Source organism: Gobio gobio, assembly GCF_949357685.1.
Source record: "Gobio gobio genome assembly, chromosome: 23".
Classification (NCBI taxonomy): Eukaryota; Metazoa; Chordata; class Actinopteri; order Cypriniformes; family Gobionidae; genus Gobio; species Gobio gobio.
Window position 1 is genome coordinate 19,754,917 of NC_137119.1, and position 144,179 is coordinate 19,899,095.

Genomic DNA, 144,179 nt, shown 5'->3' on the forward strand with positions numbered 1-144,179 from the left:
GTGACCATTGGACAGTGAAATGCTCGTTGGGTCAGCAGGATCTGACAAAAACATGTGGCGGAGAAAAGACACCTATTAAACGCAAAAGAATTAAGAATTAAGGTGAAGAATTAAGGGTGAAACCATCAGGAACCCTTTAGCCTCCAGCGCCACCATTTTCCAAAGCTGCAACCTACCTGGAGTCTCCAGAAGTGCAAGGTGTCAGGATCTCAGAGACTTCAGTTAGGTAAAGAATCCTAAAAAATGACCCCCACTAGATAAGAATCACAAGCTGAAGTGTTGTAAAATACATGAAGAAGGTTTTTTATAGGCTTTATGGACAGATAGGTTGAGAGTGACTCTTGAAGGACCAGCACCACATCCTCTAGTACCACTGTTTGAAGAATTCATCTTCCAGAATCTGGCAGTACATTTTGGGAGTTCATTTTTAGTCCATCTCTGCAAAACGGACTTCAGGATGGACTAAAATGAACTCCCAAAACGTACTGCCAGATTCTGGAAGATGAATTCTTCAAACAGTGGTACTAGAGGATGTGGTGCTGGTCCTTCAAGAGTCACTCTCAACCTATAAAACCTATAAAGCCTATAAAAAAGCAGGCTTCATGTATTTTACAACACTTCAGCTTATGATTCTTATTTAGTGGGGGTCATTTTTTAGGATTCTTTACCTAACTGAAGTCTCTGAGATCCTGACACCTTGCACTTCTGGAGACTCCAGGTAGGTTGCAGCTTTGGAAAATGGTGGCGCTGGAGACTAAAGGGTTCCTGATGGTTTCACCCTTAATTCTTCACCTTAATTCTTAATTCTTTTGCAGTTAACAGGTGTCTTTTCTCCGCCACATGTTTTTGTCTGACCCTGCTGACCCAACGAGCATTTCACTGTCCAGTGGTTACGCCTTAACTGCAATGTCTAGTATTGCATTAGTATTGCATCCTTCTCATGGGCATTTAATACTTTTTGACTTTTCAGTCTGAGTTAAATCTCTTTTTTGGCTCAATTTATCTGTAAAAGAAAACATGCCTAATAATTCTGCACACCTGAATATAAGGTGTTTTTCATTTCCAGCCTTCATGAACAATTATATATCACTTATACATTATTAAATACTAAATCAATAGTAGTTATTAGGATTACTGTGGTTTGGAATTGGTCAAATGTGCCTGGAAAAAAAATATGATCAGAAAATCAACGTGCCTAATAATTCTGCACTCCCTGTACTAAAATACTAAACAATACTATACATAAATGTTGAATATAAATGTATAATAATGCAATGGGGGAATATTTGTGGGTCCTCCTGGTAATGCCAGATGTCTTATGTTACCACTAAAAAGTGGCCTACATTAATTTAAATATATCTATTCAGTGATATTCGTCAGCATATTCATCTAAAATAATTCTGTATTTATGAATGAATATTTATATTCTGGTGTCACCATTGTTCTGTGCATTGGGTGACCAGCATCAAATTCATCCCCAGTGTAAAACCAAATTTAGCATTTTAATCAACAGTACATTTTTTGGTAACCTTTTACCATGTCTTGGAGTATCGCAATAATACAAATTGTAGTATCGAATCGTGACATGAGGGTATCTTTACACCCCTACTTTAAAATGTAGGGGAAGTGAAATTCAATTACCCCTATCAATTTTAGTCTACAGGGGGCAGTGTAGGACCAGTGTATCAATTAACCCTCCCAGCAGAAATCCCTTTGTTATGCCCTGTTGACAGTGATCTCATACAGGTCATGATCTCATGCCTGCCTGACCTCACGCTGTTAAACTAGAGTCATGAAGCAGTTCTCACAAATGTAACACCAGCCAGAAACAACAACAGACAGACAACCAGCAGCTGGGCACAATAAAACCCATGCCAACCTCTCTGTTGCACTGATTACGAAATGCGAAGTGTGATGTACGCAGAACAGACATATATGGTTAAGCAATAGTTAGCATACAGATGAAGAGTCACGGTAAAACTATGAACGGTCAACAACAGCTTCACACCGTCGTCCTCAGACAACCGCTATCCCACCCCATAGCACAGATGCTGTGAATTTCAAAAGGGCTATGAGGAATATTCAGTATCTGGCCTGCTCACAGTCAAGGGAACCCCAATCAGATGTTTACATTACCGTCTTAACAAGTGATATATTGACATTAAAGGGATAGTTCATCCAAAAAAGCTAAATTATGTCATTTTCTCACACATATGTTGTTTCAAACCTGCATGAGTTTCTTTCTTTTGTTGAACACAGAAAAAGATATTTTGAAGAATGTTGGTAACCAATCAGTTGACGGCACTTATTGACTTCTATAGTATTTTCCTTTACCTACTATGGAAGTCAATGGGTGCCGTCAACTGATTGGTAACCAACATTCTTCAAAATATATTTTTCTGTGCTCAACAGAAGAAAGAAACTCATACAGGTTTGAAACAACATGAGGGTATTATAGATTTTTTTCGCCACAGAATAAAAAATAATTGCAACTTTTCACAATTCTGATTTGTTTTCTAGCAATTATGACAATATCACGCAAATGCTAGATATAAAGTCAGAATAGCGCGAAAAAAAAAAAAAAATCCCTCAGAATTGGACTGTATAACTCGCAATTGCGACTTTATATCTATTCTGAGAACTAAAGTCAGAATTGCGAGATTAAAAGTCGCAATTATCTTTAAAATGTTTAAAAGCTTCCATATGAGGGTGAGTAAATGATGACAATTTTCATTTTTTGGGTGAACTATACCTTTAAGAATATGACATCACAATTAAAGGGATAGTTCACCCAACAATTTAAATTACCCCATCATTTACTCACCCTCAAGCCCTCCCAGGTGTATATGAAATTCTTCTTTAAGACGAATACATGGAGTTATATTAATAAATATCCTGGCCAGTCCAAGCATTATGATGGCTGTGAAGGGCAGCCCAAGATTTGAAGGCCAAAAAAGTGCATCCATCAATCATAAACGTACTCCAAAAGGCCTTCTGCGAATCAATGGGGTTGTGTAAGAAAAATATCCATATTTAACACATTATAAAGTAAAATATCTTGCTTCCGGCAGACTGCCTTCTGTATTCAACTTACCCAGAAAGTATAACGCCTCTCGCAGTTCAAAATGCTTACGCTACGTCGGACATCATCGTCGCGCCTGCTTTTTTCATAAGTTGAATACGGAAGATGGTCGGACGGAAGCTAGATATTTTACTTTATAACGTGTTAAATATGGATATTTATCTTACAAAAACCCATCGATTCAGAAGGTCTTTACTAACCCCCCAGAGCCGTGTGGAGCACTTTTATAATGAATGGATGCACTTTTTTGGGCTTCAAATTTTGGGCTGCCATTATAAAGCTTGGAAGAGCCAGGATATTTATTAATATAACTCTGATTGTATTCGCCTGAAAGAAGAATGTCATGTACACCTAGGATGGCTTGAGGGTGAGTAAATCATGGGGTAATTTTCATTTTTGGGTGAACTATCCCTTTAAGAACATCATTATAATTTACCCTACGTAAAAGGGTGTAAAATACTTATTGACAGAACAAGAAGTTTAAATTTAGGGCAGTATTTACTATTGTAGCACTTAGTGAGCACAGCATACTGGAATGTTGCGTATCCTGATCAGCTTGTATTACTGGAAAAGAGGACAGAAGTTCATAGGCCAAGCTGAAGGATCCTGCATCACTGTGATGCGTGCCACACGATCATGAACACGCAGAGTTATGAGGTGACATGTTATCTGAAGGCATTCAAATGTGGCACTTTGCTGTAAGAACACAGTAAATCGCTCAGTTCTAGTAATCACCTGTCAAACAGGAAAACAAAACTACAATGCATGCTTAAAGTGTCAGGATCACTTAAATGAATTATTTTTCCATACAGAGCAATTCCATAAGAATACCTTCCATAAGATCAACTTAAAAGAATGATTCTCCAGCATTTACCAGGTTGCTGTTAAAAGAATTGTGAAAGCATTGGCATCTTTATACATTGCTGTGCCATTTTAAAAGCTTCCTAACATATTTGTGACTTAATTTAGTTAATTTGTAATATCTGGTGCAAAATATAAATGCAGGGAGTTTGGTTGGTTAGTTTTAGTGTTTAGTCTAAATTGTCAAAGCAAAGGCTCCACAAGTTGGTTAGTTTTTGTGAGTTTAAATAAAGATAATCCCCACTAAGTTAGTTAACTAACTAACCAACCAGTTAGCTAACTATTAATATTTGGTGAAAAATGTCATGAAGAGAAACCACTGACTTACTGAGTGAGTGAGCGAGCGAGTGTGCGAATGAGTGAGCAAGCGAGTGTGTGAGTGAGTGTGTGAGTGAGTGAGTGAGCAAGCAAGCGTGTGAGCGTGTGAGTGAGTAAGTGAGTGTGTGAGTGAGTGAGTGAGTGAGCGAGCGAGCGTGTGAGTGAGTGTGTGTGTGTGTGTGTGAGTCAGTGAGCGAGTGAGTGTGTGAGTGAGCGTGTGAGTGAGTGAGTGAGTCAGCGAGTGTGTGAGTGAGCAAGCGAGCAAGTGTGTGAGTGAGCGAGTGTGTGTGAGTGAGCAAGCGAGTGAGTGTGTGAGTGAGCTAGCGAGTGTGTGAGTGAGCGAGAGTGTGTGAGTGAGCAAGCGAGTGAGTGAGCAAGCGAGTGTGTGTGAGTGACTGAGCGAGTGAGTGAGCAAGCGAGTGTGTGAGTGAGCGAGAGTGTGTGAGTGAGCGAGAGTGTGTGAGTGAGCAAGCAAGTGAGCGAGTGAGTGAGTGAGCAAGCGAGTGAGTGTGTGAGCGAGCGAGCGAGTGTGTGAGCGGGCGAGCGAGCATGTGAGCGAGCGAGCGAGCATGTGAGTGAGTGAGCGAGCGAGTGAGTGTGTGAGTGATTGAGTCCGTTGGTTGGTTAGTAACAGTATTTAGTGCAACATGATTCAATCATGGACAGTGGTTCCACATGATTAAAACAAGTAAAACCTAAAAAAAAAATCAACCATGTACAACTAACTAGAATTAATGGTGTTCATTTAACTAAATGAATGGCTTTAGTTTAATTTAAATTAATGGTTTTCATTCAATTAGAATTCATCAAATAGTCCTACAACTAAAGGCATTACATACTCCGCAAGAACAGAGACAAAAAGTTCTCGCTCCCAGGGCTGCGAGAACAAACTGACGTATTTTTTTTCCTCGCAGCCCTGGTTTGGGAGTTCTCGCAGCTTGTCCTCGACACATCATCTGAGCAGAACCTTTTTCTTGTGGGTGTCCGAGAACTATTGTGTGATTGGTCAGAAATGTAAAATGTGCGGGGTTATTGCGGAGAAACGGAAATGTTCGGCAGCTGCTTTTCTCGTGAAGTATGGAATGTCCTGGCCAGAACGAACTTTGTTCTTGCCACCTCAAGAAAACTAATTTCTTTGTTTTTGTGGAGTATACCAAGCTTAATGCTTATTGTTTAGTCCTGTGATTTAAATAACTACAAACTAATTATTACATTTCTTTACATTTGATGTTCAGTGCTGGCAGTCCAGAAGTGATAGGCCACCTGGTTCCACCCAGAACGCTATCATAGTGCTTGTTTTATTATTAAAGCAATTTGAATTCTTGTTAGCAGGTCCTCAACCCAAGCACATGCTCACCACAATGGTAACCCCCCACAAAAACACTAACATTACCAACAGTACAGAACATTAAACATTAAAAAGTCTCTCCGCTTTCTCATCTTGTTAAAAATGCATAAAATAACACTTTGAGTGTAGTTAGTTGGGAACACTTTACAATAAGGTCTCATTTCTTAACATATTAACCAACTTGAACTAACAATGAGCAATACATTTGTTACAGTATTTATTCATCTTTTTCATTGGTTGTTCATGTTAGTTCACAGTGCATTAATTAATGTTAACAAATTTGATTTTAATAATGTATTAGTAAATGCTGAACTTAACATTGACATAGATTAATAAATACTGTAGAAGTATTGTTGATTCTGAGTAGAGTCTAAAGTAGTTAACTAAAGTTAAGTAATAAAACCTTATTGTGTTACCAGTTAGGTAGTTAGTTATATTTGGTGCAAAATTGAATGGGAAATGCCACAAATTTAGTTGGTTGCTATGTTCATATAACATATCAATATAATAAGGCGAATAACCTTTGTGGTATCAATCTAGTTTTAGTTATAGATAATAATCCTTAATATCAATGTCGTTGTTTAAATTAATATTGGGTGCAACATTGAATGGGAAACTTGAGAAATGTAGTTGGTTGCTATGTTCAAATATAATAAAGTGAAGCCCCAATGTGGTATCAATCTAGTTTTAGTAAGATATTTACTTAGATATATAGATAATTCATATCAATGTTGTTGTTTAAATTAATATTGGTTGCAACACTGAATGGGTTGGTTGCTTTGTTCAAATATAACCATTGTGCTATTATTAAACTAGTTCTAGTTAGTTAGATATAATATCATTAATATCAATGTTGTTTTTTTAAATTAATATTGGGTGCTACATTGAATAGGAAACCCCACAAATATCAATATTGTTTTCCATATTAATACTGGGTGTGGGGAAACTTCACAGACATAGTTTTTTAGTATTTGGTGAAAAATTTAATTAAGTAAAACTCCTACAAATTTAGTTCGTTTTTCATATTTTTAATAAAGTGAAACCCCACTTAGTTAATTAGATAATATTTTTTTACTAAAAACTGGTACAAAATGTGGCGCAACATTTCAGGAAGTGAAAAAGATTTAGTCAGTCGAGTAATTTTTTTTAGTTACTGGTGCAAATTTTCATAAAAGGCAATAAGCAAAAATCACAGAGCTAGTTAGATGCTAGTTAGTTGGTTCGCAGACTAAACTGAAGTAGCACACGCATGCATTGGGAAAGGGAAAGATGATTTAATAATATAAACAACTCTCCATACTGTAATTTGTCAGCCTCTGACAGACTAATAAAGCTCACACGTCAGCGCCACATTACACACATTCACACAGACCATTTAAATCTCCACTGGACTTCTGAATGTTCTCAGAGAGTCAAGCAGCCTCAACCCAACAGCAGACAGAAGCACCTGGGAAGACTTGTCTACATCTGATTTGATTGGATCTCAAATTTGACAAACATCAGTTGATTTGAGGAGATCAGGGTTATAATTTCAACCAGAGAGGAATCAAAGACATCGACTCAATGATCATTGACGAGAGGAAAGAAATCAAAGAGCAGCAACATCTGCCAGTTAAAGACAGCGGTGTCAAGCTGGCAGGCCAAGAAAAAAACCCAGAGGTTCAGCATGGGGTCCGGCACCAGGAGAAGCAGGTGAATGGTGACGGCCCCTTAGACTCCCACACCAATGACAAAACGGTGCGAGCCGAGCTGGACTGGACGGTGCCCATGTGTGTGCACCTGCCCATTGAAGTTCTCAACCATGAGCAGGCGTTTCCATTCCTGAACACGACACTTGCCGACCTGGGCATCGAAGAGTGAGTTTAAACTTACAGATGTAATTGTATGTATTCAATTTTGGGTGTAATTCTGTTAATATCTCCATGTGTACCCAGATCAGCGGTGAAGGAGCGTGTGGTGTGGGTGGACACTAAGCGCACACGGGTGAAGGGGAAGTCAGGGAAGCTGAAGAAGGAAAAGGAGGTGACCGTTCTGGAGGTGCGTGTGAAAGCGCAGCACCCTGGAGAGCGTCAGAGTCAGGAGATTCTCTACAGCACCGAGTCCCACACCGATCGCTCCTTCTGCAGAAGCGGGGTGGACATCCTCCCGTGGAGACACACACAACCAGGTAGGGACATGGAGGAGCTAAACCAGTTTAAACTGGCAAACAATTTTAAATGTTACACTTTTGTTGGATCAAAAGAGAGAATAAAGCTAATATTGCCAGGGATTTTAACTAACACTAAGGGTACGTTAACACGACAACGATGAACCAAAAACTGAAACGTTTTTCTTTTGAGTTTTTCACGTACAGACCACAGCGGTCAAAATGGATTCAAATTCAAATGGATTCATGAAAACTACTAAAAACGCTGTATTTTGCATGTCAGGCCAATAGTTGGCGATGTTACTAAAGAAACTACATGTCTATAAACTGAACAAAACGCAATGCGAATGAAGTCACCGTTTTCACAAATTTGAGTTTTTGTAGTTTACACTGAGACAATAAAAGTCTTGTTTTTTTTAAGCCCCCAAAACACATCGTCGTGTATATGTTGTCTCATGTAAACAGCCCCTAAAACCGTAAAAAAACATAGACTGTAAAATAATATGGACATAGTGTCCGTGATGTCACCCATAGGATTCTGAAGAGCAGTTTTGAAGCGTAAAGTAGGGTCGAGCTGGCCGTTGCCATCTTGGCAGCGCATCATCGCGCGTCACTCCCAGATAACAGAAAATGGGCACAAAGGCGGAAGTGGAGCTGAGGTGACACGATGACTAACAGACAGCAGATAAACGGCTATCCACCTGTCACTCAAAGTGGCCACGCCCTTAATTATGCAGAACTTTAAGGCTTTATATAATGTAAAGGAATGAGTTATAAAAAAAATAAAAAACCCTCACAGTTATTATGAAGGGCAAAATTAGCTATATAGACCAAAACCACAATTTGTACCAGGCTGTAAACATGATTTTTTTTCTGCTGTAAAGTTGGGCATTTTAACATGGGGCTCAATGAGATTCTGCTCCCTTCTGGAGCCTGTCCCTAGTGGCCAGTCAATGAATTGCAGTTTAAGTCACTTCCGTATTGGTTTCAAGAGAAACTGCGGGAGGTTGCCGCTTGTAAAAAACCCATTTGTTACTTGAGATAAAGTCTGATTTTCAGGAGGTTGCTAAAGCAACACTTCTCATTTGCATTTAGTTTAACTTGATATACCAAAATAAACTAAAACTGAAATAAAAATGTATAAACTTTATAGACATATAGCACCTAAATGTATAAATCACCAAACTTAAACATTACACTTGTTAACATTAGATTAGTACAACAGAGACTATTTAAACAGCTAACACGCATTTTCATATATGGAAAAATTTATAAAAGCGCTTTAACAAAAATATGACCATTTCACCTGAAACATCTTGGTCCATAAATACATTCATTATACGATATATAATAAATTGAGAGAGCAGTCTAATATTTTCTGACAAAATGCCGCTTAACGTGTCCTGAATTGATTTGTAAAGTTCATTGAACTTTAGTTACCTAAAACTAAAACAATTAAAAATTATTTTCATTAATTGAAATGCTGAAATATGATACAAAATGAATATTAAATGAAACGACTTAAACTTGGAAAAAACATGAAAATCAGAAAATGTCACGTTGGCAACTAACTAGGTTAGATGCTAAAATAAGCATTCAAATTACTAAAATTCAAATGATTTATAAATATTATAATAGTAAACTTCAGTAAAGTTCTCAATGTATCTGTATACGCAGCCCTAGAAAACTGGGCTGTGATGTTTGCCGGATTTTACAGCGGTGTTTCAGTTGAAAGTCAAACCTCATTAAGATGCTGCTTTTTTCAATGACTTTTGGCTGCTCAGATTGATTTGTTCTGGCATGTGGATAACAGTTTCATTAAGTAAATCTTTCTGAGAAATTACTTTAAGTAATAGGCTTCCGGCGCACAAGAAATCTGCAAAATACACACACAAAACAACATTAACACTGCATAGTCAAGAAAGAGGAACCATGTACACAAAGACCCAATTAAATTTAACCGATCTGATTTCATTGTATATTGTTATTGCCGACTTCTACAGCACAAATGCTTCATCTCGACACTTAATAACAACTGGTATTACTACAATCCAGCTGAAGTCATTTTAATCAGCATTTTTTCAGTCCGTCGGTTTCCATTAGGCTTCCGTGTCAGGGCTTGTGGTAATATAACGCTCCATTCCTGACAGTTAGCTAACAGATGACATCTGCAGATCAGTGAGGTGAGCTAACATAACGCTCGTGGCTGCTGAGTAAGTGTGTTTGGTATTCGCACGCTCAGCACTCTCTCCTGCGTGTTTGTTGAGCGTTTGATGTTCGCTTTCTCCCTCGACATGCCGGGTTTGTGTGTAGCGCTTGTCTGATGCACATAAAAATAACCTACTATATAAATATGACAAACAATGTTCTTGTGTCTCCCCCCCTCCCAGCTGAAAATGAAATCCAGCCGGTGGAAATTACTCTGGCCTTGGACACAGTGTCAGAGTCCAAGTCCAAATGGCCAAAGACAGAAGAAAAACGAGACTTGCCAGGCGAGGAGTGAGTGGGAGACGTTTGACAGCTAGGCTAAAGCAATCTAACACCCCACTGTCCTCACATGACACAGAAGACTATTCCCAGGTTCTGGACATTTTAAACTTTTTTTAAAAAAATTGTGCTATGCTGCAAGTGGAGGATTTTTCATTTTACGTGGCAGTATAAGTTTTGTGGGTAATATTTGATAAAGAGGTTTCAATCGCTTGCTATTTTTGTATTTCTGAATAATCCGCATAAATTTAATCTAGGACAGCTTAACATACACAAACTTTTACCTATATAATCTTATCTTTATTACAAGACTGTTTAAAAGTATGGGATCAGTACGTTTTTAGAAGAAGAAAATAAATACTTGTATGACAGTAAAGACATTTAAAGACACAATATGTAAGATTTTTGGATTAAAATATCCAAAAACCACTAGAACAATATAATGTAATATGTAATATATTTTGTTGACTTGTGTACTTACATTATCCCAAATGTTACCAAGAATGTTTAAATCCAGAGAAATAAGCGATTTTAACCATGACACGAACCGTACCCGCGTTACCCTCGATTTCCGTGGAACCATGGAAACACTAAAGACGCTTTAATATATTATATGTTTTATTGGACAGGTGAGAAACTGTTTGGATACATTCATCGACAGAAAACAAATCATTGTTTTATAGCTCAACACATTTAGTCTTATTGTTTAAATCTCGTTTTCATGATTTACTGCGAGTACCATGTTTTACCATGCCTAATATTGATCTAGCTCACTGCCGTGTGCAACAAGTGTCTCATCGGCGAGCGAACGCACGGAGTAGCCTTATAACATAACTTTTAACACACTCAAATCTAATATGATAAAACGGTGCTGTGTAACCCCACATACGCATGACTGGAAGTGGTCGTCTGCGGAATAATAAAAGCTCTGTGAAATCAAGGCGTCATATAGCTATGCCCTTGTTTTGAATAAGTGACCTCTAGCGGCGAAAAATTACATATTGTGGCTTTAAGATGTAAAAAAAGATTTCTATTACAAATAAATGCTGTTCTTTTCATCAAAGAATCCTGAAAAAAAAAAATGTATCAGGGTTTCTATAAAAATTATTAAACACCAAGAAGTGATTTCTGAAGGATCATGTGACACTGAAGACTGGAGTAATGATGCAGAAAATGCAGCTTTGCATTAAAGGAATAAATTGCATTCAAAATATATTCAAATATAAAAGTTATTTTAAATTCTAATAATATTTTAGAATTTTTTGATCAAATAAATGCAGCCTTTAAAAACATTAAAAAAATCTGACCGACCCCAACTTTTTGAATGGTAGTGTGTCTGTTTTGATTGAATTTGCTGATATAAAATGACATTACTGATGCAATAGAGTTCAAATGATCCAGGAATGAGGTATAAACTTATTCTGCAACATTAAACCCTGTACTTATAAACTGCATTTGTCTATAATAATAAAAACATGCTTTTTCAGAAACATGGTGGATTCTTTAACTAATTCTGGATAACAAGTTCAGCATATTCATGGAATATCCCCAGGACACGCATACCAGAAATAAAGAAACAACAGTGAACAATTCATAGAAATATATTTCTTTCACTGCAAGGCCAAATCAAAGCTTCACACTCAGATATTAAGCCAGAATTTCATGGAATATAGATGGGTAAGCAGAAGATTCATTGAGACATACAGAAAAAAACTCTTAGTAAAACAAAATATAAGTGACAAGAAACATAAGTGAACTTAGCAATAAATTAAGAGAAAATAGTCTCAATGTCTCTGTTGCAATACAGAAAGCAGAGTGCGCCAGTGAGCGCATGTTCTGCTAACTGAATCAGCCCATTTCTAATATAATAAAACATTTATTATCTATTTGGCTAGCTTTCACAAGAGTGGAATGCCTTCCGCAAGGGGAGGGGCTGGATCGAGGGCGGGCGCTATGATTGAGTGACAGCCATGGTCATTTTGTTTCTCTGTTCATCAGGAAGTGACATTACCGCACTTTGAAATTCCTGAGTGTGTTGCTGGGCCAGACCTCGGAGCAAAATAAGCAGGCTGTTTTGTGTTTCTGAAAGAATAAATATGAGTAAATATAAAGATTATGAATTCTGAAAATCAAATACATTTTTTTTTTATGTAAACACTTACCATTATCAACATCCTTCATGCCCAACAGATGAGCGGCAGCAGACATTATTGGCCTGAGCTGACTAACAACCTGGAGTGAGAAATAAAACACAATCAGTCCATTGATAGAACAAAATTCAATAAGGAGCTGTGAGCCGAGAATGCTGGGAGTGAAAATGAGCTTTTACCAGCACAGGGTTGTGCGAGTAGAGGAAGGTCAGGCAGCTGTAGATGGTCTTGTTCTCCTCCATGTCCTCCTTCAGAGGGAGACAAGCCACAAGAGCAGGAAAGACCTGCGAGAAAAGGATAAAAATGGGTATTATAACGTGGTATATTTTTGTTGTAATCACCCATAATTAAAGTGCCCCTATTATGATATTTTAAAGGTTCCTATTTTTGTCTTGGAGGTTTCCTACAAAAGGTCTACATGCATCCAAAAAACACAAATTCTCTCATTATATACATTGAAGCCTCAATTCTTTTCTCACGATGTCTGAAACAGGTCGATAAAAGATTTGGTTTCTCCTTTCTGAGAGCCTACTCTGCTCTGATTGGTCAAACGGCCCAGTCAGCTGTGATTGGTCTACTGCTTACAGCTTGCATCAAAATGAAAAACCCATTACCATATCTGAATTTCTCAGCACTTATATAAATAGTGATACAAACAGTAACAACAAATCGGTTTTACCGTATCAAAATCTGCTTTCTCAGCGCAGTGTCTTCTCGACACGATCCAAATTCTTCCAGGCCTCAGCTACAGTGTTTGTGGACGGGTCAAAGAAGATATTGTTTGTGGGCAGACCATAATGAAGACCACAGGTGGGCATTATACAAACTTCCATTTGTCGTGAATAGGGTTGTCACAATATATCGCAATACAAAACTGCAGTCTGCAACAATATGTATCGTGGACAATATAGTGACGAGCTATATTGTGTATAGTTCATCTAAAATGAAAAATTACTATGTGAGAAAAAAAAAATTTCAAGTTTACAGAGATTTAGTGTCAGTACTGTAAACTACTATCTATAATGTTGAATATAAATGTTTAATAATGCAATGGGGGAATATTTGTGGGTCCTGACAATGCCAAATGTCTTATGTTACCAGTAAAAAGTGGCTTACATTATTTTAAATATATCTAGTCAGTGACAGAGTGCAAGTATATTCGCCTAAAATAATTCAGTATTTTCCGCTTCAGAATCATGAATATTTTAATTCTGGTGTCACAATTGTCCTGTGCACTGGGTTACCAGCACACAGTTCAAGCCCATTCATTTCCACCACCAATGTAATACCAAAATTTGCATTTTAAATCAACAGTACATTTTTTGTTAACCTTTTACCATAATTATCGCAATAATATCATATCATGATTTCAGTGTCGTGATATGTATCGAATCGTGACATGAGGGTATCCTTACACCCCTAGTCGTGAACATTATCTTTGAAACTTTGCAGACATTTTACATTCACAAACAGCTATAATACACACTACATGAAAGATAATGTCCAAAAAAAGCATAATAGGGGCACTTTGATAGATACGGAGTAGATTTAAAGTGTTAGTTCACCCACAATTAAAAATTATATCATCAATTACTCACTCTCAAGTCATTCCAAACCCAGAAGACTTCACAAATGAAGATATTTTTGATCAAATCTGAATGAGTGCTGTCCCTGCACTGAAAGTCCATTCACCCAAAACTCTTGAACTCTTTACATTTTTATAAAGAGATCGTAAAATAAATCCATACGAGTCTTAAGGGACAAGATTCACTTTACGTAATGAACAGATTTAACTTAGGCTTTTATTCACACATAAACACTGATCAGCAAACATGCATAGAGCACTCAAATCTAAACCATACTTGCTTGATGCATGAAAACAAAGCTCAACGGTTCTTGCAGAAGCTCAAACTTGCGGCGTAACATGAGAATGAACCATATTGGTTCTCATGCATCAAGCAAGCATGCTGCTGTCAGGCCTGGTTCTAAGCACCCTCAAACGCAAGCAAAAGCACCCTCAGTTGATACTGTAATAATACTGGCAAAATAGATTCGGTAGATTTGCAAATTTGTGTCCGAGCTACGGAGAGCGTCAAATGCATCTATTTAAAGCGTGTGAGTAATGTAGCCAATCACAGATAGTTGTTGATCTCTCGAATCTCACCACTCAAAACGCCAACGTTTTTAGGCTATTCAGTGCTGAGTTAATGCAGGCTCGCGAAACCTCTCATTAACAAAGTCAAGACACGATGTAAGTAAGATTTATTGTTGACAACATTTTTATAACGGAACTTTGTGAGATCGCGACGAGCTGACAAAGCAACAGCATTTTAGTGATCGTAGCGATCTTGGCATGCTTTCGAGGCTACAGTCTATAACATTCATTGAATAAAACTATTGTTGCTCAGAGGACCGACATCCAATTGCATGCCGCAAAGTTTCGGAATTGACATCTAAATATAAATGCCACTCTGCACGAGACAGAAATATCCTCCTGAGACACAGATTAGAGGTTTTGACATTATATTTTAGCGAATTTCTCTGACAACATATACAGTTTTAAGTCTGGATATTCTTTTGAAATATAAGACATTCTTATGAAAATGTTATTACACGTCTTTTTACATTACATATTGTCCCAAAACACATTGATATGCAAATTAGATACAGTGTATAGATGCATTGCCTAGAATGGGAATGGCATTTATAGCCATGAAAATACTAGGGATGCACCGAATCCACTGGTAAATATTCTGCCAAATCTGAAACCGAATACCAAGTCCTACTCCCATCCTCAGTCCATTATCACAGTAAACACATTAATGAAGTAAACAACGTCCACAGCAGTGTAGGGATGCTCATATTGACCGTTTAACCGTTAACCAAAAGTAATAACTTTGACGATTAATACTATCAGTTAAACGGTTTAAATGTCTTTTTAACACTTTTTTTTTCTTTGTTTGTTTGCTGCATGGTTAAAGAAAAATATGCTGTTTTGTTCACTCACAGAGTGCGTCGACACGTGCAACCACATGTCTAACCAGACATATTTCGCAAAATGAAGCAATGAGAAAGAAGAAGCCTACTGTGTGGGACCATTTTGACAGAAAGGGCGATGAAGTGTGGTTTTGGTCAAGTTTACTAAAGTAAACATTATCACGCATGTTATTCTCGCCGCTGTTTCCTGATGTTTCCAGTCAGCAGAGGTTCGTACTGCAGAGACAGACGAAAGTATAAACAAGGCTTGAGAGGGTGTTTTCTGCCGCGGGTTTAACTGTCAACAGGGTGCGCTCCAGACTAACCCACATCACTTAGACATGTTACTTTAAATAACACATTTATTAAAACACAATCAAGGTGTGAATTGAGGTAGGCCTGCTATTTTTATTTGACGAAAAAACTATTCCGGTTCTTCAAAGCTTCAAACGGATTCAGTGTATTTTCGTTTTGTAATCTTAATTTGGTAATTATTTAAGTGAAAAATATTTAGTGTAGGCCTATTTATTTTATGCTTTTTATTTATATTTTTTCTGATCTGTATGCTGCTTTTTTCCCTTTTTAACGGATAACAGACACTCGTCAAACGTATTTTTATTTAATGCCAATTCAATATTATAATCTTATCAGTTAACTGTTAATAATCGGATAATGAGCAGCGGTTGTCGGTTGGGAAAATTAACCGAAAAGAGCATCCCTACAGCAGTGTATTTTTTAATTAATTTTAATTAAGAATAGGCAACATTATGCCAGGATGACTGTCCTTTGCCGTACCTGAAGTTGCTGCATTTTGGCTGCTGTCTATAGATTCCTTCATGCACAACTCGTATTCTTTTGGATGTTTCATACCCAAATGTTTTAACAGCGCCTATTGTTTGGTGTCCTTGCCACCACGAGACCAATTGGCATTGCAAATTGAACATGTAGCTCGACTTGAATCGCCTTGTTTGACTGAAAGTACTGCCAAACAACACGTTTTCTGTTCACGAGTTCCATTTTCTCTTTCTCACAGCCTACTGCAGTCGAACGGTCCACCTAGTAACACCTTCCCATAATCAGTGGCGGAGTCGTTACGTTCAACCAGCGGAGAGCACATAGTGCAAGCCTAGGGTTCAGCAGAAACCGAACCCCGTCAAAAAGCCCAATATTCGGCCAAATCCTGGATTAGGTTCATCCCTAGTTTATACACATATTGCATAAAGTAAAATGGTATATCAAATTATTCTGTATCTTTCATAACATTGAGAATCATCTTTATACAAAAGTTTGTATAATCCCATTGCTTGTTTATTCATTATTGTGTATAATTTATTATTGTTTAGTCTTAATTTTCTCAATAAATTGGTTCTGGGGTCCTCTACAAAGCAGAGGATATAGCATATAACATAGGAATTAAAACTAAATCTATTTGTTTTATGCTCCAAAAAATGACATGTTAAAATACTAGTAACGCATTAAAGCGATGTAATGGCAGACTAATAGATTATTTTGTAGCAAAATATTTTGGAAATTCCAATTATTGATAAGTGTGATGACTTAATAAATGTATCACTGTACACTGCTATGGTGGAGCTGTTGCTTAGCCTATCTACACTTTACTAGAGCACCCTCAGTAATTTCAGAAGCACCCTCAGTGATTTGATTCTGTAACCAGGCCTGGCTGCTGTCCTTCAGAGTTAAGCTTAAACCCTGAAAAAAAAAATTAACCTGCCTGTAGCCTTAGTAATCATGAAGATATTGATTCACTTTTTCAGGTGTGTTTGATATGGGAGCTAAACTCTGCAAGACAACTGCACTCTAGGACCGACGTTGCCTATCCCTGGTATAGATACTAAAACGAAGGCAGTAGTGACCTGTTCGAGCGGGACCCCCTCCACATGGCTCAAGATCATCCTGCACAGGGCAGCACACAGGTTGTCAATCACTCTCAGGTCGGACTCTTTAGAGAGTAGGTTGGAGAAGAGGGAGAGCATCATGGGGTAATCACTGAAGCACCGGAGTTAAGGTTCACAGAACCATGGAGATAAGAGAACGGGTATACATGCACACAGGGATCTGTGGAGATAAGAGAACAGGTATACATGCACACAGGGATCTGTGGAGATAAGAGAACAGGTATACATGCACACAGGGATCTGTGGAGATAAGAGAACAGGTATACATGCACACAGGGATCTGTGGAGATAAGAGAACAGGTACACATGCATACAGGGATCTGTGAAGGATACGAGGCAACGATGGGTCCAGCGGCCTGTGCGAGAGCTCCCAGTGCAAACACACTGTTATTGCGCACCTCTGCATCACTGTCTCTCACTCCAGCCACAAGCACAGGCAGCAGCCGATTGGACAGCCGGCCAGCAACCGCCCTGCCTCCAGCCACGCTCGTCAATGAGTGCAGGGTTTCTCCGATCGTACCAACAGAGAAGGAGCGGTCTGCCTCCGTGCATGAGGATTTCTAAATAATAATAAAAAAAACAGCACAGAGTAAAAAGGGTGATGCTAGAAATGCTCAAGAAATTGACATTTAATTTATTGAGGATTTAAAAGCTTTTTAACAAACTTTTTTATTTTGTTGAAGAAATGACCAATGAAGACGATATGATGATAATTAATGATTAAAAAATTTAATAAATAAATAATATAAATAAATAAATATACACTACCATTTTAAAGTTTGGGGTCAGTAACTTTTATATGCAAAGGATGCGTTAAATTGACCAGTAAAGACACTAAATGTCTTTATTGTCTTCACTGATCAATTTAATGCATCCTTCATGTGACATTAAAGACTGGTAATGTCAGCTGAAAATGTAGCTTTACAATTTTTTGTATTTTATTCATGTGTTGGCAATGCAAAAAAAATACAGTTACAAAAAAGTCATGAATAAATTAATTATATTTTAATATTTTAATTAAAATATATTAAAAAAAATGTGTTTAATAATATTCACAATGTTACTGTTTTACTGTAAAAAATCTAACCGACCCAAGACTTTTGAACGGTAATGGTGTGTGCACACCAAAAGCGAAGCAAACATTCGCATTGCATTACTTGCTCTAGTTTACTCGCGGGATAACTTGTTTTTCGCGTCACATCATGCAATGAGTGTTTTCACGCACATCATCAACAACATTTCTTTCTGCCATTTTTTCCGTCATCAAACATGTTGAAGATAACAACTATTGCTGCTCTGTATCTGTTGTGGAAGTCCCAAATATTCCGGAGAGCCAGAGGAGTACACAACTCTGTAAATTTCATTGCCTTCTCGAGGAGGAACTGAGGATGACGGATGCCCAGTTGGCTAACCTGTCAAACCGGACGTGTCAATAAGCTCTTCACTGAATGGCGTCATGCAAATTTTCGGTTCAAGTTGAAAATTTTCAACGTGCGCAGGACACGCGATTGAGGCAAATTTGCATCTATTCGAGCCTTTGCATTGATTTTGTATACAATCTACTTGCGCAAATAATTACATTTGCGTTAGGTGTGCACACACCATAATATACATTTCACACATTTTGTATCATGCGTCGCCCACTTCGCGTCATTTGCGTCGCCCGGTGCGAATTTGCATCTATTCGAGCCTTTGCATTGATTTTGTATACAATCTACTTGCGCAAATAATTACATTTGCGTTAGGTGTGCACACACCATAATATACATTTCACACATTTTGTAGTTTTTTTACGTTATAGAATATCAATTAAAATTAAATGCCATTTAAATGAATCATTCATGATGGAAATATTGACTAAAATTGAAAAAAAAAAAATCACTTAGCAAAAAAATTTGCAGATTTTTAACCATATATACTCCTATATATCACCTATACCTTAATTTAATTTAATGCATTTATTCATTCCAGGGGAGCAACAACATATCTGGTACATTTCTGCAATGCATGCATTTTGCCTTAAAGTATGCCTTAATTAAAGTAAAAAACATTCTCAAATGGAAGTCGCATCACGGTCTGTCTGAGAGACTGCCGATAGAAGATGCTTTTGATTTGATTGGGCCTTTAGGTATGTATGACCTTCATCAGTGAAATGAGAGAATAAGAGACTCACAGCTTTGCTCATGAGGAGGGGCAGCAGGTCATTGAGGTGAGGATAGAACGTCTCAGCCGGTACAGCTGAGGCTAAAACAGGAATCCCTTCACCGGCAAACTCCTGCAGCATGGCATCATACTCTGCCTGAGACACAAACACTCAATTATTCCACTCAGTCACAGTCCTTTTAGGTTGTTTAGCTTTTAATTGTGTCATTGCTGACAGTGAACTGTGACTAAATTATGAAAACTGAAATACTCTTAAATACCTGCTGCTCGTCATCATCTGCTTCATCCCCACCTACATCCTGACACACGGTCTGAGAGAGACAGAAAGAGAAAATGAGATCACAAGCATAAGAAATAACCAGCCACCCCCTTATGACTGCAGACTTATGTAACACTTTGAAGAAGTGAGAATAAGCGGTTGTTTGAAGCCAGTCTGTGTCAGTGCTATAATTCATTTTGACAGTATAAGCCTTTTGCTTGGCTTAAAAGGATTCTCAGAGGATAATTGTATACAGTTTTTCTACTGCCTAATATACACATTCTTTTTTGGTTATCACAACACAAAATTACTTGATGAAATTATGTTAACTGTTGACCATGTTACTTCTAAACATGTTGGTCATCTTGTTTTTCTAATGACAGTATAATATATTACATATAAAATGGTTGTACTATAGAAGTGTAAGGGGACTTTTAAATGTTTTTATATGTACTTTATAATATTTTTACCTTTAAAAATGTCTTTAGTAAATTCGTGTATGTATACATGTAATAATTTTAATCATTTTGAGGATTATGATTTATATTATATTTGGAATATAATGTTTTTAAAAAAAAAAACTTTTTATATTTTGTATGTTCGCGTCATTCGTGTCACACACACGTCTGGTGCGCTATCCTTCTGGGGACTCGCCATAGGCGTAATGGTTTTTATACTGTACAAACCGTATTTTCTTTCCCCTTACACTGCCCCTGCCCCTGCCCCTAAACCTACCCATCACAGGAAACATTCTGCATTTTTACATTTTCATAAAAACTCATTCTGATTTATATATAAGCTTTTGTGCCCATGGGGACCTCAATTTAGGTCCCCACGGTGACACGAGTCCCCATGAGTCTGTCTACAGTCAGGTTGAAGTCCCCACCAGGCTAGAAAAACATGTACACATGTACACACACACACAAACTTATTATGTGAATGCACCAAACAATGTGTAAGAATTATAAATACAAAGTCAGAATATTTCATATTTCAATGTCATTCTAATATCGGAGTTCCACAAGGATCTATTTTAGGTCCATTGTTTAATATGCATGTAAATGATTCACTAAATATTTTATATGTTATTGATTTGGTAAAATCAATATGTTATTTGCCAAAATGTATGCTGATGATGTTATGTATGTATATGTAAAAAAAGTTAGGCTACATAGAAATTGTCAATTACGTACTAAATCAGGTTTACATCCTAACGTCAAGAAAAAGTTTGTTTGTTTTTTATGGATATATCGCCACATTATATCTGGTCAGATAACGGCATTCATTTCAGGGCTCGATGCCTAAAGATGTCTTCAAATTAAATCCTGACCTTTTTCTTCAGTACGTCTTTGATGGCGTTACTTATTTCGGCCAGTCTCCCTGGAGCTTGAAGCGCCTCCCCCTGGCAGGATTTAATCACAGCATTCATGGACTCCAGAACAGCCATCACCACCTGTCTCTCTCTGTCTTGTCTCACCGCCTCCAGAAAACAAGGCAAAACAACCAGCAACAGCTTATGCAGAGCTAGAGAGATATAAAGAGAGATATGCAAGAGTTGATCATAGGATTCAGTGTAATTGAAAACTACAGGTTCTTTCACCTTCACATTGACTGCAGCTCATTTAACTAAAGAAGTGGGTGGAAAGGGAATGATAAGGAGTGAATGAATGAGAGGGGCCTTGAGGCACTCCACAGCAATGCAGTCAGAGTTAAAAGTTAATCCTCTTGACAAGTGGCACTCCTCCTAATCTTTCTGGTAGACATCAATAATGAGACAGACACAGAACAGATGAAAGGAAGCAGAGAGCAGCGTGATGTGAATATAAAGGAGAGTGCAAATCAAAAATCAGACACATGTAGATGTACGTGCCAGAGGTGGGAAGTTTGAGCTAAATCTTCTAATGGTAACAGTATACAAACAAAAGTTTCAACTAAATGTTACATACATAAAAAATAATCATTACTGGACAGTTATGTAAATAATCTAGTAAATCCATTTCATTTTATCAATGATAAAAATAAAAGTTATTTAACTTGATTGACAGAAACCAAAAGATATTACTTCATTCTAATGATATTCAAACATAATGTCTGAAATACTTCAAAATTGATTAATTGAGATTTACTCTTTAAACTATTTATTAAAAGTAAAAAAAAAAAATTACTAGACAACAAATACCAAAATACAGTACATGGAAGATTGGAGAAAAAAAAAAATTCAGTATTCACATTATTTAAATAAAAAATGTTCTGATTGTAATAGGGATGGGCGATATCTTATCGTTTGCGATATACCGGTAAAAATTCTCCCCACGATAAGAATTTGCCTTCCCGCGATAATAACGATAAAGCCTAGTTGATGGCGCGACCCATCCGCACCGTGCCACCGCTGGCCGTCTCTTGATGCCCTAAACGTTATTACTTTATGATGGCCGCGGTGGCTGCGTTCGTCACTCTGTATAGCTGAACGGGGGTTGGAGAGAGAATTTCTTGTGGTGCCCACGCAGCACTTGGTGCTCTACGCGCAGTGCTTGATAGGAGCTGCGGCACTGAATCCGCATCTCACGTGCAGAGCGAAAACAACTATGGTGGAAGCTGCGGAAGAGTTCATAGCTAAACGAGGGGCTACCTGAGGGCAATCTGAGCCATACAGATGTATTTTCACTCGCTGAGCACTTGGACTGAGCGCTTAAGAGATTCGCTCTGTCTCAATCGATCGGTAAAGCACACTATTTCAGTTCAACTCAATGAATGCGCAGTGTATATGACGCACATTAAACACTAGTGTGAGGCGCGCGACTGAGAGCGCTCAGTGTTTCACACACACTCAAAGAGAGAGCGAGAGAGTCTTATACCAAACAGAATTGACGTGCTACATGTAAACAATATCCTTTGTTGCATTTTCCTGTAAAGTAATGGCGTTTATTTGGAATTATTCAGCCTTTCGTGAACAGGAAGAAAGGAATGCACAAACGGGAATCTCATTGGCTGGCGCGCACCTATTACTGTGCCTGTTTTGATTTCAGCCAATCAGTTGGAATGAGCGCTGACAACATGATTAATATTCATGAACCCAGAAGCTCATTATTCCTTAGTGCAGTTTATTTTTATTAGTAGAATAATTCGTGGTATTATTATATTATCAACTCAAATTACTGAAGTTCTATCATTAAATCATTATTTTCAACTTTTTTGTAATCTGAAGACATTTTTGGGATAATTACTTTTGCTGTTTCTGCTATTTTTACCACTGTTTGCACCATGTATGCATAAATACAGAATCGGTTTACATGTAAAACTTTTCATTGATTTAAAAATTATTTTTGTTTGTATTGTATGACGTTTTTTAGCACAGTTGCACTATTTAAACATTTCCTGCACTTTTACAGAAGACAATTATATCTGCAACTTTTCCCTTTCTGAAAAGGCTGGTGTGGAATTTTACATAAAAAAATTATTAAAAAATTATTAATTAAATATATATATATATATATATATATATATATATATATATATATATATATATATATATATATATATATATATATATATATATATATATATATATATATATATATATATATATATATATATATATATATATATATATATATAAATAAAACATGGGGAATGATACTACATTTATCGTCATTGATATCGTTATCGCATTAAATACTAGAAAATATCGGGATAAATTTTTAAGTCCATATCGCCCATCCCTAGATTGTAATAATTATATTACAATGTATAATATTTCCAATACCATTCAAAAAAATTAAGACTTTAAAGTAAGGCTTTATTTTATTTTTTAACCTCTTCTGCTCATTAAGGCTGCTTTTATTTTTGTAAAAAATACATTAAAAATATTAATATTGGAAAATATTATTACAATTTAAAATCACTGTTTTCTATTTGGTTATATTATACAAAAGTAATTTATTTCTGTTATGGCAAAGCTGGATTTTCAGCATCATTACTCCAGTCTTCAGCCTCACATTATCCTTCAGAAATCATTCTAATATGCAGATTTGTTGCTCAAAAAAACATTTATTATTATCAAAACAGTTTTTTTTTTTTGCTTAATATTTCTGAGGAAACAGTGATGCGTTATTTTTCTCATGATTATTTGATTAAAGGTGCAATATGTAACTTTTCCGTCCACTAGAGGTAGCTAGCAGCGTAGTTTGATGACGCCACGTTTGAGCGCAGAATCTTGGGACATGTGGTCTTCACCTCACAGCAAGTGGAAAAGAATCGGGATAGGACTGTAGTATGAAGCAGAGCAGGACAGTGTTGTGGAGCTGAGCAAGGCCGCTGGAGCGATTGTTAATGAGAAGAGCAGTGAGACTTTTATTATGACACAGTCTCCAGCGGGACTTTTATTATGACACAGTCGGCACCACTTCCGGTTTTCTGGTCATGAGTATGAGGTAACGCAGCTCTGTTTATCATATTAGATACATCTGAATGTGTTGAAAATTATGTTATGATGTTACTCTGTGCGTTTTCTCGGCGGCTGCTATGACACTTGTTCACACTGCAGTGAGAGTAAAGCGTTTCTGCAAAATAAAAGCGGAAAACGAGGGTAACGCAGATATGACGCAATCAACAGGCGACTCCCTCACACGTCACGGTTCCTTGGTTAAAAAAGCAATTTCTCACGATTTACAAATAGTTGGAAACATTTGGGATATTGTAAGTACTCAACTGGTCAAAATATATAACACTGGCCTAGTGGTTTTTGGATATTTTACTCAAAAATGTGTACATAGTGTACCTTTAATAGAAAGTTCAACAGAAAAGCATTTATTTGAAATCAAAATTTTGTAACATTAAAAATCTCTTTACTGTCACTTTTGATTAAATTTCTTTAAAGAAATGACTGACTCCAAACTTTTGAACATTAGTGCAACTTTCTGTTAGACTTAGATATGTTAGTAACAATTATTTGATTGTTAATTCTAATTGCAACTGATTAATTTCCTAAGAATTGAATTTTCTAATCCCTGTTATAATCAACTAACCTGTCAATAAAAGTGTAGACTATGGTTTTAGCATCATAGATATATGAGGCATAAACAGCACAGCAGAATTTCTACCAGCTGACACACTGCTACACTATATGCTGTCATACTGCCCAGACCTATTGTGTACAGTTGGTGTGAATGTACCCTGGTGGTTGGCCTCCGCTGGGTTTTCCTTCCACACTTTGTGCTGAGCTCGGCAGAACTGGCCCATGGCACCAAAGGCAGCTCTCCTCACGTCCTCATGTGGGAACTGATGGATGCACATGCACAAAAGAGCACAAACATCAGTAACACATCAGCATTATGGTGTAAGCACTCATGAATCCACAAACATGGCACCAGCCACTCACATCACGGAGCTCATAGACCTGCTGGAAGCTGGACTCCAGGAAGGGCTGGAACGCCACTCTGAGAGAGAAAAAGAAGACGAAAATCTATTTTTTGGGGTCAATGTTTTTGAAACAATTCTCTTATGCTCACCAAGGCTGCATTTAATTGATTATTTGATTGTTACAATTTAACTATTGCCATTTTAATATCTTTTAAAGTACAATTTACTCCTGTGGAGTAATGATGCCATCAGTGTTACATGATCCTTCAGAAATCATTCTAATATGATGATTTGCTGCTCAAGAAACATTTCTTATCAATGTTGAAAACTGTTGCTGCTTAATATTTTTAATAAAGAGAACAGCATTTATTTGAAATAGAAACCTTTTGTAACATTAACATTTTTCATCAATTACATGCATCCTTGCTAAATAAAAGTTAACTTGTTCCAAAGATAAATCGTATGACTCATTTCCACCGAGCAGTACAGTTTAGTACAGTATTGTCAGACGTTGTGAATGGTACCCTAATTCCAAACCGTACCGTACCACCCTTCCTTTGGGGTACCTAGCACAGTAGTCCAGTGCTAAAGATCTGCTGTATGTCCTCTATTGTTGTTTACTGTTGCTTGCTTGTTCGCGAGAAAATGACATTGAACGCTAATTTGACACCACCATGACTATCCAGAAAGGGTATTGTTGGTAGTGGAAACGCAAGCCAGATCAGGGTTTACCGTCCCAAATCGTACTGTACTGTAATGAACCGTACCACTTTGTGGAAACGAGCCATTATTGGCCCCAGACTTTTGAATGGTAGTGTATGTGCACCTAATACAAGCCTCTAGTTTGTAAATGCAAATGCATGAGAGTTTGTGTGCATTATGTAAAACATGCCTCATTACCCTGTGTTGAAGGCGATTTCACCCAAAGCATCACAAGCATCTTCTTTCTCATCTATGTAAGAATTTTCCACACTGAATCTGAAAACGGAGGAAATCCTGATTAATGCTCTTACATTAGAGAAAAACTAAAGAGACAGAAAGAGAGAGACATACCCTGAAACATCTCGGTCATCAATCGTAGTCTCTTCCTCATCATCTAAAATGACATCACCCTCTTCACCTTCATTATCAGCATCATCATCCTCGTCGTCGTCATCCAGGAGGACAAACTGTTTGTCTTCTCCTAAATGAGCCTGTGAAGTGGATAGGAATATTATAATACTTCTAATGTTTGATGGTGTACAGAAGATGATCTGAGAGAAAAGTCCTACACTGACCGTCACACCCTCTGTGGATCTTAGTGAGAGCAGCATCACCGTGGTGATGGAAGTTAGATGAGGGGTTAGACAGTCAGGACTCACATCAGATACAGCAGAGAATAAGCTATACCTGGAGAGAGAAAGAGATTCTGAATACAATCTGCATAAATTTCAGTCTCAATCTTTAAAAACTGACAACAATGGTATCATAATGTAAAAAAATAAAAAACCTATATAAAACCTTTAAAAAAAACATTAAATAGAGCATGATAAAATAAATAATCTGACAACAATGCTATTTTAAACTCAAATCATGCTTTAAAAAAATAAAACAAAATGTATATAAAAACATACAAAAAGAATTAGAACATAAATAAATAAACTGACAACTATTGTATTAATTTAAATTTAAATCATGCTTTGAAAAATAAAACCAAATATATAAAAAACTTAAAACAAATACAACAAATTAATTAATTAATTATCTGGCAACAATGGTCTCAATTTGTCTCAAACAAATAATGCTTAAGAAAATTAATAATAATAAATATATAAAACAAATAAATATAAATAAAACAAATAAAAATAAAGTTTGTTCAAACACACATGAGCATACCAGAGTAAACAAACTGGTGATGTCCCTTCTAGAAAAAGGCTTTTTAATTGAAATGTGGAACTTTCATTCATACAGCTGACAAATTCAGTGTTACGACTTTTCCATTACTGTTTCTATGAATGGTCTCTTCCCCTTTATACTGACTTAATACACACACACACACACACACACAAATCATTTTCAGAGCAGACATAGAGAATTCCTGAGGTCATACGTGCAACGGCGCAGGTCTGGATCATCCACTGCATCTGTGAGGTTCAGACCTAACTGCACACACTCCGCTGCCAATGGACTAAACACATCCTTACCAACAGTGCGTGCCAACACGGAAAGTGTGTCTATGAGACAGATACAGAGAAAGAGGAGTGATGAAAAAAGGCTGCACGCCGCCTCATCCATGATGCTTGTTTTTACAATGATGATCATTGTTTTTACCTAGTGCCTGTGTCTGCAGAGCCCTCATCTCCTCTCTTGTGTCCGTCAGGAATCCCTTCAGACTCTCAATAATTGGAGGAAAGTAAGGCACTAGCATCTCCTTGGCTGCATTAGCTGAGAAAGAGAGATCTCATAAGTCTGGGCATATAACAGCATGAATTGCTGTGTTAATGGTAGGACAAAGTTACCGATTGCTCCAATTGCACTGACAGCAAGCTCTTTCAGTTTAAAGTTTTCTGCACTGTTAAGGGCTGACAACATGGTTTCCATTAGAGTGGGCAGATAGGGCTCAATTTCTTGACCTGATCATAAGAATGAAAAGGAATAAGAGAGAAGGGTAGGCAAAAAGGGTGAAGGGAAAATAAATAAACAAGATAATTTAAATCAATCAATCAAACAAATAGACAAAGTATATTATATTGATAAATAATTTATAATTATACAAATCTACAAAAATAGAGATATTTAATTGTGTCTGCATTCTAACCCAAGTTCTCCAAGAAGTTTTCTAAGGCATAGAAGGCCTTCGTCATGTGTCCGATTTTGGTCTGATTCACCGCCGACAAGTATCCATGCAACAACGGCATCAGTTCAGCATGGAATTTACTGACGTCCGGCTGTGAAAGACAAATTAACTCTCTTTAAATTCAAATCAAGCTAATGAATAAATCATAAAAGGCATAATGTTTTGATAAAAATGTCTTGACATTTCAGTCTGACCTGCAGGTGTTCAGAAAACTGCCCAAGGGCAAAGAGCGCTGCACTACGGACCACCTGGTTATCGTCCGATAGGCTGCGACACACTGTTTGAAGCATGGATGACAACATCCTAACACACATACACAAAGGAAAAGCATTAAGCAGACTGCTTTGTTGTGCATTTGGACAATTCGGTGCTATGAATTTGGGTGTAAATCTGTGTATAATTGTGAAGTATAGCCTACTTGGTGCGGATGTGATCTGCACAGCCCTCAGCCAGCACTGCCATACACATGAGACCTCCCTTACGCTCATACGGGTTCTCACTTGCCAAGCAAGCCTGAGTGAAAGGCAACTGCAGGATACAAAAAAAAAAAAAAAAATTCACACAATACATTCCAGTGATTCTATTCAAATGTATGAGTCTACTTTTCATAGTCTTTACAATAAGCCGTTTACTAACCAGCTGATTGAAGAGTTTTTCTGGTGGCATGTGAAGAGCCATTGTGTCAATGACCTGCAGGGGAACACATATGTTAGATAGCAGGGCTCTAAATTGTGACCATTTTAGATGATTGTAGAGGTGCGACCTGTTTTCTTTTCTCTACATAACGTTCGCTAGTTACTGCACAGTATGCTGTGAGAGCTGATACGGTGACCGGTCCACCGTTCTATAAATAACCAATTTAACTTCATCTTTACGCTCTTAACTTTAAAGCAGTCTTTAGGCAACTGCATGCAAAATGCAAAATGTAAAGAGCTGAAGAAGATAAATATTTGTTTGAAGGGCAAGCGCAAGAGCCAGATTGCAGCCTCTCGAGGAGAAATTTTCAAAAAATCAGCGCAGCAGCACACACAAAGATTAAAAATGTGACATTGATTTCATACAGCAGTTCAATAAACAGTTCAAATCAAGTCACTTACACTTCAGACGCAATATTGACTGTTTTTGTTCTGTTTCAGATCACAGCAGAACAGCGCGTCTCACAGCAACACTCAGCTGTGTTTCATTACCGAATGATTCAGCATTTTGAAAAAATCTGTTGAGTCAAAGATTCAATGACCCATTCATTGGCTGCGTCCAAAAACCTAGGCAGCTGACTCATTGCCTCGCTGACTTATCAGACAATGGCTTGTAAGGCAGTGTTTGTGCATGAAGGCACCTCACAAAACTAATCTCGGACAGAATTCTTAGGCAGTGTAAACGTTTAATTATCTACAGCAAAATAGAGGGAGCTTTGGTGAGAACTAAACAAATATTTAATTACTACATTAGTAATTTCTCGCTAGAAATGACATCAGAAGTAGAAAATGTTGGTAAAAAAAACCCCTACATTTACATACAAACTGACCAGCAAACGCAACTTTCGGACGCCATCTTTTTGGATATCAAAGGCAGCGAAGGATACATATATGCTGCCTTCAAAAAAATCAATCAGATGAAGGTATCTCAGGAGACAGGAAGTAAAGCTAACATTAGATTTGGACGTGCCTTGGTGCCTTCCTGCCTTGAAATGTGTCCTCCAAAGGCAGCATTTTCCAGGTTTCGGACGCAGCCGTTAACAACTGCCTCATTCTTGAATAAATCAGTCGTTTGAATGAATGACTCAATGACTCATTAAGACAGTCACTGCGCCACCTACTGGCGGTTTAAAGTCATGTTTAAAGTATCATTCTTTCCAACATTTCTTATTTGTATATTAAAAATATATTTAAAACAATCTCATAACATTTCTCGATGCAATTGTAATTTTTCAGTGTAAATGATTTAATTTGATTGGCAACAGCCCTATAGTGAATTATTATTCTAAATGAATTTATTGATCAAATTGAATCATTTAAAATGAATTTAATAAGATCAGGGAAAAATGCCCTTTATAAAGGGTAAAAGAAAGCCCTCAGGGTAAATATCACAAATATGCAGATTTAAATAGGCTATGATAGAACACTGGTAAGAATATTGCTACAGAATAAATTATATTTAGAACACAAAAATAAAAAAATTTCCAGACAAGCAACGTTTTTTATTCTGACAATTGAATGACAGATTTATTTGCACATGACACACACACACACATAAACATTATGTGATATAATATATCCATATTTTAGTTGTGGTGCTCCTACATTTTTAAAATTGGGAGCACCAGTGCTACCAAGTAAAAAAGTTAATTTCGAGCCCTGGATAGTCATTTGAACATGAGAGAGAGAGTGAGATACTTTAGGTACAGTATAGGGCAGTGTTTCTCAACTGGTGGGTTTAATTTTAAGTGAGTCGCAGAGTTTGTAGTAAAACCACCACCACCACCACCACCGACAACAACGTCATTCTAAATGTTTTACTGATGCAAGACTTTATTTTGAAAGATGTGTGTCAAAGCTGTTTAAGTAACTGGCAACTTTTTTTAATAACAAAATATGCCGGTGACATTGTTTTGTCTCAAGACAAACAGTAATGATTTTTTCTTATAAAAGCCACTTAAATGTCTACTCCTAGATTAATTTGAGCCCTTTCTGTGAAACCAGGGGCCCGTTCTTCGTACGTCGCTAACTCAGTTAGCTGGATTTGATTGTTGACGATTTGACATGATCTCGGATTGTTTGGTTCTTCGAAGCTCATCCTGGACTTGCTGTCATAGTAACAGGTCCGTAAGCTTAAACCTGCTCATGAGCGGCTTATTTCATGTAAACAGGATTAGATCGCATCTTGAGGTGATACTTAAAATCTGTCCCAGCCACTGCTACTTTATTACAAGAGTTCATTACTGAACCAGGGGCAATAATAATAATTTTAAATAATAATAATAATATAAAAATGTTATATTGTAGGCTATATGTATATGAGAATGTATATAATATTATAATGTTGTTTATAATAATATAGACACAGCCACTTGATTGAGCGATTTATTTGTGATGGAATAATTACTTTATAATTTTATTGGAGGTTTACACACATGTTGTACAGTTACTCTGAGCCGTGCATTAATTTAAGTGATGACAGATATTATGGGATGGCTTGATGCAGCGCAAGAGATGCAGAGAATTTGACCCTTAAGAAACTTTAATACTGTCACGTTACAAATCTGCTCCAAATTGAATTAAAAATTAAATTACAACATTTAAATAAAAATGTAAAGGGTGTACAAATACTGTATAAAATCGTGAATATAAATAATTGGTAATCATGTTAAAAAAACGAAAAAACATTTATCTATCATAACTTTTATGTTGGTTTGGTGGTTTGGTTTGGTTTGGCTTTATTGTATAATTTGTCAAGTTTTTTTGCCAGGTGGCTTTTTTAATTATATGATGTCATTACGTTGCTGTCTTGACGCCAACCTATCGCTGCATTGCTGATCGTGGTTTCGAGTATCGATGCATCTGCCCTCTTCAGGGAACACAAGAACGCGCTGTGATCTGTGATCATTTAATCCAGATATTTAAATCCAATCCGCAAATTCGTCTGAAGAACCAAATTAGCCAGAGATCAGTTATCACGATTAAAAGATCTGGGATCTGTCAAATCATCTTAGATGTATTAAGCGAGGTACGAAGAACGGGCCCCAGGCCTCAAATAAATTGAGAGATAAAGCATGCAAAGAGACACACCTGAACAGCAAAGTGTTTGGGATTCTCACTGTCATCCTCAGTATCATCTTCCTCATCCTCTGGGTCCTCTTCTCCAGGAGGAGGCGCTGCACTCAAGATTGGAAACACTACTTGCAGGATTGGCTGTAAGAGTTTATGCTTTAAAACAGCCTAGAAAACAGATAAAAAACCAGAAGTGTTTATTTATTTTGCTCCAGCCTGAAAAATAAGCCTTTTTAACACTATTTGAGAATAAGAAAAAACATTTATGATACAGCTGTAGTCAGATTTCATTGGTGATTTCAACTATGAAATTTAATGTTTCATGTTGCCCCATTCAAAGAGATAGGAGCTGCACTTGTATTGCATGACTGAAATAGCTGCCTGAGATGCGTTTCAAAGATGGCCACCGAGTGAAATGGACTTTGCCACCACATTTTGTGCAAGCTTCACAACCTACTTCCGTCACGTGTCACAAAGGTCCTCTCGTGATCACTTGATTGACAGAAGAATCCACTAGGTGGCAATACACACAGTTGTGATGTATTGTGCAGTAGCAGAAGAAGAGTGCAGAAAGAGTGATACAAAACAGCCATTTGTAGTGGTGTCCAAAACCATAGTGGACATTAATGAGTGCACTCATTCAATCCCACAATGCTCCGCAATTACGAATGTACAACTGATGTTACACTCAACGTCTAGAAAATACCCATAATGCATTGTGAGTCACGCGCTGAATCATCAATCCATCCATTTTCAAAACCGCGCTGGTCCAGCGTAATATCATACAGGTATACATTCCTTTTTAATTGATTATTAAATTGTTTAATAACAGTTTAAACATGCTAGTTTCCATGGGAGAGTTCAAGATAAATCTTTGTCATCAAGCGAATGTCCTGTAAATGATACGACTCAGTGCTGCCCTCTGACGTCTTGTAGAGTATAGAAAAGCAACTGTATTGCACATGTATCTAAGGGTGTGTTCACACTTGTAGTTTGGTTCGTTTGGTCTGGACCAAAAAATAAAAACAAAACATATAGTCCTGGTCCACTTAGCACACTGGCATTTTTAACAGCGAACCTAAAGTCACCGAACCAAAGGCATAAGGATACGGTCACAACCTGATTGGTCGGCTTTTATGACGTATATTTCACGACGAAGCTTGCTTACCAAACATTCAAAACAATGCTGTGTGCTGGATTAAACGCGATCATTTTATGCGTGTACATATGGTTTTATTTTTACCAGCTGAGACCTCACGAAGAGCTCATAAAATGTTTAAAACATTCAAAACAGCACCAGGATTTCCTCCGTTGTATGCAGAAAAGAAGATCTGCATATATTGATGAGGCACTTTACCTCCTCGTTGCTCCACGTTTTCCCTCCACTCATTTTGGATACACTGATCTTTCCGCGTCGTCAAATCAGCTGACTTGTAGCGTCGCATCTTGGGACATCACGTCCTGTTTTTGGTTCGTTTACATGTCTTTGGTCCGTGTTGCGTTCATATATCAATCGAACCGCACCAGAGTTCGTTTGGAAGCGGACCGAGATTCATCTTTTTAGCGGTCTTGGTCCGCTTGTTTGGTGCGCACCAGGGTTCGGATGACAGCGTTCACATATGTTCAAATGAACCCCACTAACCGAGCAATCGCACCAGGGTTCGTTTTAATCGAACCAAACAAGACAAGTGTGAACACACCCTAACTCATCCTTCCACATTGAGCATACTTTGAAAGCTGTGTGGACTCGACTGTGCGTGAGATGGAGCAGAACACGGAAAATGAAATATACCCCAGGCACTTAGTAGGAAAAGCAAAGGCAAGAAGTGAGAGTTACCTTGTTTTTAAGTCTGATGAGAACGGCGATACATGACAGGGCTTTTACACGTAAAGAATCGCTAAGGGAGACGTCTGCACTGATCTGGAAGATAGAATATAAACTTTATCACCCAACGGCAAAATCAACTTAATCAACATAATCACTTTGAAGATGTGTGGACAAACCTCAAGGCAAAACTGGACAATTTCAGCAATGTGTGGAACAATTACAGACACCTCGCTTTCCATCATCTCATCAAAAACTTCCATTGCCTCGCTGGCCTGATCCTTAAAAGAATAAGCAAAAAATTAAAGATTGAGGGATGGCCAAAGCCATTGGGACACTTAAAGGCTCATAAAGGCCAACTGATCAATGAGGCGATGCAATTCTCACATAGTTTAGCACATCATTGAGTGTCATAATGGAAACAGTAATTGGAGCATTAGCATACGAACACAGCAAGAATGTATCAAAGTGTCCTCACCTGGTCTGCCTGAATGAGGTGTTTAAGAGCAACGAGCAGTTTGGGGATCAGAGATCGCATCAGGTTCTGAAAGAGAGAAAAACAACATCTTGAACATGCTGAATGCAGAAGAAAGTCTTTTATCCAAGGGACAGAACAGACCATCTCCTCTGTCCCGGTGTAGGCCGTGATGGAGGTAAGGGTAAGAATGCAGTAGTAGAGAGCCGTAGGATTGTTCAGGTCTTGGAGAACAGTCCCAAACAGCTGGAGAAGTTGCTTGTAGTGGGGTTTAAAGGGCTCTGGGTTTGATCCCACCACCTTGCTGAGCAATAAAAGACCCACCTGAATAGAACAAAGAATTTATTCAAAATCTTTTTATTGCTGTTTTGTGTGACAAGAATGGGACATCAGTGAGAAAGTAAAGCCAATTCACCAACTAACTCAAATGGACAGAGAATCAAACAAACAAAAGCTAAATAAATAATTTCAAAAAGAAGAACAGACAGCATATTCTCTTAAAGGGATAGTTCACCCAAAATGAAAATGCTGTCATCATTGGAATATTATTTATTCCAAACCTGTATGAGTTTCTTTCTTCTGCTGAACACAAAAGACGATACTATAAAGTATGTTAGTACCCAAACAGTTGACAGTAGCCATTGATTTCCATAGTATATTTGCCCTGCTATGAAGTCAATGGCTACCGTCAACTGTTTGATTACCAACATACTTTATAATATATTCTTTTGTGTTCAGCAGAAGAAAGAAAGTCATACAAGTTTGGAACACAATGAGGGAGAGTAAATAATTACATTTTTCATTTTTGGGTGAGGTATCCCTTTAACACAAATTCAATTAAACTCCATCTTGTGCTGATATACTATACTTTAAAACAAAAATGTATGTATGCATGTGTGTATGTGTATATTTTTCGATTTGAATAAAAAATACTATTTGATTTACAATTAAAATAATTATATAAATAATCAAGAATTTACTAAAAAGTTCCAGTTAGTGGTTGTTTTTTGAACATGGTACTTCAAATAATACCATGTAAAAACCATGGTATATGAATTTGATAAAGATCTAATATCATAAATGTACCATGGTAGTGGTTTTTTTAACAAGTTTAAATGGGGTTACCTGTCTATCCTGTGGGTTATTGCTTTTAGTAGACTGGTTTAATAGGGTGAGAAGAGCAGGCCAGCGGTCTGGAGTCTCGTGTTTCACCAGGACGGCGCTCAGCTGAGAGAGAGAGTGACGAACTGTGTGTCTGAGGAATGGAAATGAAAGAAAAATGTTTAACACCTGAATAAAAACTGACGTTTACGCCATGGTTTACTAATATAAGTTCCTTAGACAGCAAACTATGGTAGTAGTAGTATTTGAGTTTATTGCTATACCAGCATCATCAGCTATTACATGGCAGATACATTTTAAACATTTAACAACACAATATCATAAATACAATATAATGATAACAAACATTTGATACAATTCAATTGAAAATAAATTAAAAATAAGTACATGAGTACAATTCTATAAAAGATTATTTAAATGTACTCGTGCTGAAAAATTTTAGTTTTTCTGGATCCATAAATAAGTCCTTAAAAGTTTGTCCTGATAAAAATCGCTGTCTCATAACATTAAAAATTGGGCAGTCCAAAAGTTTTACAGACAAGTTGGTACAGGTAATACCAGCTAGTATACTGCATTGTACACATGTGCATGTATTTACAGTATCATGGTTTACATTACACCATGGCATTGCCAGACTTACTCTGTTTCTTGCTGTAAAGCCTGCAGCACTATTGCCTTCAAACTGAGGGAGCAGGAAGAAAACATTTGAATCACAAATTACCAAATGTACATTAAAACAGAAGAAATTATACAGGTGAAAAATGTGTCCAAAACCTTTCTCGGTGGTCTGGACTGATTTTTTTCCAATGTTTTCTAACTCTCATCCTGAGCATCACTGCAGCCGACTGACGGACCTGAAGCAAGAATGAAAGCAAGTAACTTAACGTTATTTGAGTAAGACTATGAAAACTTGACATAACTGAAATGAAAACCAGTAACTGAACTTGCCTGTGGGTTCTGAGATCCAGTCATAACTGCACACAAAGCAGGAATGATAGCTGGATCTTTAAATGCCTGTTTCAACTCAGCTGTGGCCTGATAAAGAAAATTACATTCATTAAATAACATCATGGGCTTAAGACAGACAATAGCTACTAAACCAAAAAGCTAAAAAAATAATAACGTTACTTATGCTGGAAAGAACATTAAAAGACAAGTATTACACGTTGAAAACGACCACGTACTCATATAATCAATATTAAATGAATCAAATATACCATAACGGCTGTTTTGGCACAGGATGACAGTTTCGTGTAAGTATCTAACCTGCTGAATAACAGCGTTGTCCGGTTCTGTCAGACGGACCAGGATGCGCTCGAGCTCTTCTGACATCATTTAACCGTTAAACGTTCAATCGTTATTTATTCCAAAAATACCAAATAAACGACACCGAGAACCAGAGCAAATCAAATAACAATCTGACAGTATTCAGACACGATTTAGGTCAGATGACACTCATAAGAATATTAGATAACTATGTTAGTATCACAAAAATAAACTGTCATAGGGAAATATTATTTAACTGCACGAGCGATTATGTGCGGAGTTCCCAAAGTTACCACGCGCTGGATAGAAGGAGAAAACGCCGCATGAGTTGGACGTTAAAGGGACCACAGCCCTGAAAACGTGATTCAGAGATATTTGAGCGGTAGTATAACAACAGCGCCTGCTGTGTGGATGGAGGTCGAACTTCACTGTGCACAAACCTCTGAAAGAAAGATAAACAGTCTGTGGTCGAACCACAGGAAACTTGCGAGTCATTCAAGCAATAAAGTCTCTAAAGTTATTTATATTTTGTCTCTGTTTGTTTTGAAGTGGATCATGTTTAGGCGGATCCCTGCTAGAGAAGATGAAGCGCTAATGGGCTATTTGCATTTGAATCTCCATTAGAAAGATCTGCAATGGACAGATGGCAAACGACGATTTTTAGAAAACCCAGCCGAATGAATTTGAATTTGAATGAGTGAAGAGGACTTGAGTGTGCATCAAATGAATCAATAAATTATAAAAACATAGCCAAAGAACATAAATAAATCAAATCATGCTTTACAAATAAAATAATACATTAACCAAAAAAAGTAGGCTATATAAAAGAGATAGATATAGATAGATAGATAGATAGATAGATAGATAGATAGATAGATAGATAGATAGATAGATAGATAGATAGATAGATAGATAGATAGATAGATAGATAGATGGATAGATGGATAGATAGATAGATGATATGGATGGATGGATGGATGGATGGATGGATGGATGGATAGATAGATAGATAGATAGATAGATAGATAGATAGATAGATAGATAGATAGATAGATAGATGGATGGATGGATGGATGGATGGATGGATGGATGGATGGATGGATGGATGGATGGATGGATGGATGGATGGATGGATGGATGGATGGATAGATAGATAGATAGATAGATAGATAGATAGATAGATAGATAGATAGATAGATAGATAGATAGATAGATAGATAGATAGATAGATAGATAGATAGATAGATAGATAGATAGATAGATAGATAGATAGATGATATGGATGGATAGATAGATGATAGATAGATGATAGATAGATAGATAGATAGATAGATAGATAGATAGATAGATAGATAGATAGATAGATAGATAGATAGATAGATAGATAGATAGATAGATAGATAGATAGATAGATAGATAGATAGATAGATAGATGATATGGATGGATGATAGATAGATAGATAGATAGATAGATAGATAGATAGATAGATAGATAGATAGATAGATAGATAGATAGATAGATAGATAGATAGATAGATAGATAGATAGATAGATAGATAGATAGATAGATAGATAGATAGATAGATAGATAGATAGATAGATAGATAGATAGATAGATTGGTATCATAATTTAAACTCAAATCAGGTTTAAAAAAATACAAAGAAAAAGTTTACAAAACCTAAATAAAAGATAAATATAACATAAATAAATAAACAGAACATAAATAAATGAAATCTGACAATAATGGTCTCATAATTTAAACAAAACATGCTTAAAAGCAAACAAACAATTAAACAAACAATTAAATAAATAGGCCTACATCATACGTCATATCATTCATCATTCATACATACATACATACCGGTACATACATACAAGTCATTCAAGTTTAACTAAAAGACCATCATACACATCTGGAATATGTATAAATACTGACTGGCCGTACTTACATTTTCTAGATTAATCTAGATTTTTTTTGTCGGATTTGTAAACAAGTCCAAAAAGCAAATGCATTGCTGCCACCAAGTCCCCACCCTTTCACACCTCTTTTCCTATAAACAGATCTGTGGTCTCTCTAATCACCCCATGATTAGCTCATATTTTCACCTCATACAGACATATTTCCATTCTAATGCTATGGGTGGACTACAAACACCTATTCAGGTGGTAATTTTAAGGCAAACCAGCTTAAGGCATTCAAAACAGACCAGCTCCAGCCAGTAAAATACATTCCATAGTCCACAAACATTATCAAAGGTAAATAGCTCTAGATAGGCGCAACTAGAATAACTTGTTCACATAAAGCTTTGTTAGTCTATGTTTTATAGGATTAATCATGCTAATCTAAAGAAATTATCGGTAAACTCTTCCCTGAAAAAGTAACGGTAAAATGTTAAAACAGACAATAGATTAGAGGGATATGAATGATCTGCACTAATTAAATGTGTGAAAATGTAGCCCTCTTTTTAAAACTTTCTATAATCGTTTGAGCATGATCGTTTTAATAAGGACTAAATATTTCTCATTCAAAGTTTTAAATACACGTTTACTTAATTATGTTTTTTTAAGATTAATAGTTATCTGTTTTATAAAGTATTAGGCCATATAAAGTTACATGTTTAAAATAAAAAAATAAAGGTTTTTAAATAAATGGTGCCAAAATGTTTGTTATTATTGTTATTATTATTTCGTTTTCAGTGTAATTTTCTTCAATAAACAAACTAATTGTGTCATTTAAAAATGTAAAACCTAAAACGCTAAATGAAAATATGCAAATATAATGTAAATGTGAGAGTACCTGGCTAAGCTAATGAGGAATGAGGGTGTGGCTGCCAGCTCTCGGAAGCTGCACCTGAGTGGTCCGCGCATCTCTTTGCAGATCCGCCCCGCCCACATCTACTCACCTGGCATTATAAATCAGCTTCTCCACGCTTTTTTTTTTTAATCAGGTCATGTGAAGGGGTCATCTTGGGAGATTATGAGGAGGAGAGCTGTTACCGGCGTCTGTGTTCGAGGGTAGTCGAACCCTTTGGGTTTTTGTAGGCTGGTGCTGTTAGTTGGTCCATCTCTGCACATTTGATTTTTGCTCTGCGTTCATCCGACGAGGGAATGGCGGATTGGAAGATACCAGTGAGTTACAACTTCAACCCATCTTATCATGCGTATGCATACGGGCTCGTGTACCCGCAGGTGTCTGAGCACGGACACCCGAATCTGAGCTGGGCCGAGGCCGCGTACGCTCAACCCGGCGGGGTCACCACGAGCTATTACTCCGCTCAAACCGCACAGCAGTCGCCACCCTGGAGCCCGGAGAACGGCACTGCGAGCAGCTACGGCAACTACCCGAGCCACACGCAGAACGGACGGCTCTTCCTTTCCTATAATAAGACTGAGTCTGATCCAAAGGTCAAAGATGCAGAGCAGGCCAGCAGCGATGCGCCCAGCGACTCAGAGGCCCATACGCCAGGTAACCTTATGATCTTCCCCAATAATTCCCGACTAATGATGTTGGAATAACTTGCCATTTCAATGTAAGAAAAGATTGTAAGTAATTCCAAGATTATTTGAGTACATTTTCGAAAAATCGTTATCGGTGGTATATAAATTAGTGTTTCATTGGTATTGACATTTTGATGGAATGATATTGAACTAAACTGTATTCCTTAAATATTATCAATTATAAACGTTTTTATAATCTGATGGGGAAAAGTTTAATGTCATCTATCTCTATCAGTAGTGTTTATGTACTATCATAGTATTACTTTTTCTTTTTTTTTTAATTGGTCTCTATTTTACATTTTGTTACTTCCAGTTTGAATTTCAGGTTGGTGAAAATCAGTTATTTGCATAGCCAACATCTCAACTTGTTTATGTTTTTCGTCTTTACTTTTCATTACCAAAGACAATTAATATTTAAAATAGATTTTTTAAAAGTAACACTGCCATGTGTTCTGGTTTATAAACAATGCTTTCAATTCAGGAAACGCAAGCAAATTTATAAACTCATTTTAATTTATAAACTCATGTCATAGTCCATGATGTAACGCTTTTATTTTCCCCCATTTGTAAAGATTCCTGGAGCTCAGGGAGCAGTCGTGAGGGGGCCGCTCTGACCAACCTCAACCTCTCGTCCTGGAAAGATCGGGACTATGAAACGGACAGTGGCAGTCCTGACAGTGGAGAACAAATCTCAAACCCTGTCTCTGCTGAAGGAGAGGAGCCGGTGAGTCAGAATTTGGGTGTGGAGGCCTTGCCGCCTCTGCCCGCATCTTCAGCCAGACGCCCCGCCCAACCCCGCAAGACCCGGGCTGCCTTTTCTGAGGAGCAGATGAATGCTCTTATCCAGCGGTTTAATGTCCAGAGATACCTCACGCCTGCAGAGATGAAGACGCTTGCTGGAGGGACGGGACTAACGTACAAACAGGTTTGTGGTGTAAAGAAAATGTCGAAAGAACTAAAGCTTTAATGGCTTGCCTACAGTGTCCTGATGAATAACCCCTTATTTCTTTCCAAAGGTGAAAACGTGGTTTCAAAACCGTAGGATGAAACTCAAGAGGCATCAAAGAGATAGTAGTTGGATGACCGAGAGATACGTTGTTAATTCTGTACCCAACACACCAGCTGCTCATTCTCAGGTGATTGCAGTTTCATGCCAAACCATGTCATTCCAAACCTGTATGTTTCTTCCTTCTGAGGAACACGGATTTTGAATGTTTAAACCATTTTTATCAATGCAATTAAAGTCAATGGGGTCCAAACAACACAGGATTTCACCCCCCAAAAATTATTTCCAAAGAAAGTCATTTGGAATGACACTTTTTCTATGTTGTTGCTTGTTCTGTGTTGGTAGAAGAAATTATCAGTGTAGATTTAGAGCAAATTATCATTACAAAGGCATTTCAGTAGTTTGGATACTATAGTGTCTTAAAGGCGTAATGATATAAATTACCCATCATAAGCTGTAATAAAATAAAAAAAAAGTATAGGTTGTTTTTTCTATTAAACATGATCAGATATTTGAAGAACATTTCTAACTGTTTATCCATGCAAAGAAAGTCAATGGGGTCCAAAACATGGGACCCTATTGACTTTGTTTTTTTTTTTTTTCTTGTTCCACACAGAATAGTCATGCAGGTTTTTAAAACTGTCTATACTGTTGATTGTTCTGTCTTGTTGGTAGCAGAACTGATCAGTGTGGACATAGAACATGTTTTCATCTACAAAGGAGACATTTCAGTAGTTTGGATAATGTCTTAAAGGCACGATGATACAAATGAGACGACATTCGTTTTGATTTACTAAAAATAAGGTCCATTTCTAACTTTTCTTTTAAATAGTTTCAGACTGAAACCCCTCGAGCAAACCAAGACCACTATAATAACCCTCAGATGAGAGAGTCTCTGTTCAAGAGGAGTCCTCCACAAACGCCCTTCTACCCCAGCTACCCACAGCAACGCTCCCCTACCCAGGTCACCCCAAGACCCCCGGGAAACTGGCCTCTTCCCCCAGCTGTGACGCACTACGAGTTCCCCAACCATACTAGCTACATGCAAGCCCGTGACGGCGGCAATGCACCAAACAAGGGAACCAGCCCTACTCAAATGGCATCCATGCCTAGTGCCCAATGGTCAACAAAAGGAATGACTCTGCTGTGAGTTTGGCTGCTTGTATATATTATTCGCCTTCAGCCCCACAGCCTTGGGGTGCTCACTGTATTTGTAAATATAACTTTTTATTTTGGCACCAAACTGTTGGATATTTTTAGGCCGTGATATCATGGGATGCCACTTGGGGGGGCCAAATGAGATGTCTCAAGATTTTTTTTTTTTTTTTTGGTTCTGTAAAGTTCACTTTTTTTTTTTTTAACTCTGCGTGTTTTATACCAAGATCTATTTTTATAACTTCATTGTACCTTTCAGAGTATTTAATATCTTGATCCCTCTGCTCTTCCAGGTGCTTGTTTTTTCTTTTTAAAATTTTAGTCCGGACAAGTCGATTTTTCTTAATTGAGTTCCATGAATTTGTATGCAAGGCACTGCTCTACATCTGTGTACAACAAAAGGTGGTCTGTACTGCACTGTTTCCTGTTCTGTGTATCAATTTCCCTGAACACTGCTTCTGTATGTGATGTGTTACATTTGTGCAGATTATAATGAAATTCTTGCTCACCTGTATCTGGTCTGTCATTGACACTGAAGCTTGTACTTGCGAAGTAGTCCTGCCCACACAAACAGTTTGAGCAATAAATGTTTTATCTGTTCCTAAATTGTATACACTCGTTGTGGCTTATTTTTGCCAAGTGTTCCATTTGATATGCCACCTCAACATGTAACCCTATATTTATTATGTTTAAATCTGTAATTGTTTCATCAGGAATTTCTCATAACTGCAACCTGGTAACTAACTCCCACAATGTGACAGGGTACATTTACCATGTTGGAGAATTTTTTTTTTTTATAAATCTTTGAACAGATGACATCATTGTCAATGATCTGTGTAAACAATTAAAATACTTTGCATGCCAGGTCAGTAGTTGACTTGCTTTGTAAAGGGAAAATTGCCTTTAGACTGAACAGGTAATATGCACGTGCATGTCAGTTTTAACAAATTAAATTTCTGTGTGCTTTTTGTTTTTTTTGTTTTCATGCCCCCAAAATGCCATGTAAATGAATGGCCAATATGCTGTTTTGTAGACTTTCTTTTTTGGGAGCTAGCCTAGAAATACAAGGTTTCATTTGATCTACAACAGAAGCCACAGTAATAAGACAAATTGTTACATTTTTATATATACTGATCAGGCATATGACCATAACACCATGACCATTATGCATAACACTCTCCACGGTACCTGTTTGTGGGTGGGATATTCTAGGCATCAAGTGAACATTTTGTCTTCAACGTTGATGTTAGAAGTGTAATGATTTGAGCAAGTTTAACAAGGGCCAAATTGTGATGCTAGATGAATGGGTCAGAGCATTTCCAAAACTGCAGCTTGTGTGGGGTGTTCCCAGTCTGCAGTGGTCAGTATCTATCAAAAGTGGGCCATGGAAGTAACAGTGGTGAACCAGCAACAGGGTCATTGATGCACTAAGGCTGGCCTGTGTGGTCCGATCAAGCAGACGAGCTACAGTAGCTCAAGTTGTTAATGCTGGTTCTGATGGAAAGGTGTTGGAATACACAGTGCATCGCAGTTTGTAGCATATGGAGTGGACCATGCTGACCTGTCCACCGCTGAAAGTGCCAACAGTGAGCATCAGAACTGGACCATGGAGCAATGGAAGAAGGTGGCCTGGTCTGATGAATCATGTTTTCTTTTACTTCACGTGGATGGCCCGGGTCCATGTGTGTTGCTTACCTGGGGAACACATGGCCCCAGGATGCATTACGGGAAGAAGGCAAGCTGGCAGAGGCAGTGTGATGATTTGGGCAATGTTCTGCTGGGAAACCTTGGCCCTGCCATACACGTGGATGTTACTTTGACATGTATCACCTACCTAAGCATAACCATGTACACCCTTTCATGGAAACGGTATTCTTTGGTGGCTGTGGCCTCTTTCAGCAGGATAATATGCCCTGCTGAATGCAACACAACCAAAACAATGTTCTTCAAAAAAAGTTACGAACTGCAGCTTTAACATTTTAACAATATTACTTTTTTACTTTATTTTTGATCTAATGAATGTAGCATTGGAGAGTATAAGTGACTTTTTCCCCCAAAACATAAAAAAAAAATCTTACTGACCCTAAACTTTTGAACGGTAGTGTATAAGAACAGATCAAAAGGACAAACCATATCTGACAGTGAGCTTTAAATCCTTTGGTCTATTTACATACATCTATATGATAGACACCACCATCGTTGCATTTCACCGACATTTATTTCTCTTACTGTAATAAAAGTGACTTTATTGAAAACATAGTATATTTACATTTCAGCAGATCACAGTTGATGGCGACTTCAGACGATGGTATTGCTTCCATAATCTATTCTTCATTTCTTCAACTTGCTTGTGTTAAACCTTCCTTCCAAAACTCAAAATGTGCATATTGCAGTATTTGTACACAATATGACACGCCTCTTTTCCATGCACCTTTAATCAAGTAAACTCACCTACAGTACATATAAGTGCTTTATCTCCTCAATGGTCTTCTGAAACAACGTATGAAGGCCTCTTATTCTTGTCCCCTTATTTTTTGAAACCAACATTTAATCATTGTAGTCATATTTACTACATTAACAAAACCCAAAACAGAACAGTCTTGGATACACGGTAAGCAAAATTTTGAAGTATGAAAATCTGCCCGATTCAGAACAAAGGATCCAGCTGACTCTCAAATACTTCTGTATTTGATGTGCAGATAATCTAGCAACTATATATCTATGTGAATTTTAAGTATCAGGGTGTTGGTGAGCAAAATAAAATATTAAATTAGTCTTTAGTCAAGTCACTTTGTCCGTTCCCTATTCCTTTTAAGATTGGCATCAGAAACAGTTTTGATAGTTTAATATACTTCAGCAACACAAAACCTGCTCATGCAGGATTCCACGAGGAACTGGTCCATGAGTATCTTTCCCCATTTGATGGGGGAGGGGTCAGTTTGAGAGGAAACAATCTCCCCTCAGTCCATCTTAAGGCTACGGTAGATGTAACGAATAAAAGCCAGAGAAGCCCAGAAGGAGACCGTTCCCAGCATGAGTGAGAAAACAAACGCAGTGAGCAAAGAATATCCGAAGAATTCGACGCTCTGTACAAGGCCACTCATGTTGGAGCGATTGTGGTAGTAGAAGAGAGAATAAACAAAAATGAAGATGCCAGTGGAGCCGGTGCTAAGAACACTTCTCCACCACCAGCGGTAGTCCTCGCCTGAGAGCAGGAAGTAGGTGAGGGCCACAGAGATGCAGGCGCCCACCGAGAGCAGGATAGCAAACACACACAACAGGATGCCGTAGAGTGTGTAGTGTTCACGACCCCACGCAGTGGCAAAGATGTAGTACAGTTCTACTGAGATGGCACTGCAGAGTCAAGAGGAGAAAAACAGATGAGGAAGGAGATAAAGAGTGAGTAAGATATAATATAATACAATTAAAAAAACAAAGAAATATAAAATTAATTTAATAATATTACCCTATATTAAAATTATTTCTTATATAATAAAAAAAAAAGTTCTTATTTTTATATAATATACCGTTAATATAATATATTTTTTGTTCGTTTTTCGTACACAATTATGATTTTTTATTTTTATTATACATTTTATAATTATAAATCTTATACATTTAAAAAATATTGTTTATTAATAACATAATATTGTTAATTGTTTCTTATATATTCTATTATATACAAAATGTTTTTTTAATATTAATACATTATATTAACATGTTTTCTTAAATATAAAAATCTTTTATATAATATATAAAAAAAAAAAAATAAATAAAAAAAAAATTATATATATATATATATATATATATATATATATAAAATATTTTTTACATTTGATATGTTAACACGTTTTTTAAATATAATATATATGTTATATTTCTATTATAAAAAATATTTTTAAATTATATTAATATAATAAATTATATTATGTTAACAAGTTTTCTTATGTAGTATGATACTTTTAAAAAGTTTTTGTTGCATATTATATAATATTTTTAAATTCAATATATGTTAACATGTTTTATTAAATAATATATATTTAAAAAAAATGTTTCCTTATACATTTCATTAATCAAATTTAAATATGGAATATAATATATTATATATATATATATATATATATAAATAATATAATATATTCCATATTTAAATTTGATTAATGAAATGTATAAGGAAAATTAAAAAAAATATATATATTATATATATTTATTATATATATATATATATATATATATATATATATATATATATATATATATATATATATATATATATATATATATATATATATATATATATATATATATATATATATATATATATATATATATATATATAAAAAAAATTATATATATATATATATATATATATATATATATATATATATATATATATATATATATATATATATATATATATATATATATATATATATATATATATATATATATATATATATATATATATATAAAAAATTAAATATTGTATTAAAAATATTATCTTATATACAGTATACAATAATTGACAATTTCACAATTGACAATTTCAAATTGACAATTTCACCCAGATTCAGGTGTAAAATTGACAATTTTTAATAATAAACTAAATATTATTTAACATTTTGTTAGCATATTGCATTGTTGTTATCAGAGTTTATCTGTGATAATAACGCAATGAAACATGCCAAATTGTATGGACATCATTTTTGGCCAGGCTGTCAAAGAAATTATGAACACACGCAAAAACATCCGGACATTACTTTTGGCCACTACTGTAATACAATTTTTAAATGTTTTCTATTTTACAGGAAGGAATAGATTCCATCTTCTGGAAATAGTCTACCGAGACACTGCTCTGACCTGAAAGGCAGGAAGCCGCCGATGGCCATGTGCACAGACGCGTGTTTGTACCAGGGCTGCTGGGGAATTTGGCGAGGTATGTTACGAGTACGACACGGGGCCTGGAAGTTGCCTGCTCTGTTCTTTCCAACGATTCCACCAATGACGGTGAGGGGGAAGCCCACCAGCACCCAGGCGCCAAGCAGTAGAAGCACGGTGGTGGCAGGCAGGGCCTGGGTCGACCCGCTCCACCAGTGAACAGAGTTCACCACACTCCAGGTGAAGAAGAGGGGGGCTGAACGAATCAGAGACAGTGAAATAGAGAAAAGAAGAACAAAGAGAGCAACGGTGAGTGGGCGAAAATGTCAGGTACATGTGCTTATGAAAACACTAATTGTGACTATATTTGGAATGGGATACTAGCATACTGCACATTATGCATGATGAGTCAGGCAAGAGATTAACATCTAAACTTGAAAATCATGTTGAGCACACTGCATTGTGGGAAACAATACCCCACACAGTGTGCTCCTGTTGTATATTCCATCTTTAAATACAGAAGATTGTTGCGTCTCACCAGAGAAGAGCGCAGAGGTGAGGATAATGTTCCAGACCCAGCGCTGGCCCTGGACCTGTGTGTAGAAGCTGCAGGAACAGTAACCTGACACACAGCTGGTCAGAGCGTACAATACAATCGCTGCCGAGTTTATGGCACCATGACGATGGACATTAAACATCCCCAGCAATGCCATGACAATGATTCCTAAGGAAAATGGGAAAGATGGTTATCTGCAACTCTCTTCTCATATTCATATCAATTTCATCCCAACTCCCAAGTACCATCCCAAGACTGTTATATATAGAATATTGCCAAATCATCAATGCAAATTAGTGACAGACTAAATGAGATGCAAGAAATGGTAATAACATAAAATAAATAGGGCTGTCAAAGTTAATGCATTAACATATGATTAATTAAAAGTTTTTTTATATATACACACACACACACACACACATCATAAAACACATTTATACCATTATTCAGTTAGCTTAACTAAACTGATTGAGGCTTACTGGAACTGACCAGAGTAAGTGTCACATACAAGATAATCAACTAGTCATCGTCGACTAGTGAGTTTAATATATTTGCGACCTGTGCTGGCAAAATAAGTTGGAGTTTTCACGCAAACATTATCTGTTATGTCTTAAGTGAACGTTTAGTTAACTGCTGGGGAAAAACATTTGATATGTAACATTATTTTAGATTTGTGCCTGTACAGTAGGTCTTAATATATAGGCTGTCTTGTTTCATTAATGTTAATTAAACAATTGTGGTATCATGGGAAAAGTTTTTTTGCCTATTAGATATGGGTTTTGACGATGTGTCCCAAATGTGGTGTCATTACCTGGGATTTTAAGGTATGGTTGCTTGGGGATTTTGTTTTGGAATCTTTAGAAGACTTTGCTGATTCTATCGACTTCAAACAGGTGTAGCTTAGTCATTTTTTGTCTGATTCAAACAAACCATACATACATATTGAAGGTTTTTTAAAGGAACACACCGACTTTTTGGGACTTTAGCTTATTCACCATATCCCCCAGAGTTAGGTAAGTCCATACATACCATTCTCATCTGTGTGCGTGCCATAACTCTGTCCGACGCACACACCGCTAGCCTAACTTAGCATAAAGACTGGAGGTAAACGACTCCAGCTAGCTTACTGCTCAATAAGTGACAAAATAACGCCAACATTTTCCTATTTACATGTTGTGATGTGTATAGTTACATCATGTACTAAGACCGACGTACCCATGGTACGGCAGCAAAGTTCAATGATTACTACGCAGGAATGAGAGTATAGTTCCTAGCCATATCAGTCTAGAAAATTGCAACTTAAAATTTTCCATTGGTCTTAGTACACGATGTAACTATACACATCACAACATGTAAATAGGAAAATGTTGCCGTTATTTTGTCACTTATTGAGCAGTAGGCTAGCTGGAGCCGTTTACTTCCAGTCTTTGTGCTAAGCTAGGCTAGCGGTGGGTGCGTCAGACAGAATTATAGCACGCACGGAGATGAGAATGTTATGTATGGATTTATCTAACTCTGGGGGATACGGTGAATAAGCTCAAGTCCCAATAATCTGGCGTGTTCCTTTAACTGTGAATGTGAAAATTACAATAACTAATTTTTGAAAATTTGTTCATTGCGACTCATTTTGCCAGCACAGGTTACATTTTTTAAATGCCATCCTCAGACAAGGTCGTAACTCTGTCTTGAACAATGGAGGGGACCAAAGGTTTTTTTTTTTTGGGACCAAACCTGCTGAAATTATAAATAAAGGAATAAATTACTTGATTAAATAAAAGTCCTTTATAATTAAAGGATTAAAAGGGATTTAAGGGAATAAAAAGTAAAACAAAAGTGTGAAGTAATCAATTTAAACTATGCACACATTTACTCTGATTTGTGTGTCTAATATGTCGAAACCGAATAAAGCGGAGTAGTTTGTAGCTGGATACACTGTCAGTCGTTTAACATTTCTATCGTGAAACAGTTGTCAAATATTTAATGTTTAGCTACTTACAGGGGTTGGACAATGAAACACCTGGTTTTAGACCACAATAATTTATTAGTATGGTTTAGGGCCTCCTTTGACAGCCAATACAGCATCAATTCTTCTTGGGAATGACAGATACAAGTCCTTCACAGTGGTCAGAGTGATTATGAGCCATTCCTCTTCCAGAACAGTGGCCAGGTCACTGTATGATGCTGGTGGAGGAAAACGTTTCCTGACACGCTCAACAACTCGTTCAACAACTTTCCAGTTTCAGTTTTCAATCCGATCAAGTATTTATATGTCCTATCGAACGGATTAGAAAAGGTTTAAACCACCTGTTACAATCCAAATTAAATTTCAGTCAGATTTGGCCAATTCATTCCAATTGATATCGTTGCATGTGATTATTTTATTCCGAATGTGCTACTGGACCGATTAAAACAGATTATTAGGGTCCATGTAAAAGCAGCTATTAGACCACTGAGGCAGATCATCCCAACAACAAACATAGCAGTGCGTAATGGAACGCAGCAAAGCAGAATTATGAATCTCAAATATAAGTATTGAGTGGGGGGGACTTATCCCCCTCAATGTCTAAGGTGGTAAGGCCCTGTCCTCAAGTAATCAAAGAGTATTTCAGCATGTTCAATCTAGCTCATTTGAAAATATGCATTCATTTTTAATCATTTGATATAATTACATAATGCAGCATATGATACCTGTGGCCAGAGTCAGAAACTGTGCCCCGACCCCTAATACAGCACACAGGAGGCTCTTATATGGTGGGAAGCGAAAGACATCTGTGTGGATGATTTTCCATCCGTTATCCCCCTGATCCAGATCGTCACAACCCCCATCTTCCTCCACGTTATACCTGTAGACACAGTGACAGCATTCGATCATTACATTGTTCATTAATGATCTCTGAGTAATGGCTCCTGATCTCTGCCCTTCCTATATATAGATCATTTAACACAAAAATACTGGCTATTTCATTGCTTTCAACTGACTTACTATGATAATATACATTATACAAAATAAAAGGCAAGAGTTACACTACCATCCAAAAGTTTGAGGTCAGTAAAAAGAATTTGATACTTTTGATAATATAATAATAAAAAAATGGTAACACTTTACAATAAGGTTTCATAAATTAACATTAGTCAACTATATTTAATATGAACTAAGAATGAACAATACTTCTACAGCATTTATTCATCTTATTTAATATTAATTTCTACATTTACCAATACATTATTCAAATCAAATGTGGTACTTGTTAACATCAGTTAATGCACTGTGAACCAACATGAAAAAACAATGAACAGCTGGATTTTTAGTAACTAACATTAACAAAGATGAATAAATACTGAAACACATGTATTTAGTTAATACATTAACCGATGTTAACAAATGAGACCTTATTTTAAAGTGTTACAATAATAATAATAAAACAAATAAATGTTTCTTGAGCACCAAATCAGTGTATTAGAATGATTTCTGAATAATCATGAGGACAGGAGTAATAGATGCTGAAAATTCAGCTCTGCCATCATATGAAAACACTTATATTAAGATGGAAACAATTATTGTAATAATAATCAATTGTGATAATATTTCACAATATTGCAAACAAATGCAGACTTGGTGAGCCGTGAAGTCACAACTTGTCTGTGCATGTGTTGTTCAGGGAACAACAGAAACACATTTAATGATTTACAAATGGAAACATGAGCTCCCTGGGGTACCAAATGCGCTACTAACTGAATGTGTAATAAACATAATATTTACTTATGAACTGAATTACCTTAAACTCACAGTTTAATTAAGTCTAGTTTGGAAGCATAATGTAAACAAACAGAACACAAGACGAGCCAAGAGTTCCACCTTATTTGATATTGATAATTATTATATATTATACATCATAATGACAGGTGAAGGAAATAATGATTATTTCAATCACGGCACCTGTTAGTGGGTGGGATATATTAGGCAGCAAGTGAAAATTTAGTCTTCAAAGTTGATGTGTTAGAAGGAAAAATCGGCAAGCGTAAGGATTTGAGTAAGTTTGACAAGGGCCAAATTGTGATGCTAGACGACGGTCAGAGCATCTACAAAACTGCAGCTCTTGTGGAGTGTTCCCGGTCTGCAGTGGTCAGTATCTATCAAAAGTGGTCCAAGGAAGGAACAGTGGTGAACCGGTGACAGGGTCATGGGCTCACTGAATATGTGGAGAGCAACGGCTTGCCCGTGTGGTCCAATCAAACAGACGAGCTACTGTAGCTCAAATTGCTCAAGAAGTTAATGCTGGTTCTGAATTTGATAGAAAGGTGTCAGAATACACAGTGCAACGTAGTTTGTTGCGTATGTGGCTGTATAATGATCGGTGTATGTATGTATGTATGTATGTATGCATGTATGTATGTATGTGCACACACACACACACACACACACACTCACCTAAAGGATTATTAGGAACACCATACTAATACTGTGTTTGACCTCCTTTCGCCTTCAGAACTGCCTTAATTCTACGTGGCATTGATTCAACAAGGTGCTGAAAGCATTCTTTAGAAATGTTGGCCCATATTGATAGGATAGCATCTTGCAGTTGATGGAGATTTGTGGGATGCACATCCAGGGCACGAAGCTCCCGTTCTACCACATCCCAAAGATGCTCTATTGGGTTGAGATCTGGTGACTGTGGGGGCCATTTTAGTCCAGTGAACTCATTGTCATGTTCAATAAACCAATTTGAAATTATTCAAGCTTTGTGACATGGTGCATTATCCTGCTGGAAGTAGCCATCAGAGGATGGGTACATGGTGGTCATAAAGGGATGGACATGGTCAGAAACAATGCTCAGGTAGGCCGTGGCATTTAAACAATGCCCAATTGGCACTAAGGGGCCAAAAGTGTGCCAAGAAAACATCCCCCACACCATTACACCACCACCAGCCTGCACAGTGGTAACAAGGCATGATGGATCCATGTTCTCATTCTGTTTACGCCAAATTCTGACTCTACCATCTGAATGTCTCAACAGAAATCGAGACTCATCAGACCAGGCAACATTTTTCCAGTCTTCAACTGTCCAATTTTGGTGAGCTCGTGCAAATTGTAGCCTCTTCTTCCTATTTGTAGTGGAGATGAGTGGTACCCGGTGGGGTCTTCTGCTGTTGTAGCCCATCCGCCTCAAGGTTGTGCGTGTTGTGGCTTCACAAATGTTTTGCTGCATACCTCGGTTGTAACGAGTGGTTATTTCAGTCAAAGTTGCTCTTCTATCAGCTTGAATCAGTCTGCCCATTCTCCTCTGACCTCTAGCATCAACAAGGCATTTTCGCCCACAGGACTGCCGCATACTGGATGTTTTTCCCTTTTCACACCATTCTTTGTAAACCCTAGAAATGGTTGTGCGTGAAAATCCCAGTAACTGAGCAGATTGTGAAATACTCAGACCGGCCCGTCTGGCACCAACAACCATGCCACGCTCAAAATTGCTTAAATCACCTTTCTTTCCCATTCTGACATTCAGTTTGGAGTTCAGGAGATTGTCTTGACCAGGACCACACCCCTAAATGCATTGAAGCAACTGCGCTGTGATTAGTTGATTAGATAATTGCATTAATGACAAATTGAACAGGTGTTCCTAATAATCCTTTAGGTGAGTGTATATATATAGCAACTTTATTAGGTACATCTGTTCAACTGACTCAATGCATTTAGGGATGTAGACATGGTGGAGATGATCTGCTGAAGTTCAAACTGAGCATCAAAATGGTGAAGAAAGTTGATTTAAGTGACTTTGACACCATGGTTGACGGTGCCAGAAGGGCTTGTCTGAGTATTTCAGAAACTGCTGATCTACTGGGATTTTCACATACAACCATCTCTAGGGTTCTAATGGTCAGAAAAAGAGAAAATATCCAGCAGGGATGTGCCCGAAGCCGAATACTATGTTCGGAAAGGAAATTCTACGGAGCCCCTAAGGGACATGGTGATACGAAATGAGAGAAAAAAAGAAATGTAATTAATTGCCATTGTCACGCGATTATATAGTTATGGAATTATATTGTATGTATTTTGAGGGTATCAGAGTGCCCCTACCAATATGGGGCATTGAAATCACTTTTCAAATTTACAATCACGCATACTCTGTCTATAGGGAGTGGTACGGACCACACATTTTACTAGATACGATTTTTGTCAATAAAGCTCAGGATCTGTTGCGAACCAAATCATCCAAACATTGTCCTGTCAGTCATCTCTCCTTACTATCTTCATGTGATAAGTTAAATCTGATGTACTAACCAGGTCCCTCTTGTGGCTCCGTAAAATGTGTTCCTCAGTTTCCGTGTCTTTCCGAATTTGGATTTAGGCTTCGGGCACATCCCTAATATCCAGTGAGCGGCAGTTTTGTTGGTAAAAATGCCTTGTTGATGCCAGAAGTCAGAGAAAAATGGCCAGACTGGTTTGAGCTGATAGAAAGGCAATATTAACCAAAATAAGCACTCGTTACAACCGAGTTCTGCAGAAAAGCATCTCTGAACGTACAACACATCCAACCTTGAAGCAAATGGGCTACGGGTGCCACTCCTGTCAGCTAAGAACAGGAAACAGAGGCTACAATTGCAAAATAAATGCAAAATAAGTGACTCAAACACACACCACTTGCATGGTTTGTGTGGAGTGGCATTTACTGTGAATGAACAGTGCTGTGCTCCACTCTTAAACATGCAGCACATTACACTATATATTTAAATAATTACATCACAATCGTAGAAATTTGACGATCACACTAAGCCATATCACATTCTCACAACCAAGCATTGTCAAAATTCATAAAACAGTTAACAAATAACACAGTTTCAACAATTTCGACTCGCAATTGACGCTTTGAGCCCAAGCTAAGATGCTACTGGTGTCCCGCAGATGGTGCGGTGAGCTTGTGCAGCGCTGTCAGAAGCATAAAATAAATCTATTAGAAAATGTAACAAATTTGTGGCTACAATTCACACTGGCTCACCAAAATCGGACAGTAGAAGATTGGAACAGCGATGCCTGGTATGATAGGCCTCGATTTCTGCTGCGACATTCAGATGGTAGGGTCAGAAGTTGTTGTATATATAAAAGCATGGATCCTGCCTTGTGCCAATGGTTCAGGCTGGTAATGGTGGTGACATGGTGTGGGGGATAGTTTCTTGAACAACTTTGGGCCCCTTTGTCCCAAGTGAGCACCGTTTAAACACCACAGCCTGATTATTGTTGCTGACCATGTCCATCCCTTTATGACCACAGTGTACCATCCTCTGATGGCTACTTCCAGCAGAATAATGCGCCATGTCACAAAGCTCAAATCATCTCAAACTGGTTTCGTGAACACAACAATGAGTTCACTATACTCAAATGGCCTCCTTTGTCATATTTGAATGAACTCAAAGGTGTGTTTTACAGCATTGTTTTACAGTTTCAAACACAGCTTATCCAATTAGAATATAAAATCTATATGTAAGGACTGAAAACTTTTAGCAAGAAAAACTGTTCATTATTAATTAAATACAATTATGTAATCAATCAAATTTGCATATGTGAATGTGACTTCCGATTCCTCCTCACCTGGCGAAGTCATTCTTCAGCACTCTCATAAGGATGATGATGACGAAGCCCAGCAGTAGCACAACCAGCACTAGTGAGTTGATGATGGACAGCCAGTGGATTTCCAGAGTCTTGGGAAAGAAGGAATAATCTCTAAGGCGCTCCGCTCTACGTGAATGGGGCAACGTACTCTCAAACCAGCGAACGCTGTAAGTGTGGGTGATCGACAGACCACCACTGCTGACACCGGCACCATGGCCCGCCCCTCCTTCCTCTAATGGCTCCGGCTTCACATCCTTCACAGACACATTGGCAAAGATCACAGAGTCGCCGTTGTACTCTATATTGAAGTCCAAGTGCGTCCACAACCCAACCTGATGTACAAAAAAGTGAATGAAGAGAGGCATGATGCTTTATTCGCAGAATTAGCATACATCAAAACAGTCAAATCGTAAACAGCAGCCTCAAAAAGATTTGGACACTTAATGTGCATATTTTATATTTTTTATATATCTAAAATAAACAACCTTTCCAAAGTTTAGGGTTGGTAAGTTTGTTGCGTTTTAAGCAGTGTTGGGGACAGTTACTTTGAAAAGTAATGCATTACAATATTGCGTTACTCCCTTAAAAAGTAACTAATTGAGTTACTTAGTTACTTTTTAAGAAAAGTAATGCGTTACGTTACTTTTGCGTTACTTTTTCTCACCTGGGCTGGGCTTGTTTTGTTTTTTTATAACAAAAGTTATATTTTTGTAAAGACCTCTTCATACCAAAGAGTAAATAATAAGCCCCAGGCTGAGGTAAAAATGCAGATTCCCGCATGAACAGTAGAGGGCGCAGCTCTGGATAATGGGAGAATAGGATGCAGGAGAAAAAAGTTTTACCAATAAAAACAAAATATCTAGTCATTTTCATCACCAAAGGTCAGTAGCAAGACATTGGTCAATTAAATATAAAGGTAGATTATTCATAAAAATTGTTGTTTTATTTAACATTTAATTATTGGAGGTTTGCAAAGTATTTTGATTTTGCATTTGACTGATTTTATTCATATTGAGGAGGACAGAATCTTTATTGTGCAAGTGAGATAAATCAATGCTCACATTTAGTCTAGAACTACAATAACCATCATGTTCACACACACACCTCTGCACTTATTCTTCTCAACATGGGGGCAGGAGAGCTGTCAGTCAAATTAATGTGAAAAAGTAACTCAGATATTTTGTTATAAATTTGAAAAGTAATGCGTTACTTTACTAGTTACTTGGAAAAAGTAATAACGTAACTCGAGTTACTTGTAATGCGTTACCCCCAACACTGGTTTTAAGTATCTTATGCCCACCAAGGCTGTATTTATTTGATCAAAAATACAGTAAAACATTAATATTGTGAAATACTATAACAATTTAAAATGACTTCTAGTTCTATTTTAATATATTGTAAAATTAACTTTATAACTGTGATGGAAATTACTGATCATTACTCCAGTCTTCAGTGTCACATGATCCTTCAGAGATCATTCTAATATGCTGATTTGGTGCTCAAGAAACATTTCTAATTATTAGCAATGGTAAAATATTTTTGTGGAAACTAATACACTTGTATAGATTTTTGACTTTTAACCAATTTAAAGCATCCTTGCTGAATAAAACTATTAATTTCTTTTTTTTTACTTATTGACCTTAAACTTAAAAATATTTAACAACAGCAAAATTACAATGCTAATATTTATGGTTGCCTTGATATCTTTGCTTCCAAACATTAAACCATTAAGCTTTTATTTTGGCAGAAAACCGCAAGGAGACCTTAACGCTTCTCTTTGTTAACAACAGATTTATATACTATTCTCATAACAAATTTGGGAAGATGGATGGCGCATGTTGCATTACAAAATCCAAAATAAGTGACTCAAACTCACATCACTTGCATGGTTTGTGTGGAGTAGGATTTACTGTGAATTGAAATGGAAATAGGAACAGTGCTGTGCTTCACTCTTAAACATGCAGCACATTAGACTATATATTTATATAATTAAATCACAACCGTTGCAAATTGATGATTGAACTAAGCCATATCACATTCTCACAACCACGCATTGTCAAAATTCATTAAAAATGTATTGGACAAGTAACAATTTCAACGATTTTGACTCGCAATTGACGCTTTGAAGTTACCCAAGCTAAGATGCTACAGGTGTCCCGCAGATGGTGCGGTGAGCTTGTGCAGCGCTGTCAGAAGCATAAAATAAATCTATTAGAAAATGTAACAAATTGGCAGTTTATTCAGCAATTGTTTGCGATTTTAAACACCATACAGTACCCAGGCTGAAGGTCTGGACTCTATCGCTGCTTTCACTGGTCGAGGACGTTTGACTGACAAGTAACGCAACCAATCACAGTTCATTTTGTTCCGCGTCATGTTTAGGGACGTGAAAATGTAAAGTTGCTGTCCCTGCAAAAACAGTAACAGACCAATTCAGGAACGTTGTGCAAGTTTATTGCAACAATGGAGCCGCGAATTTCACATACTTTCGAAAATCCAGCGTTTAAGGCTGGAATACAATACACGATTTTTGCCCTGATTTTCCCCCCGATTTACAGTCTGATCAATTTGACGCTAGTTGACAAGAGTCAGAACCAGTCTGCAGATTTGAGCCGACAGATTCCATGGAAAATCGTGTAGTATATCATGGTCATTGACTCCGATTTTTTAGCTTCAGATTTTGATTCCATCCAGTCGGAGGATATCAAACATGTTTGATATTTTGAGCCGATTTTAGAACACGTGCGAACGTAATGTGCAAGGCCCGCCCGGAGTGGGGGGTATATTAACGGGGTATACTGTTGCTATGGTGACGAACAATTAAAATAAAATTACATATATATACATATATATACATATACACACACACACACAATTAAATTTACATATGGAAAAATCACATCCCTAAATATTTTATAACTAACATTTTTGGTAAAACAGCCCTTGTTTTAATATTTTTATCTAATGCAAAGAAATGTCTACAAAACACTTTTTGGGGCCACTGTGTGTTTTTGAGTGAGTGAGTGAGTGAGTGAGTGAATGAGTGAGTGAGTGAGTGAGTGAGTGAGTGAGTGAGTGAGTGAGTGAGTGAGTGAGTGAGTGAGTGAGTGAGTGAGTGATGGAGACAAAAAACCTTGTGGCTGTGAGGCAGGAATCCACTCTCTTCCATGTATCCCACAAAACCCCAGATGGGAATTTCATCGAGGACAAACTCAAAGTAATACAGCTCCTCAACCGCTTCTCGCAACTGATCTACCTGTAGTTTCAAAAATGCATAGAACATAAGACATCTGAAGCAATTCCCATACATCTCAGCTGTTTCCTCTTCTTTGACATTAAAATGGGCTAAATCCTGGAGAACTGGCTTCCTGCACAGTTTAGTTCCAACCCTCTAACACACCCATAACTCTCCAATGAACCTGAAAACCTTGACTAGCTGGTTCAGCCATGTTTGATTAGAGCCTGAGCAGGTTAGAGAACCCCTGCCATGCAGAGAAACAGTTTGTTTTGCTTATAATTTCCCAAAATGTTGCATTCAATTTGCCATGAGCAAAATCAGGAACTTAAAATCCAAAAAATCTTTTATGCTCTAAACAAGACAGCATTTAGCACATTTTCTGAATGTGACTGCATTGCTACCTCTTTCTCAGAGAGAGTAAGCTTGCATAGCGTCTGTCGCTCTGTGTTTTCCTTGAAGCGGATGTTGTAAAGAGACTCAGCCATACGGTCCCCATCCAACACCTCTCCCAGACTCAAGGCTTTATGACGGACCTGCGAACACGTAAATCATCCACAAGGTGATAGATCCGCACTTACAGTAAATCTTAATGACTTGTATTGCACCATAAGGTCATAAAGCAAGTACACTAATAGATCCAGATAATATTGAATAGTGCAAGGCACACTCACTTCTTTAGGTCTGCAGACTGGCAGAGTGTAATAGTGATAGGTTTCCTGGGGGTTGTGATATGGACCAACTTTGTTAACATACAGGACCACCGGATCGCCTTGCTTGTAACTGACTGCCCGGCCAAAGTGAGGCAGCAGGCACAAAACCAGCACACAGAGCCTCATGGATCGACCAGCGACACGCAGGCCTAAACTTTCCAGTCTCGCTGTCATGACAACACCTGTTGGTGAGCAAATCAAGACTGTAAAAGGGGTCAGCAACTATGCAGACAACAAAAACATTTACATAATTATTTTAAATAGCTCATGGTGGACAGGTCCTGCGGTTTGACATGCTAGACTCAATCTTGAACCATTTTAAACAGCGAATTCTTTTTATAATTATTATTAATTTTTTTTAATTATTATACATTTTGTGACTAGATGCAAGTAATATTGTACTAAAAATGCAAACGGGTTTGAAAAATAAATAAATCATGATTTCATTTTGGGGTGAACTATCCATTTAAGAGAAATGATCACAGCACAAGAAAAACATTTTCATCTAATAATTCATGTAAATTTAATTGTTTAGATTTTAATAGTTCATATATAAATTTGAATCTTGATGAATTCTATGTTCATTAACCTTTTTATCAACTATATGCAAGACTTGTAAAATTAAGACACATGCAAAACTGTTTTAAACATTATTATTATGCAGTTTTATGACATAAATGTAGACTACATGAAATGACATAAAAATACAAATGTGTTGTAAAACGTGCGGGTAACTAAATCATACTTTCATTTTGAGGGGAACTTTCCTTTTAAGTGAAAGCTGTCACAGCGCCTCAATATATTTTTTTCATATTCATAAACATTTAATGATTGAAATAATTTGAATAATGATAACAAATGTTCAAGGATATATTATGCATCATCTATATGTAATATTTCACTTTAACAACATAATTACATAATTGTTGAATATTGAAGCAAATATTGATCAATAAATGGACAATGTAAAGTAAAAAAATATGGTGTGAAGTCACTTTATTTTAAGGTTTCCTTATTACAGTGTAATTACACAAATAAGTAAAATTAATGTACTTACTATAGAGTTAGGGTTTGGTTCAGTTGTTTGCAATTATACATAATTTACTGTTATTATTAATATAGTAAGTACATGAAACGATACTGTAAATAAAGTGTTATCGAAATCAGTTCTTGTGGAGTCTCCTAATGGAAGAATTGGACCATTTCCTAACGTCCTCAGCTAGATTAATTCAAACTAGCTTTGATAGGTTAAATAAGCAGTAGCTAGGATCCTTCAGACATAAACAAATGAGAAACAAATCGATCAGTCTGCACTTTGATTTAAGAGCACTATATCCTTTTCGCCTACTAAGATGCTTGAAATACTTCCGCATCCGAGAAATGCACCAAACCTGTTTCAAATGCTTCCTCGGATTCCACAGAATCGCTTCTTTCTTTTCAAAATCCAGTCAACAGCACACGCGTATGTGTAATGTCATATCTGACCATTGCTGGCGATTGAAGATATCCAATCTTTGCTTTCACGCGATTGAAGAGCCGAAAGGTCGAGAGCAGCAGCGGCGCACAGCGAATCCACGTCACCTTAAAAAATAAAAACACCCTCTTTGGGATCTTCCGGGGTGGGCGGGGCTACAGCGCAACACCTGCACCTTCTTCAAAAACTATCGGATTATTTAAGTCACAACTTTAAGTGAGCGTTCAATAAAAGAAAACGTTTTGCGTGCATGTGATAAAACGTTACCAGGAACATCGGTGTCATTTCTTCCATCTTGTTGATGTTTCGCCAGTCCTGACTAATCGATCGAGATGCATGCTCCGTTGTTCTTCCTTCCGAAGGCTGAACTAGACAATTTGGATTAATCGATGCCATCATCTGCCAGGAAATTGATTACTTGTGCCTTTATTTAGAATTCGCGCGAAATTCTTGACGACGCTTTTCCTCGTGTGGCTGCGTCTCTGTGTGTATGCCTGAAAACAAGAAACTAAAATACACATTTTATTGGTAAGTTGTCTTTTATTTCTGTGTTTTGCAGTTAGTAAAGTGTTGTTACATTAATGCGGCGCGTGCATAAGCCGCTTTATCACACGCTTTTGGGCATTTAAGCTTTGTTTTGCATGCCTGAAGCCGCCCCCCCCAAATCTTTAGTATCCACTCTGGTGTATGAGCTGCTCTATGTTGGTCTTTATTTTGATTTTAATATCTTCGTCTTTATGGATATTAATCCCTTCAGATTTTCGACAATAACGTAGTTCATCACTATGGGAATTCACGGTCTTGCAAAGCTCATTGCGGATCACGCGCCTTCAGCCATCAAGGAACAGGACATCAAAAACTACTTTGGTAAGGCCTCCTACCATTTAAATGAGATTGATTGATTAGTATTTCAAGCAAAACGTGTGTGTTTATATTTTTGTGTTATACACGCATGCAGGAAGGAAGATTGCTATTGATGCGTCCATGTGCATCTATCAGTTTTTGATCGCCGTCAGACAGGACGGTAATGTTTTGCAGAATGAAGATGGAGAGACCACTAGGTATGTACTGTGTAGTGTTGCCTACTATCACTTGTCCATGAATGAAATGGAACAACTAGAAGCTGAATGAGTTCAAAGTGTATAGTCATCCAAGATTTGCATATTGGGCCCTCAGAGGAGCCAAAGCACTGGTTTCTGATTTTTTTTTAATTTTTTAATTTTTAGCTCAATTGGATATGAATATTAAAGTCCGATCAGGGGTCCGATGCCAGATTTTCTAATCGTGTTAACTGATCTTTGACTAATTTGGTTCTTCAAACGAATTTGTGGATTGGATTAAAATATCTGGATTAAGTCTGAGATTACTGCGCATTCATGTGTTCCTTGAAAAGGGCAGATGCATTGATATTTGAAATCATGATCAGCAATGCATTGATTGGCTGGTGGCAAGACAGCCACGTAATGAGATAGTTCAAATTAGAATCATATAATTAAAAAAGACACCTGGGCTGAATCTGAAATCGCCCCTATACCCTCAAATAGGGCATTATTTGAAGGGACAGCCATTTGTAGTAGTGTCCAAAACCATAGTGGACGTTACTGAGTGCACTCATTCAATCCCACATTGCACCGCAATAATGAGTGTACAACGGCTGTCCGAATTCACTCTCACATTTGTGAGTTAACATCTCACAATTCAGACTTTTTTTCTTCTCAGAATTGCATGATAAACAGTCACAATTGCAAGATATAAAGTCAGATATTAAGTCCAATTCTGAGTGCGACATTATATCACGCAATTCTGAGAAAAAAAAGTCAGAATTTTGAGAAGTTGTGGAAATTGTAGTAAATAACAAGAGACAACTTCTCATGTTGAGCACACTAGTGCGTGTCTCGTTTATTAATCTGAGGCAGAAAGCTCTGAATCAAAATGGTGCTGACAAGCGTCCCACATCAATATGCTATAAGCACATTTAAAGGGACCGCGACCCCTGAAAAGTCATGAACAAACACGCTAACAAAGTGCTGCATTTATAATCAACAGTGTATAGAACTACGTTTAACCTCAAAGGTGAATTATGTATGCTCGTAGGGTGGGCGTAGAGGTCCCCTGTGGGCATCATGGTGAATGAAACATAGTCAGCCGTCTGAAGTCCAGCGGGGATGTGTGACCGAGGGAGGCTTTGTCGGGAAGTAGGGACAGGTGCGAAAAGCCTTGCATTGTCCAGTAGAGTAGACCGCTGGAGAGTAGCAGGCCAAGGAACCGTGGTGCTAGGAACAAAATCCCCTGGTACCCGCAGCGGCTGTCCATAAACAAGCTCGGCGGATGAGGACTGAAGGTCCTCCTTTGGCGCAGTCCTGATGCCCAGCATGACCCAGTTGCTGTCTTTGAGGCTGACACGCAGGGCAGCCTTCATCGACCTATGAAAATGTTCACAGAGTGACCACGGGAACTCATATTAATGTTGAAAAACCTCATAAAATGAAAATTTCATGCCATGGGACCTTTTAAGGGTCAAGATCAAGTTATCCGCTTCTCCTGCGCTGCATCAAGCTACTCCCATAATATGTCACAACTCAAAGTAATTAATGCACGGCTCAGATTAACTGTACAGCATGTGTGTAAGACTCCAATAAAATTATAAAGGAATTATTCCGTCACAAATAAATCTCTCAATAAAATTGACTGTCTATAGTATTAAAGACTACATATTATAATATTATTTAAAAAAAACATTAAAAATGGTATAATTTAAAATTATTGCCCCTGGTTCAGTAAGGAACTCTTGTAATAAAGTCGCACTGGCTGGGACAGATTTTAAGTATCAACGCTGCTTAAAAAGATGCAATCTAATCCTGTTTACATGAAATAAGACTGCTTCTGAGCAGGTTTAAGCTTACCGACCTGTTGCTTTTTTTTTCTTTTGCATGATTACAACTTTTATACATGTGTCCTTGTCTCCGCAGTCACCTTATGGGCATGTTCTACAGGACCATCCGAATGCTGGAGAGTGGCATCAAGCCGGTTTATGTGTTTGATGGGAAGCCCCCTCAGCTGAAATCTGGAGAGGTGCATCAGAGACGTGCAATCACTCTAAAGAAAATTGTCAATGTTTACTTGTCATTCCAAACCTTTTTGTATTTTCAAGAATTTTCATTTTGGGATGAACTATTTTCATCCATAAAATACTAAATTATTATTTGAAGAAGTGCATACGTACTCTAGGGCTGGGACAATAAATCAATGCATCCTGATCCTCTCTTTATCGATTCTTAGCTTAGTTTTTAACAGCAGATGGCGCTCTAGGCTAGTTTTTAACCACTCTCAAATGCTCAGAGAAGAGCTCTTGTGTGTTCAGCTGAGTCTGAGAATGTACTTGCACCTCAGAATGCTTTTATGATGCAAGACTAATGTGAACACCCTTGTAATTCGCTTCAACCTTTTTCAAGTTTATGAATGATTATTTTATAGAAAGTTCAAGTGGTGTGAATGAGGATTTGGAGGCAAACCGAGCCGGCTGTTTCTAAAGCATGCAGTGCCATCTGCTGTTAAAAACAGAATCGATTCGAGAGAGAATCGCAATGCATTAGGAAAATCTCAATTTATCCAGAATCATTTCTTGATTCACAATGCATCGATTTATTGTCCCTGCCCTAACATGCACTGTAAACCAATATAGAATAAAAAAAAAAACCTGGAAGCTGCAGTTGACAGAAGTTCACTCTAAAAAATACTGTGACACTGTTCCAGGTATTATGAGATGGCATATTTGTGTCTGTACGTTTTACAACTTGAAACTTTATTTCACTAAGTGATGTAATGTTAATATACAAAGCTGCTTAAAATACCAGAATCTGCTTTACCTTAAAATGTACTGATAATCACTATATAATACAGGAAGCCACAATGAATCAAAAGTGCTTAAAACATGGCCAGTACTCGTATCAGGGTAATACACAACACTAAAATAATGCAATAAACATTTACTAAATAACATAAAATGTAACATAAATGTATATTACAGATAGCAAAAATAAAGACACTAAATTATTCATATAAATTATAATCTTGTGATGTCATGCAGGGATTTAGAGGAATGTCCTTTTACTGTTTTTCACTATAAATTAAATTTAGTAAAAAAAACTTTGACAGTATTTTACAGCAACTTTTCACTGTTTGTTAAGGTGACTCAAAGGGTTAGTTCACCCAAAATTGAAAATTCTTTCATTAATTACTCACCTTCATGTCGTTCCAAACCTGTAAGACCTTCGTTCATCTTCGGAACACAAATTAAGATATTTGTGAAGAAATCGAGACCTCTTTAAAATAATCCATGTGACTCCCGTGGTTCAACCTTAATGTTATGAAGTGACGAGAATACTTTTTGTGCTCAAAAAAACTAAATATAATGACTTTATTCAACAATTTCTTCTAGCCTGTGTCAGACTCTTATGCTGTTGACATGGTGTAAGCAGCGCAGCGCTTCTCTTTGGCCGATGCTGTTCACGTGAGATTTTTTACAATGCTTTAAGACAAACGGTTTGCAAATTCAACAGTCAAACACTATTGCTGAGTATTTTCCCCTTAAAACTGCAATGTACCAAAGGACATCTCAAAAACATGGTTTGAACCCCTGTTTCCCACTGTCACAAACATGCATCAAATCCCGTCAATGTGCGGGACGGGGCTTTTCTCATTTTATTCTACCTTTATTCTACACTGCTCTGTCCCTCCTTGTAAAACGGTCTGATGCTTTCCGGGTTGTATGAAGCCAGTCCCTCAAAAATACGCGATGGGCTCAGATTGGTTAGCTGGCCCAGTGTGTTGTGATTCGCTAACCGCAGTGCACGTCGGAAACGTCACGCCCCTTACCTTTATCGGAGGCTGTGCTTTGGTCAGTGTTAGAAACAACGGCGTCAATAAAACCATACCAATCTGAGCCCGAATCAGACCCAGAACATTTGAGTGAAGATGATCGAGCAGAACCTGTTCAGTCCTCAAGAGTAAAGACTGCGGATCTATAATGATCGCTACTGAATGGCACTTTAACTTTTGTATTTTTAGAACGATTATAGCCAAATATCTGTCGCAAGAACTAACCCAAAACAAACACTAAGCACTGGCTTTAACTAGTAAGTTAGCCAAATCACACACAGAACCATGTTTAGCATGCCTGTAGATAAACAATACATAAAAGCTCTAATCAAAGAATCATTTACACTAATGCCAGGTTCGCTGTTGAGATTTTAACGTTAGTGTTTGTAACGATAGGTGTTCGTCGGATAAAGTTAAGTATGAATGAGCATTTAACAGACTGGTTTGCAGAACAGCGTTGTCATCTGTTTACTTCCTTGCTACAACCTATTACAGGAAAACACATCGATGAAATATAAATCAGACTTACAGGTTGTGGCCCGTGAACAGCTTCTGTTTGTAAATCCAGCTTTCAGGACAAGCCGTTGTGCATGTCCTGTATTGAACTCGCGAAGTTTGTGGAAGTTTGTGTTGTCCTCCGTGAAATGTGCAGCGCGCGCGTCATGCATCCACGCACCGGCAGTGTTTTTTTTCACGCAGCTGACGTTGTGCAAATCTGGCATTGAAATCACGAAGACAGTGGATGTTCTCCTCCGTGGATGTGCTGCAGGGAGCCCTGCGCGTGCCTGATTCCCCGCTGACTCAAACACACGTGCATATAACATGTTTTATTTTAAACGCTCTGCAACGCACCCCCGTCCCTATGAAGGCTGAACAGAGCAAGTACCCCAGACCTGCAATCCGGATGAAAATAACAGCGTTTCCTTGGCATCGCGGCAACAACACTCCAGCCTACTATACCACAACAGCGCCGCGATACAAAATGGCCTCACCCCCCCTTATTTCATATTCCCCGGAGGAGGGGTTTATGTAAATATTGGGCCTGGTGATGTCAGCAAAACCTGGGTGAATGTGTAGTAGTCCCTAGCGGCCGTTTGCTGTAGTCCTTAGAAACTGATTTCTTTAAAAGCAAATATCTCCCTTTGCTTTAAACTTTGAACGTTGTAACTTTGCAGATGTTGTTTATGCTCAAGCAGCAACATTACACGTTAGCTAAAGTTAGAATAGTGAAATCGTGGTTTACCACCCCTTTAAGATATTTTAAGGCATGACAATTTTCACATTACATTTTTTAAAATTTGTCATTTTGATATCAAAGATGAGTTTTAAGGGATAAAATTGACTGCAGGGGGACTTAAGTTATTTTTATTCTTGCAGCTGGAGAAGAGAGGCGAGAGACGAGCAGAGGCTGAGAAACTTCTTGCTCAGGCACAGGAAGCAGGTACTTTCTAAACAGCATGCATTCTTGAAAATAATTCTTTAAAATTGATTCTAATTCCAAAAATTCTAACAGGTGAACAGGAGAACATTGACAAGTTCAGTAAGCGACTAGTGAAGGTCACCAAACAACACAACGAGGAATGCAAGAAGTTACTTACTCTAATGGGAGTCCCATACGTTGAGGTACTGCCCCAGTCACTGACTCCGAATTATAGAAATAAAAACACATATATCATTATATTTATATTATGCAGATCATTATTTTGTGGATTTAAGCAAAATTGTATACATTTTATGTTAAGGCTCCATGTGAGGCTGAGGCGAGCTGCGCTGCTCTGGTGAAATCAGGGAAGGTTTTTGCCACAGCAACAGAAGATATGGACGGTTTGACATTTGGAACGACAGTCCTGTTGAGGCATCTAACATCCAGTGAAGCAAAGTATGTTTGGATATGCTTTATATTTAAAATTGTTTTGTAGATGTATTATGGTGATGGAGATGTTTGGGCATGCATGAGTAACTGGGTAATTTTTTTTGTTCATCTTAGAAAGCTCCCTATCCAAGAGTTTCATTTCAGTCGTATTCTACAGGATATGGGTTTGACACATCAGCAGGTGAGACTTTTGCTTTCAGTAAATCCTCTTATTTTTTTACGCAAATATCTAGAAGTGTCAGTTCTTTATAATTGCTGTTTGTGTATGTTTGAATGTCTTCCTCAGTTCATTGACCTGTGTATCCTACTGGGCTGTGACTACTGTGGCACCATAAAAGGAATCGGACCCAAGAGGGCCATCGACCTCATTAAACAGCACGGCTCTATTGAAGAGATCCTTGAGAATATTGACCCAAATGTAAGTTTATTTACATTTTAAAAAAAAAGCATTTACTTACTGTTGAATGTGACATTGCAGGTCATGACATCTTCAAGATGGTACCCATGTTAGTGATTCACCCTTTTAAATCACACATCATGATCCTGTACTTGCTGAATTGTGCCTTCTAGTGGTCAGTGCATTGCTTAGTCTGAAAATAACTTTTTTGCAACATGGCAAGTCTATAGATATTTTGCCTGGCAAACACCACAGCTTATCTGAGTATTGTTTCTGAACATGTCCATCCCTTTATGAACTCAGTGTTGCCCATCTTCTAATCTCAATCCAATAGAGCACCTTTGGGATGTGATGTTTAAATGATGCTCAATTGGTATTAAGGGGCCCAAAATGTCCAGAGAAAATATCCCCAACACCATTATACCACCACCACCACCAGTCTGAACCGTTGATGCAAGGCTTTCTAGTTGTTTACACCAAATTCTGACCCTGCCATCTGAATGTCAGAGTAGACATTGAGACTCATGAGACCAGGCAATTTTTCCCCCAGTCTTCTATTGTCCAATTTTGGTGAACCTGTGTGAATTGTAGCCTCGGTTTCCTTTTTTTAGCTTGCAGGAGTGGCACCCGGTGTGGTCTTCTAATGCTGTAGCCCATCTGCTTTTGAGGTTTAATGACACCTTAACCATGGGTGCTTCTCAGTCAGCTCCCTAGTTCGGTAGTCAGGGCACTGATCAGGGAGTTGGCCATTTGAAGGGCTGTCCCAATTACGAAATCGTACCAGTGCATTGAAACATTTGCTCCCTAAATGCACAATAAAAACCAGGGAGCATCGACGCTCTGAAGCACAAAATGTAAATCACATGAGCTGACTCGCTGCACATTGACGCAATAGATGCTTTTTAAAATAAAAACCATTGTTTATTTATATTTTAGCGTAAACCTGCATCGCTAGGCAGGAAATGAACTTAATCACGCATAACATTTTTATTTATTCACAGCTGAAATGTTGTGTGTATATTAGGCATGGGCCAGTATGAGATTTTGACAGTATGATAACCGTAACAAAAATATCACGGTATTGCGACTAAAGCTCTAAAATGTGTAATTTTAAAACATGCAAATTGCGAATTTTACACAAGATTCTTTTTTGGTGAAGCTTCCCTACATGTGAGCTGTATCTGGGTCAAATTTTATGGTAGATCTAATTATCCTGCCAGGCTGTTGTTGAAAATAAGAACTTGTTCTTAAGTAACTTACCTGGTTAAATAAAGGTTTAAAAAATGTTTTGGCGATGGCTTAAAATAATAAAGTTACAGCATTTGGAACAAAGGTAGCCTTTTTGTTTAGCCCTTAACGCCCCCTAATGGGCATTTCTAAAATTGCTCAACCATGAGGTCTATCTCGTGATTATATCTCGGATATCTCGAGCATTTTAACCATTGGAATCTGCTATAAATAATGTCAAGTCAACTTTATTTGTAGAGCGCTTTTTACAATGCAGATTGTTTCAAAGCAGCTTCACAGTGTTAAACAGGAAAATTATGCTACTGAATTTGATTCGGCTGTACAGCCGCTCTGGAGAAAACGTTGATATCATCTAGCGCATTTCAATTATCATACAGTGACAATGTGGGCAGATCAGTAATTTAGTTGATGTATTTAATTTAGTTTAGTAATTACATTTATTTGGATATTTAGTTGAACATTTAGTGTCCCCAACTGAGCAAGCCAAGCCAAAGGCGACAGTGGCAAGGAACCAAAACTCCATCAGGTGGCCTAATGGAGAAAAATGAACCTTGGAAGAAACCAGGCTCAGTCGGGGTGCCAGTTCTCCTCTGGCCAATTAACAAACAACGTATGATTATTATTCTGGCAACTTTACAGGTCAGAGGTCATTGTAGATCGAAATATTCGAAAGATCGGAGTCATCACGCCGGAGACGGGTTTATTGAGGATGACGTATTGATTAAACAATTATTAAATTGCAATATTCAAAAGATTGGAACCGTCAGGCCGGAGACAGGTTTATTGAGGATGACATATTGATTAAACAATTATTAAATAGGAATATTCGAACGATCGGAGTTATCACGCCAGAGACGGGTTTATTGAGGATGCCTTGTCGATGAGGTAATTTCAGGGGGAGTCTAATTGACACGGTCTCTGCAGACACTTCAGGGTCATGCGTTGGTCATGTCTGGGCACAGGTCCACCATCTGATCTGGATACGGCCCGGATCCGGCTGACTGCAGTAGACCTCGGGATAAAACAGAGAGACTAACATTAGCGTAGATGCCATCTTTTTTTATGATGTAATGAGTACATCAGGTGTAATGGGAGTGTTCCCGGTTCCGGCTGACCTAGTTAATGCAGCCTAACAATCATTTAATTGAAAAAGTGTTTCATGTGTATGCCATAGTAAGGTGTTTTTAGTCTAGATTTAAACTGACAGTGTGTCTGCTTCCCGAACAATGCTAGGAAGTAGGGCTGAACGATATATCGTTATCGTATCTATATCTAGATATGAACTTTCAAGATATTACTATCGAAAAAAGCAACGATATAGACGATATAGATTTCCCCTCTCCGCGCTCGCCCTGCATACAACTCTGGCAGTCACAACAAACATCAGTTTTACGAGTGCCCTTGAATGCACGCACACACTACCAGGGACGTGGGAACTATATTGTGAGAGGGGGGGCGGCGTTTCCATGGTGACGTGTCATTGCTTGTCACGTGACACACCGCAGCAGCAACAGCGCCGAATGAATGATGATCTGGTTTTGTAATTTTTTCCTTTTTTATTCAGAATATTCACAAATGTGTTCGCTAGGGCATGAAATATCTGATATTCCGATTGTCAAATACATGCAAGTGGGAGTATATTGTTGTTTAAACACCTTTTATAACGATTGCGTTAGTTGAGCTGTATGCGCGATGGGCGCTGCCGTGTTAGTTTGTGCCGCAGACGCAGTTCAGAGAATCGGATCTGTTGGATTTACAACCTCTAAGTTTACAACACGTGAATTCATCCACTTCTCCCGAAATACTTAAAAGTAAGTGGCTGGTGAACTGGGAATAGAATAGAGTAAACATTGAAGTTACTTACACAATGTGTATCTGATATGAATAAAACGTGTCGAATTATAATGGAAAGGATTATTATTACCTCTTCCACATCAGTGTGTATTTTACAAACTCTAAATGTATTGTTTTTTTAGTACTTATGTGAATTTATATGTATGAAACCTAAAATAAACAGTATGTGGTTGAAAACACTGAAAAGTTGTGAAATATGACAGCTCTGAACGCACCTGTCTCTGGCTAAATTCAACATTTGAATTTAGCAGTCGATCATGTGATGCACTTGATCATACGCTCCAGGGACCAGCCTAGACTGATTACACCTGTGTGATCGTACGTGCGAAAGGCTTAAAAACAATACATTTTCTGACACAAATTTTTGAAATGTAGGCTTAAATCAAACACATTTTAATTCAGATTCTGGTTTTCACCGAACATGTAGTCATATCGTATTGTATCGATATCGAGATATCTGGCATGAAAATCGACATATGAAATTTTGTCCATATCGTTCAGCCCTACTAGGAAGACACTTCCAGAGTTTAGGTGCTAAATAGGAAAAGGATTGACCGCCTGCAGTTGATTTCGATATTCTCGGTATTCTCAACTGAATGCTGTGACATTTTCTACGATCTGATTATGAGCGAAAACGGCACGTGAAATCTATATTTGTTTTAGTTAGCGCCTGTGCGCCTATTGAGTTTTATTGTTCATAACTCTGTGAGGAACATCGCGGGATCACCGTAAAGGATTAGGTTGACTTTAGACTCATTTTAATCATGAGACTCTGCCGTAAATAATGATTTTCTAGGATCGGAGCGAAAACGCCACGTGAAATCTAAATTAGTTTTTAGTTAGTGGCTGTGCTCATATTAAGCAATTTGTGCAGACTCATCAGAGGGTGAAAATAACGCAACAAGAGCATGTTGAAGGCTTGATCTGAACGTCTCTGAATTTGTAATTGAATTTGTATGCAAAAAATTGTGCTACCCATTCGGTTTCAGTTTCTATTGGCTCTATTGGCTAAACAGAGACATGCAAATGGAAGCGCGGGCGTAGGTCAAAAAGGATTAAAGTTAAATAGTTCTGAACAAATTCTGTCATTTTTACAGAAAAAATATATATATATATAATTTTCATGTAGCGCATTAATTTTACATCAGCCAAGCAACAGTGAGGCAAGCCCCTACACACTAGTTTAAGGTGCATCAAATACACTACACATCCATTTATATAATTTAGAAAAGTGCACTCACTGCACTGTAAAGACTCAGAGAGTGGGAAAAAAAACACTCAGAATTTGTGAAAAAAATGACGTCATGCGCATACATATTGCGTGTTCAGTCTATAGGCGTGTGATGTTTTAGTTTTTTAAAGTGACATTGTCAACTACTGGCCTGACATGCATAATACAGCTTTTTAGTTGTTTTTGTGGATTCTTGTGAAAAGGAATCATTTTTACAACATTGTCGTCTGTACACAAATGTTTTTAGAACATCATTGTCTTGTATGTTTACCCTTAGTCACCTAGTATGAAATTTAGATTTAATTCAAAATGTAGAGAGTTATTAAACAAACTGTCTTTAACCACTACATCCAGCCGCCGCCTTTTAAGTTGGCTTGCATCGTAATTTTTTTTTCGGTTTGTGCTGCAGAAGCACCCAGCTCCAGAGGACTGGCTGTATAAAGAGGCTCGGGGTCTGTTCTTGGAGCCTGAGGTCGTGGACGGCCCATCTGTCGATCTGAAGTGGAACGAACCTGACGAGGAGGGACTAATTCAGTTCATGTGTGCTGAGAAACAGTTCAGGTACAAACCAACTTAAATCTCTGCAAATAATTCTGCCAAAAGGGTGCTGGACTCCTAAAACATCCTGTCTCAAACCTAGAACTACTAACGTCATAAATACTCATTACACTTTAGTTGGTAACACTTTATTTTAGTGTCCTTGTTGCATGTAGTTACTATAGTAGTTACTATAAATTGTGCATACATGTTACATGCAACTAACCCTAAACCACACACTACAGAGAAGTAGACATTTTGCGCCGTCATGTTTCTACAGTAGCCCTAAACGGACAAACTGCTCTACAGAGCGCTAACAACTCTGCTGTCTCATGCTGCGTTCACACCAAACGCGAATTGAGCGTCAAAATCGCGTCTACCGCGTCTAGTTTCACGCGCGAACATTTTGAATGCATTCGCGCGTCCGCAGAGACGCGCGTAGAAATCGAGCGTTTGAAGCGAAATTGACGCGCGTTCAAGGCACTCCAGGAGAAATATGTCATAAAACACCACTCTGCCTCTTTTCATTTTCATTAAACATATATATTAAGCATTAATAGCCACACAAATGTGGTCCAGGCAACTCCTACATTATCTTCACTACATGTATATTTAAATATCCTTAAAATATAAAGTTATGAAACTTCTCTTTGCCCTCAGTCAAAACGATTTGGCAGACAACAAATTATAGATTCATGAGAGCAAAGCTCGGCCGTTAGATCTACACAAAACGAACCACTACAGGACATCAGAGCCAGCGGCAGACGCCAGAAGGACTGGCCGAGGAAAGGCTGCCTTCGCGGGGGTTATGAGCAGTGATTGCCCGCGGGGATCGCCTGGATCTCACAACTCCAAAAACACAAGATCATTTTTTTTTAAATAGGCACTCTCTTTATAAATAAACCACAGACTTGAGCTTTAAACAATTACATTCCCACCTGAAAGAGTCTTAAAACTACATTTTGTGACACAATAGTACTATTTTTAATTTATGCAGGGTTTCTCATACACGTCACTTTACCACGTGACAGCAGCAAGCAGGCTCCTGATTGGTTAACGCGGCGCGAATTGACGCCAAAGTTCAAAATTTTCAACTCGGGCGTCAGACGCGAATTCACTTCAAACGCGGGAATGCACAAAAGCACCATTCGCGTGTAACGCGCGTATCGCGCAAGACGCTCAATTCGCGTCCAATTCGCGCCATTCGCGCGAACTGGACGCGCGAATGAGGCGGATTCGCGTCCTTCGCGCCGCGAGACCTCCAGACGCGCGTCAACGCGCCTTTCCATTGACTTAACATTGAAATCACTCGCGCCAGACACTCTATTCGCGCTTGGTGTGAACGCAGCATCAGACAACGAAATCTTTGTCCTGTGTCGGCCACAGTAGCTTTTCTGTGCTTCGAAAGTGAGGGGTGAGCGGTGCCAATTCGCAACCTCACAACTAGATGCCACTAGGGCTGCACGATATGAGGAAAAGCTGCGATGTGAGATAACATTGTTTAATATTGCGATGACGATATGACTTGCGATAAATATTCAAATGTGAATGTTAGCTATACTGTTCCCATGTCTTAGTGCTTTAATAGGTTGTGTTCAGTGTTGGGCAGTAACGGAATACATGTACCGGCATTACGTATTTAGAATACATATTATGAGTAACTGTATTCCGTTACAGTTACAATTTAAATAGTTGATATTTAGAATACAGTTACATTGTTGAAATCAATGGATGACATTAACCATACTTCTCTGTTTCATGAGTTTATTTACTCTCTAAATAAATTAAGGCAACTCAATGCATTTCTCAGAACGCCCCAATATGAAAACGAAAAAATGCACAGTTTGCGTGATCAGTCACAATGGAGTCGGAGAGGAGCAGTGGGAGCTAGAGGTAGAGATGGAGCCAGAACAACAGAGCCAGGGCAAGAAATCGTTTCTATCTTGGAAATTCAAACAGCATTTCATATTAAAGAAAGAGAAGGGAGAACGAAATATAACACGGCAGTGCAACTGTGCAGTGCCGCGGTGGTTGGGGTGGCGGCTATACACCCACGCACGCCTATATATATTTTTTTTATATAGCCTATATTATATATAAATTCGTTAAATATATTCGTTTATATTTTTTTTTCAAAATGTAGGCTATTTAATTGAGGTAGCCTATATTATATATAATAGGCTACCTCAATTAAATAGCCTACATTTAAAAAAAAAAAAAAAAAAAATATATATATATATATATATATATATATATATAATATATATATATATAATATATATATATATTATATATATATATATTATATATATATATATATATATATATATATATATATATATATATATATATATATATATATATATATATAATATATATATAATATATATATATAGATGTATGTATGTGTGTATGTATATATATGTATGTGTATATATATATATATATATATGTGTGTATATATATGTATATATGGCTCAAACATGCGTGTTTATTTAAGTAGGCCAACTTCCGTCAGTGAAACAACAAACTACAGTCTGTAAAACATTTAAATAAATATCTGTAAATAATCGAAATATAAATAGTATAAGTATAAATATTAGTTAAAGAAAAAATTTGTTTATTTCCTCACAGACGTGCGTCATGCCTCTTTGCGCTGAAAGGGAAGACACAAGCAGGAAAGAAGCATCGTTTTCTAATATCTTAATGCTTTCTCCTGATGTTCCAAAACTGATAGGCTACTTGTAGTAAAATGTGAAGAACGAAATTATCTTCCGCAGGGTCAAGAACTGAGGCTTTGTTTGATTATGCGCTTTGAGAGAAAGCGAAACTAAAATCTCCGGCGTGTATGATTCATAGACTTGGTCAAGTTTATGTGTATAGCATTTCATACAGTATGAAATACGCTATACACATAAACTTGACCAAGTCTAATAGCAGCACAAACTGTGTTAAATAAAGTAAAGTTTGAAGTAAAATGTATCTGTCCTACTCAGTTTTCTACTTTACCACAGTAAACGATGTGAATATAGCCTAGGCTACTCCTAAATTAATCAAACAAGGAAGACACGTTTAATACCCTGTGAGAGACGTAAATGAAGATTTGGGGAAACAAATAAGAGATTCCATGTCCAGTAGAATAAAATGGAGTAAGCCTAAGCCTATTGTTAAATTCGAGGAAAATCGTGTGACCAGATAGCAAAACGCAAGCAATCTTAAATTTGTCTCACCACACAAAGCCTCCTCTCTCGTTCGGCATTAATCCTTATGTTTCCATGGCTGCGATGTAACATTTAATTGCAAACCTATTATTTATTTTGTAAATGAAGCGTTGTGCTTCACTCGTGTCATTAATATTCACGTAAAACAGCATTCACAAACAAAAAAAGGTGTTTTGGCCGACCACCACCGGTGCCCTGCTTGGTTGACGTGCAACTTTACATTCTCCTATGCGCTGATTTACTAGCCCAAGCGCCGTTGGCCCCGTTGACGGCAGATATTTTATAATATATGTTTAGTAAGCAGGATTTGATGGCCGCATTCCTAGACTTATAAAATGCAATTCAATGTGAAAGTAATCCAAGTATTCAGAATACGTTGCTCAGATTGGCGCATGTAATAAGCTGTTTTCCCTTATTCATCGTATCAGGCTGTCAGTTGCGATGTGTTCATCGCGCGAGTTCATATCGCGATGACGATGAAAATTCGATGTATCGTTCAGCCCTAGATGCCACTAAAACATTTTTGCACATTTAATTAGCATGTTCTTACTATAGAATTAGGAGTTTACTGTCAAGTAACATGTATAAAAAGGACACTGTAAAGTGTTAACAAACTTTGTGTAAATTAACAGCTATTACTAATATAAAGCTCTGGAAAAATTAAGAGACCACTTAAAATTGATTTCTCAATGTTAAGTGGTCTCAATTTTTTCCAGAGCCGTATATATCTAAATGGTTACAAACCATTTGCAGAAGCAGCTTGTGATGTATGCCACATTAGGGCTTTGGATATTGAATGGCTTGTACACGTGGCATGTTTATTTGTGTAAAAGATTTGACGATACTTTTGGCAAGCATCAGCTCTGGCACAAAAACCAACACCATTTTGGTGGAAAGCAGCGAAATAAAGTCTGTTGTGCTGTGAGATGGAACAAATAAAGGTGAAATTGTTATTTTGTATTATTTTGGTTATGTTCTCACAGCAGCAGATTATGTTTATCAGATGTGTTGAATTTGTGTGTTGTCAGTGAGGATCGTATCCGCAACGGCTGTAAGAAGATCATGAAGAGTAGACAAGGGAGCACCCAGGGCAGGCTGGACACGTTCTTTTCTGTAACCGGATCAATCTCTTCTAAACGCAAGGTATAATAATACTTGCATGATTGAGTTTATGGTAATTTAGTTAATGTCTTCATTAATTTTGTAATTTGTAAAATATATATTTTTCTGTTACATAGGAGCCTGAAATAAAAGGATCTGCCAAAAAGAAACAGAAAACAAGTGCTACGCCAGGCAAATTTAAGAAGGGCAAATGAAAGCGATTTCAGCCAGAGAAGTTCAGAGCTGGTCATGCCCCTTAACAGTCATTTCATATTGACAAACAAAAACATGAGAACATTACCTATAAGTATTTTAATAAACTTGGGGGAAATAAGTTTTAAATGCCCTGTTATTCTGCTTTCTGTACCACCTTGAATAAAGATAACTATTTAATTATATGTTTTTTGTTTTTTTGTGTGGTTTTTGAAGAAATTCTGTCTTGGTTGAAGAGAGCACTTCTCTAAACACTAATATTTTTGTTCCCAGACCTACTCCGGGGGGGGGTATTCCAGAAAGCAGGTTGTGGCATACCTGGGTATGTTTAAGAGTAAGTAAGCGTATAACCTCAACTTTCAATTCCAAAAACGGAGGTAACTTTCAGGGTATGTAAGTAACCATAGCAACTCACTCTCTGAACATAACCTGCTCCGTAGCAAATTATGTTCCAGGGTTAGTTTGCTTAAGAGGTATTCAGATGTGTGTAATATAGTTAATATAGTTAAATTAATATAACCAAATTTGTTTCAGTTTATAATATACAATATTATATATTAATTCTAAAGAATTAGAATAAAATATTTTATAACAAGGTAATGATTAAATGTTAATTCAATTCAAATATATTTATTATTTATTGTCTCACACATGGATCTACATTCAATTAATTAGCATCAAACAAACAATATAATCCTAATTCTCAGTGAATAAAGATTACTTCTTAAACGAAGACATAGAAAAAATGATTGCACAACCACCAAAAAGGTGGCGACGTGCACTAAATAGGTTATGTAAATCACCATAAAAAAAAAGTAAAATGGGGCACTTTTTCTTAAGGTCTGTTTCCATGGTGAATCATCGATTTGTCGCTCTGTTGAGAAGGTCTTGTCGGTTCCCGGTTAACATACTCTGAGTTGTCTGAACTTACTCACGTTTGGAACCAGCATACCTCGAGTAAGCAAGGTTTGGGTTAATCAACCGACAGTTCAAGGTATATGTGATGGCAAGTTAACCTTGCTTTCTGGAATACCCCCCTAGTTAAACCAGATCTCTAACCGCCACTGAATACAAAATACAAACGGTAACTGCGACTTCTCACAATTCAGACTTTTTCATAAAATTATATATTTACATCTTGCAATTCTGTCTTGTATATCAGAATTGCATGATATAAACTCGCAACTGCAAGTTATAAAGTCAGAATCAAAACTCAAGTTTATATCTCAATTCTGGTTGTATTTAAAGCTATTGTGAGTTTATTTCCCGCAATTCTGAGAAAAGTCAGAATTGTGAGTCACAATTATCTTTTACATGTTTTGTTTATTCCATAGCATTAACAAGCTTCCATGCTAACCACTATACTACAATGCACTATTATTTCAGAACAGTAAGCATCAACTAAAGCTTCTCTGTTCTTTGTTGCTGGGTTGATAAACAGGTTTGCATGAGGAAGCGCAACAGACTGTTGTTTAATGTAGGCAAAAAAAAACCTGTTACATGATGTTCTAGTGCTGAAGTGCAGAAAGGATTTAAGTAAATGTAAAAGGTCAATTGATCGTGTATATGCATGTTTTACAGAAATGGGCATTTGGTTCATTTTAATTTGGTAAAGTTAAATGCTGCACCTGTTGGAAGTACACATGGGAACTCCTGGAAACGGTTAACTTCTGCATCATTACTCTGTCTGAAAACTTGTAGTCAGGTTCACAGAAATCCACTGTTCTGTGAGGAAATTGTGCTGGACTTCTGTTTTACTCTGAATGAACGACGGACTGTACTTCTGTAGGTGAGGCTTTCCTATCAATTTGTTGTGTCTTTCACATTTCAGACTTCCAATGTAGAAATATTTTCATGTGAATATAACTTTTTAGAGCCTATATCTATCAAAAAAGTGTGGGATCCATGTAAAGTGTAGATTGAGAACTGTTTTTGTGTTTGTACCTACAGCACTTGAGATGTCTGTCTTTCCTTTCATGGTTTGTCTGTTCTTCCTCTATCAACTTGTACTGGTATCTTCAAGTGAGTCAGCTCCTTGTGCTGTATAACAAATTAAAATCGCATTAAAAAGATTTTGTACTACACTTTTGTTAAACAAATGAATGTAAAGTCTGTATGTTTTACTTACTGTTTTCAGATGGTGCATATTATGCACAATTGCCTGAAAGAATAAGGGCACTGAGCGGCTCTTGTGTGCAGATACCTTGTACATTTGATGTGCCAGAGGATAAACTGAAGAATGCAGAAAGTACATTTGGCTTCTGGATAAAGACGGGGCATCTTTTTAAAAATCCCCCGAATTTGGTGGTTTTTAATGGAAGTGCAAACATCATCAACGGATTTAGTCATATAGAGATACTTGGAAATCTTAGTCAGCGTGAATGTACCACTGTTTTCTATGATGTGATGAAGAATCATTCAGACAATTACTACTTCAGGGTGGAAATGTATCCTAAAAATGTGAATTGGTTCTACACATATGAGTTCTACCCCGTCAACATTTCTGTCTCAGGTATGTGGGTCTCCACTGTAAACTATATTGTTCTGTTAAGCTATCAAAATTATTCTGTGATTTTATGATAATCGTGGAGTTATTTCATAAATTCCTCTATAATTGGTAATCTTTGTCACGTCTTTCAATTTAATATATTCTCATACCTTAAATTAGTAAAATGCCTTAAGTTGCTTCAGAAGATGATTCAGTCAATAGAGTTTTTCTTTCCTTATTTTCTTTTTCTTTACATTTTCCATTCAGGCTTTTAAATTTGACAGATTAGATCAAATAAAGTATGGCTGTATACACACTGGTATCTTAAATTAAAGTATGGTCATTTATATTTGTTTACAGATGTATATTATGGCATCAACTCATTATAAACTTATGCGCAACTTTAGTTTCGTTTGTTTGCTGACATTGCAGGGTGTTCTAAATGAATGCATTTTGTTAATTTTATTTCCATTACTGGTTGAAACTCTTCACATCCTGATAGCAATCAATAATAGATAGGGCTAATTATATATATATATTTGTTTTTACATACACCGATCAGGCATAACATTATGACCGGTGATGACAGGTGAAGTGAATAACGCTGATTATCTCTTCATCATAGCACCTGTTAGTGGGTGGGATATATTAGGCAGCAAGTGAACATTTCGTCCTCAATTAATGTTAGAAGCAGGAAAAATGGGCAAGTGTACTGATTTGAGCAAGTTTGACAAGGGCCAAATTGTGATGGCTAGTCGACCAGGTCAGAGCATCTCCACAACTGCAGCTCTTGTGGGGTGTTCCCGGTCTGCAGTGGTCAGTATCTATCAAAAGTGGATCAAGGAAGGAATAGTGGTGAACCGGCGACAGGGTCATGGGCGGCCAAGGCTCATTGATGCATATGGGGAGCGAAGGCTGACCCGTGTGGTCCGATTAAACAGACGAGCTACTGTAGCTCAAATTGCTCAAGAAGTTAATGCTGGTTCTGATAGAAAGGTGTCAGAATACATAATGCATCGCAGTTTGTTTTGCGAATGGGGCTACATAGCCACAGACCACTCAGGGTGCCCATGCTGACCCCTGTCCACTGCAGAAAGTGCCAACATTGGGCACGTGAGCATCAGAACTGGACCACAGAGCAATGGAAGAAGGTGGCCTGGTCTGATGAATCATGTTTTCTTTTTCATGAAGATGTTTTCTTAATGCTAAATGCTTTTCGTCACGCTAAAGAGTCATGTGTATCTTTTGAATGACATACGACCATGCGTTCATGAAGTGGGATTTTTTTCAGTGATTTAAACATTAAGATAAGATCCACTCTGTTCTTCACATAAAGATATCATATGGCTTCAGAAGACTTGGAATGCAACATTTGTAATTTTTCCAAGATAAATCTTTTCATTACTACTGGAGCTGTCAGTTTCATGCACGTGGGGAGCGAAGGCTGGCCCGTTTGGTCCAATTAAACAGACGAGCTACTGTAGCTCAAATTGCTTAAGTTGTTAATGCTAGTTTATTAAACTGCAAGCACAAACTTTACAAAAGCGTCATCCCTTCCAGCACACTATGTCCAAATTCACTTACTCGTTTTCATTCAATCCTTCAAGTGACATATATTAGTGGAGTAATGTAGGGAATAGTGAATGAGGTTATACACACAGCAATTGTTTTCACCCAAAAATATAAAATGTTGTCATCATTTACTCACCCCCATGTAATTCCAAACCTGTAAGACATTGGTTAATCTTAACCACAAATTAAAATATTTTAATGAAATTTGAGATTTCTGTCCCTCCATTGACAGCTACACAACTACCAATTTGACGCTTCAGAAAGTTCATAAAGAGATCGTAAAACTAATCCATATGAATTGAGCGTATGTTTTTTTTTAATTGAGCATGCATATACATTTTCTGAAGAGACACGATAACTTTATATGAACAGATTTTATTTAGGCTTTTATTCACATATAAACATTAATCAACTCGCCCATCAGATATGTTTTAAATGGAAGCTCAAGCGTGTTTGCTTGATGTGAGAAAACCAATGAGGTTCATTCTTGTGTTAAACAGCACATTTGAGCTTCTACAAGAACAAATGAGGTTTGTTCTCACTCATCAAGCAAGTACAGTTGAGCTTCTGTTTATTTTTGCTAATAAATGTTTATGTGAATCAACCCGTCGACTCCCAAGGTGTCAAAAACTGAAGCATGGTCAACTGCCTTTCGTGTCACAATTAAGGCGTTAAAGATACCCATAGGCGTCACGGAATCAACGAACAGAGAACTTCATTGCTTTCGATGAGAAACCTTTGGAGTCATACACAGACGCATTGGACATGGGAATGTTATCATCATGAGGAAATTATATATTGGGTTATAATTTTGCCATTATGAAATGTTGGGTTTGTGATTCTCAATTTTATCAGGCAGCATGATTTAATTTACATGTATTTATTTTATTTACACTGTCTCATGACCAACTGCGTCATTACGCCAGCTTTGATTTAAATAGCATTGGCTTGTCGTGTGTCTCGTGACCAATTGCGTCATGCTAAAGAGTCGGTGTATCTTTTGAATGACTGAGTGTATGACTGCGTGCGTTCACGAAGAGGGATTATTTTCAGCGATTAAAATATTAAGATCCACTCTGTTCTTCACATAAAGATATTGTATGGCTTCAGAAGACTTGGAATGCAACATTTTTAATACTTTTATACTGTTTTTGGTCAGTTTTTACAATAAATATCTTTGTTTGCCTGTTACGTGTTGTTGTGAAGTGGGTATGTTTAGAGTTGGAAAGAAATGAAATGTCGCATGATATGATGCATAAGGCAAACAAATGAAATCAGTGGAGTTCCCTTTTTGTTTATACCGTGACGCCTTGGGTTCTATTTAGCTTCTTAGTTTTAACGCCTTGGGAGTGAGAATGGGTTGGAATAAAAACCCAAATTCAATCTGCTCATCATATAAACGATCAAGTCTCATCAGAAAATTTGGACTAAACCACTCGATTCATATGGATTAGCCTTACAATTAGTTGCGTGGACTGTCAGTGGAGGGACAGAAATCTCTCAGATTTCATTTCAAATATCTTCATTTGTGTTTCAAAGATGAACGAAAGTCTTATGGGTTTGGAATGACATGAGGGTTAGTAATTGATTTTTTTTTGTTTTTTTGTGAAGTAACCCTTTAATGGCATTTTATACCATGTACTTTTTGCCCTGTAGATTCACCACAACCTCTTATCCTTAAACCCAATGCTCAGAAAGAAGTGATGGAGAACACAACAGTCAATCTGAACTGCTCTGCTGAAGCCCCCTGCCCCAAACATCCTCCTACAATATCCTGGACCAACATCCCTGAATCTGCCCACATTACAACACAGTTACAGGAGAAACCTGATAAAACCCATTTAATGTTTTCACACATGACCTTCGAAGCTTCATACATGGATCACAAAAAGAACATCTCCTGCACTGCTACATATGCAAGAAATTCTTCTAATGACTCTACTGTGGAGACCACCGTGATGCTACGAGTCCTGTGTAAGAGACTTGGGAGTAGTTTTGCTCCGTTATTATTATTATTATTATTATGTTTAGATTTGTAATATTATTGCATGTCGTTTATCTAAAGAAGTTTGTATTTTGTCCCCAAGTTCCTCCAAAAGAAACTCACATCACCATCGATCCATCTGCTTCAGTCTCTGTTGGCACTAATGTGACTTTGACCTGCAAAAGCAAAGCCAGTCCATCAAATAACATGACCTTCTCCTGGCACAAACGTGGGCAGGACAATCAGCTGGATTTAGGGGAACAACTGACCTTTACTGTAAATAGTGGAGGCTGGTACTTTTGCATAGCAAAGAATGAACATGGTATTCAAATGTCAAAGGAGATCCAGCTGATTGTGGGAGGTGAGTTTATTTCTATATACAGATACTAAACATTATCTGATGATAATCAGGTTACTCCAGTTTTATGATTGAATTTTATTTTTAAATTACCTGCTATTGACCAACTAATTTTGCTTTCTTCTTTTCTAGCTGGCTCTGTTTCATTAGAATCACTGTCTTTGATCATTGGCTGTGTAGTAGGAGTTTCAGCATTTCTGCTGCTATTTCTTCTGATAACACTTTTCCTAAGGTAAGCAGTTAGATGTTGAATTGTATGGAATAGAGAATAAATGAATTCAGACCTGTCATTTCACTTTGAAACATAACGTATCAAATCTGGTTTTCACAATATGGTGGTCCGTTATGTATTTTATGGATTTCTGCTTTTACTATTAATACAGAGTGCAAAGGGTAAAGGCATCCACTATTAGGGAAACCAACGTCTCAGATCAGGTATGTTTTACATTCTTTTAGCAGATCACGTTACTGCCATTTCAAACAGGAAGTGCCATAATAAGCAGATATCAATACCTTGCATTTACATAATGGTTTATTATGTACAGAAACCAAGGACAGTGGATCCACATAAACAGTCATTTATTAGATCACGTTACTGCCATTTCAAACAGGAAGTGCCATAATAAGCAGATATCAATACCTTGCATTTATATAATGGTTTATTATGTACAGAAACCAAGGACAGTGGATCCACATAAACAGTCATATATTATGTCTGCTCTTTCAGGGTCTGGAAAAACAAGTGCAGATTAGCTCCATTTATGCTAATGGTGCTTTTGTGTCGGGTGAAGAGCTAGAGATGCCAAAGGATGAGAATGACATAGTGCACTATGGAGAGATTGACTTCTCCACTCCCCAAACCAAAAGCACCACAGTGAAGAGTTCAGGACAAGAGACGCTATATGCAGAGGTCAGAGGCCCAGAGAAGGAGATGAACCAGGATTAGTTTACATTAGAATAAATGGCTTGAGTAAATGGCTGTGTAAATGTAGTATGTATGTCTTGGCTTGGCTTGACTTGGCTTGGCTCGTTGCATATGTGTATTGTCTTCCTGTATGGAAATAAAACATTTAACAACTTTATAAAAACAAATTAAATACAATTTTTTTTTTAAATTATATATACACTCTAAAAAATGCTGTGTTAAAAATAACCCAAGTTGGGTTGAAAATGGACTAACCCAGCAATTGGGTTGTTTTAACTCAGCGATTGGGTTGTTTTAAGCAAACATTTAACCCAACAGTTGGGTTAAAACGACCCATTCACTGGGTTAAAACAACCAATTCACTGCATTTTTTAGAGTATATATATTACTTTATATCACATAAATTATTTTTTCTCATAGTGATAGTCCGTCTTCCAGTCAGGTGTTTAAATGCCTCAATCTTAAGTATTCTGTAATTATAAACTTGATTTATGTTTTTTTTTGGTCCTGTTACTTTGTTCCAATTTTCTTCATTCTGTCCTGCCTAAATGGTAATTCAAACATCTGATTATCATCCTAACCCTATGTCAGTGCATGCTTGTGTTTTACTCACAGATGAGCAAAAATATTAAAATTAGTGTTTTGTTTTTTTGGTAAAGGGGTGGCAGAGCAAATGTATTTGTATGCTTTTCTAGCTTAGAATATTACACCCAGTTAAGTAGAATTTATTTTAATTTTTTTATTATTATTATTTTTTACCAATTTTTTTTTCGGGTAAAATTGTGTATATTTGTGCAGTACAACTCTAGATTATTTTAAATTAAATTGATTTCAGTCAGAGGAGTTAAGAGCAGATCTTAAACACCTTTTACTGTCAGGTTATATCATATTGAGGAACAACTAAAACAAAAAAAAGAACAACATTAGCCATCGAAATTTTGAAGACCTTCCTGTGAAGATTTAAATGCTTAAAAACGTTTTTTTTTTTTTTTTAATAAAGATAATTATTTAATAATGATAGTAGATTGTGTTTTGTGGAAGTGAACAGACTTAAATATGAATGCTGCTGTATTTTATCTCACACTGAACAATGAACTGAATGAACACCAGACTTAAATACTCAGAGGAGCTAATGAGTTTAATAATAGGACAACAGTTGAACGGAATCAAGAACCAAAGGAACACATACATAGAAACTTGACATGACTGAACAGGAACAGAACCAAATAGGAACAAAACATAATCTTGACACCTTATTAGGTAATCAATAATTACTGAATTACTGTCCATAAGCCGGAACTCGAACTCTGATCATTCTAGCTGCCCACAAGACTATCAGTGCAGATTATAGAAAATATTATTTTCAACAAGACCGCAATGTTATATTCTCCATCTTTCAATGCATTTTGCCTGTACATAAATTAACCTCTATGTTATGTCATCTCAGATTAAAATCTATAAATCAAAATGTGGTAACACTAGTATGGGGAACACATATTTACTATTAAAGGGTTAGTTCACCCAAAAATGAAAATTCTGTCATTAATTACTTACCCTCATGTCATTCGACACCCGTAAGACCTCCGTTCATCTTCGGAACAGAAATGAAGATATTTTAGTTGAAATCTGATGGCTCTGAAAGGCCTCCATTGGCACAATGGCACTTTACACTCTCAAGACCCTTAAAAGGTACTAAAGACGTCGTTACAAAGTCCATCTCACTACAGTGGTTCTAAAATAACTTTATGAATTGGCGATAATAGTTTTTGTGCGCAAAAAAACCCTAAATAACGACTTACATAGTGATGACGATTTAAAAACAAGGCATCATGAAGCTTCGAAGCGTTATGAATCAGCGAGCCGATTCATGATTCGGATCGCGTGTCAAACCGCTAAACTGCTGAAATTTGGCGATTCAAACCGCTGAATTGACTCGCTGATTCATAACGCTTCGAAGCTTCATGATGCCTTGTTTTGAAATCGTCATCACTATGTAAGTCGTTATTTAGGGTTTTTTTGCGCACAAAAACTATTATCGCCGATTCATAAAGTTATTTTAGAACCACTGTAGTGAGATGGACTTTGTAACGACGTCTTTAGTACCTTTTAAGGGTCTTGAGAGTGAACCGTGCCATTGTGCCGATGGAGGCCTTTCAGAGCCATCAGATTTCAACTAAAATATCTTAATTTCTGTTCCGAAGATGAACGGAGGTCTTACGGGTGTCGAACGACATGAGGGTAAGTAATTAATGACAGAATTTTCATTTTTGGGTGAACTAACCCTTTAACTACAAATTTTGCTTCAATAAATGTACTGCTAATAAAAGTAGTTTTTATAGCATTTAAGTTTAGGTATTGGGTAGGATTAAGGGATGGTCACATTTGCATTTCATTTGCATTACATTATCAGAGAGTGGCCTATTTCTTTTTGGTTTTGAATTGTTTCGTTTAAAATTTTTCAAGATCGTCAAACATTTGTCCAAAACATGTCCAAATGTTGTCCCAACTTTACAAATTGAGTTATTTGAACAAACATTTTTTACAATGTTGTGCCAGTCCCCTGCTTCTGTTGGACTGATGGGCCGAAGTCATCACTGGTCCACTGCTGCATTTTTCCAGTTGCCAAAAAATATAAATATTACTTTCAGTAATGCATTCAGAGCATTGACTTGTAGAGTAGAATAAGTTATTACATTTCTTACAAGGTCAGAAACAAAAACAATACTTTATGATCAAGCCTGGTTTATTTAACTCCTTGTCATCATATCTTGGTCATAGACTTTTAGTTACACTATATTGCCAAAAGTATTGGGACACCCCTTCAAATCATTGAATTCAGCTGTTTCAATCACTTCTATGGCCAAAGGTGTATAAAATCAAGCACCTAGGCATGCAGACTGCTCTACAAACATTAGTGAAAGAATGGGTCGCTCTCAGGAGCTCAGGGAATTCAAGTGTGGTACCGTGATATGTTGCTACTTGAGCAATAAATCCATTCGTGAAATTTCCTCACTACTAAATATTCCACGGTCAATTGTTAGTGGTATTATAACAAATTGGAAGCAATTGGGAACAACAGCTACTCCGCCATGAAGTGGAAGGCCATGTAAAATCACAGAGCGGGGTCAGCGCATGCCGCTGTCAATAGCTACACACCTCCAAACTTCATGTGGCCTCCAGATTAGCTCAAGAACAGTGCTTAGAGAGCTTCATGGAATGGGTTTCCATGGCCGAGCAGCTGCATCCAAACCTTACATCACCAGGTGCAATGCAAAGTGTGGGATGCAGTGGTGTAAAGTACGCTGCCACTGGACTCTAGAGCAGTGGAGACGTGTTCTCTGGAGTGATGAATCACGCTTCTCTGTCTAGCAATCCAATGGACGAGTCTGGGTTTGGAGGTTACTAGAAGAACGGTACTTGCCTGACTGCATTGTGCTAAGTGTAAAGTTTGGTGGAGGGGGGATTATGGTGCGGGGTTGTTTTTCAGGGGTTGGGCTTGGACCCTTAGTTCCACTGAAAGGAACTTTTAATGCTTCGGCATACCAAGACATTTTGGATAATTTCATGTGCAATTTCAAGCAAGGTCCATAAAGACATAGATGAGTGAGTTTGGTGTGGAGAAACTTGACTGGCCTGCACAGAGTCCAGACCTCAACCCGATAGAACACCTTTCGGATGAGTTAAAACGGAGACTGCAAAAGCTTTCTTTACAGACTCCTAAAAGCCTTCACAGAAGAGTTGAAGCTGTTGTGAAGCCTGCAAAGGGTGGGCCAACTCCATATTTCACACAGGCTTTCTTTCTAAATCGTTTAATACTGTCCGTCTTGCCGCAGGCCGTCTTGATGCCCTAAGCGTAATGCATCAGTGAATCAAGCCAGTGACTAAAACGATAAACTTCACATTTTTTCTGTTAGTAGCATGAAACAAATCCGTTATTTAAATGATTAAACTACAGAAAGCAATCAAAGAACACTCTCTTTATAATGTTCGGAACTGTCAATCACACGTCGCGAGTGTATCTGCACATTTGCCCAAACTGCCATTATAATGAATGATGCTGTTATGCTGCACAAAGCTCTTACTGTATTCATGTCGATGTCGTGTTTGCTGTTAGTTGTGGTGAAAGCATTTTGTGAGAGAAAAAGCGTTGCAATGACTAGATCACTGCATTCACACGATCAACAGATTGCCTGTGTACTCAATGCTCATCACTGCAGCTTTTCATGTGATGGGAATAGATCTAAAAATAATGCTATAATCAACACTTTGACGATTCGTTCATCTCGACGGCTGTGATGGTAATAAAAACGTTGTAACATGTGGAACCCTCTCGAAAACTTTTACTAAGTTCGTAGAATAAGGAGGAAGAAGACAGGGTCGTATGACTGGGACTTGTGTTTATTCAGTTTATTCAGATACAAACAAAATAAACTTGCGCTCTCAACAACTCGGTACAGTATAACTTTCTAAGCAATCTTGCTCCCGGTCTCTCTGGTCCACATGCAGTCCGTCTCTCTCTCTCTGGCAGGCACGCAGACCTCGCTAAACCACGCCCCCTCCGCCACATAATCTAATACTCATTTCAAATGCAAAGATGTCAGCCAATCACAACAGTGGGCGTTTTCACTGAAGTCTCACAGCAGACACGTCCCTTCAAACAGAGCATTCAAGCCAGAGGGCTAATATCAGTATCGAAAAAATGCTTTTTATTTCTAAATTATGACATTTTTTGATGTAAAAACAATACTAACAATATAACTACACCTCAGGAAACATTATAAAATAATAAGAAAATCCATGCCATGGGACCTTTAAGACTTTTAATCTGATATTTCTCTTCACTGTCTGTTTGCTGCAACCGAGTGTGATCATAATATGTGACCCGTGCTGGCAAAATGAGTAGGAATGCGCACAGGCTTATTACAATCTACAGGCAAAAGATGTAAATTTTAGTCTAATTTTAGGTTTTCACAAAAATGTCTAGCAATCCAAATGCTCCAAATAGCAATTAAACATCTAAAAGTATCATTTGTACGTTTTCTAAGAGGATTACCTTTCCCTTGCAGTTTTTCTCTGCTCACTGCAACGACAGTTGCTCAGCACAAGTTTGGTGTCGTTTTAAAGCACAGCATTCCAACTGTATGAATATTCACAGCGAATTCACGGTGACATGAGTCTGAACCAATGAAATGTGATTTTCGAACTCATGCTGATGTACACGAAACGGTCTTACCCGCGCTGACTGCGCACATAGACGCCTCAGACAGTGTGCGATCCCCACACATATACACAGAATTACAGTTTTTCAAAATATCTGTCTTGGCGAGTATTCATGCAAACACTATCTGTTTTGTCTTAAGTGAACGTTTTGTTAACTGTTGGGGAAAAACATCTGATGTGTAGCATTATATTGGATCAGTGTGGTACAATAGACTGTCTGTTTCTAGCCTGACAAGCCAGACCCACATCAAGATGTTTGCCACCTTTGGCAGGGCTCAATCCGAGGGGCGGGATAAACAGTTGTCTTTCAAATTCCCTCTGCACACAATAGGATAGCGCTACAACCAACCAGAGAAATTAAGAAGGTGAAGCGGAGCTAGATTAAACTTTCGCCGTATCCGGTTGGCAAAACTCTAAACACATCTTCCTTTTTTCAGAATGACTTCAGTGCCGTTCTTTGTTCTTTTCTCAACGAAAAGTGTTACATCCAAGGACGTATGTTTATTTGTTGTTGCAGTGCGTCATGCATTTGTGTATGTGTTTGGGTGTTTTGCTCTCTCTTTCTCGTTTTCTCGTCATTTTGACAGGTACAGCTGTATTTAATCTACTGATGAATGGTGTGATTGGAGGATGACTGGGAGGAGCCGAGATATAAGCAGAAGTGGATCAATTGGGAAGGAGAGAGAGACTTCCTTTTTGCCAGGATGACTTCTTCCTCCTGTCTGCCCAGACTCTGTTGTTTAAAGTTGTTGATTTGATTGTTGTGAGTTCTTTGATGGGAAGAGAACTGAAGTGTTACAGTCTACTTAATTACTCTTACATCTTATGTCAAGTATGTTTGTATAGCACTCTTAACTTATTTGTATTTTTGGAATTGTAGGGGCAGAGTGCCATTTATGTTTGTACTTCTTTTCTCCTGTTTATGGGTAGGTATAAGGGAAGTTTGATGTCTTTTATTTTTATGATCTTCTTCTAGGGAATTTATTAAGATTCTTAGGTTATCCTATGTTTTGTTTCTTATTTTGGCCTAGCTCTCCCCTGAAGCATTATCCCCTCTTTTTGATTTATTATTGTTATTCTTTGAGATTGTATTTCTGTTACCCTTTCATGGGACTTGTATTATTCTTTATCTTTTCAAATTAAAAAATATTAATTTGAACTGGTTGTGTTGATTCTGGGACAGGAGGTTGAATTCTCTTGGTTCTCTCTCCAAGATTTCTTTTCCTTATTCAATTAATTAATTAATTTATTTATACAACTCCCCACCCTAGACGGGTAGTTATGTAACAATTGGGGCTCGTCCATTCTTGTTGCCCATCTTGTTTGTCTTAAATTGTGTTAATTAACTTGGAGATGTCTCTTGTTAGGAAATCCGGTATGAGATGTGCGCTGAACACCATTTGAAGTTGTTGGTAGGTACTCCTTTCTCTGGGAATTTGTTTGGAATCCTTTGAATTCTTGTGGGTAGGGCAGAAGCGTTAGAAACGTTAAGAGTATGGATTTCGACTTGACAGAATCTTCGATTAATCCGACTATAGAGATTTATTATTTATTATTATTTAGATTTATTATTGCTGTAGGAAGAAAGATTTAGTTCTGATAGCTGATTTCTTTCATATTAACGTTCTGAAGGAGTCTACGAAGCAGGTAATTAAAGAACAGCTCTTTGATGAATTGGTCTTTGCTGGTATTTTGCCTGGTCAATTAGAAGCACCTGGGGAGGAGTCTGAAGCCTTTGCAGAGACCCTTGAAGTTTTTCTCAGATTCTGCTTCTGAGTTGTATAATCAAACTAAACTGGCTGTTAAACTTAAAGAGTTGGATCTATTCATTAAGAAACAAGAATGTCAGGAAGGGTTAATGAAACTGCGCGTTGTTCAAGCAGAAAGGATTGGTGCATTACAGTTGGGGTAGTTATGTAACAAAAGCTTAACTCCAAGTCTTCCAGAGGACCGCTGTTCGCCAGCTTCTTTGTTTTCAAGTAGCACGCGGAACCACCACAACTCTGCCGTCATTATGTTAAGCCCGTCCACCGACTCTATGCACGATGTGATTGGCCTGACTAGTTTGATTTTTCCAGCTCACAAGCCAACGTGGTGTTGCTAGACTACACTGGCAGCAAATGATATTTGCTGCCGCTAGTGTGCGTCTAGATTTCTAGGCTAGTCTGTTTCATTAGTTAATCAAACAATTGTTTTTCCTATAGATATTTGGTTTTGACTTGTGCCAAATTTTATGTTATTATGCTTGCGAGGTGATTTTGTTTCGGAACCTTCAAAAAAACTAGATTTTTTTCAAAATTGACTTTGCTTAGTCTATAGACTTCAAACAGGTGTAGCTCAGGCATGTTTTTGTCCGAATCCAAAAAATCATACATCATTTTTAAAGTTTTGAATAACTTTTTTTTGTGGAAAATTTGCTCAATGCGACTCATTTTGCTAGCACAGGTCACATATACATAACATAATATACATATACATAACTCCAATACATTATATCTTGGAAAATGGAAAATGTGAGGTCTCCTCCTCTCTGCTTCCAACTTGTTACTCCTAACTAAATAATTTAGCTGCTGAGACCTAGTCTTAACACTTAGGAACTTTATGAATCACACTTATTCTTAAGTCTAGGAATAAATACATCATTCTTAGAATTGTGACATACTTAAGACTAAAATTTTACTCAGAGCATCTTTATACATGTGGCCCCAGATCACTAGTTCTTGAAGAGTGACTAGTTAACACTCGAGTAGCTAATTATGATGCTTTATAACCATGTTCAGAAAAAAAAGGGCAATCTTGAATGAACTCAGGCCTAAATTTGATGATTAATTGATTGTTTCCATATTATTAATGGTAGTTGCTGAAGTGTTAATGTAATCTACTCTTTTGTCCTGCATTACGTCCTGCATAGTTACCCATTAATGACAGACCATTATTCTAAAGTGTTACCAAGATCTGTTTCGTAATATCAACTAATTAATCATTTAGATGATGTTTTGAAGATGATGTAGCCTAATACCAGAGACAGTGTGAAGCTGCTTTAGAGGTGAAGTGTCATACTAGTATCATCAAGGGTGTAATGGTGACAGTTCATGAATAGTCCCTTTGTGGAGGTTACAACCTAAACTTATGGGTATTAAGTCAGATTTGAACTAGAACAATTGATGAGCATAGTGGTTTTAAAAAAAACAGGACTGTACACGAGGAAGTACAACATTCAACACAATGTAAAAAAGTGTCACCTGTTATATTAAAATACTGAAATACAGAAAGTATGGACATTTGTTATAATAAATCTAAAGTATGTATGTATTACAGCATGTATGGAACTTTTTGGACTTGAACATTGTGTTTGTTTTTTATTTGTTCATAAATTAGTAACAGTAAACTCTAACTGTTAAAACCACAGCGGAACTGTCTGAAAATATTTGCATAGTAACTGAAGACAACAAAATTATTCACTTCTGTTTTTCCTTGAATTACAGATTGTACTGCTCTAGGTATGGATGCTCTATCAATTTTTAAGACTATCACATTTAAAAAAATATATTTAAAAAAGGAAGCAATTCATTTTCTTTATATTAATTATATTAATATATATTATATATTATTTATATTTATAAAACATTAATATGAAAATATTAAAGGTCCCATGGCATGAAATTTTCATTGTATGAGGTATTTCAACATTAATATGAGTTCCCCTAGCCTGAATATTGTCCCCAAGTGGATAGAAATGTTGATCGTAAACCGAGTTCAGGCTGTCTTTCTCTGCCTTTGAGAAAATGACAGGCCAGACTAGCCAATTCTGAAGTCTCCTGTTTTGACGTCCAAACAGGAACGGTTACCTCCCTTTCCTCCGTCCAGAGAATCTGGCATGCCCATGCAATTGCTCGAGAGATCATTGCTTGTGAACGAGTGAACGCTGGCAGTTTCTCAGTGTTTGGATGTACAAATGAAAACAGAAGTCTTTTTTCAGTTCCTTCTGATCTGTGATCAGTGATTTCTTATGTGTAGCTAATTATTTATTATTCGTGCACACACTGTGGCTTCTCTCTTTCCCGACAGAACGGTGTTTTCGTGTTTTCTATCTTGTGGGTCAGTGTTTTGTACGTCCTCGTCGCGTCTATCTGTTCTAAAATGTGCATACAGTCGTTTCTGCTCAAAATCAGCAGACTCACATCTCTTTAGAGATAAACCTTACACACGCCGAAGCTCGGGCTGCACTGGCCGGTTGGCCTTCAACATCACAGACCCCCAGTACTGCATCTGGCTCGAGATTAAGCAGAAGGGGGGTAAGCGTGAGGGTCTCCGGGCTAGGCTAGCCAGCTATCCCCACAATAAACTGGATTGGATACATTCATACATACAACTGGATACATTCGATTACTGCTGTTGTGTCTTTGTTTGCGCTGTACTCAATGCGCATCACTGACGCTTTTCACATGATTGGAACATATCTAAAAATAATGCTATAATCAACACTTACTCGTAACTCGTTCATCTCGACAGCTGTAATGGTACATTGCATGTGTTACAAAGTTGGTAGAATAATGATGAAGACGGACTCGGTGTGACTGGGACTCGTGTTTATTCAGAACTCTCAGATACAAACACAATAAACTTGCGCTGACAGCTCTCTCACAAATCAGTAGTTACTATAAATAACTTTGTTAGCAATCGCTCCGTCTCTGGTACATTAGTGATGTCCGGTTCGCGAACTAATCATTCTTTTGAACCGGTTCTTTTTAGTGAACCGAATCAGTTCACCAAATCAACCCGTTCTCACTCTCAAGGCGTCAAATTCCGACGCATGGTCAAGTGCTTTCCGCGTCACAATAAAGATGCTAAAGGTACCCCTAGGCATCACTATATCGACGCGCTGAGTGCTCCATTCATTTCAATGAGAGACCTTTGGCATCAGACACAGACGCGTTGGGCATGGGAAAGTTATCGTCATGATGAGCATATAATGGGTTATGATTTTGCCATTATGACATGTTGGACTGTGATTCTCAATTTAATCAGCCAGCATCATTTTATTTACGCTATCTAGACACGTTTTAACATGTAACCCAACCCCATTCCATCCCTAAACCTACCCATTTGTGTGGCATAAAACGCAGATATAACAGGCAGAGTCGACTGCATGCACAATTTATTAAAAAAATAAAAATATTCCAAGGCCAAGCGATTGATTTGTGTGAAGGAAATCCCCAAAATAGATGTGACTGTACTTGTATTTGCCTGTTATGTGTTTCTATATTGTTTAGGAGTGGGTTGGTTTAGGGTAGGAGTTGGGTTAGCTGCTCCAAAATATAAAAGTAACCTTTAAATATGAATAAAATCATGTATGCTTTTACAAATCAAAGAAGAAAAAGCGTCTTGATCTGACGCATTGGGTAAACAACTGAAATAAATGGAGCACTCAGCGCGTCAATATAGTGACGCCTAGGGGTGACTTTAGCGTCTTCGCTGTGATGCGGAAGGCACTTGACCATGCTTCGGAATTTGACGCCTTGTGAATGAGAATGGGTTGACCAAATCGGACTGAATCGTTCTAAAGGGTTCGCGTCTCGAGTCAGCGCTGATCCATAATTTACTAAAGTTACTAACTTTCTGACATGAGTGACAGTCCCTCCGACTAGAAATAAACTAATAACCTGAAGTATATTCTAGTAACTACAACAGTTCACTGAACTGAGACATGCTGAGAACTGATGTGAAGTGAACTCTGGTCCATCCGTCTCTCTGGCAGCAGCTCGTGCCTGGTAGACCTCGTTAAACCACGCCCCCTCCGCTCATTTCAAATGCAAAGATGTCAGCCAATCACAACAGTGGGCGTTTTTACTGAAGTTTCACAGCAGACACGCCTCTTGAAACAGGGCATTCAGCCAACACAGTCTCACTCCCACTCGTCACATATTGACGCTTGGTCAGGACCCCTCGTCGTCACTTTTTTACGTACAGGGTTCCCCTTGAAAGGCATTTTTCGACGTTAAGGGTACTGCAGTGATTCCAATGAGACACCTTTGGCGTCATACACAGACGTGTTGGGCATGTGAATGTTATCATGATGTAACTATTTATTGGGTTATAATTTTTCCATTATGACATGTTGGAGTATGATTCTCAATTTAATCAGCCAGCATTATTTTATTTACATGTATTGATTTGTATTTACGCTATTCAGACACGTTTGAAAGTAGCCCAACCCCGCCCCTTACCCATTTGCGTTATATGATATAAAACACAGAATATAGCAGACAACATGCACAATTTATTGAAAAATGTCAAGTATTCCAACTGTTCCGAGGCCAAACGATTGATTTGTGTGAAGAAAAGACCCAAAAGCGATCTGTGTTTCCCTCCGCACCTACAGGCACGGTCATACCCCATAGTTGCGCCCCTTCTTGGAAAGAAGTCCCAGAAAGAAAAGTTTATATTAGGTCCAATGTATTCTTTAAAATGATTACAAATTGGGCCATTGGGGAGGTCTCTTCACACCTCATGACCTACCTCTGTTTGCAAGAGCGGAAATGCTCACATAACATCAGATATTCAATTATTTTGTCATCAGTTGCACTGCTGATAACGTCCTGTTTGCATGTAAATAATTTACGTGATCAAAAGATCAAGTAAATAATCAACATTTTTAAACAAATTCATATGTGCTACTAAAAATATACTTTTAATAATGGAAATGCACACCTATCAGTGAACTTGTTTCATAAATGTATTTAACATTTAATTATGCAACACTTTTTAAAGAAAGAAACAGTTATGTATGAAATCACAACTTGCATGCAATGTAATGAAATTTCCTTTCTTTCTGTTTTGCAGGATTACTTGCAGATTACTTTTATGAGCCAACCCTCACAAGAGCTACTAGTTAGTCGTAGCGAATCTTGCCGTAATCAGGTAAATAATATTTTTAGTATATCAGTATTTACTCATGAAATGCTCCCCTGAATTGTATGTAAATTCATTTTATTGTAACTGTCTTAATGTATATGTTTCAAAAACAATAGTAATTGCACATAGAGTAAGTGAGACTTTCTTGTTTTACAGCAGAGAAGAAAGACCAGAAAAATTAAAAAAATTTACAAGATTAATCACACATTTTTTATACGTTGTTAATATATTTTATAATGTAATAATTTACATTATTAATATAATTTACGTTTTTTCAGTTCAGTTTAAAAAAAAAATTATAATCCTATGCGCTAATATACACCAATCAGGCATAATATTATGACCACTGACAGGTAAAGTGAATAAAACTGATTATCTCCATCACGACACCTGTTAGTGGGTGGAATATATTAAGCAGCAAGTGAACAATTTGTCCTCAAAGTTGATGAGTTAGAAGCAGGAAAAAGGGGTAAGCGTAAGGATTTGAGCGAGTTTGACAAGTGCCAAATTGTGATGGCTAGACAACTAGGTCAGAGCATCTCCAAAACTGCAGCTCTTGTGGGGTGTTCCTGGTCTGCAGTGGTCAGTATCTATCAAAAGTGGTCCAAGGAAGGGACAGTGGTGAACTGGCGAGTCATGAAAAGTATGAAAAAGAGTTTGTGGCTCATTGATGTACGTGTGGAACGAAGGCTGGCCTGTGTGGTCCGATCAAACAGACGAGCTACTGAACATTTCAACTCACTGTTGTTTGTTGACAGTGTACACTGCTCTAAAAGAAAGATTAAGGGGTTGGGGGTCTGTTTTTTTTTTTTTTTTTTTAAAGAACGCACTGACAGGGGCCACCAGACAAAGTTTTGCTCAGAAGTCTAGGATCGGCACTGTACACAGTTAAATGCAGTTTGTTGCGTATTGGGCTGCATAGCCACAGACCAGTCAGGGGGCCCGTGCTGACCCCTGTCAGAAATCGCTGACAGTGGGCACTTGAGCATTAGAACTGTGGTTCAGGAATGGTTTGAGGAGCACAACAATCAGTTTGAGGTGTTGACTTGGTCTCCACATTCTCCAAAAAGCTCAAGCAAAGATGCTCGTTGTTCGTAGCTGAAGTAATTAATTGTACAGCACAAACTGAAAAGAAGACAACTAAGATTCAAATTATAGTCAAGGCAGCAGAGAGATTCTTGGGAGTAAAGGACATATCATGGGAAATGGTTAGGGATGGGCTGATTAGTGAGATACAATCTAGCCAGGAAGCATGGTTTGGATAGGAGGATGATTTTAATTTTACAATGGAATGCGAGAAGTCTTGTGGCTAATGGATTGGAGTTTAAAGGTGTTATTAATGAGATGGAAGTTAAACCGGATCTGATATGTATTCAAGAGTCATGACTTAAACCTAGATTTGATTGTGTTATTAAAGGATATGTGAGTGAGAGAAGAGATAGAGAGGAGGGAAATGGTGGAGGGTGTATTACTCTGATTAAGGAGGGCATGCAATATAGATCATTAGGCAAAGGTGTAACACAAGAGTATGTTGTAGTAGAGGTATGGGTGAATGGAATAAAGTATGTAATAATAAACTTTTATAATCCTTGTAAGAAATTAGTGTTGAGTGAGTTAGAACAAATAGAGGGTCTTAATGAAGATAGGGTAATTTGGTGTGGGGATTTTAATGCACAGAGCATGTTATGGGGAGGTTTAGTGACAGATTTTAATGGAATGGTGGTGGAAGATTTGATAGATCGGAGAAATTTGGTGTGTCTGAATGATGGGGGTAATACAAGAATAGATGTGGCTACAGGTAAAGAGTCTGTGTTAGATCTAACAATGGTGTCTGATTCAATTGCAGGAAGTGCTGAGTGGGAAATAATGCGACAAGATACTATTGGGAGTGATCATTATCCAATAATGATATCTGTTAGTGTAAATGTGAGAGGAAGTAAGGCGAGTCAAGGAAATATTGGTAGCTGGAGGTTTGATAAAGCGAATTGGGAAGAATTCATGAGTCTGAGTGAAGAGGGATTAAAGAATATTATAATAGAACCAGATAGATCTGTAGAAATGATTAGTGATGATGTTGTTTATGCTATTCAAGTAGCAGCAAATAAAGATATACCAAAAAGGAAAGGACGTAGGAAGAATAAGATAGTTCCATGGTGGACTGAAGAATGTACTAGTGCAATTAGAAGGAAAAGGAAAGCATTTAGGATAGTTAAGAAAACACATAATTTTCAAGATTTAATAGAGTATAAACAAGCACAAGCTGAGGTAAGGAGGATAATAAGGAAAGCCAGAAAACAGTATTGGATGGCTTATTGTGATGAAATTGGGAAGAATACACCAGTAGAGGAAGTATGGGGTATGATTAAGAAAATGAAAGGGATTCAAAAGTGTAATGGGTATCCAGTTTTAAGTATGGAGGGAGAAGTAGCTGTGGAGGATGGAGATAAAGTGGAAATGTTTTTAAAGGCATTTATAAAAGTAAATAGTTCAGAGAATTTGACTGAACAGAGTAGGGAAATGAGGGAGAGTGTGATGAAGGAATATCCTGATATAAAGAAGAAAAAAGAGGCTGAAGATAATTTGTTAGATGTACCAGTTTCTATGAGTGAGTTAAAGAATGCAGTAAGAAGAATGAAACAATCTACTCCAGGAGTGGATGGGATTAGTTACTGTATGATGAAGCATTTTAGTGATACATCAATGGAAGTGATTTTAACATTTTATAATAGAATATGGATAGAAGGTATAATTCCTCAAAGTTGGAAGGAAGCATTAATTATACCTATTAAAAAGCCTGGGAAAGATCCAAGTAATCCTATAAATTATCGTCCAATAGCTTTAACTTCTCATTTATGTAAGGTAATGGAGAGAATGATAGGTGATAGATTGAATTATCATTTGGAAAAAATGAAATGGTTTTTTTCTTATCAAAGTGGGTTTAGGTGTGGTAGAGGGACTATGGATCCAATAGTATCTTTAGAAGACGAAATAAGAAAGGCATTTATAAATAAGGAGAGTGTCTTTGCTGTTTTCTTTGATATAGAAAAGGCTTATGATATGTTGTGGAAAGAGGGGTTATTAATAAAGTTACAGAAAATGAGTATAAAAGGAAGAATGTATAATTGGATAAAAGAGTTTTTAATTGGAAGAAGTATTCGAGTAAAGGTGGGTGGAACTATATCTTTAAGTGGAGCAATTGATAATGGTACACCTCAGGGCAGTGTAATAAGTCCACTTTTATTTATTATTATGATTAATGATGTTTTCTCAAGGATTGATAGAAGTATGGGGAAATCATTGTTTGCTGATGATGGGGCTGGTTTAGAGGAAAGAATATAGATTATAACATAAAGAAATTGCAAAGTGCGCTAAATGAAGTTGAAAAGTGTTCAGGGGAAAATGGTTTTAAGTTTTCAGTGGAAAAAACAAAAATAATACTTTTTACTAAAATGAGGAGGAATGTGGATGTTAAGTTAAAATTATACAAAAAAGAATTAGAGCGTGTAAGTATAGTAAGATTTCTAGGAGTTTGGTTTGATAGTAGATTAACTTGGAGAGAGCATGTTGAAAAAATGGTGGGAAGATGTAAGCGTGTAGTGAATGTAATGAGATGTATTTCAGGTCAGGAATGGGGAGCAGATAGATTGGCTTTAAAAACTATATATATACATATCTATGATAAGATCTATAATTGATTATGGTTGTATTGTATATGGTTCTGCAAATAAATCTCATTTAATTAAATTAGAGAGAATTCAGTCTCAAGCATTAAGAATTTGCTGCGGAGCATATCCAACTTCTCCAGTTTCGGCACTTCAGGTAGAGATGGGTGAAATGCCTTTGCATATAAGAAGACAGCAATTAATGGCATCTTATTGGGCAAATTTAAAAGGTCAGAGTGAGGAACACCCAACAAGGAAAGTAATGAGTCCTAGTTGGGAATATGAGAAGAGAGAGTGTAATAGTTTTGGATGGAGTGTAAGGAAATTGGTTAGAGATATGAGATTGGAGGAGGTTGGATATGCTCCAATAATTCCTTTATCTCGAGTACCATTATGGATCATGCCCCAACCAGAAGTAGATTTAAGTTTATTAGAAAAAAGACAAAAGGAAGGTTCATATGAAACAGAAGTATATAATGTAAGGGAGTATATTGGGTCAAGATATGGAGAATATATGCACATTTTTACAGATGCTTCAAAAGATTCAAAAACTGGTCATGTGGGTTCTGCATTCATTATTCCAAAGGTTAAAGTGTATAAGAATAAAAGGATATCAGATTGTTTATCGGTGTATACTGGAGAGATGTTTGCAATAATTATGGCAATAAGGTGGATTAGGGAAGTTAAAATATCCAAGGCAGTAATATGTTCAGATTGTAGTTCAGCTCTAATAAGTTTGAAGGAGATGAAGTCAGAAACAAGACAGGATATGGTAATAGAGATAGTTCAAGAATTATATTCAATTAAACAAGCTAATTTAGAGGTACAGTTTTTGTGGGTTCCAGCTCACATTGGGTTGAGAGGTAATGAGGAGGCGGATGCATTAGCAAAAAAGGCAATATAACGAGAAATAGTAGATATACAGATTTTATTTAGTAGGTCAGAAATTAAATCAATTATTAAAAAGAATATTCTGAAATTATGGCAGCAGTATTGGGACAATGAACTAAAAGGTAGACATATGCATCAAATACAGACAACAGTGGGTAAGGGAAGAATATCAGGTAGGAGTAGGAATGAAGAGAATATGATTACAAGACTAAGATTGGGGCATACAAGATTGAATAGTACATTGCACCTAATAAGTAAGCATCCAACAGGTTTATGTGAGTTATGTGAAGTTAGTGAAACAGTTGAACATGTAATAATGCACTGTAGGAGATATATGGTTGAAAGGAAAGAGTTGAAGGAGGAATTAAATAATATAGGAGTTAAGTTGAATATTCAAAATGTATTAAAATCAGATAGGACTATAATAAATGTATTGGTAGATTATTTGGGAAGTACTGGGTTAAATAAGCGTATTTAAAATAGGTTTTTAAAATTTTTTTTTTTTTTTTCCTGTCATGGGGGCTGAGAGTGGACGGAGGAGCTGAACACGCAGCGCCGGATGAAATTCGATGATGTCTCTATAGGGGAGTTTATAGCCGCGTTTCCACCGAAATTACCCGGAACTATTTGTACCAGGAACTTTTTTCCCAGGAACTTTTTCTCCCCCAGACCTGCTACAATCTGCGTTTCCACCGCGGTCTAAAGTACCGGGGAGATTAGGCAAATTAGTCCGGTGACGTGGGAATGCGCGCGACTGCTTCTCCCAGTCACCGACGGACAGTAATCACTTTTGCGCGATACTGTCTGCAACAATAACAAGTGTAGGTGATGCAAGCAGCGCTGCTTTTGCTGATTATGTACACACATTACCAACACTGCTTATTTAAACGTGCACTTTCACCTGGTTTGACCATTTTAATGCAAAATGGGATGATGGGCAATCCAAAATCTGAATGTGTTGTAATAGCTCAATTCCAAAACAAAACATTTTCTATAAAAGGATAATGAGGTTTCAGTCATGACAGATGTGTGAAAAGTTAATTGAATGAAAACAATAGACTGAATTAAGCGGTTGAAAGATTACTAGACTGCAAGTATTTTATTTTTTATCACAATAACATCTCTTAACATTCACAAAAAAAAGTCACATGACTAGTTTTACAATATGCTTCATTAAATGCATAATTTTAGAGACTTCTTCCTCAAATTTGAAATGAAGCAGGACCACACTTATGGCTTCACTTAAGTTGTGGTTATAAGTTATTATACTACATTCACATAGTTATACATTTAAAAATATAATATTTGGGTTTTCTAGATATGTTTATGTGCATATTCAGAAAGACTTGCGAGCAGCAGCCCTTTTATTTGCTTCCTACACTATATGAATACAATTAGAATGTGGTTATATAGTTAGAATGTGGAAATTAAAGACACAGTGACATTTTACACATTTTACTTTATTTTAGACAGATTAGTTCTTACAAAATTAAAATAAAAGTGTGCAAAGACAAATAAATTACTAGAACAATAAAATGAAAATATAAAATGTGAAAACAATATAAAAAAAGTGTATTTTTCAGTAACCTGTCCAAGAGCTGTGCCAACACGTACAATATATAAAGTACAAATGTGGTAGTGCACATGCTTCATTCAAGCGGCTGGTCATTGTGGCTACTTCTTGAACAACTGGACAAACTGTCCAAGAACAGACAGAAACCCGGTCTGAAAGTCCCTCTGCTTTCTTCCGCTTCTGACTGGTGGAATGCCAGCTCTTGCCTCCTCATCTCTCCTCGGCCTGGCTCTCCAGTAACAGCTGAATATATTGGTCAGTTCTTGTCCATGCTGCAGGACAGCCCGGTTAGCGTCCGATCCATGTCCCTCAGTGCATCAAGAAAGTCAGTCCCTTTTCCTTTTCCCTAAGTAGAAAAATTGCACAGAAACACATGGAAATTAATACACAAGACAACCATGAAACAATAGAAACCATCAATTAATTATTTAAAGTGTTTTCACTACAAATAATGAACAATTGTTTGCCCAGCTTGAACAATGCCCAGTGTGCAATTTTTATCAAGGGCAATTTAAGTTTACAATTAAAAACAACAAAACCATTAAGGATTACACATCAGTTTTTAAATATATACACATTTTTGTCAGCTTTATAACGTACTGGTGACCGCGGGGGAAAACACGCTGGTCTCCGTTGCCTGCGATTCATCAGGGCCACTCGTTACACCTGGAAAAGCACGTTGAAAAAAGTTACTGCAACGTGTTTAAACACTGCAACGAGTTTAATAGATGATACCAAGCTGATATATTTACCTTCAACCCACTCGGATTCCTGGATGGTTTCCAACAACGCACTAGCCGAGTCTTTCGTTACCGCTGCCCTAGAAAAGGACGGTCTGTGTCCCAGCAACGCGTCCAGACGGTCATACCACTTGTTGATACGCCGGTCGGAACCGCTCCGGTTGTTATGATCCTTTAATTTCTTGTAATCTTGTCTAATTTCTTCAACTTCTCTCTGCACTGTTTTCCAGTGTGACTGGAACCGAGTCGATATCTTCAGTTATACCTTTTCATTGCGGGTCGCCGTTTCCAGTTCCCGCTGGATGTCCTCCTCCGCATATATGCTCAATAAAGCCTGAACCTCGTCGTCGGTCCATCTGTCGAATTTTTTGTTGAACTCCATTGTTGCAAAAAAAAATATTTACTGAACGCAAAACCCACGGAACTCACCTCGCAAAAGACTAATTAAAAAAAAATAGCTGCGAGAGCTCAACCAATCAGCATGTTCAGCGCCCAAGTCCCACCCCCGAAAGTTCGGGAACTTTTGAAAAGTCCCACCTCGCAAGCAGGGCCGTTTGGAGGGGGAAATATTTACCCGGAACTTCATTTAGACCCTGGTTCCTGCGGTCGAAACACACCGAGTTCCCCCCCAAAGTTCCTGGTTCCGGGGTAAAGTTCCTGCGGTGGAAACGCGGCTATAGCTGTGTCCCAATTCAAGGGCTGCGTCCTTTGAAGGCCGTGTCCTTTGAAGTGCGCGGCCGACGCAGCCTTCAAAGGACGCACCGAGACTCGTTTACAGTGGAAGGTATAGCGGATTGCGTCACCGCAGCGCGACGAAGGCCGTCCCAATTCGTAGGTCCTTCGAAGGCTCCTTCAAAATATGGCCTGCAAATGCGTCCTTCTTTTCCCATGAAATGAAGGATAGTTGGATGGATGCTTCGCAGCCTTGCCTAACCCAGAATTCATTGCGCGCCGCGACGTCAGATTTTTTAAGAGAAATTGCCAGATTACACTTTTAAATGCAAGTATTGGGTTTCAATTTACTCCAGTAATCTAATGTATCTACTGATAAAAATAAAACGTTGACTAATATGTTACCAACATATGATTTTATATAGTTTATACTCTTTATTATGCACATAAATGGGCCGAGGTAAACATCTTTAGCTGTTTTGTTTTTAGGCAGTTGAATATAACTTTAAAGTCCAGTATAAATGTTCATTTCAGTTCTCTTCAACGTCAGCTGTCAACAGTTGCTAAATATTACAAATAATGTAACGAAATACATTTACTCTGTATTTGAGTATAATTGTGAAGTACCTCAGATTTTTATTCAACTTCATCTCAGAGGCAAATATTGTGGTTTTATGAAAAACTGACTTTTAACACATGGATATTACATTTTGATATAAGTTATCGTTTAAAAAAGAATCTAAAAATAAAATACACTAGAAATATGTCTTATAGATCAGGGATAGGCACCGTTGGTCTTGGAGGGCCGCTGTCCTGCAGAGTTCAGCTCATAGAACAGTTATGCATGTTAAAATATTTTGTTGTTTGCTTTGAGGATGTGAGTTAATTTAATTTATTCTTCCCTCTTTCTGAAAACATCTTAGCGACATGGCAGCCGTCGAATAAGTCAGCACTGCAAACCTGTTGGTAGACAGTGGAAAATGCACTGATCCAGATGATGTCCCGCTGACAGTGCCTTCACCAGGGTCAATAAAGCCCAGCTCAATAAAAGACTACAGAAAAACATTTTCTTCCATCTGTTATGTACAGTTAATTTTAAAATGTATTTAGTTTTTCTAATCTTAAACATAACTTATGTAAATAGTTGTAAAAAGTACTGTAAATAAAAATGTATAGAACAATTTATTTTTTCATTTACAAATTAATTGACATGACAAAAATAAATGTACAGAATTATTTATTTTATTAACAAATTATAACTTGCATAACAAAAATAATGTGTAGAACGGTAATATTTCATTTACACATTTTAATTTACAAAACCAAAATTTTAGTTCTCAACAATCTCTCAAGAAGAGAAAACAATCAGTCCATTCTCTCCCTGCTGTCCTCTGTCTCTCGCTGAAACTTCCTGTCCTCCCTCAGTCTCTCCATCAGCTCATCCTCTCGTCTCGTCTCCTCTTGGCTGGAGTTGCTCCTCATCTTGGTCATCCACTGCTGAACTTGGCCCTGGTGTGTCCTCAGGGATGGAGGCAATGAGGACAGTGGGGTTGTCCCAACACCTCATTCATGAAGACAAACCATGGCCAAGTTCCCCACTCCCTCACCTGTCCCAGGACACTTTCAATCCTAAGGCAGAGAAAACAAACATGTCTGTCAACAACAAACAAAACAGCACAATACATTTCAGTAAAGATGTGTCTATTAACTTGCATACTTTTTATTTATTTTTTAAGTTGTAATAAGTTTACTTTTTTTACCTGCAAGGCAGGGGTGCAATCTTAAGAAAAATTAAAAATATGATGCATCAGTAGCCTACAAACATACAAAATACTCCAGAAATCATATTTATAGATACTCAAATTCTATATTCTCGATTTTTCCGGCCTGGTAAATAAATACTAATTTGCTGCCTCATTTTAATAAAGCTGCTAAAAGTAACTTGATCCATAACAAAACGAAATATTACATCAGATCACCTAACGAATAAAGCTGTGCCGTGGTAACACAGAAATAAAGACCACCGGCTTTTAAAACGTTTCGTTGGTTATTTTAGTAAATTAAAACACAACAGGCTACTTACATGTATAAGTGTTCCTCGGCCGCGGGATGGGCAGAGGAATACACTGCGAAGGATCCACTTGTTCTGGTTGGTTCTATCCTTCGCGGCCGGGGAGAAAGACGGTGGGTAGGGTTGCCAGGTCTCTGCAACAAAAGTAGTCCAAAACTCCCAATGCGATTTTCTCCATCGAGCGGCCGAATTCTCCACTGCAGTTGTACGTTTGGGGGTGTTGGAGCGGCGAAATCGTACTTATGGGGTAGAAACAAACCCGCGGAAATAATTTTTCACCCGCGGCAACAACTTAAAAGTGGTCTAATTCGGCTGAAAAAACGGGGACTTGGCAACAGGGACGGCAGGCTGCATTTGAAGGCTCCTTCGAATTGAGACAGCCTTCGTCGCGCTGCGGTGACGCAATCGGCCTTCAAATGCGGCCTTTGAAGGATGCAGCCCCCGAATTGGGACACAGCTTATAAGTGTTGGGTATAGAGATATAGGAAGTGTCAATGGTCCATTTCTGCTATAGGTGGCGGTAATGCACGTATTTGTTTGCGATCCGCCGTAAAATAAGAAGAAGTTTTTCTCGTGACTTCTTGGATTCTACGTGAACAGCATTTTTACAAGTGTCGAGGTGAGCTGGTGAGAAGCTGGACCGAGCTTGTGCTGTTGTGAGTTTCAGCCGAGCGTGATCGCTGATGCTGAAGAACTGAACTGCGCGTGTGTGTGTTATGAAGAGGGTCAGTGCTCGTCGTGCTGGCTGAGACGGTCCGATGGCCCGAGTGTTTGTCTCCGATTAAAGGGAGCTGAGGTACCGTGAGTTTTCTACACTGTTTGTTGAACTACAGTTGACATCTGGAAGAAAATACACGGACATTATTTTTGTTTTTGCTGTGGAATAACGCTGATGCAGATCGAGTGATTTTTGCCTCTGTTGTTTCGAGAAAAATCCTCGCTCGCCATTTTTGACACATTAGCGCCGCTGTGTGGATGCAAACGGCATTGCGAATTCTTTGAAAATCTTCACTGACAGTATTTTTCTTCCCATTGTGAGTATTTCAGCTATTGGCCCTGATAACTATTTTCTTCCTTTCTATATTTTTCTCTAAAATTCCTTTTTTGGACACTTTGCAGTGAAATTCATTTTAAGATTTGGAAGTTTTTTTTTAATAAACTTTCGGCATAAATCTGCATACACTTTTTGAACTGGTAACAGTTTTGTTTTGAGCGAATCTGCATTACGGTACGTGTTTTTTTGTGGAAAAGGACTGCCTCGTATATTGGAAGCACTCACGTGGATGATATATATATTTTTTGGGATTCTCTCTGTTTTTCTTGTGTTCTGAAAAAAAGGAAAGAGACTTTCTGTTTTTGAACAGGTTGCAATTTGTTGATTCAATTACCCTGCCATATCTGGACACTCCAACTCCAGCTCAGTTCTACTGTGAGGTAAAATTTAACCCTGGGTTGTGGATCTCACTCCGGTATGTGGACTGACATGAGAAATATCTGATGTGAATGTAAAGTCTATAATGTACTTTTGAGTGAACTGAGTACCATTTGAACGTTCTATCAGGACTGTTGTTGTCTTCCTATTTCTGTTTGGTTTGAGCGTAATTGAAGAAAAGAGACTGAACAAAAGAGTAAATCTGAACAAAGCTTTATTTCTTTTTGTTGTACATTTTGTTGTGTACATAAGTGAAGTGAAACAAGAGTTTATCTCATGACTTGTTTTTGTTTGTTTATTCTTTAATGAACATTTAGGTAAATAAGTCTAAGCCTATTGTCTCCTTGGAGTAGGGGCATTCCTCCTGTCTTGTTGGCTGGTCGTCGGGAAAAGGAAAATTAGCTTAATCAAACTCTGAGAAGCTACCGTGTACATTTTGAGTCTTGGAGCCTTCTCCTCGCCAGTCATCAATAAAAGAGAAAGACATAAATAAATAAAGACAAGAGAAAAACATACTTAGGCAATAAGTATAGGAATTAATCGTACTAGGGGGTGGGGACTTAGATCCTGTCATTTTCCTAGTCGTCCAAGGTAGAGCAATAGAAAACACTTACCCCTACATTGTAGTGAAATTTCCCGCTACATATAATTTCATTCAATGTTAATTACATGTTAAAGTCTATGTTTAAAGGATAGTTTTATTGAACCGCTTTAGTTAGCATTAATGTTATGGGATAACATGCTGAATACTGCATTAAAGTCTTGGTCTCATTTGATAAAGGGAAATATCACCTATTTAAATTTTATTTCATGACTGATGTCAGACCACAATTCATGTTTATCCTTTTTTAGGGTGTTGCAATGGAAAGAATCTTCTGCTTTTGTGAACGACTATACTGTTGTGTGGTAAGGATTTGTTTCTCTATTTTGTAAAATGTTATCTAAAGTAAATCTCTGTAGTAAACGTATTAAATGCTACTGTACACCTAGCATTAATTCTACAGTATAATAGATTTTATTTATTGAAATGGCTACACGACGGGCTTTTGTGAGAGTCTGTAGTAACTGTCTTCTTGGCATTTATTTATCTTATTTAAATAAATAAAAAATTCACACAATCAAGAGTGTGTTGTAGCAATCGCATTTACATTCTTGTTCCAAAAAGAGGTTTTCGCAGCGATGCTATAGAAGAATGATTTTTGTGCCATTGAAGAACTTTTCAGTGAACAAATCTTAAAATTTACATTTTACGCATTTGGCAGACGCTTTTATCCAAAGCAACTGACATTGCATTCAAGGTACACATTTTACATTTTGTCAGTTCTTGCTTTCCCTGGGAATCGAACCCATGACCTTGGTGTTGCTAGCGCCATGCTCTACTGTTTGAGCCAGTGTTTTACATTTTAAATTTTTTTGTTACATTTTTAATAATTTAAAGAACCTTTTCCTCTAAAGAACCTTTTGTATAATAGAAAGGTTCCATGGATTTTAAAAGTTCTTAATGGAACCATGGATGGCAACAATTTTGGATGAGACACAAGAACAGCATCTTGTCAGTTCTTCAGAAACTCACAGACAGCGCCTGCCTCAACGACTGAATGGTTTAAACATACAGTTTTAAACTTTAAACATACAGTTAATTTATTAACAGTATTTTGAGCAGGGGAAAAAGAATGAACCTAAAATTGACAGAAGTCTAGTCAAATATTGCATTCAGGCATGTATTGATATCTAATCTCAAATATAAAAGGAAAAAGGAGTGGCAGACCATTTAGGCAAAAGGCTGAGCGAAGTTGAAAATCTTTATTTCATTATTTTATCTTTATCAAAAATAAGAATAAAGAAACGCATTACAAACAATGTAATATACAAATGATATAAACTGTGCTTTTTCCACAGTAGGTGTATTCAACTAGCCTGGCTTCGCCCTCCTACGTTCTTCTGCTCAATTTTCATTTTCCTTACAGTACTCCGTCTGGGATTGTGGTATATTCTCTGGTTTTCTCCGGTCAAATTTTAACCGGTCCAATCAGCAAACAGAGGGAGTGGCTGAGAACGATGACGTTAATGTCGTGCGCTAGCTTGAGATGACATACGTCACGACCAAACGTTAGTGATTGGTTATGGCAGGCTCTGGGCAGATCCAATAGTTTTAAACTTCAATAGAGTACCTGCCTTCAAGGAAGTAAACGCTTGCCAATGGAGAGTGGCCAGACTCTCTGTACAAATGAAATGTATGAGAGTCTGGTAAGACCAGGCTAGTATTCAACAGTAGCATTCAAGAAATTAATTGAATAAACAAATGTAAAAAATAAAACACTACATAGACCATGTTTAAATTATATTTACACTGATTCGTATTAAAGCTACTGAAGTTATTTAATGAAGAGCAGTAAGTTATTTTGATTTGATTGTGAAGAACTCCAAGTTAACATGTGATGTGAATGTACGTCGCATACAGTATGTTGGGCGCCAGAACTGCAACTGATGGACTGTGCGCTGTAGCACGATACTACAATATTTTTTCAAAAGCAGATTGTGGAGACATTTTAATCATTCACGATCAAAAATCGTGATATGGCACACCCCTAATGCACCCCATGTCCATATTATGGAATTCCAAACCTGCCATTATTAAAAATAAATAAATAAATATACAAATAAATGTAAAAAATAAATAAATGAATACATAAATATATATACATAGAAAAGCAAAAAAACGAAAATAAATAATTTATACATTTATTTCTTTATTTATGTATAGATTAATTTTTTTCCATATTTATTTATTTATTTATTTATTCTTTTATTTATTTCCACATTTATTTATTTCTACATTTATTTTTACATTTATTTATTTTTACATTTATTTATTTTTACATTTATTTATTTTTACATTTATTTATTTTTACATTTATTTATTTTTACATTTATTTATTTTTACATTTATTTATTTATACATTTATTTATTTATACATTTATGTATTTATACATTTATTTATTTATTAGGGGTGTAACGGTACACGTATTCGTATTGAACCGTTTCGGTACAGGGCTTCCGGTACGGTGCACGCGTGTCCCGAACGGTTATGAATGTAATGTTTAACAGTTAACAGTCGGCTTGTTGTAAGCGCGGAACACACTTCAATCCGAGTTCCCACACGAACATATTAAGTATTCAGTCCATATTATCATGAAATTCAAACTATAAATGACGTTTTGATGCTCTTTAATGTGCGTGACTGATCAGTGATCACTAAACACAGTTCAAGTGGCCGCGCGGCGCGCGCGCGTGTGACCGCGATCATTTGTGAACGGTGCACGCGTCGAACGGTTATGAATGTAATCTTTAACAGTTCACTGTCGGCTTGTTGTAAGCGCGGAACACACTTCAATCCGAGTTCCCACACGAACATATTAAGTATTCAGTCCATTTTATCACGAAATTCAAAAGATAAATGCCGTTTTGACGCTCTATGTGGCGTGACTGGTCACTGATCACAGTTCAAGCGGGCACGCGCGTGAACGCGATCATCTGTGAAGGCGATCGATCATCTGTTACTAAAGATTCAAGAATAAACATGAATGACGATCTGAAGGTATGCTGAGGATACATTACAATTTACTGTCATGTATATATGTGGTGTAATCGCTAAATCAGTGTTTCAACTGCGGAAAGATGTCAATATAACTGCTTGTGAACTAAACAATGCCATGTAACGTTAGCATCACATTTACCTCAGGCAGTCATTCAGTGTCCACAGAATTTTATTCACTAGAGAAATCAACTCTTTCGCTAAATATATGCTCTATATTAGCCGTTATATTCATTATATTCTACTTAACCTGTTAGTGATGTCTTGATTATTTCATGCATGTTAAATAAACCTGTCATGGAAATGACAGACACTGTATATAAATTATTATATTTCAACAACAATTTGGAGAAAAAAACTATTTTATAATTAGATTTAGAAGTTAATGCAAAAACTGCCTTATGTGAAGTTTACATATTTGCACACAATGTGTTATTTGAGTGTTGATTATTATACCTAAAAATAAATAGCAACTGAATTTAGGCTAATAGTTTGGGCTCTGTTGTGAACCTTTAATATTAATGTACAAGTAAGGGCTCCCTATATAATTTACAGAAATATCTTAAATAAACTTTTAGATATAATTTAATTCATTCAAGGACACTTTTTTTCTCCAGTAAACCACTGTTAAATATAAAAAATAAATAAAAAGCAATTTTGCAAATCTGCTGTACCGAACTCGTACCGAACCGTGACTTCAAAACCGAGGTACGTACCGAACCGTCAGTTTTGTGTACCGTTACACCCCTATTATTTATACATTTATTTCTTCCTACATTTATTTGTGTGTAGGGTAATGAGGAGGGCGTGGTTTACCTCAGACATAGCAATCGAGCTCAGAGTAGGCGAGGGCGAAGGGTTGAGGCCACAGTGACACCCTGTGGTCGACATACAACAAGTATAGCTTACTGACGTTCATACTGTCTGTGACTTCGATAGGTATATGGTCAAAATCTTAAATCTTACTGTATGACATGGATAGGCTACTCTTTATTCCGGACATTGCCGTAGAACATCGTCTGGTCTGGATTTGTAAAATGTCCTGGGCTAACAAACATGCTCAGCAACATCTTCAACAGACAGGGACTCTGAAATGGAAGCGCTTATATTTTCCATAGCGGTCAGAACACACAGAAAGGAAGCTGCACATAGGACACAAGCTTATTGATCAATGCATTTGAAACAAGACCACATTCATTTCACATTCATATTTTGTAGCAGACGAAGCTTTTCCACTCCGTCAACATCTTCTGCGACCCTTCAGTGGTTCTTCACCGGTTCTTTGACTAAGGTGCTATATAGCACCTCTGAAGAACCGCTGAAGAATCACTGAAGCACCAAAATTGGTGCTATATAGCACTAAAAAAGGTTCCCCTATGATTACGAGCCAAGAACCATTTTTGGTGCCATATAGAGCCTTTTTTTTTAGAGTGTATCCAGGGAAGAACCTGCAAAGATGCCGACGCATTTTCAATTACCGCCTTTCCCAGGCCAGGCTGGTTGTTGAAAATGCATTTGGCATCCTAGCATCTAGGTTCAAAATGTACAACAGAGTCATGGGTCAGCACCCTCAAAATCTCGAAGCCTGTTTGAAAGCGACATGTGTCCTCCACAATCTCCTGCGGAGGAGCAAAACACACTACTCAGCCCTCTGCACCAATGATGGATGGACCAAACAGCAGCATGAAAGGCATCACCCGTCAAAGGCGCTAACAATTCCTCAAGGGTGGCTGTACATGTGAGGGAAACCTACATCTTATTTTTCCTCTATACACGGTGAGGTCACATGGCAGCACCAGGTGTCATAGTCCTTGCTACAGACCAAAGGCCCTTTTAAGGGCCACAAGAGTTTCACAAAAGCATGGTACCAATTAACAAAAGTTCAAGGAAATTAGTATTAAAAAAAAAGTTTATTAAAGAGGAAATATTAAATGTGAGCTGTGTATGTTTTTAATGCGCATAGAACAGTGTGTCGGTGAACAACTGAGAACATAACATTAACTATGTCTAGTGTAACAAGTAAGATAACAAGTATGTGTTGGTGGTTTACATAGAATTGTGTGTGTGTGTGTGTGTGTAAATTAGTTTTCAAAAAGAAAGTTTATTAAAGAGGAAATATTAAATGTATGCTGTGTATGTTTTTAATGTGTGGACAGTGTGCATAGAACAGAGTGTCGGCGAACATGTCAGAAGATAACATAAGTATGTGTTGGTGGTTTACATAGGTGTGTGTGTCTGCACGCGTGTAAATATGTCCAGTCAGGAGGTCCATTTGAACATTTCTGCAAGAAAAGGAGAGACAAGTAAAGTGATCTAGTTTACTTAAATGCAACATTGCCATTATTCACAATAAATTAATGAGATCTATAAAACTCACAGTTAAACTCTGCCTCAAAGATTAGCTGGTGGATTTTTAGCTTTGTGAGTTCCCTGCATTTAGGCTCAAGTCTCTTCAGGTCTGGCATCAAACTCTGCAGAAACTGCATGTCAGGATCTTCTGATACAGCAGGGGCAGGACAGTTGGAGGTTTCTATTTCCTCAACGATTTTCCGCTCAAAAGAAGACACGGATGCAGCTTCAATTCTTCTCAGACGTTGTTGTGGCTGGGCAAAGTATTTTGCACTCAGCCTCTTTCCGCTCTCCTCCTCTCCAGTCATGTCCTCTACCACATGGTCCATCCTACTATCTTCTTCACTGATCTCTACACTTTTTCTTATTTCTGTCATGTCCTTCTCTACCTGCATTTCTTGTCTTTCCTCTGTTATTACTTCTGCGTTGTCTTCCTCATTTCTTCTCCCTTCTCCTCTTTCTTCCTCCATGTTCCCAGATGTGGGCCGGGACGAAACAAATGGAAGGAGGAAAGACATGATGTGATAGGAACGCCAAGGGCGTTTTTGGGTGGCAGCTGCTCCACTTTTCATTTTCTTCACCTCTCTCCTTTCCCTGACATAAACATCACGGAGATTCCTCCACTTCTTCCTGCACTCATCAACTGTTAAAGGTGGGGTAGGTAAGAATGATCTAAAACACTTTTGTCCAAATTTGTTTAAACTTTCTTTATATGTCAATACATAATTAAAATGTAAGTACTCTGAAAAAGAGAGTATAAAAATCGAGTGACTCTAGACTTTTTAATCTACAATAAACACCGCTCATTATTTTCGTTCGGGCCGAAACAAGTGATTGGCTTGGGCGACTGTCACTCTCTCTCGCTACCATGGCTACCGCCGCTTTTGCTCCAGGATCTGCCCACATGCGCGCGCCCCAGTGTTGCCAAGTCGGGCTACTTCAAACACTGTTGCCGCGGGCTGTTTTTCATGTCCGCAGGTTGAAGCGACCCCAATTATGTGATATTTTGCCCCGGGATTTGTGAATTTTAGCAGGCAGCCCTATCAAAAAGACACATATTTTACCCCCCAAACGCGATTTTTACCGAAGAAACACGATTGGGCTTGTTTTGGGCTAGTTTTGAGTAGCAATTGGGCGGATTTTGTTGTGAAAACCTGGCAACCCTGGCGCATCCGTTTGATTTGAGTTCAAGAGGCTGTATTTCTGCTGGACAGGTAATCTTTCATTTTGATTATACATTTTTTTGGTCTCACTAGCACACGTAGCTGCCTAATATAGCTAACATAACATTACTTAGCATAAAGTTACAATGTTATACACTTAGCGAACCATTAGTAGAGATGATAAATACTCAATATGCTTAGCTCAAGTTGATCGCTGTCGTGTTGAATTTCGCAAAATGTAACTTTAGATAACAAAATGCATGTGTAAAAGCTAGTACACCGCATCCAGGAACTTTTTTTAGAACTAAGTTAGCTTTAGCTACTACCCTCTGTCTAAACTCTTTTACCATGGTCACTGGGAACTTTACCTACACGTTTATTTCGGCCCTTGGTTTGTTTTTATATTATCTACCTATGTTTATGTTGATGTTTTTACCTTGTATCTGTGTGTGTCGTAGACACTGTTTTGTGTGTGTATTTCAAACTTTACCAGTATCGTTATTCTAGCTTGATAGTGAGTACTAAAAGACATCTTATTTGTTTATATTCATACTGATAAAGTTAGATTTTTTATTACATGTGATTCTGACATGATGTCACTACATGCACTTCTTCTCCTCTCATCTCGGGTAAATAATGCGTCTTTCAGCTGAGCAGTCGGCATAGCGCGTTCATGTGTTTTGGGGGCGTGGCTTTGGAAGAGCCCAGAAGGGAGAAGGTGGAGTGAATGGAAATAATGAGCTGTCTTTAAAACAGTCGTGAGAGGTCTACAGACACTCAATTTTTATACTTTCTTTTTCTGAGTACTTACATTTTAATTATGTATTGATATATAAAGAATGTTTAAACAAATTTGGATTTTTTTTTTTAACCAAATCCTACCCACCCTACCTTTAAGTTTAAAAACAATTGTATAACTTTGTAAAATCATGTTAACTTAGACATACTATACTTTGATACTATACTTTGATATGTCATTTCAGTGTTGGGTAAGTTACTCTAAAAACAGTATAATTAGATTACTGTCCTAATTACTCTCACTAAAAAGTATTGCATTACTAATTACTTTTTAAATCCCACATCAACCTCCACCAGTTGAACAATACAAAAATAGGCAAGAAACTGCTCTTTCATTCTTTCAAATAAATAACATACAATTGCATACCTTTTTTACTATTGTTTTATATAGGCTATAATTGTTATGTAGTCTGTACAGTATTACAAGCAGTGACATAAAAAAATGACTGTAATTAATTTACAGAAACATTAAGAGTAATCCCTTACTTTACTTTCCAGGGAAAATAATTTAAATTACAGTAGTTAATCACTAAGTAATGAATTAGACCCAACACTGGTCATTTTATAGATAGTTCATATTACATTAGAATATGAGCATAAACTTTAAATTTGAAATTAACCAAAATTGTATAAACTGTGATGGCATTGTTCATTGTTAGTTTGTTAACCACTGTCTCAATAAATTTGTAAAATGTGGAATAACAAATACATGTAAATATAGGCTAGATGCTAATTAAGGCTAAGGCATGACAAGGATTTGCATACATTCAGCACATTTGGCAAACAAAACACACCTGTCAACCCGACATCCTAACTTTCTTCCAAGCCTCATTTTTCCTATTAAAGTCCCTGTATGATTCTAGAGAAGTATCATACAGAATGGGGTCTTCTGAGACTGCGAGGATAAGCTTCTCTCTCATGCGACTGCCACTAGGGGGCAAATTCCGACAGTCGTGTCCGTCCGAATGCCGTGTGCAGTGGTCAGTGGAAAGGCGGCAGCCTTTCCTCGGCTAGTCCTTCTGACGTTTGCCGCTGGCTCTGATGTCCTGTAGTGGTGCATCTTGTGAAGATCTAACGGGCGATCTTTGGTGTCATGAATCTATAATTAGTTGTCTGCCAAATCGTTTTGACTGAGGGCAAAGAGAAGTTTTAACTTGATTTTTTAAGGATATTTAAATATACATTCAGTGAAGATAATGTAGGAGTTGCCTGGACCACATTTGTGTGCCCTATTAATGCTTTTTATGAAAATGAAAAGAGGCAGAGTAGTGGTGTTTTAAGACATAGGCTATTTCTCCTGGAGCGCCTCGACATGCGTCTATTTCGCTTCAAACCCAATTCGCTGCGGACGCGCGAATGGATTCAAAATGTTCACGCGTCAAGCAGACGTGGTAGACGCGATTTTGACGCTCTATTTGTTTAGTTTCAAATGCATTGATCAATAAGCTTGTGTAGACTGTAGCCTATATATATGCAGCTTAATTTCTGTGTGTTCTGACCGCTATGGTCCTATAGAAAATATAAGCGCTTCCATTTCAGAGTCCCTGTCTGTTGAAGATGTTGCTGAGCATGTTTGTTAGCCCAGGACATTTTACAAATCCAGAACAGACGATGTTCTACGCCATGTTCGGAATAAAGAGTAGCCTATCCATGTCATACAGTAAGATTTAAGATTTTGACCATATACCTATCGAAGTCACAGACAGTATAAACGTCAGTAAGCTTGTTGTATGTCGACCACAGGGTGTCACTGTGGCCTCAACCCTTCGCCCTTGCCTACTCTGAGCTCGATTGCTATGTCTGAGGTAAACCACGCCCTCCTCATTACCCTACACACGAATAAATGTAGGAAGAAATAAATGTAGAAATAAATAAATGTAGAAATACATAAATGTAGAAATACATAAATGTAGAAATACATAAATGTAGAAACAAATAAATGTCAAAATAAATAAATGTAGAAATAAATAAATGTAGAAATGAATAAATGTGGAAATAAATAAAAGAATAAATAAATAAATATGGAAAAAAATAAATGTATACATAAATAAGGAAATAAATATATGTGTTTCTTTTTTTGCTTTTCTATGTATATATATATATATATATATATATATATATATATATATATATATATATATATATATATTTTTTTTTTTATATTTATATTTTTTTTACATTTATTGGTATATTTATTTATGTATTTATTTATTTTTAATAATGGTTTGGAATTCCATATACATGCCTAAATGCATTGCTGTCATATTATTGGCTGATTAAATATTTGCGTTTAATTGTTCATTATTATTTATTGCGTTATCTACGTTCACTCAAACTTATTTGTTGAAATCAAAATGTGGACTGGAATAGGTATCGGCTCTAGCCAATGAGATGCCACTATTCACTATTCTCACCCACTACCAAAGGAACCAGCCAGCAGTGGCTTCTGCTTCTTAACCCTTTAAGACCTGAAGGCATTTTTAGAGGGTTTTTTTCTGAGTGACATACACAAAAGACTCATAACCTCAAAACTATAGTAAGGAGAGTCAAAAGGATATCGTTTGATAGAACACTCCAAATTTTTAGAAAATATAAATTACATTTAATTTGGACATTCTCGTGTTGAGAAACTGCTGATTAAAGACAAAAAATATACAAATTGTACATATTTTTTTAATAACTCAGGAAAGAAATAAGGTACGAGGAAAATTCTTTTTTGGTGAAGCTTCCCTACATGTGAGCTGTATCTGGGTCAAATTTTATGGTAGATCAAATTATCCTGCCAGGCTGTTGTTGAAAATAAGAACTTGTTATTAAGTAACTTGCCTGGTTAAATAAAGTTTTTTTGGCATTCTTAAAATAAGCAAGCTACAGAATTTGAAACCCAGGCTGTTTCCGAAATCGCCACCTATACCCTCATTCACTATTCCCTACATTAGTCCACTGATATAGTCCACTTCGAAAACGAGTGAGTGATTTCGGACACTAAGTGCGCCGGAAAGGCTGCCGTTTTTGCAGTTTGTGCTTGCTGTTTGGCACCTCCAGTAATAATGAAAATATTTATCCTGAACTCTGCTACGGAAACTAGCATGTAACCTTAATCAAACAATATAATAATCATCTTAAAAAGGATCATTTATACCTGTATGCATGATATACATGGATTTCTCGGCGACGTCATCACTGCTTGCGCACGCACCCGAGAGGCAGAAAGAAGAAACCTCTCGTGTTGTAGGTTAGTAGCGGCGTGTCTGTAAGTCAAAATGCCAAGGAGTTGCTGCGTGGTTAATTGTACCAACAGAGCCAGTGCTGGGTGCCTGATGTTTAACATACCTAGGGGGAAGCATGTGTTTGCCAAAAAATTATTTTTGTTATTGCAGGTACATTTTGATAGGTAGACGTACCCTGCCATGCATTTGCAGTTAGCTGTGAGGATGTACCCAATGGCCTTGTGGACACACACCCAGGCATCATAAGGCTTGGCTTTAATCCCTTGCCTTTGACTAGGGAGCACACCTGACCTCAACACGCAAAAATCCAGTGCAGCATCAAAGTATTTAACAAGCTGCACATGACCGCACGTAGTTGTATGCATCGAGGGATTTGTACGCTCTATTTCTCTAGTATACACACTTGGTGTCTGAATTAGATAATTGTATATATCAGGCCATTCAATTGCTGGCCATTTTTTGTCATCCACAATCCACAGATCGTCATGTATAGCGTAAGGATCTGGCAAGATCTCACCATTGCTGAGAGTAAGTTTTTTTTTTATAATCGGCACGGTCGGAGGTACTAAGGCTTCCCACGTAATCCATTGTCAAATATTTTATTTACAGTTTAGTATTTTGTGTATATATGTGCAGTCATGAAATGTGGCAGGTCGTAAAGTAACGTAAACAAGCTTAACGTAAATAAAAACAAATTCGCGCTGTATGCGGCTAGTACATTACTAGCCTAACATGATCATTCATACATGTATCACAGCAACACTGCAAAATTAAAGACAGACAAACAGATCCAACTAAAATCACGTTTTATTGAGTCAGCAGTTATATACAAACAATAAGGAAAGCTTCAATACTTAAGGTTGTTGCAGTAGCGGACCAGCTCAGCGATCTGTCTTTCTGCCTCCAGGATGTGCACGCACCCTGTAATGTTTGTAAACAGGAAACCTGTGTATTGGGCTGGACCAGTGCGGTTCGGAAGATGGACGGATGATTGATTCAGCTGTGGGCACTATTTGAGGGAACAGCCATTTAGTGGTGTCCGAAACCATAGTGGACGTTATTAAGTGCACTCATACAATCCCACAATGCACCACAATAACGAGTTTGCAACCGATGTATGCTCGACGGCTAGAGAATACCCATAATGCACTGTGAGAGTCGCGGCGTGCATTGAATGAATTCCCGCGTTTCGCCAGGATATGGCATCGACTCACACACTTTTTAAGACCAATGATATTGGACCCACTGACGACACAGCTTAATGCTTATTGGTTTAAACAACCATGATGCATGGTTCTTTTTTAAAATGTTTGATTTTAAAATTCTGATATCATGTTTTTATATGTGAATATTCCCAAACTCTCTAACAAAGGCGATCTCTCTGTGGGTTATGTGATTGTTGTCATATTTATATATAAAAAACAAAAAAACAAACAATATATATATATATATATATATATATATATATATATATAACGTGTATGTAGGCCTAATTAAAGGTGCTATATGCAACTTTTTCCCCAAAATAAACGTAACAATAGCCTTTTTATTTTACCATTTATGACTCAAACATCTCCTGATGAGCATACTGACACCTTGTCCGCTCACAGTGGGTGCACCTATAAGCCTGTATCCTATTTTTCCTATTTTCTGGCGGGTCGTCTTTTCCCGCGCTGTCTGCGGATGTGACGTCACCACCGCTGCGAGAGCGAGCAGAAAATGAGAGCAGTTCTGTTTTTTGGCCACAGGTGTCAGTTGCGAGTTTAAATTTCAGAAAAACGCATATAGCCCCTTTAAAGTAAAAATGATTGATAAACACGTCTTTCGAATGGAAATAAATAACAAAAACTTTGGGTGGCTTGTTAATAATATTTATTTTCATATAAAAGTAACAGAACTTAAATTACATCCAGTTTATCAGCAACAAAGCGCACGAGTGTGAATCCCGCGATATCCGCCTTTGATCTCGCAGGTGTCGGATCCACTACGAGAAGAGAGAACTGTCCGGCTTGCCTGCACTTTTTTCACTCCTCCCCTCACTGCAGCCGCCTAGTCTCGGCTGAACTGCAGGCGAGGCGAGGCGCATCTCAAACAAGCCTAACGTTTCAAAAGCATAAGGAGTTGTTTCTCGTTTGCTCTCGAAATGCTCTCGCGGGACTTTACTGTCATACGCCGATCGGGCATCGAACAAGCATAAGGCTTGTTTGAGATGCGCCTCGCCTCGCCTGCAGTTCAGCCGAGACTAGGCGGCTGCAGTGAGGGGAGGAGTGAAAAAAGTTTCAAAATGTAGAGAGTTGTTAAACAAACTGTCTTTAACCACTACATCCAGCCGCCTTCTTTTAAGTTGGCTTACATCATAATGTTTGTGTTCGGTTTGTGCTGCAGAAGCACCCAGCTCCAGAGGACTGGCTGTATAAAGAGGCTTGCGGTCTGTTCTTGGAGTCTGAGGTCGTGGACGAACCTGACTCAAACCTGGAATTACTAACGTTATAAATACTGGTTACATTTTAGTTGGTAACACTTTATTTTAGTGTCCTTGTTGCATGTAGTTACTATAGTAATTACTATAAATTGTGCATACATGTTACATGCAACTAACCCTAAACCACACCTTACAGTGAAGTAGCCATTTTGAGCCTTCATGTTTCTACAGTAGCCCTAAACGGACAAACTGCTCTACAGAGCGCTAGCAACTCTGCTGTCTCAGACGACGACATCTTTGTCCTGTGTCCAATTCGCAACCTCACTACTAGATGCCACTAAAAATGACAGTGCACCTTTAATTAGCATACATGTACTTTAATTAGCATGTGAGCGTACACCCAAGACGGCGCCGTGAGTACATCGCGAGGCTCAGGGTCTCTCCAGATTCTGCAATTTTTGCTGTATTTTTCTTGCTCATCTCGGTTCTGTTCGTGCAGAACAGTTGTGCCTTTACATCGTACACCCGTTGGGAGATTTTGGATATTGGTTTGCGAATTTCTGACAGTTTTATGGACAACCTTCGACTCCTTCCTGAGATTGCTAGGACACCCGAGGCTATGCACTCTACCCGGTCGGGCGGAAGTGCTCGCAGGCGGTGTCGAGATCGTAAACAAAGGTGGGGGAAGTGCGGAGGACTAAGAGCTAAGCTAAGGCTAACACCACACCGGCTCTCTTTACCCAGCATTTTTCTTGCCAATGTACGGTCGCTAGTGAACAAAATGGAGGAAATTCGACTCAGCATCACATACAGCAAGAAACTTTTGAACTGTAACGTCCTAATCTTCACGGAAACAGGGTTAAACAGAAGAATACCGGACACCGCTATTGAGCCTGTGGGGGCAGATACCACACTCCAGGAAAGGTTTCTAGACACAGACTGGAGTATGTTTACTTCTCAAGCCACCAGTGGCGCTCACACGGACATTGACTGCTACACCTCCTCTGTATTGGATCATATCAATAGCACCATTGACAGTGTTACAACCCAGAAACAGATCACCACATACCCAAATCAGAAGCCATGGATGAACAAGGAAGTGCGACTTCTGTTGAAGTCACACAATACTGCCTTCAGATCAGGAGATACCCAAGCCTACAGCACATCCAGAGCAAACCTGAAGAGGGGCATCAAACAGGCCAAGCACTGCTACAAGCTAAAGATAGAGGGACACTTTTCCAACTCTGACCCTCGACCCATGTGGTAGGGCATTCAGGCCATCAGTGACTACAAACCCACCCACTCCACCCCCGCAGCCACTGATGTCAACTTCCTGAACGAGCTAAATTACTTTTATGCTTGCTTTGAAAGAAACAACAGAGAAACTGCCACCAAGCTCAAACCCTCAGCTGACCATTTTTATTTTGGACTTCCTAACCGACAGACCCCTGAATGTTCGATCAGGATTCACCTGCTCCACGTCCATCACACTTAACCCTGGTGTACGTCAGGGCTGTGTGCTAAGCCCGTTTCTCTACTCCCTCTTCACCTCTGACTGCAAGCCTGTGTATGGATCTAATTCCATCGTCAAGTAATAGCGCTTACTTCAGATTGTGTTTGTTTTTCTTCCTCAGGTGACATAAAATGTCCAAACCCATTATATACTCCTGGAGAAAACATCTACTGTATTAACCTATTAATATGAATTATATTATATCCAGACACAGATTTAACTGCTGTGACATATTAAAAAATATTATGTAACAATTAAATAAAACTCCTCCTCCTAAAGAAGAACACAATGTCTTATTTTCAATGAATGATATGCATTCTTTATAACAACTTGCATACAACATTCCTTATAGATTAAATCTGGATTAAATAATTAATGTATAATAAATATAATGAATCCTTATTAACACTAAAGAGGTGATTTTCTCTGTCTTTTGTTGTTTAATTAATATTGAGAGCACAAATGGAAGCAGGTTAATGGACTGCGGTCACTTTAAGACCGAATGCTGACCGAAAATGACAATAGATAGTCATAGTTTTTGTCATTCAAAGCTGGTTTTGATTTTCGTCTCGTTTTTGTCTGTGAAAAATGTTGTTGATTAAAATACTGACAAATTATTTGTCAACGAAATTAACATAGCAACCGATTGAAAAATGAATGGGCCAAAAAAGGCATGTGAATAAAAACGTGTCTTTAGTCTTGCAAACTACAGTATACCACCTCTGCTTTACTGCTGTTATTAACAAGCTAACCCTAACTTGTCATGGTTGTCAAGCTGGATAACGAGTAAACAAGCACCAGAAGAGCTACTGGAGGGACATCGTGCTCCTCACTTCGAAACGGAACAAAAGTGGGATTTTGTAGTGACTAATGCTGCCTCCACGTGCTATCGGAAATATGATGATTCCGACTTCCGAAGTCGTGATTACGAGCGGATTGCATTCAAGTTTCAAAATGTGAGGGCGTTCATGTGCAATGTTTACCAAGGTAACTCGTATTTACGATAATTCCGAGAGCACGTGAAGGCAGCATTAAAGTTACCCTGCTGTTGAACTCCCTTCCTCCTCATCAAAGACTCCAAGATGTTTTCGTTTTAGGTGCTGAATCACCACCGTGGTGCTCCTGTGCCATGTCGCGTCGCTTTTGCTGCAATTAACACACTTTTTCGATGTATTAATGGCACTTTTTGACTGGTACGCTCGGCTCGGTTTGCTTTTCCGCTGCATGGTACGACGGGTACAGCACGGCTCGCCCACTTCCACTCTGCTTTGCGCTCAACCGTGCTTTCTTTATACTCAAACATCTCCGCGTCTTATTGACAGGCATAATAGTCGACACAACGAATCGATAATGAAATTCATTGCCAACTCTTTTAATAATCGATTTTTATCGATTTTATCGATTTGTTGTTGCAGCCCTAGTCAAATCCTCAAAGTCCACAGGTTCCACATAGCCCTCATCTTCTGCAATACACACATCAGCAGTCTCCAATTCCTGAATTGCAGACTTGTAGCCTGTGGGAACCTCACCAGTCTGCTGGTAAAGATATTCTACTCCAAGCAGCTCCCCTAAAACACAACAAGAGGGAAAAAAAGTTCCTACACATTTTCCATTCCAAAATCACACACTTTTTCTAACTGCTTAGGAACCCTGTTCAGTTGGCAAGACAATACAATTTTATTTTTTTAATTAAAGATTAATGCTTAATTAACTTTGACAGACAACTGTAATGCACGTATCAGTGTACTGATGTGGACTAACATACGACACCATCTTCTTTCCAAGGACATCTTCTCCCAGCACATTAGCAGCATGACGAAGGAGGCCACTGTATGAATGGTGCTTCTGCGCACTCTGAGAGGTTGCAGCATCTGCTCTGTCCTCATTCCACCGGGCTAATCCATCCAACAGGTAGGCCTGGAAAAATGTATCACTGGCCAACGTCCCTAAAATTTAAAGAGAAGAACACTTTAATATTACGTTACTTACAACCATAATACATTTACTTAAAAAGACTTCCAGGACAGTTACTTTACCTGGAATTAATCTGTTTAGATGCAGGTGGAAAGATTCTAATGAAGTCGAACCTCTGGCACACTTAAATGTTGGCAGAGTGTGCCCTCTCTTTTTCAGGGTTCCTGTCTGCACATAGAGCTGTACATCAGGGGGATCTTGAATGCAGGCCACGTGTTTCCTCTGAGACTTCCATATCTCAGCCATTCGAGCTGCATTGATGAGAGGCACACCCAAAGTGTCGCGTCCCCTCTCCCCTTCAAAGGACTGGATCAGCTGGGTGATGAGGTCCACAGTCTCCTTTGTGCCACGTGTGGTTCTTTTGCAGTGAAGGGCCAGTTCACTCTTGCTGAGGCGACGCAAAACATCAGCATTTGATGGTGGCATAGATATCAGAGTGCTGCTCCTCTAGTTTCTTCTGGACTTGACTGCTGCTGTTTCCCAGACCTCTCTGACGCAGAAGACGGACAACTTGCCATGTCACATGCCAGCTTTGAGGTAAGAATGCAAGGAAAGTACAGCGTATTGTAACCCGCCTTGTCTTTCTGCGTTGTGTTCTGGGTTGTTCTCAAGTAGAGACAGAGGCACGGGCTGCCACAATGCCACAGTTTATTATCTGCGGTCATAAAAAAAGACCAAATACCAAAAAGACATATTTTACCCCCCAAACGATTTTTACCGGAGAAACATGATTGGGCTTTTTTTGGGCTAGTTTTGAGTAGCAATTGGGCGGATTTTGTTGTGTAAACCTGGCAACCCTGGCGCACCCGTTTGATTTGAGTTCAAGAGGCATGTATTTCTGCTGGACATGTAATCTTTCATTTTGATTATACATTTTTTTGTTTATGTTTTCATGAAGCATGTCTCACTAGCACACGTAGCTGCCTAATATAGCTAACATAACATTACTTAGCATAAAGTTACAATGTTATACACTTAGCGAACCATTAGTAGAGATGATAAATACTCAATATGCTTAGCTCAAGTTGATCGCTGTCGTGTTGAATTTCGCAAAATGTAACTTTAGATAACAAAATGCATGTGTAAAAGCTAGTACACCACATCCAGGAACTTTTTTTAGAACTAAGTTAGCTTTAGCTACTACCCTCTGTCTAAACTCTTTTACCATGTTCACCGGGAACTTTACCTGCACGTTTATTTCGGCCCTTGGTTTGTTTTTATATACTCTACCAATGTTTATGTTGATGTTTTTATCTTGTATCTGTGTGTGTCGTAGACACTGTGTTGTGTGTGTATTTTAAAATTGACCAGTATCGTTATTCTAGCTTGATAGTGAGTACTAAAAGACATCTTATTTGTTTATATTCATAATGATAAAGTTAGATTTTTTATTACATGTGATTCTGACATGATGTCACTACATGCACTTCTTCTCCGCTCGCCTCAGGTAAATAATGCGTCTTTCAGCTGAGCTGATCGCTGTCGGCGTAGCGCGTTCATGTGTTTTGGGGGCGTGGCTTTGGAAAGAGCACAGAAGGGAGAAGGTGGAGTGAATGGAAATAATGAGCTGTCTTTAAAACAGTCGTGAGAGGTCTACAGACACTCAATTTTTATACTTTCTTTTTCTGAGTACTTGCATTTTAATTATGTATTGATATATAAAGAAAGTTTAAACAAATTTGGAAAAAAATCTTTTTAACCAAATCCTACCTACCCTACCTTTAACGATGTGCACTCTAAATCAAACTTTCTGAGGCAAAGAGAGGCCCCATATAACAGGTCTCTGAACCATACTCTCAATAAGCTTATTGACAGACCTAACCACCCTCCCAGTTCTAGTTACAACCCTGCCTTGAACTCTGAGGTTGAGTCACAGTAGAGTCACAGTAGAGTCGGCAGGTGAGCAGGCTTGAGGGGGGGTAGAGTCAGTCGAACTCGTATCAACGTCAGTAGGTTCATTTGACTGAACAGGGTCTGGGTCAGACAGAGTCGCTTCAGGTGGACTGGCCATGTCTTCATGAGCGTTAGACTCGTCCTCAAGGTCTGGAATAGAAGCTTCTTCGGCTGCTGAAGCCTCAGCAGCTCGATCTGGGTCTGACAGAACCCATGAGGACGTGCCAAGGAAGACTCTTGCTCCAGATTGCTCAGGTTATCCGCATCTCCACAGACACTTGAGCCTTCAACTTCCAACAAGCTGACCAGAGACCGATTCTCCAGGGTGTCTTGGATAGGAAGGAAGCTCACATCAAGCAAAAGGTTCCTGTGCACAACCTTGCTCTGGCCAGAGGCATCGCTGATCTTGTAGATGTGAGTCTTGGGGTTCCGCTCCACTACCGTATACACTGCAGGTTCCCACTTGTTGGCTAACTTCTTTTTACCTTTATCTCTCTTGTTCGCGAGTAGCACTCAGGCTCCAACATGTAAGGAAACCCCTCTGACCTTTTTATTGTACTGATGAGCCTGCTGTTCCTGCTCTTTAGTGGCATGCTGCTGGGCGATGTTGGCTGCCTAAGACAGGTAAGATAGCAGGGTCCTTGAGTAGCTGCTGAAGTCTGTCACAGTGAGGTCGTGCAGAACAGACTGAAAGACAACATCAACTGGGAGCCTTGGAACGCGGCCAAACATCAAGTGGAAGGGTGCATAGCCGGTTGTTTCGTGAGCAGTCGTGTTGTATGCAAATGTCAGCGTCTGGATCTGCTGTGGCCATTCTCGCTTGGCTCTCAGAGGAAGACTCCGTTTCATGTTGCCCAGTGTGCGGTTAAAGCACTCTGTGCCCCCATTGCCCATTGGTTGATAAGCCATTGTATGAGACTTTGCCACCCCTGACAGCTGCAGCGACTCAGACACCAGCTCACTCTCAAAATTAGGGCCCTGGTCAGAGTGGATGCGCTCAGGGAACCCGTAGACACAAAAGACACAAAAGACACAGATGGAGCGTCCTCGCCTGTCCTTGATGTCCTGCCAAGTCATGAACTCCCTTCAAGGCCTCACCCCTCAAACTGGCTGGCAGTTGCAACTGGAATCTTCTCATCCTACTCACAGGGTCCTTCGTTTCTCAGTACAAGACACCATTCCGAATGACTAGCCTCTCCCAGTGTTTCAGTAATGCCAACGAACTGGGGCCCATATTGTGCCTTTCTCGTCTGGATGGGCGACGTCTGCGGACCACAAACGGGAGTACTGAAGATATTGTGGGATCCTGAAGCTGCTTATCTTCCAATTCGCGCAGAGTGAGTGAGGGCAGGGTACACTGGCCTGCAGGATGCAGCTGTTGGACATGTTGGCCAAGACAAAGAGCCCTGTTCTCCACACCACTCCTCCAGGAGCTGTGAGAGGCTAGAGCAGCTTTGACTTCAGCTGCACTGTAGGAGCCTGCAGTGTAATGTGGTGGCTCGTGCTGTTGAACCGCTTGAAGGTGTTGGACGCCCAGTCTGAATGTCTGTTGCACCTCCTCAGCCTCCACACCTTCAGCCTCCTGCACTAGGCTACCATATGGCTCTTGGATCAGATGCCTGCTAACTGAAGTGGTAAAGGGATCTCGACTGAGTGCATTTGCTACAACATTTTTTGGGCCTGGGATGTATTTCAGGTCGAAGTTGTATGAAGACAGTTTGGCTACCCACCTCTGTTCGTATGCATCGAGTTTGGGCTTGGTCATGATGTGGGTCAGCGGGTTGTTGTCTGTCCACACAGTAAAGTCATGCCCTTTCAGCCAGTGACTGAACTTCTCAGAGACGCTCCACTTCAGTGCCATAAACTCAAGACGATGAGCGGGATATCTTTGCTGTGACTTGTTGAGGGTCTTACTGGCAAAAGCAATGGGGCGAGCCTTGTCCTCCCCTACTGGCAATTGTGACAACACAGCCCCAAGCCCGTCCAGGGATGCATCAACGGACAGGATGAATGGTCTTGAGAAATCAGGATGGGCCAATACAGCACAGTTGAGCAGATCTGTCTTGAGCTTCCGGAAAGCCTTCTCGCATTCAGGAGTCCAATCCGCTGCAGTCAGTTTCCTGTACATACCCGCACCTCCACCACTCCGACCAGTCCGGCCTCTCCTCTTCTGGCCTGCCGTCAAAGCAAACAGGGGCTTGGCAATGGCTGAGCAGCCAGGAATGAAAGACTGGTATAAGAACACCATGCCAAGAAATGACTTCAGCCTCTTTACAGATGGGGTACGACCATCCTCCTCCATCAGAGCCTCCTTTGGCATCTTGCAGATGACATCAACTTTGTTGGGATCCACCGCAACCCCACTTTGGTCAATGACGTGACCAAGGAACCTCACTGACCTCATCAGAAGGTGGCATTTCTTGGGGCTCAGCTTGAGGTTGTTGTCTCTGAGCTTACCGAAGACCACTTGGAGCCTGTTTAGTACTTCCTCTTCAGTGGGCGCAAAAACAAGTAGGTCATCTAGGTAGCAGAGCAGGCTGGTGAAGTTAAGGCTGCCGAAGATGCTCAGCATCATACGCATGAACGATGCTGGGCTGTTACAAAGCCCTTGAGGCATCCTGTTGTACTCATACAAACCAACAGGTGTCGTGGAGGCTGTATACTTCTTGTGGTCTTCACACATTGGAACATTATAAAAGCCCGAGGTCAGATCCATTGTACTGAAAACAGCATTACCTCCCAGTGCTGCTAGACAGTCGGCCTGATGAGGCAGTGGGTGAGCATCTTTTAAAGTCTGTGCATTCAGCCACCTGAAGTCTGTGCAGATTCTGAGACCACCATCTTTCTTCCACACCATGACGAGAGGGGATGCATACTCACTGATGGACTTGCGGATGATCCCCCTCTCCTCCATGTCTGAGAGCACGCGTCGTAGCTGTTGGTAATGTGCAGGAGGGACTCTCCTATATGGCATGCGAAATGGGCGATCGTCTGTCAGGCGAATGCTGTGCACAAACTCTCTCGCCTCGCCACAATCAAGTGAGTATCTGGAGAAGACGTCTTCATACTCTTGAACCAGTTCGACAAGACGTTTCTTCGCCCAAAAGCTGGCTTGGCATGAGTCAATGTCCAAATCGCTCAAGCCGAGGTTGGACAGGCGTGCTTTAAGGTCACCATCCGTGACAGCTGAAACTATAACACTCTCTGGCTTCAAGCCCTCCATCTCACACAGACCTTGCTGAACGTTGAAGTCCTCCACAGCAAGACACGGGAACACATCAGCGATGATGGCATTACGTCTCAATGTGATTGGCTTCGGCGAAAGATTCGTCATCTTCAAGGGCACCCACCTGTCAGCCCACATCGCAGTGATGACACGACCCACAAGGACATCCCGTGGACCTGACCTGGAACCACATGGCTCCACAATGACTGTGCTGCCTGGAGACATCGGCACCTTGCTGGACAGCCTACCCCACACTAGGTGTTTGTGCTGCGGTTCCAGTGTGACAGCATGAGGCAGCTTCAAAGGGCCGATCTTGTCTGGGACATTCTCGCTCTTCCATCTTGTGGTGCAGGACAGCATATCAAGGAACTGGTCACAGTCTGACGGTACTTTCCTGCCTCCAGCTGATATGAGTCTCCAGTAGTTTTCATCGCTCTTCATGGTACGTGCGAGGTGCTTGAGGACGTTTGAACCGATGATGAGCTCATCACGCTGGCCCGGCACAAGCAGAACAGGAACAGCGCACTTCACTCCATACACAGACAGCGTCAAGTCATAAACACCTCTGGGACGTGTCTGCTTTCCTCCACAACCCACAAGCACAATTCTTTCGGCTGATTCAGGCTCTTTAATAAGGACTCCCGCCACCTTGAGTAAGGCTTCAGCCCCCTCACTCATCGTACAAGCCATGGATCCTGAGTCAATCATGCCCTTCAGCTCCACCTTGTCATTAACCACAACCTGAACGTAGAATAATTCACTGAAAGCTGGCCCCTCTCCAGACCCTTGAACCACGACCCGAAGACCTTCTGGTACGGCCGAACAGGCATTAACGTAAAGTAGCTCCAAGTCCTCAGTCTCCAATGAGGGTTTCGTGTAGATCCCCCACACTGCCACTCTTCAAGTGTGGGCTCTCTAGTTTCCCGCCGGCGGCCCTCGTCTGTCATCGGCCTGGCCCACCCGCTTCCGTCCATACTTGTCACAGTCCTTCTTCCAGTGACCAGGAGCAAAACACGCGAGACACAGGTTTTCTCTCCTGCAATGTGCGAGCGTGGAATGTCTGACATCGTCACAGACTCTACAACTCCTCCTCTGAAAGGGCATTGGAGCATATGATGGCTCTTGTGCAGGGGCTTGGACGTTCTGACGCACCACCAAGTGATCTAGAAGACTGATCAGTGCATTCATGCTATTCACACCAACAGCTGCGGCAGTGGCTGGAGTGGCGTGACTGGACTGGGGAGCCTGAAAGCATGCTGGTGACTGTGCATGTTGTGGAACAGACTGTGCATGGGATGGTTGAGGCAAATGAACAGCTGGGGAATTGGGCACAAACTGTTCTGCTAAAGGTGAAAGCTGTGATGTTGGCGTCTGAACTGATGCGTTATCAAACATAGTGGCTTGAGGCAGAACGAACCCCTGGGAAAAAGGCAGCTGAAACTGGGGCTCTGTTGGCGCTGGTTGAGACAGCTCTGGCTCTCGTGACATGGCTGACTGGGTGTGAGTGACTATGTGTCTCAGTGGAGCATGAGAACTGGCCAGCGTGCGCATCCTGAGTTCCCTCTGGTAGGCATCAATGCGTTCCTGGACCTAGCTCGTGGTCCAATCCTCAGCCGCCTTGAAGCTAAGTCTGTTAGAGAGTATGGGGTCTGGGCAAAACTTGATGAACATCATGCATACCTCCCGTCCCGGGTCTTCAACACTTAGTTTCTGTCTCTTTAGGCACTCGTCAGCGATATCAATGGCGTTATTCAACCTGATCCAGTAGTCCATCACCCCTTCGTCTCGCAGTGGCCTGGTGTTGTAAAAGTCAGCCATTGGCATGGATGAGTAGGTCAACTCACTAAAGTGTTGTTTCAGTATGTCATAGACAAAGTCGGGAGTCGGGTCAGTAGAGTTATGTCGTAGAGTAACCCGCACTACATCTCTAGCCTTTCCCCTTAGCTTAGCTAATATCTCCTGTAGCTACTGGTGTACTGGAACATTACTCTTACGAAAATATGCCCCTACCATTTCCACCCACTCCCGGACAGAACACTTATCACTGCTATCACCCCTATAAATAGGCGGCTCCTTAGCATCAGATTGCATTACTAGCTTAACACCGGACAAATTAAACTCCGTCGGTTGCTGTTCAGGCTGTGAACCCCCCTTTTTACAGATGTGTCGTGTGCTGTTACATCGCTATTACGTTGCAGCTGGTCTGCAATAGACTGGCCAATTTGGCTGGCTAACTCTGTAATAAGGGCTCTTACATCATCACTAGAGGCTGATGTGGTACGCTGCTCACTTGGGGAAAGACTGCGGGGAAACTGGACACGACTGGAACACGCCCTGGGCGTTCTCAACCCTCCCACATCAGGCGACTGAACCTCGTCCTTGAATAACCTCCCCCTCCCAAACCCCACAGTATCATACACATCTCGATCAAAAACCCCCGAACCCACTGGTGTATTTACTGAATCCATTCTGCAATACTTCGGTGAAACAATGCAGTCCCCACGGTGATCGAAGTGGCGTCGATACTCGAAGAATCCAAAAGGTCACGGCACCAATGTAACCCGCCTTGTCTTTCTGCATTGTGTTCTGGGTTGTTCTCAAGTAGACACTGAGGCACGGGCTGCCACAATGCAGTTTATTATCTGCGGTCATAAACAATATGGCAATGAGTGTTGCGTGACATCAGGTTAGTATCTCAGTCAAATCCAGCATTGCTCTGCCTGTATTCACATTAATCACTTTTAACCTCTTTTCATACAGAAAAACTACATACATTTGTAATCAAAACAAATACAAAGAAAATATCACAGATATTCCCAATAGAAAAACACATTTTAAATTCCCCTTAGTCATACATTAATTCCATTATATAAACTACACATATATGCATTGAGTCATCTCGAACAAATATGCACAAACACAAAAAAAACATACCTGCGGTCATAAACAATATGGCAATGAGTGTTGCGTGACATCAGGTTAGCATCTAAAAAAAATAGCATCACGTCAATACAATGTTAATGGCCTGCCGAACAGCTACCCAGATAGCACACGCACGTCGCGCAGACATCTGAGTGATGTCGTAATTTTCATCTGGAAGATGTTTATATTAGGGCGTTTGCTCATATGCTTTACGTCGCCGAGACGTCCCTGCCAGCTGTTAGAACGACGTCTAGGGTATGTATTTTAGACGTAAATAATTTAGAACGTCGGCAATCCGCTCTTTTAAAGATGTTCATCAGATGTTCTTACAGCTGCAAGACATCTAATGTATGTAGCCCAGACACCGTTTTAAGCTATGATTCCTCTCATTAACCAAATGAATTACCATAAAATGCAGCCACTCTTCACGCTGTACTAGAACAAATGCGACTTTACCACAGTAAACAAAACAATGTTTCCTAGCAATGACAAACCGCGCTAAAAAGCTAATGAGAAATGAAAACAAAACACTTATCTGCTGTCCTCCTCTGTTGCTTGACTGCTTCTTCTAACAAGAACTTGCAAACACAGTAAATTAAGTAATTTTACCTGGCTTTGGCCACGTATACTCTCCCTGCATGAGTAAAACTATATGTGCTGCTGAAACTGCATGGAGACGATGTGTCCTGACGAGTTGTGAGGAAAGAGTTGATTGGGTCAGATATGATAATCACCTTAGCTAGTGAACAAGTTGCTTCTTCTGGAATAAAACGCAATTTGGTGTAGTTGAAAAAACACACATTTATTAATAGGCAAAAACAACATTGTAATTTATTATTAAAAAAACGTATTAACATACATTCAAACAAAACAATACACTTTATATCTAGAACATACAACTTTACACATAAAATATAAATAACATAAACAATTACACCCTCCCGGGGGCCAAGCGTAGGAAGTCTTTTATGTATTTTTCTGCCTCTGCTTCCGTCGGAGACAACAGGACGGGATTCCTCATGGCTGAAGCTGCATGTAAAAAAAAAAAAAAAACTTATTTTTTTTCAACCAAATAACTCGAGGTGTGTCTCAATCAGCTCCCTGGTTCAGTAGTCAGGGCACTTATCAGGACATAAGTCAATTGGCTGACTGAGACGCACCCTAGGTCAAAGAACTCAAACGCGCATCGAGTTGGCGTCAAGTTCTTCCTGCGTGAGTCTGCGTAAGACCATGTGCTGCTGATACTGCGTGGAGAAGACGAGTCCTGGCAAGTTGTGAGGAAAATATTTGCTTAAGGTATGTATAAATCAAATATATTTTAATACTAATTGTGTGGCGTCTGTGATCGGTTATAAAATTACGTTATGTTGATTGGGTCAGATGTTAGTTAGCTATATTGCGAGCAAGTTGTTTCGTGCACGTTTCTGTAGTTGGGCAACTTCTTTAACTGATCGTTTAAACCTAATTTCTTAACAGACTATTATATGTGCTAGATAAATGCACATATAATAAATGCTCGTAAATGCACATTGCTGTTTGGTGTTACCACATGTTTTATTATAGTTGACTCAATATATGAACGTTAGCCAAAGATTTAATGGCGGGAAATTACTTGACTAAAGCTGTATTTTCCCGCCATTAAATCTAATCTATTCTGTACAACATTTGAACTTGCCTATTAAGAGTGAGCCGATGTTCGATTTCTTAATGCCTCGCTTGTCTCCTCTCCCGCACCAGTTCAGTTGGCGGGCTTTCTACTCATTCAAACTTTCTACTCATCAAAGAATTCTAAATAACGAACACTGTGTTTCCTCAAAAATATGAAGCAGCAAAAACAATTTTTACATTGATAATAAGAACGATTATCAATACTTGAGCACCAATAATTATTGCTAATAACCAAGTAGAAAAACAGCTTATTAGAATATTATGTGACACTAAAGACTGGATTAATGATGCTGAAAATTGAGCTTTGATCAGAATAAATTACATTTGTACAATATATTCAAATGGAAAAGTTGTTTGAAATTAATATATTTCACTTTTACTGTTTTCGCTGTATTTCTGATCAAATAAATGCAGCCTTGGTGAGCATACGAAACTTTAAAAATACAAAATCTTAATTTTAGACTTTTGACATGTAGTGTGTAAACATGCACATACACATACACATACATTTCAATAGTAGTTGAGAATTCCCATGATTCTTACCATTCTCTGCATAAACCCTCTGTCTAATAATCTTTGTTCCAGCCTGTCTAGATCTTCGACAGACACAAGTGGAAAGATGCCATCCTCGTCATCATTCTGGATTTGGGGTAAAAAGCGCCTGTTTCCCACTAGAGACTGGACCAGTGAAGTCAGGTGGTTTATCTTCATGTCCATCTTCTCTAGCGTTTCCAGAATCGCCCTTTCTACAGCTGCAATACAGAAGATCATTTAATTTGGTATGTAGCTTTGAGTAAATATTTTTGTTGTTGTTTTTATTGATGAAGGACTTACATGTACATTGATTTGTTACAAGACTTGAGACTGTATTCTCCAGACTCACGCCAGAAGTACCTGTAAGTAAAAATTTACTGTGAGGTTTTCATTGTTAGACATATTATCACGTGTGCCTCTGCCTTGGTGGAACATGTCTGGGTTACATTTCACCCTAAATAATGTGACACTTTCACTCTTTTCCTGGTTTGATTAAGAGACACACTGAAGCTCAAAATGGGGAACTTGGTAAGCAAAAACTTAAAGTAAGCTGCTGCTCATGATTTTCATATGTAAAAAAATATATAATTTGTAGGTAGTCTGCTGATAACATACTCTGCTCTCTTGCTTGGTGGTCACCCGAGGGTCTCAGGACTGAAAAGGTTTGCACTATTGATAGAACAGATAATGTAATTATATATATATATATATATATATTGTTACGTCCCTGGTCTAGGTCAGGGAAGCAGCATAAAGAAAATGTTCTGGAGAAATCAGTTTAAACAATAATTTCGTTTTATTGTTTCTCTTTCTTTTTTTTTCGTTAAGTTTCGTCACAACGGATAATTGAAGCAATTGTTCAGGGCCGGGCAAGGCCAACACAATAAACAAAACGGCCACTGACTAAACCCCAATTTGTTGCTAACTAAACCCTGTAAAAGAAAGAAAAAGAAAATACAGTGATCTTAACCTAACTTCCTGGCTAGCTCAACACAGGAGAAAAGATGTACACAAAATAAAAGGCACCCAACCCCTACCGCTTCAGTAATCCAGAAAAGTTATATATACAATATTTACAGAGGGATGGCAACACAACTGCCACGGGAAAGAAACAAAGAAAATAATAATAAACAAGTGAAAACAGTATGGACAAGGTAAAAGTCAAAATGAGAGGCTTTAGAGAAGTAAATCAGAATTAGTGACAACCAGACACGATTTAGCTGATCACAAGCCAACAACAACAGTTACTCTCTCGATACTAGCTACAACGCTGCCAGCAATAACACTCTCCCCTCTGCCACGTCCACATCCCGGGCGTTCTTTCAAAGGATCGTTCCATTCCAGTCCACCAATCACTGGGTACGTCTCCACTACGTCCAATCAAGGCGGAGCTACCTGAGAGAGCGAGAGAGAGAAAGAGAGAGAGAGACGCGCACACGCACGTCTCTACAGACAGGGAGGGGAAGGAAAAACAACAATACGTCCCCTGACGTAACAATATATATATATATATATATATATATATATATATATATATATATATATATATATATATATATATATATATATATATATATATATATATATATATATATATATATATATATATATATATATATATATATATATATATATATATATATATATATATATATATATATATATATATATATATATATATATATATATATATATATATATATAAAGTATTAGATTGTCTTTAAATATGGTGAATATGTTTGATTTCCTCATGTCAAATTAATGCTCTTTTACCTTGTGTGTTAGGTGGATCAACACCCCAGCCGGCTCCATGATGGTGTGCCTGAGAGGTGCCCACTGGAACTGAGAAAGGTGGAGTGGGTAAGATTTGCTTGTTACCAACACAAATTAACTCACTAAAATGTAAACCGAAAAGCATAAAACAAGTTTTTGTTCACTATCACATTATAACAGTATGGTTAATTTATTCATTATTGCACTGACATTCCCAACAATCTCCAGTCAGTGCATTAGTGTTCTTTTGAGGACATTAAGGATTAGGGCAATATGATAAAACCCGATTTTGTAACCGCAAAGGCTGCGATTAGAGTCTGGTCACGTCACATGAGTAAAGCAGTCTGCAGAATCAGCTTGGCACGTTATGCCTACAGGAAAGAACAGTTTGTTTAATCGATCTTATATTGTGTTGGTCATACTATACTGATACTATAGATTTTAACTGCAGGTGTGCAATGGCGCTGCGTGTGTTTTAGAAACTCACTCACTCTCACACTCTCTCACTCTCACACCCAACACTCGAACCATAAAATATAGACCCTTTTCACAGACTGTGATGACGCGTTTTAACTGTCATCAATATCATAAATTCTGCAACGTTTTTTGTATTTTCATTTTAAAAAAAAATGTACATTTATAACACTAATACTTTGTATTGTATTACTTTTGCATCCAATTACAATAAAAAAGTTACCGCTGCTGTGAGGGTGTTTAGTAATAGTGTCTATGGGAGTGATGGTAAAAATTAACATATTTCTCTCTTTTCACTGCCGTTATCAATCTCACTAAATTTTTTCCCTCTTTTTGAAAGTTGTGAAATCACTACTGTGGCGTTTTTCTTTTGCTATGTGAGCAAATGGGCACACACAAAGAAATATTTAATGTATTCTCTCATTCACAGCTATAATATTTAACACAACTATGACGACTTCCGCTCTGAGAAACCCGGAAATGTGAAAAGGGTCTATATTTCATAACGTTTGGAAAGGTTGAAGCGAATCACCATGACATTCGCAGGCTTCATTGCACAGGATATGCGCTATGAGAAACTTTGCTTGATGTTGCACTTACAGTGCGTTCTCGCTTGCTGATATTTTCCTTACAAATGCTCTACGAAGGCTTCATTTATGTTGTTTGGAGTGCTGTGTGCTTGTATATTAAAAGTAGGAAACTCACTGACAGAAGGCTTTCAGTTTCAAATGCTCGTGCCGCACTCTGTGAAGAGTGCTCGTGCATGCGTGTCTCAAAATGCTTTTATGACGCAAAATTAATGTAAACACAGTCAGTAATGTTTGAAGGGATTAAACGGACAGGACAAACCACATCTTATATTTCAAAAGAGATCTGTGCATTAGTGTGAATACAGATCTCCCGCGGTCTATGTTAAAGGGATAGTTCACCCAAAAATGAAAATTGTCATCATTTACTCACCCTCAAGTTGTTCCAAACCTGTATGAGTTTCTTTGTTCTGCTGAACAGAAAAAGATGATATTTAGAAGAATGTTTGTAACAAAGCAGAGCACCATTAACTACCATAGTATTTTTTTCTCTACTATGGTAGTCAATGGTTGCTCTGCTTTGTTACAAACATTCTTCTAAATATCATCTTTTCTGTTCAGCAGAACAAAGAAACTCATACAGGTTTGGAACAACTTGAGGGTGAGTAAATGATGACAGAATTTTCATTTTTGGGTGAACTATCCCTTTAAAGCCTCTTGATTGGCATTCAGTACATTGACACTTCCAAGATCCATGAAAGGCACTTAAAACGTCGTTACAAAGTCCATCTCACCACAGTGGCTCTACAATAACTTTACGATGCGACGACAATAGTTTTTGTGCGCAAAAAAAAATCAAAATAACACCTTTAACCAACTTGTTCTTGTCTTCCGTGTGTGCCTCCACGACGCATGCGTGAGAATATGATGCAGATCCGGTGTTCGGGAATCCATGAAATGCACACTTAAGCCCCATTTTGAGCACTACGCCGAGACCTAAAGCACGATCAATGTAGAATCCAACAGCTTAGACACGCGCGTCTTCCTCTGCTCGTAAACAAATCGCTTCTGGGTCATGTGTCCGAACGCCGGATCTGCGTCATATTCTCGCGCATGCGCCAATGGAGGCCTGTCTGAAGCCTTTCTCAGCCATCAGCTTTCAACTAAAATATCTTCATTTGTGTTCCGAAGATGAACGGAGGTCTTACGGGTGTCGAACGACATAAGGGTGAGTAATTAATGACAGAATTTTAATTTTTGGGTGAACTAACCCTTTAATTATTAATAATCAAGCAACAGTAAAGATGAGAATCACTCACAGTTCAGATACTCTTAAATACTGAAAGCAGTCTTTGTTCATTGCTTGTAATGTTTTTTGTTCCTCTTTATTATTTACTAGCTTTTATGTTTTGAAGCTATATTTGTTTATATATTTAAAATTCTTAACATGCAATTGTTTTAATGAAATTTGTGTAATTATTTAAAAAAGTACTTATAATTAAAAAAAGAGTAAGTTTTATTAATAAGATTAATTAGAAAAAAGTTCAAGAATTGTTTTGGAATGGGATCGTGAGGTGCCTAAAGATTCCCACCATTAAAATACAATGATTTATTGCTCATCTTTGAATAATACAGAAGATAAAAAGCTTAAAAAATAATTGCGTGTTAAATCGCAATCGCAATATTGGTTTAAAAAAAAAAATCGCAATTAGATAATTTTCCAAAATCATTCAGCCCTATTAAGGACTTAATGTGGTTTTCACACTGGCTAACAGACATCACAATGTTTCTTTGAAATGACGAGCCGACTAGTAGTTGTTGCTCAAAATAGAGAGGGATGCACCATTATGAACACTTATCTGTTGATGTTGTTGTTTTTCTCTTTTTGTTTATTTATTTATATTTTATTTACTTACTCTGTGATCTTCCTTGGTGTTCACAATCACCTAAGGGTCTCAGGACAGAAAAGGTGTGCTCTATGGATTGGAAAAGATCATGTAATATACAGTATTAGATTTTCTTGAAGTGCTGTGCATAATGTTTCTGGTTTCTTCCTCCCTATTATATTGTAATTAATGCTCTTTTACCTTGTGTGTTAGGTGAATCAGTATCCCAGCTGGCTCTGTGATAGTCTGTTTGAGAGACGCCCACTGGAGCTGAGAAGGGTGGAGTGGGTAAGATTTGCTTGTTACTTACACAAATGAACGCATACAAAAATATGTAGCTAATTGAAATTTCAGAAAATAATAAAACCAAAGAAGGAAAATGGTACTTATAACAGTAATAACAATGTGATTAATACATATGTTAGATGCTTATTCACATACATTTCACGAATTACTAGTAGAGATTCACCAAAGATGGAAACTCGAGTATGGATTTAAAATTTTTTTTTTTTTAAGCTTTCATAATTGCACATAAACCAAATCGCGATTGTGGTTTGATTTCAATTAATCATGCAGCCCTACTGTGAATGTGTTTCTGATTTCCTCATCCCTGAATATGCTCTTTTACCTTGTGTGTTAGGTGAATCAACACTCCAACCGTCTCCATGATGGTGTGCCTGAGAGGTGCCCACTGGAGCTGAGAAAGGTGGAGTGGGTAAGTTGCACTTGTAATTTGTGTAATTGTAAGGTTTACTGTTCCTCAATTGACAGGGCATTTCTTCCTAACTTGCATACTTCAAAAAGATAATAACATAATTGGAAAAGTAATGCATATGAATCAAGCGGTTTAATCCTAGTCTTTTGAAGAGAAACAAGCTTGTAAACATTATTCAGTGCTACTAGTGTACATCAAATATGGTAACCAGAATCTCAAATGTGCTTGTTCTCATACGTCAACCAAGTAAGGTTGACTTTACATGTTTGTTTTTTTTGTCCCTTATATATGTGCTCTGATCAATGTGTAATATTGGGGATAGACTAAAATATACTTGACCTTTTCTCTATGTATTTATAGCCTGCCCTCCAATATTACTGCTACTTCCAGTATGGGCGATGGACCTTTTTACCTCCAATCAAATAGTCTTTATTCAATTTGTATACCGAGTTAATAAAAGAGGACACATTGTGAGTTCCCCTTCTCATGGTTATACCCGTAACCGGAGACCATTTCTTTGTACTACACCAAGCCTTACTAAAGTCTGAGAGTGCCGTTAAAGGCCTGCACACACCGGGACGAGTATCGCGCGCGCTTATCGCCAGTGTTTTTTCGATTCAATGAACACTTGTGTCTCAAAAATCGAACAGGATTTTTTTACAAAAGTGACAGCCCTAGTGTGCACACTCACATTGGCGCCCTTTGTTTAGTCACGAGGCATTAAATCGTCCCGGTGTGAACAGGCCTTTAGAGTCCCATTGATCAGTGAGTCGATTTCATGATTTGGATCACGTGTCACACCGCCAAACTTTATAATATTAATATTGTATTGTAATATTGAAATGTGTTTGATTTCCTCATGCCTAATTAAAGGGTACCCGCGGGATCTTAAAAAGTCTTACATTCGCTGAAGTATTGAGTTCTAGGTCTTAAATAATTTTAAACAGGTCTTAATGTATTTTTTCGCTAGTGAGAGACCAACATGCATCTTATATAGCAGCCAATCAGCTTTCGTGTATGTTGTAGTTCGTTTTTTCGCTAGCGAGAGACCAACATGCATCTTATATTGCAGCCAATCAGCTTTCGTGTGTGTTGTTAGTTCGTTTTTTCGCTAGTGAGAGACCAACATGCATCTTATATAGCAGCCAATCAGCTTTCGTGTATGTTGTAGTTCGTTTTTTCGCTAGCGAGAGACCAACATGCATCTTATATTGCAGCCAATCAGCTTTCGTGTATGTTTTAGTTCGTTTTTTCGCTAGCGAGAGACCAACATGCATCTTATATTGCAGCCAATCAGCTTTCGTGTATGTTGTAGTTCGTTTTTTCGCTAGCGAGAGACCAACATGCATCTTATATTGCAGCCAATCAGCTTTCGTGTATGTTGTAGTTCGTTTTTCCGCTAGCGAGAGACCAACATGCATCTTATATAGCAGCCAATCAGCTTTCGTGTATGTTGTAGTTCGTTTTTTCGCTAGCGAGAGACCAACATGCATCTTATATTGCAGCCAATCAGCTTTCGTGTATGTTGTAGTTCGTTTTTTCGCTAGCGAGAGACCAACATGCATCTTATATAGCAGCCAATCAGCTTTCGTGTATGTTGTAGTTCGTTTTTTCGCTAGCGAGAGACCAACATGCATCTTATATAGCAGCCAATCAGCTTTCGTGTATGTTGTAGTTCGTTTTTTCGCTAGCGAGAGACCAACATGCATCTTATATTGCAGCCAATCAGCTTTCGTGTTATTGGCGCGGGTCTCTTTCGGATTGTACCACAGACACATCAAACGGATTTTATTCTTCAGCTGACAGTTCTCCAGTTCTTCCAGCTCCGCGATCGTGAAAGCGAAGGCGAATCTTTCTTAACTGCCATCTCGCATAATGACCAAATAAAAGTATGATATGCCCAATAGCACTAAAAAAAGAGTTTAAAAAGCGATGTAAACCCCGAATTCATTCGCTACTGACACACAGACAGATGTCAGACTGGCAGCGGATTCTGTGCACGGGTTTGCCGCCTGTCAGCGCTCACACGAGTGTACCGGATCTAGGCGCATTACTGTAGGTCTTAAAGTGAAAGCAACCCAATATAGGCTAGCCTATACCCCGAGCCGGTGTCATTAATATTAATCAAACAACAACAACAGGGAAAAACAAACAGTAGCCTACCTAAACTTAAAGCATTGTTTGTATCTGTATATTTAAGTTAAAACTCAAACAAGATTATAAGATAAGATCCTCATATGAGAATGATTAGTGAAGGGTCATGTGACACTAAAGAGTAATGATAAATTCAGCTTTGATCACAGGAATAAATTACACTTTACTATATATTCACATAGAGAATAGTTCACAACAGAACTGTCACAATATTACAGCTTTTTTGTATTTTTAATAACATAAATGCAGCATTGGTGAGCAGAAGAGACTTCTGTAAAAACATTACAAAATCTTACCGTTCTCAAACTTTTGACCGGTAGTGTGTTTGTATATTAATCCTGGTGGGATTGAGCTGTGAGGAAGTGCAAGTTTACTAATACTTTGTTCAATTTGAATAAATTAATTTGCTTTGCAAGTAATTTTGTGATTCTGAATTTCCTTTTGTACGTTTTTTTTAAAATTGCGTGATATAGGTTTTAAATTTAATTCATAATGGTCTTGAAAAGGTCTTTAATTACAGGGTATCTGCAGGTTTCACCAAGTCAAATTAATGCTCTTTTACCTTGTGTGTTAGGTGGATCAACACCCCAGCCGGCTCCATGACGGTGTGCCTCAGAGACGCCCACTGGAACTGAGAAAGGTGGAGTGGGTAAGATTTGCTTGTTACCAACACAAGTTAACATGCACTAAAATGTAAACTGAAAAGTATAAAACGATTTTTGTTCTTATAACAGTATGGTTAATTTATGCATTATTGCACTGACATTACCAACAATCTCCAGTCAGTGCATCAGTGTTCTTTTGAGGACATTAAGGACTTAATGTGGTTTTCACACTGGCTGACAGACATCACAATGTTTCTTTGAAATAACGGGGCGACTTGTAGTTGTTGCTCAAAATAGTGATGCACCATTATGAACATTAGGCTGATACAGATAACCAATAATTCTTTATATCTAAAAGCTTATAATTGATACAGGTATATTGGCCGATTAACCAAAATTTGATATAATTTGAGAGCCTAATTACAAAACAAAAGGCTCATCATTAAAAGTTGTGTCCCAAACACAACATGAATCAAACATGTATAGTACAGAAGCCTAGTTTGAAATGATATAAGATTCTGATCACGCACCGATGAACTTAAACTAAGTTACGTAGTGAGAGTTTAACTCCTGATGTGGACATGCTCTTCTCGTGACAACGCGCTGAAACATTTAAAATTTATTTTAATTAGCACAGCTTTTTAATGAGGCAGCAACATATTATAGATGGGGCTGAACAAGAAAGACTATTAATAATCTTTTCATTGCGCAAAAGTATTATAATATGAAAGGCTCCAATACAGAGCGGCACAAAGTGCGTACATCCCGTGCGCAGGATGAAGAGCTTGAAGCAACACAGTCACAACGCAGCGCTCTGTCCGCATTGAAGTTCAAAACAGAAAGGGAAGATATATCGGTGTGTAGTGTATCTATCCATGCAATATTTTAGTGAGCCTTTTCTTTTTACAGTTAAAAATTTCAGTTAACATGTGTGTGAAGAACAATACAATCAAGAAAGTAAACACGATTTAGAAACCACAATAGCATAATAACATCAACATTGAATCATCTTGGTGAGGGTTTCATCGTGTTGACTGTCGTAGCCGAAAGCGACACGCGGTTTGAATGGAGAATGGCTGAGGGAAGCTTTCACGTGAACTTAAATTTAATGACCTAAATATTAATCTGTACCTCACATTAAACTATGGAATGGCTATATAGTGCAAAAGGAAGAGTTGATGATGCTTTATAATGTTGTTATGCACAGTATCGGATTTGGATTGG

General features: G+C 38.2%; 6 protein-coding genes and 1 long non-coding RNA gene across 9 annotated transcripts; 4 read left to right on the forward strand and 3 right to left on the reverse strand.

The window, feature by feature from the left end:
• Positions 1–7,172: 7,172 nt before the first annotated feature.
• LOC307119997 (uncharacterized protein) lies at positions 7,173–10,258 on the forward strand (the record flags this gene model as incomplete). Its single annotated transcript, XM_079806825.1, has 3 exons — positions 7,173–7,465; positions 7,544–7,776; positions 10,146–10,258. The coding sequence occupies 3 exons, from the start codon at positions 7,173–7,175 to the stop codon at positions 10,256–10,258; spliced, it is 639 nt and encodes a 212-aa protein (XP_079662951.1).
• A 587-nt stretch (positions 10,259–10,845) lies between these two features.
• Positions 10,846–36,709, reverse strand: ipo4 (importin 4). Its single transcript, XM_079806199.1, has 30 exons — positions 36,356–36,709; positions 36,038–36,124; positions 35,864–35,943; positions 35,730–35,771; positions 35,093–35,222; positions 34,112–34,291; positions 33,971–34,036; positions 33,672–33,773; positions 33,505–33,588; positions 31,686–31,835; positions 28,537–28,590; positions 28,319–28,428; positions 28,095–28,203; positions 27,862–27,991; positions 27,563–27,676; positions 27,375–27,488; positions 27,154–27,277; positions 26,342–26,453; positions 26,118–26,257; positions 25,965–26,042; positions 25,084–25,141; positions 24,878–24,983; positions 21,037–21,230; positions 19,708–19,758; positions 19,458–19,583; positions 17,618–17,844; positions 17,243–17,375; positions 12,572–12,676; positions 12,405–12,474; positions 10,846–12,324 (listed from the first exon to the last, which is right to left on the reverse strand). Exons 1-30 carry the CDS (start codon positions 36,422–36,424, stop codon positions 12,194–12,196), a joined length of 3,276 nt encoding a protein of 1,091 aa, XP_079662325.1. The 5' UTR covers positions 36,425–36,709; the 3' UTR covers positions 10,846–12,193.
• Positions 36,710–39,464: 2,755 nt separating this feature from the next.
• nanog (nanog homeobox) lies at positions 39,465–42,010 on the forward strand (the record flags this gene model as incomplete). The annotated part of the gene is made up of 4 exons (XM_079806826.1): positions 39,465–39,822; positions 40,427–40,779; positions 40,871–40,990; positions 41,693–42,010. 4 exons carry the CDS (start codon positions 39,465–39,467, stop codon positions 42,008–42,010), a joined length of 1,149 nt encoding a protein of 382 aa, XP_079662952.1.
• Positions 42,011–43,987: 1,977 nt separating this feature from the next.
• tm9sf1 (transmembrane 9 superfamily member 1) lies at positions 43,988–60,798 on the reverse strand. 2 transcript variants are annotated; one of them, XM_079806195.1, is made up of 9 exons: positions 60,489–60,798; positions 58,965–59,185; positions 58,695–58,826; positions 58,189–58,311; positions 55,035–55,387; positions 50,138–50,292; positions 47,432–47,617; positions 46,876–47,149; positions 43,988–45,369 (listed from the first exon to the last, which is right to left on the reverse strand). In XM_079806195.1, exons 2-9 carry the CDS (start codon positions 59,175–59,177, stop codon positions 44,976–44,978), a joined length of 1,830 nt encoding a protein of 609 aa, XP_079662321.1. In that variant the 5' UTR covers positions 59,178–59,185; positions 60,489–60,798; the 3' UTR covers positions 43,988–44,975. The 2 variants fall into 2 exon arrangements, with proteins under 2 accessions (XP_079662321.1, XP_079662320.1); XM_079806194.1 differs by having other exon boundaries at positions 60,395–60,798.
• Positions 60,610–77,214, forward strand: fen1 (flap structure-specific endonuclease 1). The gene is made up of 12 exons (XM_079806198.1): positions 60,610–61,005; positions 61,235–61,344; positions 61,436–61,538; positions 63,447–63,549; positions 66,733–66,796; positions 66,869–66,978; positions 67,098–67,234; positions 67,343–67,409; positions 67,515–67,646; positions 72,368–72,519; positions 76,745–76,859; positions 76,955–77,214. Exons 2-12 carry the CDS (start codon positions 61,263–61,265, stop codon positions 77,030–77,032), a joined length of 1,143 nt encoding a protein of 380 aa, XP_079662324.1. The 5' UTR covers positions 60,610–61,005; positions 61,235–61,262; the 3' UTR covers positions 77,033–77,214.
• Positions 77,215–78,409: 1,195 nt separating this feature from the next.
• On the forward strand, positions 78,410–85,375 carry LOC307119357 (sialic acid-binding Ig-like lectin 13). Of its 2 annotated transcripts, none has more exons than XM_079805584.1 (8): positions 78,410–78,819; positions 78,981–79,052; positions 79,168–79,542; positions 82,747–83,064; positions 83,178–83,435; positions 83,583–83,664; positions 83,816–83,867; positions 84,160–84,515. In XM_079805584.1, exons 2-8 carry the CDS (start codon positions 78,989–78,991, stop codon positions 84,376–84,378), a joined length of 1,368 nt encoding a protein of 455 aa, XP_079661710.1. In that variant the 5' UTR covers positions 78,410–78,819; positions 78,981–78,988; the 3' UTR covers positions 84,379–84,515. The 2 variants fall into 2 exon arrangements, with proteins under 2 accessions (XP_079661710.1, XP_079661709.1); XM_079805583.1 differs by having other exon boundaries at positions 78,459–78,819; positions 83,565–83,664; positions 84,160–85,375.
• A 19,875-nt stretch (positions 85,376–105,250) lies between these two features.
• On the reverse strand, positions 105,251–107,047 carry LOC307120093. The gene is made up of 2 exons (XR_013815747.1): positions 106,114–107,047; positions 105,251–105,659 (listed from the first exon to the last, which is right to left on the reverse strand). It is a non-coding gene; the product is annotated as an uncharacterized lncRNA (long non-coding RNA).
• Positions 107,048–144,179: the final 37,132 nt, after the last annotated feature.

Coding starts and splice junctions, on each gene's coding strand:
- ipo4 (XM_079806199.1), bottom strand. CDS start 36,424: ATGATGTCAGAAGAGCTCGAGCGCATCCTGGTCCGTCTGACAGAACCG. Junction 28,204..28,318: donor GCAGATCACATCCGCACCAA/GTAGGCTATACT, acceptor TATGTGTGTTAG/GATGTTGTCATCCATGCTTC. Junction 12,325..12,404: donor CATGAAGGATGTTGATAATG/GTAAGTGTTTAC, acceptor TTATTCTTTCAG/AAACACAAAACAGCCTGCTT.
- tm9sf1 (XM_079806195.1), bottom strand. CDS start 59,177: ATGACAGCGAGACTGGAAAGTTTAGGCCTGCGTGTCGCTGGTCGATCC. Junction 50,293..55,034: donor CTGAAGAATGACTTCGCCAG/GTGAGGAGGAAT, acceptor CTGTGTCTACAG/GTATAACGTGGAGGAAGATG. Junction 45,370..46,875: donor GGCGGCTTCCTGCCTTTCAG/GTCAGAGCAGTG, acceptor TTGACTCTGCAG/TGCCATCTCAGTAGAACTGT.
- fen1 (XM_079806198.1), top strand. CDS start 61,263: ATGGGAATTCACGGTCTTGCAAAGCTCATTGCGGATCACGCGCCTTCA. Junction 61,539..63,446: donor GAAGATGGAGAGACCACTAG/GTATGTACTGTG, acceptor TTGTCTCCGCAG/TCACCTTATGGGCATGTTCT. Junction 66,979..67,097: donor TGGGAGTCCCATACGTTGAG/GTACTGCCCCAG, acceptor TTTTATGTTAAG/GCTCCATGTGAGGCTGAGGC.
- LOC307119357 (XM_079805583.1), top strand. CDS start 78,989: ATGTCTGTCTTTCCTTTCATGGTTTGTCTGTTCTTCCTCTATCAACTT. Junction 79,543..82,746: donor CGTCAACATTTCTGTCTCAG/GTATGTGGGTCT, acceptor TTTGCCCTGTAG/ATTCACCACAACCTCTTATC. Junction 83,868..84,159: donor AAACCAACGTCTCAGATCAG/GTATGTTTTACA, acceptor CTGCTCTTTCAG/GGTCTGGAAAAACAAGTGCA.